At 39.0% G+C, this 144,179-nt stretch overlaps 1 protein-coding gene across 2 annotated transcripts; it reads right to left on the reverse strand.

Annotated features, from left to right (window-relative positions):
• Nucleotides 1-23,521: 23,521 nt before the first annotated feature.
• SLC39A8 (solute carrier family 39 member 8) lies at nt 23,522-91,954 on the reverse strand. 2 transcript variants are annotated; one of them, XM_081144432.1, is made up of 9 exons: nt 91,892-91,954; nt 91,031-91,500; nt 67,534-67,696; nt 59,600-59,769; nt 57,300-57,422; nt 56,652-56,819; nt 27,748-27,955; nt 27,368-27,552; nt 23,522-25,313 (listed from the first exon to the last, which is right to left on the reverse strand). In XM_081144432.1, the coding sequence occupies exons 2-9, from the start codon at nt 91,316-91,318 to the stop codon at nt 25,164-25,166; spliced, it is 1,455 nt and encodes a 484-aa protein (XP_081000558.1). In that variant the 5' UTR covers nt 91,319-91,500; nt 91,892-91,954; the 3' UTR covers nt 23,522-25,163. The 2 variants fall into 2 exon arrangements, with proteins under 2 accessions (XP_081000558.1, XP_081000559.1); XM_081144433.1 differs by lacking the exon at nt 91,892-91,954 and having other exon boundaries at nt 91,031-91,675.
• Between the last annotated feature and the right edge of the window lie 52,225 nt (nt 91,955-144,179).

Here is a 144,179-nt window from a genome sequence, read left to right on the forward strand (position 1 = left end):
GAAGTCCTCTGCTCTTTGATTTTTTTCTCAGTGAAATAAGAAACAAGCTCATCTCTAAGAAGGGGGGGGTGAAAGGTTTTGGAGGCGTAAGGAGAACAGGAAGGCTGAGAACTGCGCTGTGCTTTAGGGGACTGGGGGAATGCGACAAGACTGAGCAGTGTAAGGGATCATCTTCATGAATGTAAGGTGAGGTTGTCAGCCATTGTAATCTAAATGTTTAGAGTAAAATAGAAAAATCTGAATTAACAAGTATAACAAGTTTTCCACTTTATTCAAGGAATATCTCCTTTTAATCCTGTCAAAGGTCAGCTGGAGTGTTTCCCGTCCTCGCTTAGCGGTGCTGGGTCGTGATTCCTTCCCCCGTCTGCTAGATGTGAATTTTGGAGGGTTAGTTGATAGATCTCTTGCTCTTTCAGTTTATACGAAAGTGAGGTATATTTTTTAAATATCCCACTCGTTCCAACCGCCACCCTTTACCCTATGGCTTAAAAATCTCTAGGGCAAGATTCAGTCTGACATCCTTTCTAAAGTTATTCCTACCAATACTATGCTAAATGCTACTCAAAGGAAAGCACTCTCTGCCTGAGCTTTTGAGGCCCTAGGTATTTACACCAAAGGACAATACAAAATTCCTCAAAGCAGAAATCATTTTAGTTCAAAGCCATATGGCATATTACATATAATTTACGAAAGGAAAGGGAGATAATACTCAAATTAAGTAAAAAAGGGAGATTTTAGAGCTCGAAACTTCAGGATATTTTATATAAATTACAGGAATTCTTACAGTCAGTCCTGCTTCTGAGTTCTTCACAAATCATGAGTTTTCATTCACTGCTACAAATTAGTACCCTGCTTTATGTCTTGCTACAGTTCCCATTCATCCATTGGTTTCTGGGCAGGGACTCAAGTAAGCTGTGTGAGAGAGGTGTAGCTGGCATTTAGGGAAAGAAATGGAGACTTAGAGCCGCACTGGGACTTCATAAACACCACCTGCTGTCACCAGGGATGACTGCTTCCCCCTCATCTTTTTCATCATTACACATCGGATGCCCGTTAGCACTTTTTTGAAACTTGAGAGTGCCTTAAAGCTGGTAAGAGAGGGGATGCCAATTTTACGGGACTTGGATATATTTTCTCATTTTAAGATATTTTACAAGTTTATATTCAAGTGACTATGCCTCTGTGTGCGGCATATTTGGGTCACATGTGTGAGTTATTTGATAATGGGCGTTTGTTGTTAGAGCCCTAGTCATAGCATGCGCCTATGGAAAGCAGAATTCACCTTGCCACTCTTAAAATGATGCCTGTCTCTTTTGTTGATCCTTTGACTGATTAAAAGGCTGGTCTATGCATTGCAATGGTAAATAACTTTTTTCAAGAATATCTTAGTTTCATAAGAAATATTATTTCATATTTCCTTTTTAAAAATCTCTTCAAGATCCATTCATCAATTAACATATTAAATTTACATTTATTCTCTACTGTAGGTGCCCTGTGTCAATATGACTTAATCTTTATATTCATAAGTCTTTCATCTCGATGAGCCATTCGGAAGGGAAAGTAGTTTCGATGATGGGTAACAGAGCACGCTTTAGAGACAGTTAACCCAAGCTTCGTACTGATTCCAGCATTCGGTGCCCATGTGATCTGGGGAAACTGATTTAACCTGTGAGCCTTATCTGAACATGGTAAAATGACAGTACATTCATCATAATTTCATGGTGAGCATTAAACACACTAATTCATGTAACATGCTTGGCACACAAAACCTGGCCAATAGGAAGAATTTTATAAGGTTCATTTTTATTAAATTCATAATGTAATATGAATGTACTTTATCCAGGCTGCCTAGTGTATGGGAAGTATTTAGAAAGAGTTGAGTCTCAGTTCTTTCACTTATAAGTTATTTAACCTCTCTCAGACTCAATTTCTTAGTAGTTAAAATGGGATCATTCTAAACCTCAAGTAGGTGTTCATATAGGACTCCTAATATAGTTCCTAACACTTAGTAGGTATTCATTAAAAGGTAGAACTATAGTCAATAATATAATAACTATGTATGGTGTCAGATGGATACTAGAGTTACCAGGAAGATCATTTTGTAAGTTATATAAATGTCTAATCACTATGCTGGACACCTGAAAGTAATATAACATTGTATGTTAACTGTAATTGGAAAAAAAACTTTTTTAAGGTGGAATTAATTACTATCTATATTAGTTTTCTAGGCACCCATAACATAATACTACAGACTGGGTGGCTTAAACAAGAACTGGCTTAAACAGTTCCATAAGTTAGAAGTCCAAGATCAAGGTGTCAGCAGGTTTGTTTTCTTCTGAGACCCCTCTCCTTGGCTTGCATTCTCACTGTGTCCTCACAAGGTCTTTTTTCTCTGGTTGGTCATTCCTGGTGTCCCTCTTTACATCCTAACCTCTTCTTATAAACACACTAGTCAGATTAGATAAGGGCCCACCTAAATGGCCACATTTTAACTTAATTACCTCTTCAAAGGCTCTATCTCCAAATATAGTCACACTCTGAAGCACTAGGGGTTAGGACTTCAATACATGAATTTTGGGGGGATACAATTCAGCTCACAACACTATCCCTTCAGCTTTCTCATTCCTGATCTCCTCACATAACCTAACTACCTTAATAGACACAGTAAAAGCAACAGGGATTTCAGTATTCCAGATACCATAGTCTGATGAAATAGAGAAGTTTGTATGTAATAACTTTCCTTTCTTTTCATTTAACTGTAAACATTTCCCCCTTCCAGTCATTCATTTCTAGCTCCTGAAATTTTAGGTAGTAATTCTAAAATTAGATCCACTTTCATCAAATGCATTACAATAAAACATTGTTTTTGAGTCATTTTTTTAAAAAAAATATGCTTTTCTTGTATCTGTAAACAATGACTGATAAGCAAGTTGATAATGTAATAAAACAGAATACTGTGAAATAAGAAAAAATTTTAACAGATATAAAAGAAAAAAATTATTACCAGAATTGATAACATTAACTTGATAAAAACAACTTTGGCAAACACCATAACTTGCCTATCCAATAGTTATTCACTCTCCTTTGTGCCAGTTTGAAAACAAATTGTGTCCATACTTTTTCAAGAAGCCATTGCCACAGGGGAAGCAGAACTCTCCAGACCCCTGGGATGAATCGAGATTGGCTTAAAAGCCAATTGTAGTCATTCCACCCCCCTCCCCCACCCCACCCCCCTTTGCAGGGATTGAACTAGTTTAGGCCAGAGAACCTGAAGGAGAGTCTGCAAAGAGCTCCGGAAAATGGAATATAGGAAAGGGGTACTTTCTCTCAAATATGGAAGTTATATGAAGATATGATTTTTGGAGCTTCTGCAGTCATCTTGTTCTCCAGAAATAAATTTTTTTCTGCTTCCTCTGACACTATGCACAAAATAAGATAACAAAGTCTCTGAAATCAGAAACTATTTCCTCTTAATATAAAAATCAATTTAAGAGAGCTGCTAAAAGACAAACAAAATGGATCACTTTGACACTCAGCTAGAAAAAGGTCAAGAACAAATTACTGGGGAAAACTTATAATTCCAGACCAGGGTGTTTTTAAAATGATTTTTTAAAAATGTTATTAGTGGGAAAGGTAACAAAGGTAAAAATTTTTTTTAAAAGTTCTTAATTCTTAATTTTAAAAGCATTATCTTCTGTTTAATGCTATTTTATAGCAAAATAAATACACTGAATTTTTTAAATTCTCTGCTTAAACAAAGAGGGCTTCCAGTAGTAAGCCGCTCTCTATGGTACCTGGAAAAACCAGCAGAAAGGACAGCCTTCTGCTATCAACAGCAGCCTGCCATCATTTAGTACTACTTTTTAGAATTAAAACTCCAATTCAAAAATATTATAAAAAGGCAACAATTTTCAGAGTGATATTACCCCTCTGGTCTGAACCAAGAACACTGGAGTATTTTTAAATATGAATCAATCTGAATTTTATACAACTAGAAAACCAACTCTTTCCATTGCCCTTTCCCTTTCATTTTCAATATCACCATGATTATGTGTCTGTGTAGGTGAGGGGCGGGAGAGTGATATATCCTCATGATTTATTAAAGATTCTAAGTCATATGAACTACAAGATACTTAGCATCCATCTGAGAAACTCTAGGCTCTATGAAAACAGAAAATGGGTTTGTCCTGCTAAGTTCTGTGCCTTCATTGCCTAGAGAGCTCCATAAATATTTTTTAAATAAATAAATGAATAAATGGGAACTCAAAAGAAATCAGAGCCACCATTATATGCTAGTCCCATCCCTCACCTCGCCCCCAATTACTATACTTAACTATATATTACACTTTACTGTACAACTTTATTTTTGCCTGCTCCAAAATAATTCAGTCAATAATGACCATTAAATTCCCAGTTCAATACCTAGATTATACTTATAATCACTTTTAATTTAACAGTGCTTCAAGATTTTTCATGTGACTCCTGTAATATCTTTACAGGGCCCTACCTGTGTATCTGTGATCTGTTGTCATTTCACAATTGGCCATTTTAACTGCATTCAGTAAATAAAACTACAGGTCTTCAAACTCCTAAGAAAGATAAATTTTCCCATCATTCTGCTTTTAAGAAGTTAAGAATAAAAGATGTGACACACCAGGTCAAAACAAGAATTGATCGTGTTCACTGAGCTCTGTAGCCCAGTAATCATGCAAACCAAAGGGGCAAGATGATCACAGCCCTTTGGTGACAGGACTCATTACCTTAAAGAACAACTTAGCAGGAAAGAAGAGTTCATCTTGTTCAGTGAATGGGACAGGTCAGAGTTTAATAGCCATCGTTTTTCTAGCATCTGTATCCTAACATACAGAAAAATAAATCATGAAGCCCGTATCCAGGTGATAACTTATTTCTGGTAGACACATTTTTAAGTAAACACTTAAGATTTTAATTTGAATAAGTTTACACTCCCTTCCTGTACTAAAACTATCCCTATTCACTTTTGAGAGAATTGGGTAAGAGAAGGGGTGTAGTGAGGAAGTGAGAGGAAGTTTCTTGATCACCCATTGACAGCTACTCACATTTCTTGCACTGATTCTAAAAAGCTCTTAGAGTCAGATTGTCTTTTAGAACAAAGGATTTTACCTTAAAATATGGAAGATTTTTCTTAATCTTTGAGAAAAAAATATTTCTTGACTAGGTTGTAGACTTACAGTATACTGGAATACCCATTCTTTGCAGTAGAGTAATAACTTCTGCCCTTCCAAGTCTTCATGGAAGATCCTTGGGCCAGTAGAAAGGACAGGCAGATGGGAGTCCCCAGAATCAGCAGTAATGGAACAAGAAATGATTAAACCTTTTACATGGTAATTCAGTGTTTTTAATGTAATTATATCCAATAATTTTGTTCATTTTCAACTTTCTTAAAATGCCCACTAACACTACAGAGCATATTAGAAATTAGCATGAAGAAATAAGAGAATAGGCATGGATTATGAGCAGTATAAATTCTGGAATCAGACACTTTTGAGTATAAATCTCCAGCCCCCATTTCTAGCTACTGGGGAAGCTACTGAATTTTTGTAAGCCTCAATGTCCCCAGATATTAGAGGAGCTAAGCATGCTTATTTCATAGCACTGATTTAAAGATTACATAAGATTATGTGTGTAAAGCCTTTCCCAGAGTGCCTGCAGTTGCTCAGCACTCAGGAAATTGTACTTAGCGTCATGCTGCTACTAATAATGATCTAGCTTCTAGCTCACATATAAGCACTGCTAAAATTTTAGCAGGTAGTCTTTCATTTTGTTTTCTATGTGTATGCTTCACATTTTTTATACAATAATGGGATCATAATGTCTATATGCATAATGTCTGCAGCTTACTTTATAAAATAAATCTTTCCATGTCAAGAAAGTTCACAATATAATTTGCAATGTCTGTACCATAACCTCTTTTTATCTCTACAATAATTTATTTCACTAATCCCCTTATTGTTAAGCACTTGGGAGATGGTCCCAAATTTTCACTATGATAAATAATGCCAGGATGAATCACCTTGCATATAAGTATTTCCTTCTGGGGTTAAATTTCTAGAAGTTAAGTCATTGGGTCAAACAGAGTGCATGTGCACTTTTTTAGATTTTTGACATATTTTGGCAAATTCCCTTTCAAATAAGTCTCCCACTGAGAATATGAGATATTCTCTTTTTCTGAAACTATCCACAACACTGGGACGTGTAATATCACCCTCAAAAGAGGAAAACGTTGCCAGTATAATAGCAGTGAGAGGTGTTTTGTTTCTGTCACTATAAAATAAAAGCACTTTAGTGGGTAATTGAAATGTCCTGATTGCTATTTTCCAGTTGAAGTTTATTCTAGAGGAGTTGACAAACTATGGCCCATAGGCCAAATCTCACCTGCTGTCTATTTTGGTACTTCCCACAAGCTAAGAATTGTTTTTACAGATGAACATTAGCGATTTATTAATAGGGAACCCTGACTTGAACTCCAATTAAGCAAAATGTTCTTTTTTATTTCAATTTTTCTCATTAGTCAACCAATATCACAAAAAACATAATCATTATTATTATATTTTGAATTTTGTCATAGGTTTTGTAGAAATGTGCTTTCTCTCCTGTTATGTAAGTGCCTACATAATATTCTCACTTTTGCATCTTGGCCCACGTTGTCTAAAAGATTCACTATCTAGCTGTTTATAGGAAAAGTTTGCCAACCCCTCTTCCAGAGTGTCCATTAAAAATATAAAAGTGAAAATATAGTTTTAAGTATTTTACCTAATATAACAGAGTGACAAATTTAACAGGAATATTTGTTTATTCTGCATATCAGTGACTTTCAAGCCAGAGGCTCTCAAGTTTCTCAGAGATAATCTCAGGAGAGAAATGAGAACAAAGAAAAGCCAGTAAGTCTTCATACCTCAACCATTTTTTACTGCCTCTTACTTCATATCTGGGCTCCAAATAAGATTTCACGTAAACAATTCCACTATAAATGAAAAAAGCATGTCTAAAAACTGCTCCCTAATGTGGAACAGTGCTTCCCTCACGCCAGAGGCTTCTTTCGCCTACCTCCTTCCAGTGACTATTGATAGTAGACAGCTATTCCCCATAGGCCTCAGCCCACCTGCTTTCAAATCCAACTGGCCCACTTTTTAACAGGTTACAACTATAATTGATGAAAATGGCCAATGGAAATAAATCTAAATTGGCACTTGTAACTTTTTCTCTTTGGGGGAAGAAACTAATCTTGATGCATACAAACTATCTCACACTTAAAACTCTTCAGCCACTATTCCCACAGGAAGGGAGGCAAGAGAAAATTTAAAAGGAACAAATAAGCACAGAACAGAAAATGCAGGCCTAACTTTTCTTGATTTTTCTGAGCCATTTGTTTAGGTGATGAGAGTCAACTTATACTGAAGCTATTACTTCACTTTGTGGCAAAATGTAAAGAAACAAGCCAGGTGTGGCTCAGCGGTTGAGCGTCGACCTAAGATCCAGGAGACCAGGGTTCGATTCCAGCTTGGGGCACATGCCCGGGTTGCGGGCTAGATCCCTGGTGGGGGTCATGCAGGAGGCGGCCAATCAATGACTCTCTCATCATTGACGTTTCTCTGTCTCTCTCCCTCTCTCTGCAATCAATATTTAAAAAAAAAAAAAGAAAGAAAGAAACAGGAGCAGAGGAAATAAACACAGGGATAAGGTTTGAGTTGTTTTTCCATTAACTGTGACTTTCTTGATGACTGTGCATTTCCAGAAGGTTTAACATAAGTGCTTCTGCTCCCTTCCTGAAGCTTGTTTAGATACATCCCAACACCTTCCCACACATATAGCTCTTCTATCCTCAGGTTCAGTTTGGCAGGGAAATTCTTTCCAATAAACAAGAAAGAAAATAGTCTGTTTTTTACAGGGTACATGCTATTAAAAATCAACAACAAAATAACATATCAATTCTATAACAGGAACAATGGACACTAGCAATAAAATTTCTATAAACATTTTATATCAAAGTTATCTCCATTCTGGAATCAAGTAAGTCAAGACAATGAGAACATAATCAGTAGAATTATCAAAAGAGTAACAGTAACAATGGAAATAATATCCAATATTTGGGTGCTTTCTGCCTAGTAGGCCATGATCAGGTCATGACAACCAGATTCAGTTGACTTTCAATAGTACTAACACTCACTCACTTATTATCACTGGGTCCTATTCTAATTCCATTATGGGTATTAACTGCTTCAAGGCCATGGCACCAGTGACGTGGCACTGTTATTACCACTGTGTTACAGATGTGGTTTAGCAGGCTGGCCTTGCTTACAGAGCTGGTACACACTGGACCTGGAATTTGAACCCAGGCTTCTTGGTCCCAGAGCCATCCGTGTTTGTGCTCATCCAAGACATTTTCCTTCCTCTCACATCTCCCTGATGATGGGAGGTGAAAGGATTATAGTAAGATAAGCTCTAGTTTCAGCTATCACTGGAATATTGAATAGAACAGTTTAAAAAAAAAAAAAAGATTATAAACTACTGAGAATGAAAAAGGAGGCAACTACTACAAAGGGTGCATTTAATCTCTATTATCTTCAAATTTTTTAAAATAAAGACCATAAAAATGAGCTCCATGTCATTCACAATACATTAGACCATTAGACAGAAGGTATGGTCCTCAAACCTCACCTACGTGAAAGTGATACCACAAGAAGGGCAAACGTGGGGACCTAACAAATGGTGATGCAACTACAACATTGTCAGTGGATACCAGGATGAGTGGTAGTTGTTATAGGAATCACAAAAATTGAATGAAAGTAGCCACCTTTTCCTGAAGGGATTAAGAAGTACAAATTGGCAGTCACAATGTACTCACGGGGAATATGGTCAATAATATTGTAATAACTATGTACAGTGCCAGGTGGGTACTAGAAATACTGGGAGAAACACTTTGTAAAGTATATGATCATCTAACCACTATGCACCTGAAACTAATACAAAATAATACTGAATGTAAACTGTCATTGAAAAATAAAATTTAAAAAAATAAATCTTTTTCTATCTCCACTCCACCCCCAAAAAAGTAGCCACCATTTCCAAAAGTGTATTCTATGTAATGTTATTAAGATTTATCCTAAATATAAAAAATGTTATGTGGTTTGATAATATGAGGAGAAAAGCTGGGTCAACAAGAGTTACACAGGTTTCTTTACTGCAAGACTTAGAATCTTACTATAGACTAAAAATCTCCATGAACCTACTATAGTACACAGCATTTCCTAAACTTTTTGAAGACAGCATTTTTTCCTTAGAAAAAAATGTTAACATTTTGTAAATTACCCATTTTCCATGAAACACAGTTAGAATGAATTAATCTTTATTCTTTCTCTGTGGTAAAAACTGTCAGAGTGCATTGCCGGGGAAAGGATTTTTATTGCTTGCCTCAGGTGTTCCCATCCATGTACACTTACATGTAAAATAGTCTTATAAATCAGCAAAGCCAGGCTGCCTTATCAGGTGCATTGCCATGTGATCCATATGCGAGACTATTAAAAGTAGAGGTGGCTCAGGTGGCTGGAGCATTGTCCTATAAACTGGTTCGATTCGCAGTCAGGGCACATACCTAGGTTGCAGGTTCAAGCCCCATTCGCAGCATGTATGGGAGGCCGCCCATTGATGTTTCTCTCACATCGATGTTTCTCACTCTCTCCCTTCCTCTCTCTGTAAAATCAATAAAAGCATATCCTTGGGTGAGAATTTTTTAAAAAGTGGAGGTTCACTTACCTAGCTGAGCTGGAGGGGGGAGATGACTGCAGACACGTGTGTGCCCATGTTTATTACTGCTGTATGCAGAGAGAGGCACCATTAATTACATTCATCAGAGATTCAAAGAATTCCAAGAGCCAAAAAAATTTAAGAACAAGTTGTACTTTGCACAGTAAAAATAATCTTTATAAAAGTCAGATTAATACTGAATTCCAGATCCTCGTTATAATTTCAGACAAATCACAGTTTCTTTGGGGGTTAGTTTGCTCATCTGAATAGGCTTTGTCTATTTACTATGCAATGTTAATGTGACAATGAAATAATAAAGAGAAACTTTGATGAGCATAAAGTGCTATATTACTATTATTATTGTAATATTGAATCATATTTCTTCTATTAGAAACAATATAAGAAAGAAAAAAAATCTATAGCATTTGGGCTAATGTGTGTCTGAAAACCACCACAAACTACAAAGAAAAACTAAAAGCTTCCTGTCAGGCAAAGTCAAGACAAATTAAGTCATCTGATGAATCCTTAGAAATCCAGGTAAGAATTTCATTGATCTTTTGTACTTGTTGCAAAACACCCACATTTTAAGTGAAAATGGCATTTAAATATTTGTCTTCTAAAGTAATATTAGTCATGTTCCTGATTTTATATATATGTGTGTGTGTGTGTGTGTGTGTGTGTGTGTGTGTGTGTATACACACTTTCAAAGAAAGCAAATCTAATGTAATGGTGGAACCTTAAAAATACCTTCAATTAAAATTATTTGTAACTAATAATATCTCCATGGCCTTGTTACCATGAAAGAGAATCCATTCACTACTCCTAAGTGCTAGGCAGAGAATAAAGGGACTTGTAAAATAATATGAATTGAGTGTCTACCACTTATCAGACATATTTCATGCATGGTCATATTTCAAACCTGGGAGAGAAAAATTATTACCCCTGACTTACTGATGAGGAAACTGAGGTTCAAAGTGGTGTAACCACACTCACATAGCAAGTAAATGTCAGAGGTAGGATTAAAAGCCTGGTTTCTCATTCCAAAATCCTTTCCCTTTCAACACAACTGTTGTTTCTATAATTTAAAAAAAAATAAAAACTAAATAATGAAAAGTTAATAAACTAAAAACAACTGTAGAGAAATGTTTTTGGTGATGTAAGATCATGTCTAAAATTTTAAGTACCTGAAATAAGCCTATAGTAAAATTTTAATCAGAAAATACTTATAGAGTTATTCTAGAAACTTATTTTTATAATTACATATATAGGAGATATTTCAAAAGGAAAATTACTTGTAACAGAAGTAATACATAGCAAGTGGCAGTGTAAGTGGTAAATAAAAGAAATAATGTAATTTAAAATAGTAGAAGCAATTAACGGTTAATACTTATTGATTTATTGACAATAGACTGGCACTAAAAATAATACGAGTGTTATAGTTAATAAAATGTTCTCTGCTCAACATTACCTATTTTTATGTTGATATTGAAATAGCAATGGCAAGTTCTGTATTTTAAAACCAGGTTGAAGGATGATCTAGTTTCTTCCCATCCTCTGAGTCCTTTTTAAGAAAGTTTTTTACCTTACCAGCTTCTGTGAGGATGCCTCACAAAACATTCATTTTAGCTCTGATAAACAATGCATTCGAGGGAGGCACCTCCCATTCTTTATTCATCAGCAAAAAAGAAAAGAAAAATCATCTTCAAAAATCCCATTCCCTGAATATCAGTTTACCACTATTTCTTCACTAAATAAGTACATAAGATGAGAGCCCATCCCAGCATCCCAGGGTAAAAAGTCCACAGTTTTGTCAGGAGAGCATTCGAGCATAGAGCCACAATACAAACGGAAGCAAGAGAGCCGGCTAGGAATTCCACCTGGAATTCAGGGGCTGAGACCCAGGATAAAGGCTGAAGAATTTTACTTTCCCCCAAATCTATATCCCATCCCTGTGAAAGTGTGAGTTAGTTTAGCAGCCTAAAGACACAGGGAAGCCACTAGAAGATGAAGAAGTCATCGGAATCTTAACCCTGTCAGCAAAAGGGAGAGGGTCTGTGTCCCAGCCTGCAGGCCCTGTGCCTGTGTGGGGACAGCTGTCCCTGGCTGCCGGCTGCACAGGAACAGGGAGCTCCACAGGGCCAGCTTTCAGATGCACTGCCCACCTCAAAGCCTAGGACATGGCCTTCTCTGCTTCCCCAGGCCTGGATCCATAAGCACCTTTCCTTTGGAGATGACATCCTGCTTCCCAAGCAGCGAAGCTTCTCCCCCCCAAAGCGGAGTATGGAAATGACAACCCTTCCTCGGTCCTGGAGATTCCAAGCCTAAAGGCCAGCTCTAAAATGTGAGGATCAGAGCACAGGCCTAAAATCGCTTCTTTTCCTTCTACCTTGCAACAGTTGTCACTTCATAAAGCACAGTTAAGTAAAAAATGCATCATAATGAAAACCTAGCAGAAAGGTCTGTCTGGGCTTATCTCATAAACTGTGGTTACTAAATGCTACAATGGGCCCTGGCTGAGCTTAACTGCTACAGGGATGAGTTAGCACCTTCCTTCTGGTTCTCACAGAAGCAAGCATCTTCTGTGGGGAAGTAATTTATCCCTCTTTGCCTCTTGGGTCGCTTTTCTCTTCATTGTATTTTGTTGTGGTAAGAATGGTTAACCTGAGATCTACCCTCTAACCAAATTTTTAAGTGCACAATACACTATTTTTTACTATAAGGTCAATGTGTGCAGCAGATCTCTAGGACTTATCTTGCCCGTTGATAAGCAACTTCCTATTTTCTCTTCTCCCCTGCCCCTGACAACTGCCATTTCACTGTCTGATATGATTTTGACTATTTTAGATACCTCCAGGTAAGATAATTTTATTTTCTTTAATGTAAGTTTATTGTTGAAAGTGTAGCAGATGTACCCTTTTTTATAACTTTAGATAAATGGAATCATGCAGAAACAAAAGATGCTTTGGAGAGAATGTGGAAAAATTTGGACCCTTGTTCCCTGTTGGTAGAAATGCAGATGGTGCAGCCACTAAGGAAAAAAAGTAAGGAATGTTCTCAAAAAATTCTAAATAGAACTACTATATGACCCAGCAATCCACTTCTAGGTATTTATCCAAAAGAATTAAAATCAGGATCTTGAAAAAAATATTAGTATTTGCATGTTCATAGCAGCATTAGTCACAGTAGCCAAGATATGAAAACAACCTAAACGTCCATTGATGGGTGAATGGATAAAGCAAATGTGCTACATGCATACAATGGATATTATTCAGAGTTAAAAATGAAGGAAATCTGAAATATGTGACAACATGGATGAACCTGGAGGACATTATGCTAAGCGAAATAATTCAGTCATTGAAAGACAAATACTATGTGATTTCTCTTGAGTTTAGACATATAGAGAGCCTTCCAGGAGACTAGTAGATAAGGGTGGCCAGGCTGGCAGAGCTGGACACCAGGATTAGGATTACCAAAGAGAGCAGTGAAGAAGGCTGTATCTGTTTGCTTTAATTTCTGGTAATCTAAAGCAATTCAAAAGAGCTTGCACACACACACAAAAAAAGAGAGAGCTTGCACAACTAGGTCCCCATGAGCCTCCTGAGGGCAGACATGATCTCTGATTTGTTTTGTAACCTCTGAGTCTGGTTTCAGTAGACATAAGATATAGGTTTTATTGAACTAATTAATAGATTCATTCATTCACAATAGAGCAAGCTCAGATTTCTTTTTCTCATTCCATGCAATAACTCCCTGCAAAGCTTTATCTTATTTTTAAAAAATAGGTAAAGTTTGAATAGTTAATTTTCAAAGTATAATTTGGAAGAAAGTGAAATATAATTATTCCAACACTAACCTGAATATTATGCTTAAGCATTAGCGAGGTATGTGCCTAAAAAAGCCAGGTGTCTATAAAAATCAAATAATAACCTGACAACCAGATGATAGTTGCTAAGAGACTGCATTTTTCTGTGAACACATGGAGTATGAAGTATAGCCTAGATTCCTACCCCACATAAATCATCTTCCTTGGAGTTATCCAAAAAGTCTGATTTCATAGGATTTGTCAAGGCATATAAGTTACTCCCTTCACTATCTGCTCCTGCTATTAAAAATCATGGGTTTATACATAGAATATTATCTCAACGCCATTATCTGTTCTGAACCCCAGGTAGTTTAGATTACAGACTGTGCCCTGGAGAGTATGGCTCAGTGATTAGAGCAACAGTCCACAGACTGAAGGGTCCTGGGTTCGATTTCAGCCAAGGGCATGTACCTCGGTTGCAGACTCTGTCCCAGGCCCTGGTTGGGACACATGCAAGAGGCAACCAATCAATATGTCTCTCTCACATTGATATTTCTCTCTCTCTCTCTCCCACTCTTTCTGAAAAAGCAATGGAAAAAATATTCTCAGGTGAGGATTTAAAAAAAAAGAAAAGATTACAGGCTGAGGTCCCTTTATCTCCAAAGCATTTCAGTGGAGTTGAATGTTTCCCTCTCCTCAAGTCACCACTGGGGAACAAGCATCACTTATAATATACTAACAGAGCTAAGAAAAAAAATTAAATATCTGCAATGTTTCTGTATTTCAAAGTGAAATAAAAGGGAATTGGAGGTTATCTGCAAGTTTTGAAAGACTTATTCACCATCAGTGGAACATGTAGAGATTTTGCTATACTCGGCCCAAAATAAAAAGCTGATCCCAAACTTTGCCAAGAGGAGATCCAAAAAGTACTTAGGGACCATGCTAATTTCCAAGGCTAGAAATTGTGTTTGAAATAAATATGTCAATATTTAACTGCTGTATTAGTTAGAGAGTTTTATTGCAAGTAACGGAAACTCAAATCAAATTATCTAAATCAAAAGAAGAAAGGACTTCCAGAGACATTAGAATAACTTGGATAACTCACAAAAATGAAGGAATTGCGGAAAACTCAGAAGCATACCAAGGATGTCAGAGACTAGAACCACTGACAACTGAGTAAGTCTCTCCCCGCCTTACTCTTCAACCATAGCATCTACTTCTCTCTGGGCATCAGTCTCACTTCCTCAGGTTTCTCCTTGTGCCAGAGCTGTGACCACCAGCAACTCTAGAGTCATGTCCAAAAGGCAAAAACTCTGGCTCCTCACCTCCGATGTGGAAAGTTCATTGGACCAGCCTGGGTGGCTTGTCCTGCTGTGGCACAGGCTGGAGTAGGTGGTGTGATTGACAGGCCCTCCAGGACCACTGGAGGTGGGAGCAGCCAGTTTCTAAGAGGAAGGCTGAAGCTGTTACAGGAAGAAGGGCAGAAGTCTAGATGAGCAAGAAAAACCAACAGAAGTCCATTATTCCAACCATGTTGACGATGATTTTAATATCACCTTAATTAGTTTGTCTCTGCAAAGTTATAGGGCCACCTAATCCCTATTCTTATACAACATTGCCTCTAATATTCACTATTCTAAAATGTTTTAAACCTTTCTCACCTTAAAACGCCGAGGGATTACTATGAAAGCTGATTATTTTCACGTGTGTTCTATAAAATGCTTACACAAGATTCTGAGGTTTAGTGTTTACAAATTTAAAGAAGACATTGTATTGAAAGACAGAAAGCAGAGGTGGAGAAAGGTGCATATGACATACCTTCCCTGCAATTTCTAAGATTTCTAAAGTCAGCATTTCCCAGTTCGTAACAATCCCTTGTTTAATTCAAGAACAACCTTAAGACCAACAAATATAAAAACCCCAAAGGAAGAGCATTATCTATTCACAGGTGTCTACTGCAAAGAGGCAGAGGCTCTCACTCTGCAGCTACAAGCAGGAGCCCCTGGTTTTCTCACTCAGACATGCCTCATAATTCAAAGTGCATTTTAACTGAAAGAATATGATACATCTACATGGAAAAATTCTCATAAGGCACAAACTGTTTATTCAGGAGGATTTATAGAAACATATTCACTCTTCCCTACCTAGAACTCTATGTCTTTATTTTAAAAGTGTCATGCTTAAGGAAGTGTTGCCTCACAGATAGCTGGAATTGTTATCTGCTCAAAAGATACTTATCTGCCAGAAGCCTAATAAGTACACTTCATAGCTAGTCTCTCAAAACATCCTAGATATTCTTCTCTGTTTGAATTGTTACTCATACAAATTCATCTAACCCAGCGGTTTTCAACCTTGGTCATCTCACAGCACACATAAACTAATTACTAAAATTCTGCAGAACACCAAAAGTATAGTATATTTTTGCCATTCTGACCAAAAAAAAAATAGGTAGAATTTTGATTCATTCACACCAATGGCTGTTGTTGTGTTGGCTGTTGTCATTTTTTTATTTGACAATCTAAGGAAAAAGAGGTCAGTGTCCCTAACTAAACAGTCAGGTATTACATGTTTTTTAAAATTCATGTGGCACACCAGTGTGCCGTGGCACACAGATTGAAAATCACTGATCTAACCGAATTCCACCCTGAGAACACTACACGCACGCCTTCTAATCATCTTTAGCCCTTGCCAACTTTCAGGTTGCTTTCAAATCATACTGGCTTCACTCGCACTTACCCACTTTAGTGTCTTACTCTCTGCGCAGTATTCACATATAGTCACCTTCTCTTCCAGGATAAACACTTACTGCTGATCAGTCACAGTCACAACTGGAAACTAATGGCCCACTCAAACTATTATAAGGTGAAGTGGGTTTCTCTATTTACAAAGGGCCTACAGTCATGTGGAGCATAAGGACGTTTTGGTCAATGAGGGACTGCGTACACAACAGTGGTCTCATAAGATTATAATGGAGCTGAAAAATTCCTTTCTCCTAGTGATGTCTTAACCATGGAAACATGGTAGCACACTGCCGTTCTGTTTTGTGCAGGTCTATGGATAGTAATACCTGAGCCCAGGTGAGCTTTCCACAGACATCTTGCTGTTCTAAACTAAGGCTACAATTGAACCAATGGCCCTTGTGGTTCTTATTACAATTACAAGATTTCCTTTAGCAATAAACATTAGGAAACTTGGAAGAAAAACAAGAGTTTATTTTGTTCAAGCCCTGGAATGTACAAGGCACACCAGGGGACACACAGCAAGGTCACAGGTAGAGTGAGAGAGAGAGAGAACAAGTGTGCAGGGCCTGGGGTTTTGCTTCTATTGGGGCTGAGGGTGGGGGCCTAGGGTTTCACAGAGTCCCTCTTTATTGGTGAATTGAAAACATACAAGTGAGAATTTTTTTTATATGTTTTTACTTATTTTAGAGAGAGAGATAGAAACATCGATGTGAGAGCGCAACATCAATGCCTTTGACCAGAATCGAACCTGAAACCCTTCAGTCTGACGGCCGATGATCTAACCACTGAGAAAAACGGCCAGAGCATGTGAGAATTTAAAGTGTGGAAAGAGTAAAAAACAAGCAGCTCAAAAGGTCGCTTATCAAAGTCAACCAAAATCTCTCAAACAAAGGAGCTTCAGTGAGGGGAGACGGCCTGACTCTTAATCTAGTGTGTGGCTGGCAATGTGTTTACCTGAGAGAGCTGGCTTTGACATGACACCTGTTTGAAGTGGACGCCTTGGCAATCCTGCACAGCATTATGCTAAGCGAAATAAGCCAGTCAGAGAAAGACAAGTATCACATGATCTCACTCATGTGTGAAATCTAAAGAACAAACTAATCATGAGCAAAAGAGACCCAGAGACATAGAAGAATGGGAAAAGACTGACAAATCTCAGAGGGAAGGGGGTTGGGGGTGAAGAGAGATTACCTAAAGAATTTATATGCATATATGCATAACCCAAGGACACAGACAATAGTGTGGTGAAGGCCTGGGGTGAGGGCAGGGGTGGGGTAGAAGGGGTCAATGGGGGCAAAAGGGGGACATCTGTAATACTTTCAACAATAAAGATAAATCAAAAATAAATAAATAAACCAACAAATAAACAAACAACAACAACAAAAAACAAAGTTTAAGTCAGGCACCTGTATTACAAAGAAGAAAAAAAGCTAACTGTCTAGGCTTACATTATGATTCCTCACTTGTTTGCGTGATGCTGGTGTAAGCAAACCTACTGTGCTGCTAGTCCTATAAAAGCGCAGCAGACACAATTACAGGCGTAGGAGGTACCATCTAGGTTTGCGTAAATGAATGCTACGATGCTTGCACAACAACAAAATCCCCTGATGTTGCGTTTTTCAGAACATAGCTCAGAACATTAAGTGGCACATGACTGTAATTATAGATACGCAGCGGGGCTTAGGGAAACCATAGCGTGAACCTAGGGCTAACAGCAGCAGAACTGTCGCTACCCCTATACCAAGGTGCCAGAGAAAGTGGTTGGCAAAAGCTAAGGTGAGAAATCCACAGATCTGTGCTGGTCTAGTGTTTGTTAGATGAGCTTGGTACAGATATTGAGAGGGAGCATTTACGAAATTCCATAGCAATTGGACAGAATAATTGTCTTCTTGTATCTAATGACAAAAATGGTTTGGATTATCTAATGTCTTTATTTTAATTTTTACTTCATTTTTTCTAGTAATTCCTTTGCCTTCTATTTACTAAAGTACCAACCTGTGACAGATTGGAAATAAGAAAAACAAGCTGGCCCTTCCCTGAGGGTAATGTAAGACCCTCCGCCTGGAAAGGCTTCCTGGAGAGGAGCTGCCCTTCACTTGCACAACAGACAGCCCAAGGGAGCCCAGGGCAAAGAGTCCAGTTGAGGACATGGACGCCTCTCCTCACTCTCCTCTCTCCTCCAGTCTTCTGTTGAAGTTCCCCACTGGCTAAACCCTTTGATGTCCATACAGGTCAGTGGTCTGGGACAAAGAGCAGAAAACAGAAGGGTGGAGAGTGGGTCCCTTTTCATGCAATATAAAAGCTCATGTTCCCAATTTGGCAAATGCATAAAGTCCCATCATCACAGTCATGTCATTTTGGTCATACTCCCTGTGTCACTTGTTTTTTTATTGCCTCCCAGTTCCAGATTCACCCTTTAACACATGCTCTGACTAACGAACAAAAGTCCTTTAAGCATCCCCCCTGAACAGCGAGTACCCTGTTGAGTTTTCTCAGTAGAGGGCACTGAGGGGCGCTGCAGGGGGAAGGGGGTCTCCTGCTGTTTCCAGCTGCTGTCTGGGGTCAGTGGTGTTGGGGGAGGAATTCAGTCATACTCTGCCCCCACCATACACCAGAGCATGTGGCCCCCTGGAAAGCTCCCAGCTCCAGCCTGGTTTGGTATTAAAAACAGAACCCATTTCACAGGGTCGTTGTGAGTGCCAATTTTAAAGTGCATATGGAATCGGCATATTGACATGCAGTTCTTACGAAGTGAACCCACAGCAAGTTGGGTTTATTTCCTCAATAACCTTGCTTGGGACATGGGGACTGGATAGCGCTTTACTTCTGGATAAAACTTGGGCTGGCACAATGACTGTTCTGACACAGACTCTGGGGGAACATAATGTCCTACAATCACTTTAAGACAAACGTAGTCTCAGGTCAATTATTGAAAGTATCCAGTCCAATATATTGATCAGTACTTCAATCTATTCAAACATAAGACTTCTGGGAAGGAATCTTTCTCTTTCATTTACCTTACTCCCCCCGTTTGTTAACTGGCTGCAGGCCCCGCAGAGGAGGTAAAGGAGGCAGAGAAAAGCTCTTACTTCACTGGTACAGTCAAAATATGGCTTCATGCTGTCTGGACTGACAGGTAATTAAACTTAGCCTTTTTCTTAGTAGGGTACATAAATGTCTAATCATCTATGTTGTATACCTGAAACTATTATAATATCTATGTCAACTGTAATCGGAAAATAAATTAGTTTTTTAAAAGCTAATGATTTCACCCGATCGGGTGTGACTTGACCATTGAGGATTGACCCAGGATCCAGGAGATCGGGATTCAATTCCCAGTCAGGGCACATGCCCAAGTTTGGGGCTCAATCCCCAGTCAGGGGCCTGCAGGAGGCAGCCAATCAGTGACTCCCTCTCATCATTGATGTTTCTACCTCTCTCCCTCTCCCTTCCTTTTTCTGAAATCAATAAAGATATATTTAAAAAAAAAAAAAAAAAGCTAATACTTTCTCTTATCAACACGTTTAGGATTCTTCAGAGGGGTTTCTCTCCAATGGTGATTCTAGTTCTCCAGTTGTCCCACCCAACTCAGTCCTTGGTTTTCCAGAAGTCCACTCAGTGCTGACCTTCTCTGTCCTCAAGATGGTACACATGATTTTAAAATTGTTCCAGACCAGTTCTCTCACCTTCAAGTGGCTCATGAGGCCAAAACAATATTCATGTAGCCTTTGCCCCAAGAAAATAGGACTGAAGATCAAGCCAAACACAGCAACAGCTCTCCTCACTCAACCTCCAAAGTCCCTTGCCCGCATCCTCCAAGCCTCTCTAGAAATTTTTCTGGAAGGGAGTCAGACACCAGTGCAGTGTGTCCATCCTAACTGCAGTGAGGCCCCTACTGAGCGCTCGGCAGCCCGTTGGTGGAGCTCACCACAAAATCGAAAAAGACGGGTTTTATAAACTTGCTCGGCTTTTTGAGGGAGAGAAGCATTTCTGATTTGAATTCTCTCTGAGATACTTTCCTCTGTAATTTATAATTTTACATCTTTATTTTTCTTTCCCATGACCTTTGATCAGACATCCCTTTGGTGACCACGAGAATGGTCTTAAATTATCCACACGTTGCCTTGCTGCGGTTTTACCACAGACTGGTCCATGCAGTTGTGGGGATAACATGCACAATCACCGAAATAGGAATTTAACTATTATATAAAGTTTAAAACATGCAAGCCCTACCCATTGAAATAGTTCTTTGGTAATCTTGATGTGTATGTCCAAACTAAATGATGTTGAGATTTTTATGTCACCAGTAGTTACCATTTTAATTATATGCAAAAACCAGATAACAAATAGCATTTCTGATCCAACTTTGCTTATGCTAAATAGCTGTAATGACCCATATTGGAAGTGTGGATAGAAATAAATTATTTTTTAAATTTATTTTTGCCACTTTTTGCTGATAGTTTCTTAGTTCTGGATATGAGCCTGGTAATCAGAAGAGTTTTAAAGAGAAAGATCAAAGTCCATAAAAAAGGAGGTTTGGGTTTTGTTTTTTGGGGGAAGGGTTTTGTGTGTGTGGTTTTATTTTATTTTATTTTTTTGGTTTTCTTAAAATTTAGACCACCCTATGACAAACACAGGATATCTAAAAATATACATAGTACTCACAACAGGCTGAGACAGAAAGTACAAAGCTAAGTGCAACTTGTGTGAACAATACTATTGGCAAAACTGGTCCTGTCAGCCAGTATAATTAAAATGGTCAAGATGATACGAGAACCACTAAAAGAAGCAGTTCCCTAGACTGGCTGTGTCAGAACCATCTAGAACAATAATTCTCCCAGGTAAATCAGATACAAACCTGTCCATAGCTGTGATGGCCACCAGTCTACACAATGTCTTTGCTTTGCTTTTTCTTAGTAACAGAACCCTGATTTTATTGGTGCAGTGTGTCCAAATAAATAACATTTCCCAGCTCCTCTTGCAAGTTGGTATGGCCATATGACTAACTCTGGTCGGTGAATATAGCTAGAAACACTGTATATTACTTCTGAGAAAGCTAGTTTAAGAGGGATGAAGAACTGCCTGTGAATTTTTGTTTTTCCTACTACATATAATTTGGACTATAAGGCTGGATCCCTTCAGCAAACATCTTAGAACATGAATTAATCTTGAAGTCAGAAGCCCTGGATGGCAGATCAAAGGAGCGTGGGCTCCCATGACCATGAAACAGCCATGCCAGCCCTGCATTGCTTCTGCCACGCTTCTCTTACAGGAAGGAAAGTAGACCTGACATGTTTAAGTGCCTGTTATTACACACCATCAAATCCCAAACACAGTGATACTGGCATTTTCTTGGCCTTCCCAGATTCCAACAAATTATTTTCATTTTCACAGAACTGTAATAGCCTCAACAATGCCACCTGGTTGCCAGTGATTGTAGCAGGTCATTTGGAAATGTTAAAATCGGGGGGAAATATCTGTCTTAGAATGAATAGTACAGGTATTTGGAGTTTTTTGGTTTACCGCACTGCCTTAGCTTCCCTGAAATTTTATTAGTAAAATCACTGATTTTGAGACATGTAGAAGTTGGAAACCCCCAATATACGAAGTTAATGGCCATGAGAGGAGGCTTTGTGCATACTCGGCACAGAAAGGAAGCTAAGGGAAATAAATTCTAACACAGGCGTTGCCACCCCCAGCTGGGGGAAGGCAACGTGTCAGTGAGGCAGTAGCTATAGCAACATCAGTGTTAGGGAATTTATTTATGATAGGGTTAAGAACCTCTTGGACTGTAATGGACCTTAACAAAACAAAGCACCTGGAAATCATGATCTCCTATTGATAAAAATCAAAGAAAGACCCAAAGGAAGGCAATTCCAATCAGAGGATGGAGAGACTGGCAGGTAACGTTCTCCTGGCACAGGCCATCAGTAATTAGCTCTATGCTAATTATCTGGTAAACTCATCCTTACATAACTTCTACTAGTAGAGGAAAGAAAATAATATTCTAATAGAAGGAACCAGAGTTAATATTTGAGTTGGAACAAGGAGGTAGTTCTGGAAGCTTCTGATGAGTTGTTATTGATAGTATATATTTTTTACCAGGTGAATGAAATACTAGATAGCCTATAGGCCTCACTTAAGGTAGATTGGATCCTTTTGTACATCCTCACTCTCCCCCTGTATTAGAATGATGCATCTATGCCCTTTGCCACATGACTTTGCAACACCTCTTACCACAGTGGCCCCGCCTAGAGGACCCCCAGCCTGAGGCTGAGCCACCCAGCAAAAGCCCAGCTAGATCAGCTAAACTTGTCAAAGACCTGTGAGCATGAGAATAGCCTGGTGTGAGCCTCCAGTTCTTCAGGTAGCAATAGGGGTCTTCTGTGTTATAAATGCTTGTATCCCCCCTAATCCATATGTTGAAATCCTAACCCCAAAGATCATGGTATTAGGCGGAGGATTTGAGAAGTGCTTCGGTCTTTAGGGTGGAGCCCCCATGAATAGGATTAGTGCTCATATAAAAGAGGTTCCAGAGAGCTCTCTTGCCCCTTCCACCACGTGAGGATACAGCAAAAAGGCACCATGAACCAGAAAACAGGCTCCCACCAGAGACCAGATCTGTTAGTGCCTTGATCTTGAACTTCCACCCTCCACAGTTGTGAGAAATGAATATCTGTGATGTATAAGATACTCAATCTGTGATATTTTGTTACAGCAGCCTGAACAGACTAAGACAGGGTCTGATACAACACTCAAAAAATGCTGGCTATTACTGGCCATTGTAAGAAGTCTAAAAACCAAAAATAAAAGTATATAACCTAATATATAATGCATGGGAATCATTTTTGGTTTGTCACAGGCTCTTTAAAGTCTAAAAGATTAGAGAATGTTCAACTGATAAAATAAATGCTTCAGTATACGATATGTTGACTGATAGGGTTATACTTTGTCAAATAGTTACCTAGGATAATATATATTTAATCATGGCTTTCCATTTCCTACCTATTGGAGACAACACAACCATAGTCTCCAATATGTGGCAATTTTCTTTTTGCTTTTTGGGCCTTCACGCAGTATTATGTCAACTCAGAGTTGAAAAAAATGGCCAAAAGGTCAACACGTGGAGAAAGTAACATGAAGCGCTAGGACGGTCCGCATATACAATGATCTGCACCAAACGAGAGTTTGTTTTAATATCATGTTGTAAATAGTTTATTAACCCAGACATACAATCTATGCTTTAAAAAGGTCAGATTATTTCTTAAAATTGTGTAAACAGATGACATGATAAAATGAGATTCTATGCTTACTGGTTTGAATGAACAATTATAAATATTTATAGTTTTCATTTGCTGAATATCCTTGAAAGAAACACATCACCAATTTCCTATTTTTCTGTCTTCCCCATAATACCAAGTATATGGAAGTCACTCAAAAAGATACATACTAAAATTAATAGTGAATGATACAAAACATGGTTTCAAAGGTGTTTACTATTTGGTCAAACAATAATTTTTTAATTGTCAGTCATAAAGTGAAATGTATATTCACATACATGTTAAATATCCATCAGATCTGCATTATTGCTATGCGACACCATTTTATACTCTGGGAAAATATAATTCCTGAGATCATTATTGGCTTTATAAATCATTTTCTTCCCTGTCAAATTATCTTTCCTTAAATGACTGGGGAGTGTGAATTGGGGTTAGGATGTCAATTTCAGACCAACTTTCTATGCCTACTAAACGAGAAAACAGGCTCTATCTTTTATAAAAGGTAGAAAAAGAACTATGGTGTGCAGAATTTTTTTCCAAAGTATACCATACAGGAAAAATGTAGACTGAACACAAAAGAAGTCTTTTCTGAATGACTCTCAATCCCAGGAGGAACGTATGTTTTATAATCAGTCCTCAACATACAGCAGTCCAGCTGTTGCTTTGCATTTATTTAAACTATCCTTTGCTAAATAATTGTGTTCATCTTTGAAAGAAAATTACTTAAGATTACATTCAATTTCTTTCTACAAACCAACACAGCCTTCACCTTCACAAAACAAACACTGTACATGAAAACTGAACTGTCAGTCACCAGCTTTATTCATTATTCTGCTATTTGTTTGGTGCGACCACACCTAAGTCATACAAAGCCAATTCCTACTTTTTGTGAAATCTGGTAGAGTTCATACTTAGCAATAAAGTATCAGATGCAGTCTAAACTTACTAGGGCTAGCAAAGCTTTATTGGTTTCATAATTCATACTGGATGGTTTTCAAAACAATCCTATAAATGCCAAACTAAAATATAAAACAAATAATGCTGTGAGCAATCCTTCATCCCTGGGTTCATGAAGGCCTTGGAATCATTTGTGTCTGTGTTGGATACGTTTTGATAACCTCCCGCATTTTGATGTACTTGCTCATGAAAGCACTAGAACAAATTAATTAAAAGAAAACCACTCTGAAACCACTTGAACTTTTGATCCTACCACCGAGCTTTAAAAGCTTCTACAACCTAGCTGGTATTTTTCTCTGGGTTTTGGTGTCTAAGTGACTACACTGCATGTTTCTTGCTTTGTGATGATGTTCTAATACGTATGATACAAGAAAAAGTGGGTATTTACCAAAGATCTTGCAGACGAGCCTTTTCAGACTGGAACTGATTACCTTTTGAAACATTTTTAATAACAAATAATGGCCTGTTTCACAGATCTGAAAGCAATAGCTAGTTTTCTTGACCTACAGTTTTAAAACTTATCTTTTAACTAAACAGGATCAGCTTAAAATCCCTTTGGAGATGTTTTTATTTGTTAATAACAGCATCTTTCATCTCCTATTACCCCAATTCAATTTCTCCTGCATACAAAGTAATGAGTAGGATGGCTGTGAAGCCAGTTAACATCCCAGCATTCTGAATCATGAAGAAGGTGAAATCGGTTTTTCTTCCAGTTACCTTTTCTCTCAGCATGTCATTCATCTCTGGAAACTAGAAGAAAGATATATTGTTAGATAACTGTTGCCATCTTGTGGCAAAACATAAAATAGTCATTTATAGATTAATAGATTTCTGAATATTATAAATTTCAGATGTTTAGATGTTTTAGCATAGATAGTGTACTAGGAATATCTAGCCCTATTAGACATCAACAAGAATGATAGTACAAAAATACTGTTCCCCAAGTGAGTCAATGGGATTGACCTCATTTAATTCTCTCTCTCTCTCCCCCTCTCCCTCCCTTCCTCCCTCCCTCCCTCCCTCTCTTCTTCTCTCTCTCTGCTCCATCACACCACTCTTTCCAGCCTCTTTCCTCCCTCAAATCTTCATACCCACCAATATTTCTATCTGAACTCTGCCCTCCAGTTTTTCAATTGAACTAAATCTTTCATGTTTCAACTTAAATCTTACTTTCTTAGAAAAGCTTCTCTTAGCCCCTTCTAACTTATATTAGATTCCCTTACATTCATCTCTCATCATATATATTGCTTTGCCTTATATTTCACAGATCTGTTATTTGTAATTACTTAGTCATGTGTGTGGTTTTTGTTCCTTTGTTGAGTTTTAGGATCCTTTCTTTGTAAACAGAAAGCCCCACGGGTGAAGGGACTGTGCCTCTTGTTCCCTGGACTCCCCAGTGCCCTATCAATTTCCGGGCCCGGTACAGAAGTATCAGTTCATGGCAGCTGAACAAATCATTTGTTTAATAATCACTATACATTTCATTCTTGTTCTTTTCCATTTGTGTCCTTTTGCTTGCTCTACCCCTTACAAAATTACAAGGTTTTAAATAAATTATGCATTGCTCTAGGATTGAAGGCTATAACCATCTCATTACAGTGAAAGCAATTAAAACCCCAAGGTCTGTACTTAAGATCTACTTTCTCAGCAGGTGACTTCCACTGAAAAGGCTCCTTGCGGAGATCTGTGAAAGGCACTCTCAAAGCATATTCCAAAAATGCTTGCTGTATATGCAGCGGGGCACTGTATCACATCCAAGAGGTCTCCACAGTCAATCATGTGCCCAACTGAAGAAAACTGGCACCAGGATTAAATGGGTGGCACCATTCTGAGTAGTGTGAAACTGCTGTAAGTGTATACAGCATCATTTATCAGTATTATTTCTGCAAACTAAACACCCTAATAGATTCTGTTCTTATATCAGAAAAGGGAGAAGGGATGACCTAGCATAAATAGAGTGGGAGACATTAATTCTGTGAAGAAAAATATAAATGCAGTGATGGCTCTAAAAGATGGAATCCTTGCTCTTATAAGGGTCTGCACAGCCCAAGAAGCAGAGCTAGACAGTTATCATTTGGAGCTAAAAATGCAGATGAAAGAAATTAAATTATTAAATTATGTCTGTAATACATATTCAGTTCCAAATGCAAAGGAAATATTATTTGATTTGCATACACTTAGCACCTCTTCATTTTCTAAGATGCTGTCCATGATTCATTTGAAAAGGAACAGGACTATTTATAGTCTCTCTCTTACACACACACACACACACACACACACACACACAAATAAATACATAGACACAGCCATAGATATAAACATAGATACAAATATACACTGACACGAGTACATAATGTCTAATTTTAATTTACCAATTTTAGTTTAACTCAAAAGGCTCTCCCTGTTTAGAACTTTGAAATAACAAAATTCTATTTACAAAATAAATCATTCTGCTTCCAATGTGACATCCTCACAAAAGAGAGGAAAAAAATCCTAAGGGACATACTATAATACAATGCAAGTTTACCCACCACAAGGCAAAAAAAAAAAATAGAGAAAATATCTCTCCTTCAACAAAAATAATTCATTTCCTCTTCTGTCAATAAGATCATAGGTTAAAGAACCAATGAGAATCCCTTTCAAATTACTATCAGTGCAAACTACTCAAAAAGAGTTATCTGTTAAATTAGGAATGTCTTCAATGACAGCAGAAAGAACTTCTTGTCACCCTTAGTCAAAGTATAACCCAGATGTTTATTCATAAATTTTAAACTAAAATAAGAAAAAATTTTGAAATTTCTTACCATGTCTGCCAGAGAAATATAAAGGAACATGCCGCCAGCAAGTGCAAAGATAATATTTGGAGCAAAGTTGTTGCCCACCAAAATGCCAAAAGCTAGCCCCACGTAGCAGGAACACGCGGAAAGGAAGTTGAACAACAAGGCCTGTCGAGTGCTCATCCCTGCGTTGAGGAGAATCACGAAGTCCCCTAGAGGAAGAAAATAGCAAACAAAGCGTTTTTTCAGTTTGGGGGTGAGATGATAGGTGACCATCAGCATCTAACGAGGGCTTCTTTACTTTGATGCCACCAGCAGGGTTTCTAAGTGTGCGTGTCACCTGAAACGCCTCATTCCGCTGAGACCGAGCAGTAGCTGACTTTCCCAGGGCGAGCAGAGCCCCTTACCCAGCTCGTGGGGAAACTCCTCGCACAGGATCGCGATGGAGGTGCTGAGGCCCTGGAGGAGAGACAAGGTGCAGGAGGCCCCAATGGCCAGGCCATCGATGAAGTTGTGGAGGGCGTCACTGAGCGTGATCATCCAGGCAATTGTCCCTATTTCTGACAGCTTGGGCCCCTTCAGGCAGGTACATGAGCTTGACTCCTTTTTTTCATCCTGTGAAATGGCAGAAAATCTATCAACAGAATAAACAGCATTTTTGGAAAGTCTAAAGAAATACGGAGAAACAGGAGATGTGTTATATCTTGAGGGAGATAAATGGTTACAACAAAGTTTTTCCTAGTGGATGGGAACCCCTGATCATATATAATAGAGAAAAGGTAGGGGAAAAGGAAATGAATAGGTTGGCAGGCCTTGAACAAGCCACTTAAAGGACATTTTATTTTGCTTTCCCCTTAAAACAATCCTTTGATTTGTATGAACAAATTCCTACTAGTGCCTTCCTGAAATATAGCAGTTATTAACCTATGAATTCGATTCACATACTTTAAAATAAAAATACATTTTTCAAGGACTAAACGTAAAGTCTTTTTCATGTTACAATTTAAATGTGAAATCCGCATTTAAAGCACGATTGCATCAAAAAACATTGTTTTTAGTCCCTCCCATGCCACTAGGTGACTGTGAGCAAGTTACCTGGGCCTCAGTTTCTTCAACTGTAAAATGAGGAGAATGTATTAGATGAGTCATTTATTTTCCCATGACTTACTATGTTTCCACCGTCTTCTTGGAGCTATGCTGGGTTTTCAGGCTGTAACAACATGGTCCCTACCAGCCCTAATTTCAATGATTCGCTTCACGAATTTCATGAAGTGTGATTGAAACAGGCCTGCCTTTACACTAACAGTTCTTTCCATTTTGAAACAATAATAAAAATAGAAAATCTTACAATGGGCCTTTTGTAAGAATTTAAATTTTCACGAAATTTACCAAAATGTATACAATCAAATGTCAAAGCATTTTCCAGAAATAGTAAAATAAATAAAATAAAATAAAAAGATAATAAAATGCAAATACATTTTTAAGTAGGGAAGCAATTTGCAATTAACTAGAGAACATTTTATTCCTAATTCTTCTCCCCTCAACTGTGCCTCAGCAGCTAATCAACATATTTATTGAACATCTGCAATTTGTAAAACAGTGTGCTGGATGCTACAGGAAATGCATGGAAGCAGAAAATACAGCTTCTATCTTCAAGAATTGTATTTACCTTGGAGAAACAAGATGTAAAGTACCTGACTGGCTCTTTTAAAAATACGCACTATATATCCGGCTGAGAGGGACTGCCTTCAGAGCAATCATCTGAGAGATTTTACATTTACTCCAACATCACTTCATTACTCAAAACACCTTGGGGACTGTGTTTTCAGAATTAACTTTAGATCTTTCAATACATCTTTTCACTGTTTCATTACTGGCAAATCTTCACCTTTAGAGGATGATTTTTGTTTGTAGGCATAGCCAAAGTCATTTGGAGCCAATAAATTCTTAAATTTAGATGGAAGGAGGGGAGGCTGTTAGTACTAATAATAGCAGAGGTGGTAGTAGTAGTAGTAGTAGTAGAAGTAGTCATAACAGCAGTAGAAATAGTCATAGAAAGCCATGTAGTTTTATTATGTGCCAGCCATTGTTCCAAGCACTTAGATATTTAATTTCTTTAGAACAATTCTATGAGTTAAGCACAACTGTTATCATCATTTTATAGTTGAGGAAACTAAAGCACAGAAAGGTTAGTTAACTTACCCAAGGATACAAAGAAAGTGGAATTTTTTTTAGTAACTATTTCACTACTCCAAAGGCATGATGGGAGGGGGGGCAAGAATTTGTAATATGATCTGGAAGCAGTCCACAAGAATGCCCCCTCCTCTGAAAAAAACTCTTCTAAATACTTGAAGCAATGTTGAAATAAGTGTTTAATCTCCTTTCATTTTTAAAAAGCAAAATCTCATCAGCATAAAAAAATTCCATCTGGTCTTAAATTGTGGTCTTTTTACTTTATAAGAAAAACTGAGGCAAATTAAAAATTTCAAGAGTTTATTTGAGCAAAAATCAATTCAAATACGGCACCATCCAACAGGAAGCAGTTAAGAGCGCTCCATGGACAGAAGCTCAGGGAGAGACTTATGGAGAAGATTCGAAAGCAAAGCAAGCAAATTACTGATGGGCTATAGCTTACAGCCTAGCTGGCTGTTTGTGACTGGCTGCCCTTAGGCTTCTATTTTGTACCCTTCGGGCATTTACAGGCTTAGATTTGGGTTTGCTTCCATAGACCACCATAGCATTAGAGCCATTTCAATCAAATGGTCTCCATGTTTAATTAATTTAACCATTGATATATCTTCAGTGCACAAAAATATAAACACTTATGATTTAGTACATGGCTTGGAATAAATGCCCCAGAACAGGCAGCAATTATTGCCAAGGGAGAAACAAAGGTGGTCATTAGAGAAACCATAGAGGAAGAGACCATAGCTTCACAAAAATGTATGGCCAGAATACAACTTAGCATCTCCAGTTGTTTTCATCTTCTAACTTGGTTTACTTAATCACATATTTATAATTATTTTTTTTATTTTTTTTTTTCCTTATTTTATTTTTCAATTACAGTTTATAATTTCTTTATTTCTTGTGATGGTTTAGGGGAAAGATTACAAGACCAAGTCTTGACAACCTGGTATTATACACTATACACAAACTCTGTATACAGACTCCTTTAATTCTGAAAAAGAAATTAAGTTAATATATCAGGCACGATAATCTTACATCTAAGTACAGATATTATCAACTCTATTTACTATGCTTCCTTTTAGCTTTATAAGTTCAGGTCTCAAATGGCACTGTGGGGTAAGTTAACAGCTATACATTTTTAATAGCTTTGGAGCAAACAAAAGTAGGCAAACATTCAAAAAAGTCTTCTTTAATTTGCCTGGAACTGAGTTACTGAGCAGAGAGAACATTAAATTCAAGCCCTTCTAGTTGAGTCAGTGAATGTTCTACTCTTTCCCTTTTTGGTTCCTGTTTGCGGCTGTCAGTGCTCGCTTGCTTGCTTCTCTGTTGAGCTCGTGCACTAAACGTGAGGCTCTTACACCCTCAGCCGTGATGGGACAGCTCAGTCTAGTGAAAAGACCACAGGTCTGAGAGCCAGCACTGAATTCTAGCTGGGCTCTGACAACAACTGCTGTGCCGTCGTCGGCAAAGCTCTCAGCGCCTCTCACCTTAGTTATTAATAGAAATGAAAGTCAAGGCAAATTACAGAATAACCAGAATGGGGACAGAAAGAGTATCACGGACTGAAGTTGTAAGAGTGGAGAGACTAAGTTGAAGCCCGGCATCAGCATGGAGGAAGAAGCAAAGAGCGAAAGAAAGAAAAAGCACCAAGAAATCAGCGTGAAGGAAGCAAGTGGGCTCCCTGCAGAGCAGCTTAGGTTTAAGCAAGGCAGGGGGAGGTCGGAAGGAGAAAGGGGGCAGGAGGGGAGAGGACAGGGGAGGAGGGGTGGCCTGCGCTGGGAGCCGCAGGGACAGGCACGCAGGAGGAGGAAGATGAAGAGGGTGAAGGAAAGGAGACTGAAGAGGAGGAGGTGGAGAGGAGTGGGGGGCAAAGGAAGGGTGTGGCTCTCCGGCAGCAGAACACAGGGCCTGTGAACGCAGCTACACCTGCAAGGAAGCAGATGCGGGGGCAGAGATGATGCAGGCCTGCCTGTCAAGACGCCCAAAACATAGTGCCGAGGTAAAAAAAATAAAAATTATAAAACAGCATGTCTGTTGGGCAGCTTTTTAGAAAAATGATTATTATTGTAACTTCATGATGGTCTAAGTGAAAATATGTTTGGAATGATATATACAAAAATGCTAAGCACGGTTCTCCCTGGGAGACAGTACTGTTTGTGTGTTTTTTATCTTTTACGGGTGTTCTGTTTTTTTTTTCACTTAGTGTATGTTATTTTAATACTCAGAAAGCAAAAGATTAAAGCCATGGGGTGAGAACCAGCAAGAGGGAAAAAAGAATTTGTGATGATTCAGGAGTTATTATCATCAACAAATAAGGTAAAGCTGGAGAAGCAGGCTGCCTGTGGGTTTGATCTAAATTGAAAAGGTGGTGTATTGTCCCACTAAAATGAATCTTTTTTTATAGGATTAATGGCAGCAAAGATCAGCAGGAGCACAGTCAGACCTCATTCTGCATTTGGGGAGGCAAGATGAGCCATGAATAATGAAAATGTTTTTATGGTTTATTGTTTATATGTTTTATCAGTAAGAAGGTAAAAGCAAACAACCACTGCCAGTAAATATTAAATTCCAAGTTCCATATTACATGCTGAAAAAATTCTGCAGAGTAAGAGCTCTGAAAATGAGAAAAACAAGCCAAAGATGAAAGTGACAACCCATTAAAAAACTCAATAAAGATGGCAGAAGGAAGTATAAATGACAACAAACAAAAGATGAAAATTATGTGCAAAAAAACCCATAAAATGTATGCCTGTAAAGGGTAAATTAATATAATATAAATACAAGTAAAAACTATCATTTTAAGAGGCTACCAATAAAGATGAGTGAGATTTATAGGAAGGAGCACTGAATGTAGGATAGCTTAATGATTCAAGGGTATATATGTGCCTTGGCATCAAATGGGTTGAGTTTGAGTATTGGCCCTGCTACTTACTAATGCTGTGTCTCAGAAAGTTACTTGGGTCCTAGCTAATGCACTAAGACAGGGAAAGGAAATAAAATGTATATACACATTGGGAAGGAAGAAATATAACTGCCTTTGTTGACAAATGACCTTCTATATAAAAAATCCAAAAGAATTGACAAAAACTATCCTGGAACTAATACACAAATATAGCAAGGTTATAGAATACAAATATATATATAAGTCAATTGCTTTCCTACATACCAGCAATTAACAAGTGGAACTTGAAAATACCATTAGCTCCCCCAAAAGATAAAATACTTAGGTTTAAATCTAACAAAATATGTACAAGATCTATATGAGGAAAAGCACAAAACTATGATAAAAGAAATCAAAGAAAATTTAAATAAATGGAGAGATATTCCATTCTTACGGATTGAAAGACTCAGTGTTGTCAACATGTCAGTTCTTCCCAATTTGATCTATAAGTCAATGCAATCCCAATCAAAATCCCAACAAGTTGTTTTGTGGATATTTTTTTATTTTAAAGTGTATATGGAATGGCAAAAAATCTAGAATGGCCAACACAACACTGAGGGAAAGGAACAAAGATGGAGAATTGACACTACCTGATGTCGACTTACGATACAGCTACAGTAATCAAGACATTATGCTATTTGAAAAAGAACAGACCAATAGATCAATGGAATGAAATAGAGAGCCCAGAAGTAGACTCATATCAACGTTTAACTGATCTTTGACAAAGAAACAAAGGCAATGCACTGGAGAAAAGATAGTCTTTTCAACAACTGGTGCTGGAACTAGTGGACATTTATACACACACACACACACACACACACACACACAATCTAGACACAAGCCTCACACCCTTCACAAAAATTGATTCAAAGTGGATCATAGACCTAAACGTAATGCAAAACTATAAAACTCTTGATGACACAGGAGAAAACCTAGATGACCTTGGGTATGGCAATAACCTTTTAGATACAATACCAAAGGCACAATCCATGAAAGAAATAATTGATAACCTGGACTTCATTAAAATTAAAAACTTCTGCTTTGCAAAATACAGTGTCAATGGAATGAGAAAACAAGCCACAGATTGGGAGGAAATATTTGCAAAAGGCGCATCTGATAAAGGACTGTTAAACAAAATACACTAAGAACTCATAAAGCTAAACAATAAGAAAATTAACCTGATTAAAAAATGGGCCAAAGACATTAGCAGACACCCCACCAAAGATTCACAGATGGTGAATACACATATGAAAATATGCTCCACATTATATGTCATCAGAGAAATGCAAATTAAAACACCATGATAACACTATATACCTATGCGAATGGCCAAAATCAGGAACAATGACATCAAATACTGGTGAGGATGTGGGGCAAAGGGAACTCTCACTCATTGCTGGTGGAAATGCAAAATGGTACAGCCACTATGGAAGACAGTTTGGCAATTTCTTACAAAACTAACCGTACTCTTACCATATGATCCAGCAATTGCATTCTTTGGTGTTTAGCCAAAGAAGTTGAAAACCTTTGTACACACAGATGTTACAGCAGCTTTATACTTGATTGCCAAAACTTGGAAGCAACCAAGATACCCTTCAGTAGGTAAGTGGATAAATAAATTGTGGTATATCCAGACAATGGAATTATTAACGTCCTTCCCCCAAAAAATGAGCTATCAAGTCATGAAAAGACATGGAGGAATCTTAAATGCATATTACTAAGTGAAAGAAGCCAATCTGAAAAGGCTACATACTATGTGATTCCAACTATAGGATATTCTGAAAAAGGCAAAACTATAGAGACAGTAAAAAGATCAGTGGTTGCCAAGGGTTAGGGGAGGGAAAGGGATGAGTAGGTGGAGCAGAGGGAATTTTAGGGTAGTGAAACACTCCATATCATGCTTTAATGATGCATACGTATCATTACGAATTTGTCCAAACACATGGAATTTACAACACCAAGAGTGAACTATAAACTCTGGACTTTGGGTGATTAGAATGTGTCACTGTAGGTACAACAATTGTAACAAATGTACAGACCTGGTGGTGGACACTGATAATGAAGGAGGCTATTAATGTGCGGGGGCAGGAGGTATACGAGAAATCTTTCTTCTCAATTTTGTTGTGAACCTAAAACTACTCTTTAAAAAATTGAAGTTCTTTAAAAAAATAGTTACTTGGAATCTGATTTTACATTCCTTATCTGTAGAACGGTGAAAATAATACTACCAACTTCAGAGGAGTGTCGTGATGATTAAATGAGATGTTTATAAACCACTGACTGCTCCATGAATAACCACTGTAGCATACAGATCATCTTATCTAACAAAGTACAGATAAACACAGCATTATCATAAGGAAGAAAAACAAAACTGCCTAAGAGAAAAGTGTGGAAAACAGAAGATTTCTCATGTATGATCCTTAAATATATTCAAGAGCATGCTGATCAAGATTCTTGGAGAAAAAAAGAAAATTAAATCTATATTTTAAAAAAAGAGCTTTGTTAAAAACAAAAAGAGGAATATTCTTAACAGAGATTCTTGAGCTTGAGTATAAATATACTCTTAAAGAAAGCTATTGACTTTCAACTACTGAAGTTCGAGGTATGCGAAAGAGTCAGGGGATTAATTAGCCAGAAAATAAAAAGTATGAAATCTGAGTTAAGTTTATATGAATCAGACAGTTGACTGGGTATAGGAGGGAAAAAAGTAAAGATGTAAAGTAATACTTACATCCTCAGCACTTCATAGTTTACAAAGCACTTCCATCTGTTAGTGTCTTCATTTTCTTTTGACCTTTACAACATCCTCATGAGTAAAATAGAACAGATACTGGTGTTCTAATTTTAGAGATGAGGACGATGACAATCCAAGAATATAAATGACTTGCTTAAAGGCACACAGAAGGTGTTGGGATGGGGCTACTCAATTATTTACTGAGCACCTATTTTATAGCCGGCAGGAAGTGTGTGAAGAATTGAAGACAGAAATATAAATAAAATAATCTCCATCTTGTTGGAATTCACAGTCCAGAAAAGAACACCCAGGATTCAGACGTCAACCCTGTGAGAGGCGGCTTTCATCCGCCTTGCCAGCATGACTCTCCTCCCTCTCGCTCTGCGGTCTGTCCTGGCACCGTCCTGAATGGGCCACGGCTACAGGCTCCCTGTCCTCTAGTTTCCATTTGAGATTTACCACTGGGGAGCCCCAGAGGGAGTTCAGGGGTAGAAAAGAAGGAAAAGTCATGGTATGTATTCTGATACCCCTTTGTGAGGTCACCTCAGGCTGGCCATGACCCTCAATTAAAGGCCACAGCTCTTCTCAAGACAATTCCCTCCCAGGTTCTAGTAAATGCTCCCACCTTTCCACCTTTGGGGCCACTCCTCGCCCTCTTACACCCCACTCAAACCTATAAATAAACATTCTTGAAATTATTTTAATTTGTTTCCCATCTGTTTCCTATTAAGATGCTAACAGATATAATCATTGGTGCTGGAAATGGCCATAAGGACCAGATCTCCCCCAAATGGCATTTAATTGGGTTTTTCATATATTCATAGTATGGGGAAATGGGAAATTGATTACCCATAGGTGGGCTGCATTTTTTCAGTGAAGCCCAGAATTTGAAAGGGCTCTGCAGGGTCTAGACCACGTCACAAGCTTTCCTGCCTCTTGGTACTTATGACCCAGCAGACCCAGTGGAATTGGAAGTATGGATAGCAGACAGATCATGCTCAATATGAACTGGGTGTTATTTGATCAAGCAGGCCATAAAATCAACCATCCACTTCAGCATTCCATTATTAAACTGTATACACAAGATTAGGCCCACACCAGTCTTGAAGACACAAACTGCAACAGCAGGTGATTCAGACTCTCACTGTATCTACACCAAATGCTCTATCTCTTTTCTCTCAAAAAAACAAGGCTTCATGGAGAGTTCCCTACAGCCATTTATCTGCAGCTACATCTGTAAGTGTGCCAGCACCAGCCAGCTATGCAATCTTACACTGAACTTAAAAATATTGATAAAGAGAGATCCATTAACAGGAAAATAACAATTTCCAGAAACATTGAAAATTGTTTCTTTTCCCTCCATCCCTTCTGTGGAATGTAAGTAAAATTGTTTTGTTCTTTAGGAGTTGAAATAATTGCCTTTCATTTTCAGTTTGGGAGCATATCATTTTACTGCCTTGAAAAAAAAATAATTTAGGAGAAATGTGAAGGGTTTTCAAGAAATATGCTATTTCATCAATGGTATTTAAAGTATATACAAATTAAGTATTTACAGTTATCTCAATGGACTATTTACATCACTCTAAAAGATTGCCTACTGTTACTACAAATGAGGATAGCATTAATGTTCTGGTACATTTGGGGAGCAAGGTATTATTTCTTATGAGAAGTCTGTATAATGTACTCCCCAGCCCACACAACTCTTTGTTATGGAGAAGTCTTAAAGAGAGTCAGGAGGCACCAGAAAACTGGATAAGTTTTAAGGTAAATTATAGAAAATTTTGGATAGGCTCCTGGAAAGTAGTGTTTCCCAAACGCGGGAATATCTACATTGCTCAGCATGAAGGCTTTCAGAATGATTCAGATGAGGAAACAGGGGTAGGGTGGGGTCTGGTAGAGGAACCATGCAGCAGCTGCCTGGTGTTTACTTGCTGTTTGACATGAATTATGTCAAAAGACCTGAAATGTAGAAGATCCCACCCAATGCACTACAAATGATTGGTTAACTAGCCCTGCAGGAGATGAGGGAGTGAGTGCTCTCTGCTTGGCAGAGAAGATCTAGAAATGTAAGCCTCTTAGGGGAAGATGCTGGGAAAAGTGGGAAAACATAAGGAATGATAGATGACAAGAGGGATGAGAGGAAGCACTAACAGCTGTCACGGTAACAGAACAGGCAAATAGGACCATAGTGGGGTATTAAGAACTAGGCAGTCTACCCAGCCAATGTGGCTCAGTGGTTGAGCATGAACCTATGATCCAGGAGATCCCAGTTTGATTCTTGGTCAGGACATATGCCTGGGTTTCGGGCTGGATCCCTGGTGGGGGGCATGCAGAAGGCAGCCAATCAGTGGCTCTCTAGTCATTGTTGTTTCTCTCTCTCTCTCCTTCTTCCTTCCTCTCTCTGAAATCAATAAAGATTTTTTTTTTTTTAATGCTTAAGTGTTTTTGTTGTTCTTTATTTTTTTGACAATTCACTGTGACTAAAAGTTGTAGAGCCAAATCAAAAGCTGCTGGAACACAAGAAATTTTCTTTTTTCATTTCAGCCCAGAGCTTAACATTAGTAGGTGTTCAATAAAAATTTCTTTAATAAGTGATGAGGATAGGGGCTTGTTTTGCTGAACTGAATGGAGAAACGGAACACCAAAATTACATTCTAGTCAACAGACCTCAGAGTGCAACAGCCTCCATCCCGGTGACCTGTAGAAGGCAGGAGATTCTTATCAGCTGCCATCTTGCACCTAATTGTATGAGGTGGACACATTTTTCAGAAGACTGATGGAAGAAGAGGGCATAAAAATAAGAATAGAAGCAACAAAGGCAATGAACACTGTTGAGTGCTTACTGTATGCAAAGTATTCTCCTAAATGCCATGAGATGAGTACTTCCAACATCAGAATCACAGATGAAGTAATGAGGACACCAGAGGTAAGGACTTGACCAAAACCACACAGCTAGAAATGCAAAAGCTAGGACTTCAGCCCAGACAATTTGTCTCCTAAGCCCATGCAATAATAAAAGGCAGAGAGCCTACACAAAAGAACTGAGTGTTTTAGGTATAAAATTCTGGGTTCAGTACTTTATTGCTATAATAATGGATTATTTTATTGCTGTTGCCAGCCTCCATCCTGGAAGGCACCAGGGACTGAATACACTAATTTGATATTCTGCGGTTTGCCAAAAAAAGGAAATCTTACCCTTTGCAACAGCATGGATGGACCTGGAAAGTATTATGCTAAGTGAAATAAGGCAGTCAGAGAAAGACAAGTACCATATAATTTTACTTATATGTGGATGTAATGAACAAAAGGAACTAACAAGCAAAATAGAAACAGACTCATAGAGACAGAGAAAGGACTGACAGCTGTCAGAGGGTGGGGGGGCAGGTTGGGTAACAAAGCTAAAGGGATTAAACAAACAAAAAAACCCTCATAAACACAAACGACGGTATGGTGATGACCAGAGGGAAAGGGGAGTGGGGGAGGTAGAAGTGTATAAAGGGGGAATAAATGGTGATGCAGGAAGACTTGACTTGGGGTGGTTAATACACAATACAATATACAATATACAATATACAGGTGAAGTAATATAGAATTGTACACCTGAAACCTATATAACTTTATTAACCAATGTCACCCCAATAAATTCAATTAAAAAATAAATTAATACCTCCAATTATTGAGGGTGAAAATACACCATTTTGGGTCTTTCAAATCTACTCCATAGACTCTGTTGTTTACAGACCACAAAATGGACAGAAAAATACAGTTGTTTTGACTGTCCCTTCCTGAGTTTGTTACATTAAAGAAAATGTAATCTTAGAATCAGAGACTTATTTGAGACTATCAATACTATTTAAATCTTAGAACATATTCAAATAACTTTGATGTAAGAGTTCTATCTACGGTTTTCTGCAATGTCATTTTGTACCGAACCCACTGTGCCCAACCTACGCCGACCTCCTATCCTAAAACCCGCTGAACTCTTTCCCACCTAGAGACTTTGCACTGGCTCGCTCCTCAGCTGTGACCTTCTTATTCCTGATCTTTGCATGGATAGCTGCTTCTTACAGTTCAGATTTTAGCTTAAATATGTCCCTCACCACTCAAATTAAAGTAGCTACCAAGACATCATCACATAATATTTTAATTCCCTGCACAGCATTTGTAACTCTATGATGCTCAACTAGAACAAAAAAAAGTGCAGGAGAGCAGAAACATCTTCTGCCTGATTTACCACAATATCTCCAGGGTACATGACAAGTGAGTGAATGACAGAATGAATAGCTGAATACCATCCTCCTGCCCTTTAATATAGCTTCACTGATCTGACCTATAGACCCAGATGTCATTCAGAACATGAAATGTCACCACAAAAGAAGGCTTAATTTAAGATTGCCATTACTGTTTTACTATACAAGTTGCATAATTCTGAAATTTTGATCAAAGTCACAAAAACTACAAAGAATCCAGAGATAATGTGAACTATTTGTGCAAAAGTGATGCCTTCCCAGTGACAAATTTTTATGATTTTACTTTCCAAGTGTAAAACAACTTCTAGATTTGGGTGTTTGTTTTGTAGCCTAGAAAACTGTTAATGATGATCTCTCACTTCAGCTTTTCCAATGTTTATTTTATAACCTAGTAATAAAAGTAGATGAACTAGAAAGCATCAGACCAGAGATCTGCATGGTTTGTTGAATCTTTATTGGTGCCTTCTCAGCCATTGAATTTTTTTACTTTAATCTGTCTTCACTGAGTTGCTATAAAGGTTTAATAAAGTCATGTTCATTAGCAACTTGATATTCCCAAGAAGTAGTTCAATAAAATGAAGTTGGTTCTCTTTCTTTACCTGTAATGCCCTGATACCTGAAACAGAAATAAAAAGCAATAATATCCCACCACTTAAAAATAACTGGCCTCGCCCGGCCGGGCGTGGCTCTCAGCAGTTGAGCATCAACCTGGGATCCAGGCGATCGGGGTTCGATTCCCGGTCAGGGCACATGCCCGGGTTGCGGGCTCGATCAATGACTCTCTCATCATGGATGTTTCTATCTCTCTCTCCCTCTCCTTTCCTCTCTCTGAAATCAATAAAGATATATTTAAAAAATAATAATAACTGGCCTTACACACTGAGCTCTCTCCTTTCTGATAAGAAGTTGAAACTTACAATATATCTGAATAAACTGGGCCACTGATTAACATGGTAAACAAAGTTAAGAGAGGGAAAAGCCACCACTTAATTAAAATAAATGAGGTGTTATCAACTTAATTAGATTGAAATCCTCAGAAAGGGGCTGAAATTCCCTATCTAAAAAGCAGGCATATAACAAAATCCAGTTTCTCCACCCAATCAATGATCTGACTCTAACCTGATGATCATTTATTAACAGTGAGCACTTAATTTGGTCTTCAAACACCTTCAACTACTTTTTTGTTCATTAAGATTATCAGTGAAGTGTTAATAATTATAAAAGTGATATTTTTGATCTGGACCTTTGCCTCAGACATAAAACTGAATAGACATGAATATACAGACAGATGAATAGCTAGAGGGGTGTGTGTGTGTGTGTGTGTGTGTGTGTGTGTGTGTGTGTGTGTGTGTGAGATGATCTGTTAAAACTCTACTACATAATACAGTAGTGTCAAAGTCCAAAAGCATTTGGCAAGACCGCACTTCATTTGTATGATGCATTAGCTTTGTGATCTTTCTAATTTAGGATTCTTATTTTGATAGAACATGGAATAGTAGAATATAGTATATAAAATATATAGTATATAGAATATATAGAATATAGTATAAATTCTGCCTCCTCAAGGGCTTCTCCTGGGGACATAAAATTCATTTATTAAAATAAAACACTTCATGCTTTGGCCAATATTCCATCATGCCATACACTGAGTAAAAATTACTCACCAGGTCTTGATCCAGCATTCCCAAACTGCAGGATGCAGCATGTAAAAAATATAGCACCATATAAATATTTCCAAATGACAGAAATCAAAGAAAAGAAAAAGGCCTATTTTGGCAAATCCAACATTTATGACATAGACAACCTTTACATTGCAAACTTAAAAAAAAAAAAACACTTTGAAAAAGCTGATGTTAAAGACACATCAACAATAGAATATGTATTTAAATTTCACCATTGCTTATGCTGGTTTGCAACTGGGCTTTCTACACTATAGAATTAAGCAACTCTTTCTGATTTCCCAGAATAATTTGCTTGAACCTCTTAAATTTTTTCCTCGTTTATCAAAGAAAAATATGTTGGCATTCATTCTCAATTTTTTTTATCAATCAGTACGCATGACAGAGCAACACAGAAATTCTTCATTATACTAATGGCAAGGAAATTAACTTGACATCAAACCTAATTGAGTAAAATCTCACTAATTCTTCTAAATTGGGATAAGTCCTGCTTGATCAGTGAATGTAATCTAGTATAGAACATGTTTGGATAAATACACTTTTATTGCTTTTCAGAACTAATAGAAGGCTTCCACAGCCAATTTTCGGTGTGGTAGAGGGTCTTAAGGAAACCTGCCACATTCCATAGATAAGGTTAATGTAGCCTATCAATTATATAATAGCAACTTGCTGTTTCTTTAGAAAATTTTAAAATTTTAGGTGCATCCTGCCTACAATCTGCTTCAAAAGCAAATTTTATAGATGCTGCCAAGATACTCTACAGGGCAACCTCTAAGCAAAATATAACAAATTGTAATTTATCAGCTATGACTGATTAGTAGAGTCAAAATTAACAGGGTTTTGCTACGCAGGCAATCCTCAACTCAGTACAAATTATATTTCAAAATAATTTGATAGAAATCAGAACTGATTAGAGCAATGTTCCCATTAGGAAGTGAGTGTCATGTACCTGGAAGGAACACGGGCTTGGGACTCAAGACCCCAGAAGGGGATCTCATCATAGCTTCGCCATTTATTATCTGTGTGAACTTGAGTGAGTTGCTTAACTTAATGGTGTCTTAAGTTACTCGCCTGTAAATAGATTTAATGCCTATCCACAGGTTGTTGTAGGAATTAAACGTAATAATAGCTGTAAGGCACCTACTGCAGTGCTCTCTGCTCTTACCCCTGGGCATTTATTTTCTTTTCTCAAGTATCTCCCTACATCGGAGAGCATTATCTGGAAGACTGTAGAGGCCCTTCAGTGGGTCTTTGAGTCCCTTTAAATTGTAGGCAATAATTGGTGGGTCTGTATATTCTATTGCAAAAGCTAATGAGCACCATCAAACAACTTCCTAAGGGAAGTGATGAAGAACCGGTGCTCTACAGGGAAACGAGGAAACGATCCAACATTTTTCAAAATTAGAAAAAGCCCAATGTTTAAAAATAATAATTGGATATATCCTCTGCACCTAGCAATTTCTGAAGGTGAGTACAAACATCATCTTCCCAGGAGAGCATCCATGTCCAGTTCACTTGCATCTCTCCCAACCCCAGTGTGTGCCACATCTTTCTCAGCCCAGCAGCTGTGCATACCTCTCCTGAAAGTACTCTGCACATATGCTACTTTTACGTGTCTGTACCTTTAAGGAATACCAAGTACATGGTAGATGCCTGCCAAGTAGATAAAAATATTTTTCTTCACAAAAATGTGTTCATGTTTGGATTTCATTCAAAGTAGCCATGTGAATTGATGAGAAACATACAAATCAGGAAGCAATTTAGCTAGTGGTAGCAGTAAGATTTAATATTTACCGCATACCTACACTTATTCATTACTTTTTAAAGATTTTATTTAATCCTACTAATAATCCTGACTGCTAGACATTTTTGCCAATTTACAAATACCGAAAATGAGTTTTAGGAAAGTGAAGTTGCCTGATTAGTTGTCACAGTCAGAATTTAAACTAAGACCTATGACTTGAATTCTTTTGACAATGCAAAGTTGCTCTACTTTTCATGTTACTAATCAATTAACACACCAAATAAATAACACTGTAGTTCAGAAATGCCATATTTGTGATAAAATATGTTTATTTATTTTGTCTTTCACCTTGTTTCAAGACTCCCCAATTCTAAATGTAGAAAAATTAACTGTATAGATTCATATTTGGTAATAGTATAGAAAAAAATTCCAATAAAATTTAAAACTGAGAAAAACACCTAGTAAATTCTGAATAATGAAGGAACTTTCTTAATCCAATTAAGGATATCATCTTTTTTTAAAGAAAATTGAAGCAAGCAACCTACTGAACTTAGAAGCATTCCCATCAAAGTCAGAAATAAGACAAAATGCCAGCTATGACTGCATCTACTCAGCATTACCCCATGAGTCCTTGTCAATATAATGAGACAGGAGAAATAAGAGTTATAACAATTGGAGAAGAAAAAATGTGCTTATTTGTTCTCTGATGTCTATATAGAAAATCCAAAAGACTAAGCAAATAAAATACAAGAAATAGTAGGAGAGTTCGGCAATACTGCAGGATACAAAATCGGTATACTAAAATTTGTGTACTCCTCCATATCAGTAATAACCAACTAGAGAATATAGTAGGAAAAAGAAATATCATTTAGAATACCTGCAAAGCCACAAACTAATTAGTAATAAATCCAATAGGACAGTTTAAAGAGCTTGACAAGGAAAATTACAAAACAAAGAATATCTAAAATATTATAAAAATGTCAGCTATCCCTCAATTGATCAGTAAATTCAATACGATGTCAATAAAAATCCCCAAAATTATACTCATATGGAAAAACAAAGATAATTTTCAATTAAAAAAAGAAAGTGAGGAGCGTAGTCTTAGAAGCTCATTGTTTACTAAAAAGATAATGAAGGTAGTGTTGTTTAGAACAAGAATTTTTGTGGTATAGGGCAGGAAGAGAATAGAAATTCCTGATACCGACATATTGATATATAGAAAGTTGATATATGTCATAGATACAATGATCCATCTCATAAAAGAAGCTAGGATAACTACTTATCTCTACAAAAACATTGGATCTTTTTCTTATATTGTATACAAAAATAATTCCATGCGAGAAATTAAACTTTTTTTTTTTTAAATGGAAGAGTATCTTCTTTACGTTGTCAAAGGAAAGATTCCTTAATTCTCAGAGAGTAGAAAGCCTGAAGGAAAGTATTGATATACTGAATACATTAAAATTAAAACTTTTTAAAAATAAAATATATGATAAACTAAGTGAAAAGAGAAGTCACAGACTCCAAGAATATATTGTAATCCATTTAATGAGTAAATATTAGGATCTAGAATATATGAAAAACTCCTACAAATGACTAAGACTCCTTGACCAAACTTTAGTCAGGCTCCTCCAAGCCCTCTTCTCAACTACGTCTCAGTCTTGGGCTTCTGTGTCCATCGTCATAGAGTCCAGTAATAGCCAGAATCCTGCTAAGGCAGTTTAGTAAGAATCTCCTCATCTTAGATATCTCACCATCCTGGCCTGCCTTCAGCAATAATCCTATTAAGTTGATTTAGCAAGAATTTCTCCTGCCCTTGATATCTCCTCTTAGTAATTTTCTATTCACCGACCTCCTCACTCTGCTTACTAGTTATAAATCCTCAGCAGTCACTGCTATATTCCAAGTTGAGTCCAATCTCTGTCTTCTGCAGAGTCAACCCATATGGTTATAGTCTTGGCTAAAGTCTTCCTTACCCTTTTAATGAGTGTCAGAATAAATTTTCTTTAATACAAATCAATTAAAAAAGAGAACTAAAAATATGTGGAATAGATGGACAGGAAACACAAAAGTAAACTTTTGACAAGCATATAAAGAGATGCTAAAGTTAGCTAGTAATCAAAGATATACAAAGACAAGTCACAAAAAGATACCATTTCAAACTCATTAAATTGGCAACATATATTTGAAAGTCTGAAATTCTCGGTATTGTCGAAGATGTGGAGAAAATGTGAATTTTCTCCTGCTGTTGATGAAAGTGTGACTAAATATAACAGGTGGAGAGTAATTTGTTGTTATCCAGTAAAATCACATATGTGCAGACTCTACAACTCATTTCTTTCAAGTGTAACTATACAGCCCAACTTTTCTCACAGAGATTCTGCAAGACAATTAAGTCTTAATGCCTTAAGATATCCATTATACATAGTAAATTAATTTATCTTTTGTGCACTTAGAATGCACAATATATTTTGTACCATCCTTAAGAGATAAGAGAAAATAGTCACTTAGATTGTTTTCTATGGGGCTTACTTGTCTCACAAAAATCCAATTGAGAAAAGATCAATGGTTCTGAATCTGAAACTACCTAGACACCGCCCCAGGGCATTTAGAAATGTGAGGGTAATAGGGGCTATTTTTTGGTTGTCATTAATGACTGGAGCGCTGCTACTGACAAATAGTACCCTGGAAGCCAGAAATGCTTAATAGACGACAGTGCACAGGAAATAGTCACACAAAAATTTGCTTTACTTGAAATGCCATTAGTGCCCACCTCAACCCTAGACAAACTCTCACACACAAGCACAATGAGACATAGATAAGAATGCACACATTGCAGCATTGCTTTGGCAAAAAGCTGGAAAGAAAAAAATTATCATTATCAGAGAAAATGGATAAACAAGTAGTAAGATCACACAGTAAAAATGAATGTGTGGTGATTTAAGGGGGAGGTGAAGGAGGGAGGGGGGAAATGGAAGAGGGCATAAAGGAGATAATGGTGATGGAAAATAAAATAAAAATCAAAGCGTTATATCAGAAAAAAATAAAATAAATAAAAAGAGTATGACAGAAAATTAAAATACAAATAAAAATGTATAATTAAAGTGTTAAGACCATAATAAAATGACAGAAATTGCTAATGACCAAATAAATAAATTAAATTAAATTAAATAGAAATACAAGTACTCAAATCAAGTTAGAAAGCAAGAAGGTTTTGGTGCTGGGTTGGCGTGGCTCAGTGGTTGAGCACTAACTTATGATCCAGGAGATCACAGTTCCATCCTCGGTCAGGGCACATGCCCGGGACGAAGGCTAGGTCCCAGGTGGGGGGCATGCAGGAGGCAGCCGATCAATGACTCTCTCATCATTGATGTTTCTATCTCTCTCTCCCTCTCCCTTCCTCTCTCTGAAATCAATCAAGACATATTTTTAAAAAACAAAGAAATAAAAGGGATCCTCTTAAAAAAAAAAAAATTGGTATCTTTATCCTGATAATTCACAAAAAGTGTCTGTCCACTGTGAGTTGGACTCTGAGTAGATTTTCAAAGGTTCTTTGGCAAGCAATATGTGGGATAGGAATTAGTCAAGATTTCTCTCCAATATCTAGGGAGATTGTGCGGACTTCTCTTGGAATGTCTTGTCTGAACTTGTTAGATGGGCAAGGTACAGAAACCCAGGTACAGAAACTAGGGTACAGAGACTCACCAGGGCAGGAAGCCCCAGAGGCCTAGAAAGGGGAAAAACAAAAACCTTGTCCCCAAGGCAATTTACCCTCTTAGAGCATATTGCTGGTCATGAGGATTAGACCTCCTCCCGAGCCTTCCTCCCTAAAGATAACATCTAGGTCTCTGTTGTATTTCAGCTCCAGGCCCAGAAAAGCAGCAAAACCTGAAAAGTGGCGAGTGCCGTGGTTGCCTCAGGGCCAGATACGTTGACTAATGACCCCCTGCACTGGCACTGACCAATCAATGGAGATTGATTTATCCAATTGTTTATCCATTTCCCCTGAAAGAGCCCACCTGGAAAGCTGATGAATATTCTATTGAATCACTCCCCTGAGATTTCCCCTAAGACTCCCCCTGCAAAAAAGAGATAAATAGTTCAGGACAAAGGACCTGGGGCACGCTCCCCACCAGGGTGGCACGCCAGCGCCATCTCCATCTCTCCAAGGGAACCCCACAAGACTTGTAACCGGGGGAGCAATGAATTACCCCCTGAACCTGTCCCCAAGGCCTCTTTCTCTCTCTCTGACTTCTCAGTGAGCCAAAGCAGCCCAGCCTAGGCTCTCCTGTTGCTTCTTCTATGTTCTTCCTTCTTTCACTGTCCCACTATACTTTGCTGCCATCGTGGACCCAAAACCCTTTGACTCAGTGCTGTGTAGCCCTTCCCTTTGGATACCCCTATCCCCATTCCCTCTTAATAAATGTAATTTTCTTTTTTCACCCATCTGAGATGGCTATTTAGCCTGCCCGCACACTACCCCTAACCTTAACCTTTCAGAACTCCTTTTCTTTCTTTTCTTTTTTACTTCAAGATATTCATTTATTCAACAGAAGTTAGATTGGGGGAGAGAGCTATATACAGAGGGAAAAGAAAACCCTAAAAGTCTAGAAGTTACCCAGAAGTCAAATTTAATAACATTTTAATTATGGACCTAAAAACACATATCAATGGATTAAAATGATAAACTCCACAAAAGTATTAAGCATTTAAAGGTTTATCAAACAATTAACTAAAATGTTCCCTTTTTATTTGGATATCATAGCAGTCCCTGACTGACCCATAAACAATCCTTAATAGATTAAATAGCATAGATTTGGGTACCTTTCAAAGCACTTTTATATACATTATTTTATTTGATTCTCCCAGCTAGCCTAGTAGTTGGTAGTAAATCAGTAGTGATGCTACCAACCTCCCTGTGTGAGATCAGGAATGTTCTAACTGTCAAATGATTAGCTGATTAATGGAATTACAACAGATGACCCAAAGTCCCTCCTCACCTGGAGGGGGGGGGGGGGGAGTCAACTATAAAATACTTTTGCCAAATTTACATAACTGGGACTATGTTCTATCTGAAAAAACAAAAGTAGTGCTTAATGGAGGATTTCCCTTTTTGGTAAGTTGCTCTGGCTACTTCAAACCTTTCCATTTCAATTCTAATTTAATTTAGGTTGCATGTACTATCTCTAACAGTGTGACTTTATTCACTGGTGCTCCATCTTGCCTTTCAAATTATGATTTTTACACTTGTATCCCTAAATTTTTCATCTTTGCAATTTATCTATATAAAATTTCTATATCCAGATTAAAAAATTTACAGTACTAACTACAACCTTTAATCAATTTTAAGAGAGTTTATGCACCCCAATTATTTCAATAATGACAATCAAGTAACTTTCATACATAATCAAAGTGTCATTATTTTAATGCCCTTTCAAATGATCTGAATGTATCAGAGTGTGACAGATGCAACTGGTCTTATAAGTGCATAGCTGAACAACTCGGATAGACTGTGGGGCAAAAACTGATGATCTCATTCAAATGGCAAGTTAAACTGGACTTTAAAGTTTCATTCCATTAAGTGTAAGTAAATGTTTCAAGTTCTCTTAGTCTATCTGACAGAGGTCAATGGCAGGATTGCAAGCATTTACATTGAGAAGGTTATCTTTATTACCAAATGGACTTCAAGTTTTAAACATCAAACCAAGGAAAGTACTCAAATTGTAAAAAAGATAAATAATAGAGATGAGAATGCATGGAATTCTATATATCTTATCTTCTCATTGCGTTTCTCTGTTCCAGAAGTCAAATACAAGTAGAGTCAAAAGCCTTTATGATTTAGTACAAGAAGTCCTCTTCTAAATGATGATGCATAACTAATTAAGCACATAAATTTAGAAGTCTTTCCCAGAGTAATGAAAGTTAAAGTGACAGGATTTGATGGACTATTACGATTAAAAACTAAGAAAAGAGAGAAAAAAATTGGTGAACAGAAGAGGGAGGAAAATATCATATGCATACGATGTGTCAGACACATTGTTACATAGTTGGCCCATAATAAATTATTTAATTTTCACAAAAAATCATTAATTTAAAGATTTTTCCTAATTATACAACAGATGAACAAAGGTAAAAAGATGTTCATTGGTTTTCCACAAGTCACACAACAAACATTTTATTGCTAAAATGTGAACTCCAAAGCCCTTGCTTTCTCCTATATATTCACTGGCTCTACAAAAGAAGAGAGAGATTCAGAGAAAGCACCAGGACAACTAAAATGGCAGAAGAAAGAAAATAGCACATCACAGAAAGTAACTAATGAGCAATTCCAAAAGGAGAGCATGGTTTTCAGTGAAAAATCTGCCTTTATATTCCCACTATTTAGTCAATAGTAGATACTCAAGAATGTTCTATACTATAGGAATGCCTCGGGAAAAGTGTCAAAAATATAGCATGCTGCTTAGAAAAATCATTTGTATGGTTCAAAAGAGAAATTTGAAAAATTTTAGGTAGATTTTTAAAATTATACACAATTCAATATTTGAGCATATGATGAAGAAGAGGAGGGGGCACGTAAAGACTAGTCGGCAAGTGGAAATATTGGGCAGTGTATTGCAGGGTAATGGTTAACCACATGGACCTTGGAACCAGGATGACAGGGTTTAAATCTTAACTCGGTACCTCTGTGACCTTGGCTAAGTTACTTAACTCTCTGCACATCAGTTTCCATATCTTTAAGATGGAGATATTAATTATTCTTACCTCATAGGGTTGTTATAATAGGGCATAAAATGAGTTAATACATGTAAAGCAATGAAGACAATGTCTGACACATAGCCTTGTTTCAGGATTAGCTAGTCTTTCGAGAAGTTGGACAGTGAACAGTGTAGGGAAGGAGAATGTCTGAGAAATCTTAGAGAGTAACAGGGTCAAGAAAAAAAGAATAAGGTAGAAAAGACTAGAGCATGTTCATAGACCTGGGGAGGAGAGATTCAGGAAAGATAAATGAAAACAGGAAGAGTCTATGGGAAAGATGAGCACATTGGGAGGAACTGGCCTTAAAAAAGCGGAAGGATGCAAGTTCTGACATCAGAGGGAAGGTGGAGAGCAGATAAGGCCACGGAGCAGTTTTTCAGGAAGTAACAAATGAGGTGACACAGCAAAGTTCCAACTCCAAATAATGATCTCAGTCTCCCCAACAGAGGAAGAAAAGGTAGAAGTGAGAATTTGGGGGAGTAATGAAAAGTTTTTAGAGAAATTATTCTTGAAAATATGAAAAGATAGTCATTAATGATGAATAAAAGTGCACCTAATATCAGTGAAGTGTGGGCTAACTGAAGTGGATTCAGGTACTAATTTTTTTTTAATCCTAACCCTAGGATATTATTTCCATTGTTTTTTCAAAGAGTGAAAGGAAGAGAGAGAGAGAAAGAGAGAGAGAGAGAAACATTGATGTGAGAGAAACACATCAATTGGTTGCCTCCCACACATGCCCAAACCAGGGCTGGGGATCGAGCCTGCAACCGAGGTGTATGTCCTTGGCCGGAATTGAACCTGGGACCCTTCAGTCCATGGGCTGACACTCTAACCACTGAGCCAAACCTGCTAGGGCACTTTTTTTTTTTCAGAGTTTTTTTTTTTTGTATTGTTGTTTTTTGTGGGTTTTTTAAAAATATAGCTTTATTGTTGAAAGTATTACAAATGTTCCCCTTTTCCCCCATTGACCCCCTCCACCCAGCTGCCCTCTCCTCTGGACTTGCACAACACATAGACTAGAGCCAGATAAAATGGCCTGCAGCAGGCAAGGGAGCGTGGAGATGGATCTGGTGAGAGCAAATTTCACTGCCACACCCAGAATTCTTCCTACTGGTTGTCTAGGGACATCGCCTGCCTCTAATTAAGCCAGCTTTTCTGTAAACAGCAGTCAATTGCAACCCCTAAAAAACACTTTTTATATAATTGTATTATTGTATAGTTTTTGATTTTAACTAATTGTGAATGTAACCACATACAGGAAAGCAACTGATTTCTGTGTTTAAACCTTGTGGTGTTAAAAACCTATGTGATTTAAAATAGTAAATAGGTTTTTGGTGAAATATGGCAAACTTGACATATATATTTTTCTCTAGTCTCTCCTGGGGCTCCCTGAAATAAAAGAACAAGAAAGCCATGAAGTACAAGGGCAGAAAGAGTGGAGGGTGGAATGATAGCGCTGAGATGCTTACTTTGGAAGATGAGAAGAGGAGGGTGAGTTCTGGCTTCACAGAGGAAGAAATTCAGTAAGAACCAAAGTGAGGTCTGACCCAGGCCTCTGAAACGTGGAGGGACTGAAGGCGGCAAGTACCTCCAAAGGTGGCAGGTAAAGAGTGAAACTAAAAAGAAGAGAATTCATTGTAAGTTCATTTAGGAAGCAGTTAGAACCCCAGATCCTTTCCAGGCCAATGCAGCAAGGCAACCACCCCAAATGATAACTAGAGGTTTACCCTTTGAATTGGAGGCGCTCAACTCAAGTGCAGAAAGCACGAATGAAGGTTGGCGTGAGCTGCGGTGCTTACGTCAGGTATTCACAGTGCTGCAGGCCCCTTCTCCTCCTGCCCTTCAGCCCCACGTGGGCAGCCAGGAATATCTACCAGCCTTCCTACCTCCAGGCAAGAATGAAAGAAAACCAACCACCCGAGGGGAAAGACTGATAGACAAGCCCCACACGTATACGCAGGGCGTCTGATCAGTTTTTTGTATCTCATACCTTTTAAAAAAAAAAAGTGTTTTCCACTTTTCAGTATAATATTATATAATAGTTCAGTTATATTATGGAAAGGCAGAAACTTTGTTCATTCTGTCCCAATGCATCGCCAATTCTTAGAATAGTGCCAAGTACACATTAGGTGCTCATTAAATATCTGATGAATGAATTAAGTGTATTTAAAATCTGTTGGACTCTCCTAGAGACCCAGAAACATCAAATAGGTTGTCTTTATATTTATAGAGTATCACTTCCTCTCAGTACTGACAAAATGTCTCCTTAACATCACCATACTTTGCAGCTAAATTCTACTTCATTGCACCTCAATTTTAAACATAAAATACTCAATTTCTTAAAATGGCTGATACTCATTTTTCTTTTATTATGAAAAAAAGAGGATTTATATCAGTTGATATTTATTAGTATCTATTCTTAAATGAAAACACAAGAGGTTTTCATTTAGAAAATGGGACTGATTAGAGTCCAGGAGAGGTGAGCTAGATGGGCCCTCTAGTGGCCCTGAAGAGCTAACACTCCTCAAAATATGTAACATTCCTAGGGAGTCAAGAACAAAATAAACAAACAAAATAGAAACAGACTCATAGATACAATTGGAGGGCTGGGTAAAAAGGGTGAAGGGATTAAGAAATATAGATTGGTAGTCAGAAAATAGTCCGGGGGTGTAAAGTACAGCATAGGTAATATAGTAAATAATATTATATTAACCACATATGGTGCCAGGTGGGTACTTGTAATATCAGGGGAACACTTTGTAAAGTATATGATTGTCTCATCACTATGCGGAACACCTGAAACTAATACAAAATAATACTGAATGTCAACTGTAATTGAAAAAATAAGTTTTCTAAAAACAACTAATAAACACAGTCCTTCCAAAGCTATAGATTCAGGGAAAAGACACCCCCAGTTGCACAGATACTGAAATGACTTCTCCACATGACTATACAGTAACCAGTCAGAGAGAGAAAAGAAGAAAGCAGCTAGTGTCACAGGGTGAAATGTGAAACATTACCTAGTGGCAATAAGTGAGTAACTGGAGAAATGGAATCCTGTGCTCCCTTCTCCCCTCATAACCGTCTTCTTTTCCCCCTATTACCTCCACTTTTCCTGAAACGTGCATGTTCCTGTGCGTGTGCTCCATGCCCACAGGGACTGCAGTGCCTCACATTCACAGGGTCTGGAGCAAGGGTACTAAGGAAGTTTCCCATCATATGTATAAATCTTTAGAAGTTATAATCAAGCTAACAAACTGTTAAATAAAATATCTTCTATCCTCATACTATTATAAATATGCTTCCACGGCAACAAAATTTTTAAAAAGTTGTGCAAAGCTATAATTTTTTATATGACTGGGTATAAAAAAAAAAATACCACAGGCAACTAAACATCAATATTATTGCATGTCTGAGTATTCTGTGTGGACCAGACTTGCAATGAGTAATAGTGACATGCCCAAGTCACGCATTTCAGTTATACTGTGACAATTCTTTTGCCCTTCCTACATTCTAGCAAAATCAAGAATCACGCTGTTATAATCTAGATTGTCACACAATTTGTGTTCTGTTGGTAGTAACGTCGAATTAGATTACTTTTCATAACTCACGCTTAGATGGTTTCTTACTATTTTCAATTTGGAAAAACTTTATTGGGTTGAATCAGTAGCAACAGAAGTCATCAATGAAAATCTTAAGGCAATACTTGGACCCAGAAATGAAGCAAAAATTTAACATGTCATGTTCGATCATTGTAAAGGGCTCACCTGGGTTAAATTATTTATATCTTATAAAATATTAGAAAATATTTTAATTTTATAACTAATATCACTATCACTTATAGTACAACATCTACTGTCTCTTAAAGTCCTATCTAGACCCTTATGGTATTCCTTAAGTTCCACGTCTTTCAATTTTTTAACGCAATATAAAGAGAAAACTGAAAATAACAGTATTTTGCTCAATTTGTTTAACTCTCTTCACTCAAAACTATACCTTCAATCAAAATAGCCAGAAAATAATCCCCATAAAAAATTAGTGTAAGGACTATTTATATGGGTCATCTCAAGGCCTGGTACCTGGTCGTCATTCTGGTTCCCACCTTCTCTGCCTTCACTTGAACTTCTTATTCCTAGGGGTACATTTCCAGAATCCAAGCTTCTTTCCACCCTCTCACTAGCTTGGTAGTTTACCTATGTCTACAATTCCACAGTTGTTTCTATTCAGAATGTTAAAGAAATTGTGCCACTTGCCTTTAGCATTGATGTCAGGAAGCACAATGCCATTTAGCTTCCAGTTCCCTCATATTTCTTTCTCAGAGATTTACATGGCTGGCTCTTTTTTTTTTTCATTATCCAGTTCTCCACTGATCTCTTAAGGGATCTTTCTTTTCTTTTTTTCTTTTTTTTAATATATCTTTATTGATTTCAGAGAGAGGAAAGGAGGGAGAGAGAGATACAAACATCAATGATGAGAGAGTCATTGATCGGCTGCCTCTTGCAGGCCCCCGACTGGGGATGGAGCCCGCAACCCGGGCATATGCCCTGACCGGGAATCGAACCCCGATCGCCTGGATCCTAGGTCGACGCTCAACCGCTGAGCTACGCCTGGCTGGGCTTAAAGGATCTTTCTTGATCAGTCAATCAAAGAATCTCCCACATGTCACTCCCACATCACCAAGTTTTATTTTCATCAAAATATTTATTGCTACCTGATATTTTCTTGTTTTACTCTGTTATATATCATCCCTTTCTGCTGAATAAACTATAAGCTCCAGAGGAATTAATTTGTTTCTGAGTCCCCAGTGCTTAGGATAGCGAGCAGGTATCAGTAAATGTTTATGGAATCAATGAACAAAAGCCTGTACACTAGCACTACAACCAGAAGTAAGAATGGTCTTTCGGTTGATATTCCTGCATTATGTAAAAACAGGACCGTGTCTAGGACTCCAACTTATATTTACTGCAAACGTGTCTTCTGGCCATAGTGAATTATAAACCAGGAGTCCTAAAACTTAAAAAACTAAAATCATACTGAAAATACTCAGGGTACACTATGTAAAGTATATGGTTGCCTAACCGCTAAGCTGTATGCCTGAAACCAATACAAAATAAAATTGAAAGAAAAAAAGGAGAAATAAAAAACAAAACAGGTAAGAAAACTAAAATCAAACTTTTGAGCAATTCAATTTATTTGTCCTCAGAAAGCAATGCCCTTGGGACAAATTATCTTCTTTCCCCTACAAAAAATTAATATTTATGAAGTTGAGTTAATGTCATCATCTTGATTCAAGTAGAGCAGTGACATGAAGGCGGCAATTCGGCACGGTTTATAAGAGCACAGCCTTCAGTGTCAGAGGGCCTCAGTCCTAATCCGAGCTTCACCATTTAGATCTGTGTGTCCTTGGGTTTGTTATTTTACCTCTCTCAGCCACAGCCTCCTAATTATAACACTACTTGTCTCCTTGGCTATTATGAAGATCAAATGAGATCATTCATCTAAAGTTTAGGTGTAGTCCTTGAGTATCTAATAAATGTTAGCTATAATTATTTTAAGAAATTATCTATTTGAACATTTCCATATTCTCTGCAAAATCTTGGCCAAAGCATCCTTCATTACATTGCATGAAATCATTCTCTCTCTCAGCTTACTGCAAACACAAATTGCCTCTTCAAATGCACTTGAGATTTTCCTTAATCAGTTGAAGGATATGACCAACCATGTTTTCTTTCCAGAAGGAAATTCAGGTCACTTTCCATAATGACCTTGTCCAGGTATCTTTTTTCTACCTTTTTTCCTACATTGACTGGTTTTCCTTTTCATTTTATTTTGAATTGTCCTCTTGGCATTACTTTTAACTTTGTAGTTTGTGAATCTGTCATTTTAAGATGAGTGACTCTGGAGAGATTATTTAATATCTAAAGCTCCACTTTCTTAATCTGTCAAATGAGAATTGTTGTGGACCACAATGATATTATCATCCCAGCATCCTTCTTAATACTCACTCCATATCCCCTTGGGGCCATATAAGAGGCCCAACCCTCTAAGCACTTAGATTAATCTAGAAATAGACATCTAATTCAAGCTGGACCAAGAAAACCTGTGCCAGGAATTCTAGATTTAAAACTGAAAGAGTCAGGTCAATTTCCTTTTATAGCTGAAATTATAAGAGATAAACCTCAGAGGAGTTTCTAGTGTCTATGTTTCCCACTTATTTAGGAGTTGGTCCATAGTGAAGAAAAATGCATGCAAGGAGAATAAAACATGGGGAGGGTCCCTAATGATTCTAATGGTCCCTAGGCTCTTGCTTTTCCTGTAGCATGGCTATTCCATTGGATATCCCACCATTCTTCCAATAAATTCCCCTTTTTGCATACACAATTTGGATAAGATTTCTATCACTTGAAACTGAAATATTTCTAATATGAAGAAAACAAACCCTACTTTGAATCATTGTTATAAAATGCAAATGAGATAAAATATTTAAGTGCCTAGCATGTAACCTGGCATATAATACCTGTTCAAGCAATGATACCTATTAACATTATTTAGAAAATGAGAATACAAATTCTAAGTCAATTAATAATTAACATAATTTTACTAGCTTACAAATCTTCTTTCTTCTTACAGTTTCAAAATCACTCAAAGGGATTATTTGGTTTTGGATCACGAAAGAATTGCAAAATAAGAGAAATGCTTTGATTAATTTTGCTACACACTATTGCATAAATCTAAGTGACTGTTACACAGTTAAATAATCTTAGAGGAGAGAGAAGCCTCAGATACAGTAACGCATAATTTCTTGCTTAATTCACTTGTTTAGAGTAAACATAGGGAGGGAAAGTAAAAAAAAAAAAAATGCAGACTTACATTTTACTTATCCCACATATACAGGAGCAAGTCTGGCCCATTTAAATGTACAAAATACTGACTTGGTTGTATTCACAGCAATCTTCACATAGCGTAAAGGATCAGTTAGTAAAAAAAAAAAAACACAAAAAACAAATGGAATTACCATACCTGGAGAGATACCACACTGACATTATCAAAATGGATGTGTCCATTAGGCTCTGTGACAGCTGGGTTTGCATAGCAAGTCACACCATTGATGGCAGGTAACGTTTTAGGTTGATGAGTTTTTTCTGGAGAAGGGCCAAAGTCATCATTTCTAAAGTGGGTGTGATCATTCTGCATGGAAAAATTTAAAAAGTGAAAAGGGGTTATGAGAAGAAAAAAAGATGGCTCATACAGACAAGAAAATAGAGTTTAGTATTTTTTATTTATAAGAGAAAAATGTTATGTCTGTGCTTTGTGTACCCTCATCTTTTTAGATTTATAAAGTTTCTCTCCCTTTACATGTATCCTCATTTATTAGAGTCTGTTATAACTGTTTTTCATGTGAGGGTATGTATACCTTCTTATTTTGTTGAATATGAATAGACTATCTGTTATTCAATGTTAAATTCTTAATACTCCAAATTCTACAGTATAAATCAAGTATTTCTCTTATCCTTATCAAAATATTGACTCTTTTCTTTGTCCTCACATTCACAATATAATATATGAACAGTTCATGGAATTCTTAGAATAAAATCCATTCCTTTATTTGCCTATATAAAGTAGCTTTGGTGGGTAACATATCAAAAGTTTTAAATAAAGTCCACTTACCTGACCATATGTCTTTAATAACATCTTAAGCATTCTTTCAAAAAAGAAAAGTAAGTAAAAGCCACCAAACACAGCAACTGCCTTCTCAACATAGTTGTCAGTTTTGGGATTGAATCCAAATGCCTGGGGAGAAAAAAAAAAAAAAGCAATTCAGGTAAAACCAAGTAATTTACCCTTATTTCTAGAAAATAATACCAAAATTTCTCAGTATTCAACTTTCACTAAGGTTCTACATTCCATCTTCACGTCCAGATAATATTGGGGACTTACCTGCCAAAATCACAAAACAGAAACTCTGAAATTCAAGTAAGCAAACTGTAAGAGATGCCTTAGAAATCTCATAACCAGAGGATGCTCCGGCAAACAAAGACCCGGGTACCTTCCTGTTTCCTAGCTCTAACACCTGCAGAAACACTTGCCTTGAAAGAGGAAACTTTAGTAGTAAAGAAGCAGCACTGAATTCCACATTTGTAAGATAATATTAGATCTAGGCAATGAAGGTAAATGAAACACTATTTGCTTTCTCTAAAAGTAATATATTTGCCTATCATATCCAGAGTCAAGTTTTTAAGCAAATATGGCAAGCCAGTTGGATTACTGTTTTCCCAAGAGAGATCCCCTTGAATCTAGAGGATTCTGATAAGTCCTAAAGAGATTAAATAAATGAAGAACTTGGCCCAAGAATAAAGAAGAAAAGATGTAAGGTACCAGGTGTGAGCACTCTCACACACGCGTGCACAAACACACACACAAAATTATGAGAATGGGAATTCATTCTTTGGAGGACATAGGACAAGAACTGGAGTTTGAAATTATAAAGAGTAAAGATATTCTTAGCAGACAAGAAACACACATTTAAAATAAATAAAACAGGAGAAAGCTTTACACCATTCCAGACATTGTAAATCTTCCTTCCCTCTAAAGAGCAACCTAGAATAGAGGATGCCTCGGCTCTTGTTCATGTCTGCCTCTGGGGAGAGCTCATGGTCACATCTTCATCTGAGTGACTTCTCTATGCTTGTTTATTCAGTGCAAAAGTGGCACAAAAATACCTACTATATATATGTAATACAGAAGTTATGAAAATCAAATGAAGTAACAAAAGGAAAAGAATTTTGCCCAAAAAAAGAGAGATAACTATCTATGGAAATTTGAGGTAATATTACAAAGACAGGTTCTTCAGTGCTTATATAATTCTCTGAGTACATCCATAATTCCTTAATTATTACAAGCAGGCAAAAGGACATCTACAAATGCTGTTGAAGAAGTTTCTTATTTTCCTGAGACATTTCTTATGTATCACTGCATTTTCATCTCTATAGTTGACATGACCTTCCTAGCTCCTTTCTAAATATAATAATAACAACAACAATAAGTCTATGACTCTAAGAAGTTACATCCCCAATTTCATTTATAGCTGTGAAAACTAAAAGAAGCTTTAGTTATAGTTTTCTGAAAATTATGACATGAGGGTAGTACCCTGAGCTACTATTTTTCTCTTTGCTCAGGGAACACCAGCCCATCTTTGTGTGTGCATTGGGGGTGGGGGGAGATACAGCCCATGGGTATATATTTCTCTAGTTCCCCTTTGTGGCTTCCTCCTATTAGTGTCTCTTTCTCTTTCCCCTCTCTTTCCTCTCAATTATTTTCCTTCCTCTTTTTCTCTTCCTTATACTGTATGGCCATAATATAGATTTAAAATAAAACACGTATATTATTTGTTGATTAACCGAATAGTGCATTATCGTCAATGTCAGATCAATAAGACATTTTATAAAAGGAAAAAAATAAGCTGCTCTTTACTCATTGGCCTTCAATTGATTTTTTTTTCCACAGTGGGAAAAAAAAACAATGAAAAGGTTTGTGAGCCATGCTCTTATTTATCCTTTAGTGTCCAATAGCTGTAGTAAATATATAAGGAAATTTTGTGGCATATCTTCAATAAATTTGGCATTGCACACTCTTTTGAAAAAAATAAATAAATAATAAAAGTAAGTAGAAAAATTAAACTGTCCAAATGAAGGACAGAATAAAACGCTAAGGCCCTCGGAGGTGTCCCAGAGCTGTCTAAGCACGTCCTGGTGGCTGGCCTCCTGGAATAATAATTTTATCTCTGACACTGACATTCCCTGCAGCTTGACACAAGCTTTTTCATTTGCTGTGATTCAGCTCCCTTTTACCCAAAACACCATAAACCAGGCCATAAAAGTCTGTGAGAATCATGGAGGTTTAAAATGTACAAAGCGCTAAAACATTTTAAAGAAACAATTATTCACAGAAACAGATAGCAACACCCTTACCTCTGGAATAAGTTGAAAAATTGCATTTGAAAATAGAGTCCCAATAGCTAGCCCCACAAAATAGGTCAAAATCTTGGGGAAGTAAGATTTCTTTATCAACGGAGTCAAAATCAATCCGAGGAGAGAGGCCAGATTAATAATTGTCACTGACAGGAATCCATATCCCCAAACTGTGAATCAGAGGGGAAAAAGAGAAATTAATCAGAGCAAAGGAGCCAAAATGAAGTCTTACTATACATTAAACCTGAAACAAATTTCTTCTTTAAAAGCTTGAAACAGATATCTTATTTTAAATCACAAAATCATCTCAATGAAAATTATATAGAAAATTCAGACCACATAGCCTAATAAATATTAAGAGAAACACTGCCGATGCTTTCATTCCTAAGTCATCATTATGGGATCAAAGAATTGCATAGCTTGCAGAGAATTTGGATAACATCTAGAATAGTGACAATCTGAAGCCCACAGGCTCCAAGACACTTAGTTTATCGATTGGTTCACGGCCTAGTTAAAACTCAGTCTTTCAGAGAAATACAGAGGTCATGTGAGTTTCAGGAAAAAGGTATGGTAGATGGGTGGTGGGTTAACTTCAAGGTGGCCACAGTTGCTGACACCGAGCTTGTCATGATCACTTACTTGTCTGCAAGCGCCTGCAGAGAGCACCTGCCGGGGGAAGGCAGTACCTCAGCGGAATCCTGAGCTGGACCCAGCCCAGTGCAGGCGCCCTCGGGACAGGGACACAAGGGGGCAGGAGAGAGCAGTTACCCTGCACAACTGCCCCTGCCCGGCCAAAACCGTGGCAAGAATATCCTACACAGTAGGGACCCTGGTGGCAGAAGGAAGTGGTGCATCTTTCATCTCTAGATCCAGGGCCTGGAATCCAACAGGTGTAGTAAAGCACCTATTAAATGCTGTTTAGAATAAAATGAATAAATATCATCCTAAGCTCTACAGTTAATGGCATGTGTGACCTATTGCCTTTGGGCCTCAATTTATCCTAAAGGAGCTGGTTTTTAAAGACACAGTGGGAATGCAAGTGAAACATATTGTGAGCCCAGGACAGTCCCGATGGCAGCGCATGCCGACATACTAATGGCCCCCTAATTGTGTGACATGTGGCTTTGCCTGTGGCCCTCACACGCTGTGCACAAAGGCAGTGTGGAAGATTAGAAAGCTGCCTCTACATTGCAGCTTCTTTGTCCAGAAGACATTTTTAAATGTTGGGCCACTTTTCTCATGGACACTATCAGTTGAGTACCATGGTAACACTTAATGCTTAGTAAGTGCTCGCCGTGTGCCAGGCACTGCACTGATACTGATTAATACAAGTATTGATTCATCTGATCCTCACAAAACCCTATTACCTCCTTCATATAGTTGAGGAAACCAAAGCATATGGAGTTCAAATGAGCTGCCCAAGTCATGCAGATAGAAAGTCATTTAGTTTTCAAACCAGGACAGTCTGTTTCCAGGGCCCACATTTTTTAGCAACATGTATCATTACTCTTGTAGAGGTAATTTAATTTTTAAAAAGCCCATGGAGCTCAACAAAGCTAAACATTTTATAATATGCTTTATGAATATAAGACTGGTCGCCATTGTTCTAGTTCAAGCAAGCCTATCTACCAATAAGCAATCTTAGCAAATGTTTATGGAACCTAGGAAGTGAAGCATGATTCCTGCCAACAAGCAGCTTGCATCTTTTACTTGGGGAGCTGAAAAGTGTGAGGACATGCCCATGCACAAAGCAATATAAGGTAGCCTGTGCTGAGTACCAAATGAAAAGGACAGGTAATAAATGTTACTATGGCCCGGCCGGGCTTGGCTCAGTGGCTGAGCATCGACCTAGGATCCAGGCGATCAGGGTTCGATTCCCGGTCAGGGCACATGCCCGGGTTGCGGGCTAGCCTATCAGTGACTCTCATCATTGATGTTTCTATCTCTGTCTCTCCCTCTCCTTTCCTCTCTCTGAAATCAATAAAGATATATTAAAAAAATAAATAAATAAATGTTACTATGTTACCACAAGAATCATCACATAACTAACCATGACTTTATTTTCTCTACTTTCCTACCCATTCAAGACTCCTGACCATGCCCTACAAAGTCCTCTCATTGGACCTACAGAGGTCTACTTCATTCCCATGTATTATCTTATCATCTAAAACAACACCTGCTATTCTCCTCAGACTTTCCATGTAGAGAAAGTTCTCAATCTCACATCTTCCTCCATGGTATAACCATGTGTAGTTTCCCTTAACATGAATAACCTTCTTTCCCATCACTAGCCTACATGCATTCATTCATTCAGCCAATATTTATAACTTCATTGGGTAGACAGGATGTATACATGTCGAAACTAAAATAAAAAAGCAAAGTTTTTCAGTACCAAATGGAGGCAAAGCCACATACACGTATTGAACTCATCACCTTCCCCTATGGAATCCTGCTCCACTACCCTTGTTCACTATCTCCATAAATAGCAGAAACGTTAGGATCAATTTCAATTGCTTGCTCTCCACCAGTCAATTCCCTATATTATTGGTGACCAAACTCTATCAATTCTGCTTCTCCAGCTTCTCCATCTTCATTACCTAAGCCTTGAGTTCAGGCCCTCACTATCTCTCACTCTCATCTGCTGCATTATGACAGCTCCTGTCTGGCCTTCCTCCCCCCACTTGACATGGCCACCAGGCTCATTATTCTAAAACACAACTCTGATCATCTCATGTCCCTATTTGAAATTGCCCTCCATCAGATGACTCCCATACAACCTCACCAGTGTTATTTACCCCCTTCTCAACATGGCCTTTATGCAGACACAATGTTTTCCAAATAGAGAATTACCTTTACTTGTGATTCTCTATCTAGGAATATCTTTCCATGTTCATCGCCTGAGAAACTCACACAAGCTCTCCAAGCCAACTCAAAGACCTCCCCCCGTGAAGCTTCCCTAGCTCCTCCAGGCAGCAGTGCCTCGCTCCTCAAGCTCTCCATAGCTCTCTGAAGTTAACTGGCCCACTTACCATTTATTGTGTGCTACAGTAATTTTATCACTTATATGTTTGTCTATGCCATATAAATTATGATATTCTCAAGGAGGGGGCTATGTTATATTCATCTTCAGTGCCTAAAATGTTCCTTAGCAAATAGCATACACTCCTTGATAAATGAATTAATGAAGCCCATATTTCAAAGTGCAGCTCAGAGCTCTGTCAAAAAATACCAATTCATCTGCTTATCCAATCTTTCTAACTTTCCTTAATATTGTGATAATGTACAAGTTTATTAGAACCACTTGGGGAACTTTGGGAGTGTGAATCATCACTCTTCTAGGCACACTGCTTAGTTTCCCCTTCTTTCATTGTTAGGACACTATTCAGTGGGGGGAGGGGGAGAATCCATCATCTACTCAACTGAGGCACCAAAGAATGAATTAGTATAAAAATATTCCTTGGATCTCTCCATATACACATAGGACTCCCTCTAATTATCTGTTTGAGATTTTCTGCTTCTTAGTGAACTCAGAAATATTTTAATAAATTTCCAGGGAATGTTAGTAACAATAGTTAACATTTATTGAATGCTAAAATGTGTTAAAATTCTTCTAAAAACCTCACCTACTTTGTCATTAAGTTCTCCTGTTTCATAGTGGAATTTTTTTTTACAGGAATATCATAAAGCCAGTTAACACAGTCCCTGGAATATAGTAATGTCTTCAATAAATGTTATCATCATTTTTTTAAAAAGTTAGTAAGTAGACCAGCATATAATAGTTCCTTTAGCTCACTGTTATACAGTGAAAGAACAACAGACTAGGAGTTAGGAGCTCTAGACTTTCATCTTTCCTCACGTATTGTACCTAGAGAAAGCCCTTTAACCTCGCTGGAGCTTAAGACATGTCATCAGTTGTACTATGGAGTTGAACTATGTGATCTCCAGGGATGCTACAAGTAAAATTTTATTATTCTTACCTATTTTTGAATTAAACAACATTTTGTAACTGCATCAAAATAATGAGATAATTTTGGACCATTAAATTATTGCTAAAACTTCATTTATCTCCTAGAGAATTTAATTTACCATCATTTATTGCACTCACCAGTATGACTTTATAAAGCACCTGAAAGGCAGTTTCAAAATCACAAAACATGAATTCTCTGATAAATGAGATTCATATCTGACCACTGAAACATTAGTGCAAGTGTGTTCATAAAATCCTTGTATCGTAACTCCTTTGGATTACTTTTATTTTGATTTTTCATTCCCTTGAATGAACTCAAAAGTGACTCTTTATTAAATGAACAGTTATATCAAGAATCCAGTGCATTTCATTATTTTAAAATATATATTTCTCTGTGTGGGAGGAATGGGTTTCACAGGCCAGGAATGAATGAATCTTTGAAAACATGTATAAGAAGAACAAAGACGTGTCCTTCCTACTCTATGCCAGGCACCGTTCTAGGCACTTGCATATGTTAACTCATTTGATATGCCCAAAAATTCTATAAGGAGGGTATTATTATTTCATAGATGAAGCAATTGAGACACAGAGACATTAAATATGTTGATCAACTTCACACAGCTGCACTAAAATAAAACAATTGATATCGCACCAAAAAGGCATTATATTGTCAAATTAAATATTCTATATTAGTAATAACAAGTACTCCACTAGTTTCCCTAGTTCTCCAGAAATATTTCTGTAACTCCTCCCACCCCATCCCACCCACTCTGGCTCCATTTGAATTCCTAAGATAATGTACGCCCTAGGGAGAATCTCTCTCTTTTGGGGATCCTCTGATACTTGGTGCCTTTCTAATCTTGTAAAGTAAAAACTGTTGATTTTTCCATATTATGACTTTGAAGTGTTGACCCTAGAATTCTCTCTCTCCCTGTTTCCACTTCCCTGTTCCCACATCCTGATACCTGAGAGAGAGTAAACATGAGAATTTTTTTCTGAAGCCTCACCTCCTGTACTCATAATTATGTTCGTTATACATATTTTATTGAACAGACATATACATATAGTACCTAACCAGGTAGCATTCCAAATGTTTTGCCAATATTAAGTTATTTAATCCTCATAGTACCCTAGGAGAAAGAGACTATTTTAGATGAGAAAACTGAGGCAGGTGGACATAAATAAAATCATTTGCCCAGCACAGCTAGAAAAATTACAGAGCTGGGATTTGAGCCCAGGTGGGCTGACTTGAGAATCTATGCTTTTGCTATGCTGTACTGTTAGTAAATGTTAGTACAGGAAGCATTCACTGAATTTACTTCTGAGTGTAAAATGCAAACTGTATTAACGTTAGACAGACTTGTAGAAATACAAGCATATTCCCACTTAGTACAGATTCCATTAAAAATATTTGCTTGAACAATAGCTGTAAAATTATTATTATTCACAAGTATACTTTGTGATTTCTATCTTTGTATATGTAACTACAGAATATAAAAGAGAACATGGGTTCTGAAGCCAAGACAGCCTGGTGAACTTGGCTCTATTATGTACAAGTTGTGTCCTCCTGAGCACATGACTTTAAACTCTCTGTGCCTCAGTTTCCTCAGCTACAAAATAAGAACAGCGGTTCCTACATTACATAGTTGTATGAAGACTAACTTAGCTGACATGCATAAAGCACTTAGAACAGGACTTGCAACATGGTAAGTGCTACGTAAGAGTTGGCTTACTCATTACTTTTGTCACTGTTATTGTTGTTCCTGTTGTTCCCAGGCAGAAACCGAGTAATCAGGCATTCAAAAGGAATCCAAAAATTAAATAAAACAGGCTCTCCCTTTGTCAAGGCTTCCCTTTTATTCTCTGTTTTTACCCTCTTTATACTCTCTAGTATGCTCATGTTAGATACGCTCACTCAGACCGGCGGCTTCAAACTGCCATCTTTAAAATGACATATCTCCAGCCCAGCCAGTGTGGCTCAGGGTTTGAGGGCTGGCCCACGAATCAAGAGTTCACTGGTTGAATTCCATGTCAGAGCACATGCCCAGGTTGCACGCTTGATCCCCATTAAGGGGCGTACAGGAGGCAGACGATCAATGTTTCTCTCTCATTGATGTTTCTCTCTCTCCCTCTCCCTTCCTTTCTCTCTTAAAAAAAAAAAAATTTTTTTTTAATAAAATAAAATGACATCTCCAGCCTCTGCCTATTCTCTGAGCTCCCAGTGTGTGCATGCCACTGCCTACTGGACACCTCTCCTTGTTGGTCTGCATCAGTGTCTCAGACTGACCGTGTCCAACTCCTGATCTTCGCCACTGGCTTCCTCTAACAACAAACTTCTCCCCAGTCTTCTCCATCCCGGGAAATGGCACAGTCACCTATCCACTTTTCAAGGACTCGAACCTTAATTCATTGTTCCCGCCCCCACATCCAAAGCAGAGGGAAACCATTTTAGCACGGGCTTTGAAATCAATCCTGAATCTAGTCACTTCTCCCCACTCCCACTGCTCCCACCTTAGCCCAAGTCCCCATCATCCGAACACCAACCCCTGGCAACAGCCTCCTGACCAATAAATCTCCATGCTTGTGCTCTTCCCCCATGACCATCTATCCTTCAAATTGCAGGGAGAACCGTCTTTTACAAATCCAAATAAAATCCTATCGCTCCCTATTTAGAACCCTACAACGTCTTCATACCACACTCAGAATAAAATCCAATCAATTTGCTGTGTGCTACAAGGCCCCGGGCTCCCCCAGGATGTCACCTCCATCTGTCCTCCCTCCTGTTCACTATGCTCCAGATGCACAGACATTCTTGCTGCTCCTTACATATGCCAAGCACATTCCCAAGCTTATGCTGAATGTTCCTTGGACCTCGAATGCTCTTTCCCCAAAGATCTTGCCATGGCCCTGTCCCCCATCCTTAGTCAAGACTCTCTTCCATTGTAATCTCATCAGAAAGGCCTCCCTTTACTCATCTAAATTCACACTCACCCACCATCTCCTCCTGTTGTGACCTACTTTATTTTCTTCAAAGCATTTACCCCTCTGAAATCATACTATTGATTTGTTTGTTTGTATAAATGATTATCATGCTTCTTCTCCACTACGTCATAAACCCCTAAGAGGGCAGGAAATGTTTCTTCTTGCTCATGACTGAATCCTCAATACACAGGACACTGCTTAGCAACTCATTCAATAAACATGTACTGAATGTACAAATAAACAAAAACAATGAGAATTGAAATACCTTGGGGCAGGGTAACAATTCAGGAATACCAAGAAATGGCAAACAGCTGGCAAAGAGACCCCCGAACAATTGGTTTTATCTCATTTGTGAAAGAATTTTGCACTTGTAAGTAAGTGAACTATATTATATAGTAAACAAGCATTTGTTTTCTTATATTTTAAAAATTCTTTGCAGCGGATGAATCCTTTAAAATGTAGTCTCTATGGCAATACCATTATAGGCACTTAGAACAGATGCTGGCATTTTCTTTCATTTATGAAAATTACAGTGGTGATAACTCAGAACCTTAAGGTTTAATCTAGAGACACTCTAGTTCTCCTATCCCTTTACTGACACTTACAGAAAAACTGACAGGTTTTTAAATAATATTATAAGCACAATGTGAAGGAAATTAACTGATCAGTTTTGAACCAGGTAGTTAATATGTAATCCAATATGTACAGCATTAAACATAAGTTTTAAATCAAGAACTGGGTTTTATAAAGTTTTTATGTGGTACCCAGTATAATTTTGACCCCACAAATAGAAGAGCATGATTTATGAAGCTTAAATGAGCTCTAATTATTCTTATTCTAAATACTTACAGAACACAAGCACTTTACCAAGGGGTTCTATGTAAATTAATAAAAGTGATAAAGCAGAAAAAGAAGCATGTTGACTTCATTTCAAGACTTGCCCACAGACCTTTCAAACAAATGGAAGAACAAGCTTCCAACATACCTTCGGAAAGACTTGGTTTTGTACTGTGTTTGGGCCGCTCATCACAGGGGTGAAAGTTCAGTTGCTGTAGGACTGCTGGACAGATGACAGAGAAGTTTGAGCTGGTTACCTGGGTATCATTTGAAAAGCCATGAAGGGAAAAGATCTCTTCAGCTGACAAACACTGAAATAGAAGAAACAAAGTAAACATATATGTGTTAATACAGTAAAAATACTCAAGCAAAGACACTACAGAGAGACACTCAATATTTCATCTAGACACACAGCACTAACTCTTTATACAAAAGCCCACTACAGAAATGTATAGGCCCCCTAAAACTGTAAAATTGCCCACACCTCTTTTAACCTAGAAACCAGAAAAATAGCAAAAAAACTTCTTGATCAACAGTCTACCTATAGCAATCTAAAAAGTAACAACTGGTTTGGGGTTTCCAAGGACTTTAAAACAAAAGGGCTTTAAGATGATTCAATAGTCTCAATCTTCCCTCTCTGCTTTTCTTTAGTTTAAATGAATATTTTGTGTGAGCTATTGGAGTGGCTCTCTATAACATTTCTTATAGACAAACACCAGGCTCCATTTCAGTTTCACAGGTAAGAGATTCATCCATCCTCTTAAACAGCAATAATAATCCAGTCATATAAAAGTTGTTTTAAAATATGTCTTTAGCAGAAAGGGTTGTTGGCTAAAACATGTATTTTGCTCAGTGACGGTAGGAAGCTTTTCTATATTAAAGTTTTGAAATAGTGATGTGCTGTTTAGAAATTCAACTATTAATGAGAAGTAGAATCTTTATTAAAAAAGGAATTCTCTGCAAAAAAAAAAAAAACTTTTTAAAGGTATCATTTTATTCTTGGGAAAATTTTAACTATAAACTATTTTCCACATACTCGCATTATTAAGAATGTAAAAGAAATTAAATGTATTACTATTGCTAATGAATGTTGTAAGAATGATAGAGTGTGAAAACATCTATTCACTCAAATAGAAGAGTCTGTTTTTAACAAGTGCAATTGAGAGCGTTTCTTTGCATACTTCAGAAAATATTTAAACCCCACTGAGATCTTAGCATTGTACAATGGCCTGGATTGTATCCCCCTAACCTTTATATATTAAAGCCCTAACCACCAATGTGTTGATTTTTGGAGGTAATTAAGGTTAGACAAAGTCACGAGGGTGGGGCCCTGCTCCAATCAGATTAGCAGACTTATCTAAAGAGACACCAGACAGCTTGCTTGAAGCTCTCTCCCTCTCTCCACCATGTGAGGACACAGCAAAAAAGCAGTCATCTGCAATCCAAGGAGAGAGCTCTAACCAGATACCAATCCTCCGCCACCTCTACCAGTTTCCAGAACTATGAGAAAATAAACTCCCATTGTTTAAGCCACCCAGTCTATAGTATTTTGTTATAGCAGCCCATGCTGACTAAAACACTATGAATAATATTGAGAACTCAAAAGTTTTTGTTAATTGTTTGACCATAAGTGTTATAATTTATTCACAACAGGAGCAAAGAAACTAAAAATTCTGATTAAAGGGGATCACTACTGGTTTTGAAGAAAAAAATGAAAAGAAAAAAAAAAATCAACTACACCAAGAGGTTTGGAGTTGTCAAAAGCTAAGAGGGCAATTGCCTTAAAGAAAATACACATTTAAACCTTTTTTTAAAAAGTCTAAGTATGTGTCTACAGCTGTTTCTTATTCAACCCATACTCTCCTTTGGGTTCCTGACAATGATAGCTGTGTGCCATGCCTAGAAGAAAAGGGAGTACACTCGATGCTTTGTTAATAGTCTTCCCTTTGGTAAGAATAGGGGATAATAAACTAATGAAGGGAGAAATAGCTCGATAGCTAACTGGGGGAGGGAAAGTGAATATAGTTTATTCATTATCATGAAACCACACAGGGGCATAATTGCTAGGCTCAAAAATTGCAGAGTCCTTGTGGTCCAACTGCCCACTGCATGACTCCAGGAATGAGTGGGTGTAGTGGCACAAACACAAAGCAGCACTGTGTCCCTGCAAGGAAGTCTTACCCGACTCGAACTTCAACTTCCACTTCCTCCAACCATAAAATAAGAGGAAAGGGGAAGGCTGCTGACAGGTCATTTCCAAAGCCTTCTCTGAATTAATATTCTAAGACATCCTAAAACTTGATGACTGTTAAGCAGTCCTTTTCAGACTCCATTAATTGTGACCTGTTGGTGGGTCAGGAAGTTCACTTACAGTCAGCATTTTGTAAGGAAGTAAAAAACAAAATAATAGAAAGTAGAGAGTGTATCACACATAACTAAGATAAGTACTGTTTAATCAAATTTTACTTCAGCCACACATTATACATACCATGCACATGTACATGGGATCACAATGCAAAATTTATTTTTTACAAGCTGAGTGAAAAGAGTAAAGGGATTAAGAAGTACAAATTGGCAGTTACAAAACAGTCATAAGGATATAAAGTGAAGCATTGGGAATACAGTCAATAATATTGTCATAACTATGTATGGCGTTAGGGGTACTAGACTTATTAAGGGGATCACTTTGTAAGTTGTAAAAATGTCTAATCACTTTGCTGTACATCTGAAACTAATATACTATTGAATGTCAACTTTAAATAAAAAATATTTATTTTTTTTAATTTCAAAGAAATAATTGTTTACTATAAATGGCAGTCAAATGTTTGAAAGTCACTACCTTTAAGGGTGCCCAAATTGCCTGTTGTATATCCTTAAAGACACTTTCCTACATACAGTTAGGAAAAAAAAATATTCAAAGGAATAAATAATCAATACTGTAAGTTAGCTTAGAATCTTGATGATCTGTGCAGCAACTGCGTGGAAATTTTGGCTGGGCACGCACTCACGGATAACACTTTGACAACGGCAACTGCTCAATCTCAAGAGAGAGTAAGTAGGTGGAGAAATGACAGAACTTTGGACCTTGCCTTATAATATGAGAATGGGGATAGGCTATTAAGAGCATACTATCAGTGTGGCAAAATAAAAATAATGGCAGGCCTGATTTACTTAAAATAGCTATCTACCAAGTAGAACACAAATAATTTTGTACAGCAACCTACTTTGTCTTTAAACAACTTTTATTTTATTTCATTTTATTATTATTTTTATTTTTTTACTCCACCTATTTCTCCCACTCTCTATCTCCCACCTCTAGCAACACCAATCTGTTCTCTGTATCTATGAGTTTGGTTTTGTTTTGTTTTGTTTTATATTCTACAGAGAAGAGAGATCATATGGCATTTGTTTTTTTCTGTCTTATTTCACTTAGCATAATGCAGTCAAGGTCTATCTATATTATCACAAATGGTAAGATTTCAGTCTTCTGAGTAATATCCCACTGTACATAGGTTCCACCTCTTCGTCCATTCATCCATCAGTGGACATTTAGGTTGCTTCCATATCTTGGCTATTGTAAATAACGCTGCAATGAAAATGGGGGTGTATATATCTTTTTGAGTTAGTATTTTTATTTTCTTCAGATAAATATCCAGCAATGGAATTGCTGGACGATATGGTAGTTGTATTTTTAATTTTTGAGAAACCTCCATCCTGTTTTCACAGTGGCCACACCAATTTAAATTTCCAACAGTGCATAAGGGTTCCCTCTCCTCCACATCCTCACCAACACATATTTCTTATCGTTCTGATAATAGCCACTATGTGAGGTGCTTTCCCATTGTGGTTTTGATTTGCATTTCCTGAGAATTCACGATTTGAACAACTTTTCATGTACCTGTTAGCCATCTGTATGTCTTCCTTGGACAATGTCTATTCACATCTTCTGCCCATTTTTAATCTAACTGTTTGGTTCTTTTTATTGTTGAGTTGTATGAGTTTTTCTCCCACTGAATAGGTTGCTTTTTCATTTTGTTGATGGTTTCCTTTGCTGTGCAGAAGCTTTTTGGTGTGATTTTAAAAAATTATTGCCAAGACCTATGTTAAGGAGCTTACCATCTACGTTTTCTTCTAGGAGTTTTATGGTTCCAGCTCCTAATATTCAAATATTGAATCCACTTCAAATTAATTTTTGTGTATGGTGTAAGATAGTGGTCAAGTTTCTCTCTTTTCCATGTAGCTGTCCAGTTTTCCCAACACCATTTATTAAAGAGAGTGTCCTTTCCCCATTGTATATTCTTGACTCCTTTATTATAAATTGACCATATAGGCATGGTTTCATTTCTGGGCTTTCTAGTCTGTTTTGTTAATCTATGTTTTTCTGCCAATACCATACTGTGTTTAATTACTACAGCTTTGTAATATAATCTGAAGTCAGGGAGCATGATGCTCCCAGCTTTGTTTTTCTTTCTCAAAATTTGCTTGGCTATTCAGAGTTTTCTGTGGTTCTGTACACATTTCAGGATTATTTTTTATTTTTCTGTAGAAATGCCTTTGGAATTTTAATAAGGAGTGCATTGAATCTACAGATTGCTTTGGGTAGGATAAACATTTTAATAATATTAATTCTTGCGATCCATTAGCACAGAATATCTTGCATTTATTTGTGTTTTCTTCAGTTTCTTTCATTAGCGTCTTGTAGTTTTCAATATATAGGTCTTTCACCCCCTTTGTTAAATTTATTCCTAGGTATTTTATTCTTTTTGATGCAATCGTAAATAGAATTGTTATCTTAATTTTTCTTTCTGATAGTTTGGTATTAGTGTTTAGAAATGCAACAGATTTGTGCGTATTGACTTTTATTATGCTTTGATTTAACAACGTTGAACCTGAAACAAAGAGAACAGTTGTCTAAGAAAAGGCAGTGTTTCCCAGAGCAGGGACAAACAGGATGAGAGCCTAAGTTCTGAGGGCAGCAACAAAACCAGTAGAACCACTAAGGAAGTTCAAACATCCTTCAAACACACCCCTTTACCCCCAAAACAAACAACGGATAAAATTTTAAACTAGTAGGATTCAAAGGACACGGGCAGATGAACAACTATGGGTGATTAGCCAGAACAGTATTTGCCTTAAAAAAAACTTCATGAGCAGTTCAACATCTTCAAGTTTACATACTGAACTTTTCTTCTATTTGTTTTTACAGCACTGCTCTTCTCAGGTGCCCTTGATGTTTTCTCTAGCCTCTTGAGCTTTGTGCTATCAGAGGCAAACTCTAGCCAGCAGATGCCATAATGTTCAGTGGGTTGACTTTCTTAAAGACATTTCCTCAATTTTAAGTTAAACTATTATTTGTTAGTCTCTTGCTACATCGAGGTGATCTCCAGTGGGCCTTATACACACAACAAACCAAAGTAAAGTAGTAGAAGAGGTAAGGGGGTTTAAACCCATATCATAAATGAGACCTCAAATTATATTAAAAATCATTTTCACAAATAGTTTCACACATTTCTTCTGCTGCTTTCCCCACTCCTTCCTCACCTGTTCTGACTAGTCAACGGTTTTGGGGATTGAGTTTTTTTTCTTCTTTCCCAGACATATTTTAGTGGGAATGAAGGAGGCTGGTAAGGGAGGGGAGGGAAAGGTGATAGTTGAATGATTACAGCAAATTCTTCGCTGAACATTTTACACCGTTGAAATCTGCTTATAATAAATACCAAGGCTTTAAGCAAGATTTAAAATTACATAGCTCAGATAACGACACAGACTCTCTATTTAGCTGAACTTTAGTCAGGCTCTCTAAGCCCTCTAAGCCTCAGCCCCGTAGCAGTCCTTGCGGGGCCTACATTGTCCAGGTTTAGCAAGAATTCTGCTAAGTCAGTTTAGAGAGAATCCCCCATCTTTGATATCTGATCAGCCTGGCCTGCCTTCAGCAAAAATCCTGTTAGGTCTGTTTAACCAAATTGCCTCCCTCCATCTGATGTTTCCTCTCAGTAATGTTCCCTGCAGTGCCCCGCCCCTGCTGCTGCTTGTATCCAGCATTGAGAGCTGTCCTCTACTGATGCCCCTTTTCCCTTATTGCAATAGTTCTTAAATAAAATCTGTTCTAATTGCTTTAACTACTGTTAGGCTCTGGTTTTCTTGAACAATACCAAGTATAATAACCATGTAATCATACTACATATCACATAAATTCTTCTCTTCTTTCAACGAATATCTACTGAGCCATAAAAGTCAGGGTATGATATTAAGTGGAGAAGTGGAAAGTGTGGGAATGGAGAAGTGGAAAGTGTGGGAAGCTGGAGGATGACACCAAGAAAGAAATACAGTAGTCTTCCCTTATCCACAGGGGATACGTTCCAAGACTCCCAGTGGATGCCCGAAACCTCAGATTCCCACCGGAAAGGGGACCTGGCCCTGAGTGGGTCTGCCTAGGGCCAGCCGGTAGTGTGTGGGTTCTTCACTTCGTGCAGGAAAAATTTCACAGCACAAGTCCAGGTGACATGAAAGCATGATTATTAAAGCTGGGGACAGTAAAATAAGAAACAGCTTAGCATAAAAGAAGCAACAGGAGAGCCGAGGCTGGGCTGCCTTAGCTCTCTGAGAAGTCAGAGAAAAGGGGGCCTTGGGGACAGGTTCTGGGATTAGCCTGGAATGAGCTGCTGCTGCCCATTGCTCCCCTGGTTGTAAGTCTCATGGGGTCTCTTAGAGTTTAGGAGATTCGTGCCTGTGGGGGAAGAAGACTGGAAAGGGAATGGCAGGGTTGTTCCCCCGGGGGAGAGTGCAGCACACTGGGTCCTTTGCCTTGAGGCTTTTATCTCTTTTCTTGCAGGTGGGTCTCTTGGAGCAAAGGATTTCAGCAGAATATTCATCAGTTTTCTAGGTGCCCTCCTTCAGGGTCGTGGTCTTCACTAACTGATAAGTGCTGCTTTTCGAGGTCTGGAGCTGAAATATAACTGAAGCCTAGATGTTATCTCTAGGGAGGTGACCTTCTGTATCCACTGCAAATTGCTCGGCCAGTTTGTTCAGCTATCTGTCTCAGTTTCCCTATTCCACTTGTCCTTGCTTACTGGCCTGTCTCAAGATAATACCGAGCCATACAAATACTATGTTTTTCCCATATATATAGACCTATGATAAAGTTTAATTTATAAATTAGGCAGAGTAAGAGATTAACAGCAACTAATAATAAAATAGAACAATTTATAACAGTATCCTGTAATAAAAGTTATGTGAATGTGGTCTCAGCAAACTAGCTCAAATTTCTTTTTTCTTCTTCATAATTTTATAGATAGAAGATTCATTCTTACAACAGATTTTAGCAACCTCAGCACACAAAGATTTTTTTCCCCTTAAGTCAAAACTTTTTACCTTTTCATTTAAATGAAGCCCTTAGAGGCTTCTCTCGGCATATCTGAACTGCCAATATCACTATTCCTGTACTTTGGGGGCATTAAGTAAAATAGAAGTTACTTGAACACAGGCACTTTGATATCATGACAGCTAGTCTGACAATGCAGAAGGCTACTAAGTAAGTAACGGGCAGGGAGCATATACAGCATAGATATGCTGGACAAAGTGAAGGAAATGAAAGTTTTGCCACCCCCAAAAACTGTGCCTTTTGGTACATTGATTTTAAGCTGGTTATTAAGAAACAAAAGACTCAGCAAGAACCTTTGACACTCCCCTTTTCCTGCCAAAGAGATTCAGATAGAAAGGCCTGCTTCTGGAAGAAAATCTTAGCATGTTCGCCTTAGCTTAACTTGAATTGAGTATGGCACATGGGAGGGCTTCAGGTAAGGGCCTGATCCTGGCGGCTGGATCAGCTCCTGTCCCAGCGTTTCTGGGATGCCTGGCAGGGATTTGTTCTTCCTCAATTACCTGTGAATCAACCATTCTCACTTTCAAAATCTAAGATCTAGTTCCCCCTTTTCTCTTTGTCCAAAATGACATATATCCTCAATTTTTCCTCACTGTCTTAGCAATTTTATGCTTCTGTGAATTCCCTATGCGTACATATTAAAAATGTATTTTCTCCTGTTAATCTGCTGTATGTTGTTTGAATTATTAGCCCAGCTAGACGAACTTCGAAGGTGGGAGTAAAAGTATTTCTTTAGCCCCCACAAAAGGGACGATTCATTTCCCTGGCAGTACAGAGCGGGGTGGTGGAAGATTTCACCATGCTACTCAAAATGGTACACAATCCAAAACTTGTAAGTTGTTTATTTCTGGACTTTTCTATTTAATATTTTTGGACCACAGTAGCCCATGGGTAACTGACACTGCAGACAAGGTGGGGACTCCTATAGTACAAAGACAAACAAATAAGACCTTTCATCAAGAGATCTAAATAATTGTGGCAAAAATAAATCAGATGGACTTGGCTCTCTTCTGTAAGTGTATAATAGCTGAGTGGGAGTGGCGGCTACCATCAGGAGAGAGTATAGAAAGAAGAGAGGAACTTTGGGGAAGCACACACAGGGTGGGGCAAAAGGAGGTTTACAGATGTTAGTTAGTATGCAAAACAGCTTATTGTTTTCTTTACTGACTTCTCTACCCTACTCGGTCACAGCTATTGTTTTTCAGCAAGAACTACAACTACCTTCTGGAATCTGCCATCCTTCACCATACCCCAGGTGAATGACGGGCCTCTGGTTCTTTGAAAAAAGAATCCACCCAAAGTCTTCATCTATTTTGCTGTCATGTGAGCCAGTTCCACTCCTCTCTCACTCTCGTTCATTTATTCATTCATCAAACACATCATTCATCTGCTCACATCTTCTCTGGGATAGGTATTCTGGTAGGTGCTGAGACTAAGATATGGTTCCATCTTCAATAAGCTCACCAGTTAGTAGGTAAAACACAAAGATACAAAACAAATAACTATAATACAATGCAATAAGTAAAATAATAAAGATACGTGCAACGTACTGAGAGGGAAGGGGGAAGAGGTCAGGGAAGGTTCCTGGAGGAAAAGATACGTGTGCTGAGTCTAAAATGTTAGTTCAGTGCTTCTGATGGCTAGAGAAATAAGACATGAACCACAAAAACCTAAGGCAGAAATCAGAAATGCAAGTAAGTATATGATTAGTTGACAAATGAATTTTAGAAACAATAGTTATTATAAGAGTTTTGGGAAACATATAAAAGCTATAGGCTTAACATATATAATCTCCTTTAATCCCCACATCAACTACTAAAGTAGATTTCAGGAAAAATCTGGGATGAAGAAATCATGTCTTAGAAAGATAAATTGTTCAAGGTTATATATATCAAAGGCAGAATTCAAATCAGGGTCCTCTTATGTCATCGGACTCCGAAGTCAATACTCTTGCTGCTGTCCTCCTAGACTTTGGTGGGCTGAACGGTGAGAAGAACACAGATCGTGAAAGAGAGAACCAGTTAGACCTGGCAAGGAATGTATTTGTTGCCCATGAGAGTGAACTGAGTCACACAATTAAATGACTCTTAAACCATACTTGGCATCCCACCCAAAGAGAAACTTCAAAAACAATCAAACATCAGCCAATTCAAACAATTCAAACATCAGCCGAGTTTTCTCACCGTGGTGAGAATTAAAGAAATGCAAGATGATCGTGATTCTTTGCCCTCCAATCAGCCTTTCTGTCCATCACTCAAACCGAAATATTGAACAGACACAATAACCACATTCAAGCAGCCTGGCACAGCCTGGCACAACACCCTCTGCCGCATGCCCAAGGCTGCTGACACTGCCGTGAAGTACCTTGTAACAGGATCATCAGACCTACACTGTCTGGGTGTGTGCCACCTTGAATGCTGTGCTTCCCTATTATTGTTTTAAACCCCGTAATTTTGCAGCTCAAGCAGAAAAGCCAGCTTGTTGATTCATTCACCTGAGCTACTGTCACAGAACCATACAACTATGAGACCAGTATGACTGGCCATAGATTGTTAAGAAAGTATTAAAAGGAAGAAAAGGTAAAAATCCAAAATAATTATTTAATGGGGAAGAAACCTCTGGCGTCCTGGAGGTCATCTCTACCTTAGAATTTACTGACACTGACACTAATAATACCAGGTGCCTGGCACACACTAACTCAGTAAATACTTGTTAAAGGAAAGAATGAGTGAATGAATGAACGAATCCCCTCACTTGCCTTGAAAGTGTTTCAAAATCAATTGCAAAACGAGTTTAAGTTCATAGTAGTAACCTAAATAAAACGGTGAAAAAGCAAAAGAAGTGCAAAAAGTGAAGTAAGGACACGTCAGAGTGTTTCAGATATGAAACTGGCCACAGTTCACAAGAGAACAACTTAAACTTTAAAAGGGTAGTTTGAGTTTAACAATTGGGAGGCCACTTCTGACCCTGAAATAAGTGAGTCGTCCCATTAATTTATCCCTTCAAAGGTGAGTGAAACAATGTCTGGAAACTGGCGATGTAAACACTTCACACTGGCGCTGGAATCCCTGCTGGGCCCTGACAAAGGCGGCTCAAAGCAGGAGTGGCTGAGGGCTCCACCTGGGGGCTTGCTGATGCCAAACAGCAGCGTGCCCCGCCCGGCCTCCTGGATCGTGCTCCTCACCTCTACGCACTGGATTGCCCATTACCAAACTTCTCCTGAACTTTTTCCCGCTTAATCAAGTGATCCCAACTCTGTTTTCAGAGCTGCATTTTTCTGTTTTTCCTTCATGTTTCTGACACTGCTTACTGAAGCCACTGGGGTGCCGACGCATTCTTACCCACGGTGCACACATGCAGGAACACACATCCACACACACACGCACACACACACACGTGCACGCTCACATTCACTCTCAAAACTCGTCCTCAAGAGGAGACAAAAACTGCCTGTCCTAGATATATTATTTAAAAGAGAAAGAAGCCATGTTTTATGATACATTGTTAAGGGGAAAAGAATTATTACGAAACAACAAGTATTGAATGATACCACTACTATAAATAAGGTTAAATAAAATCTAGAGATACATGCTTCAAAATGTTAACGGTGTTTATCCCTGGGAGATGAAATTATGGGTGATTTTTACTTTTTCCTTTCTGCTCCTCTGTATTTGCCAAAGTTTTAGACATAACATGTTTCCTTGTTTCAATTAGAAAAACAAAGTTAAATCATGGGGGAGGGAAGGTTAAATCTCTTATCCTGGTTCCTCCAAACACACTTAAGACAAGTTGGAATTATTTTTTCATTTTACTAAAGAAAACAAAATTTTAAAAGCTATTACTACTTTTTAAAAGATGTTTACAAAGTTTTCTGACTTTACCAGAGCCATTGACAAGTTTTCAGCCTCATTCCATTCCACAGTCAGTTTCTCAAGGCCCTCCCACCCCTCACAGCACCGCCTGGTGTCAGAGCACAGACAGCCTGGATTCCTGATTCCTGACCCACCTCCAGGTGGTAAGGGCCACCCTACTGTTTATCACCTGGGAGGCAGCCCCACAGGCCTTCTCCTGCTTGCTGCCAAGACCAAAGGCCTTTATGCCTTGCCACTCACCAAGGACTTCCCACTCAGTGCCTCTGGGATAAGGTGTGGAAGTCATGCCTCTTCAACTCAGGGCTGGGGTGGATGCCACAAGCAGTGAGCTCATCCTTCAAAGCCATCTCATCTTTGCATATAAGGAATAGCCTTGTCATCACAGGCCCAACTATGTAATAATCTTTTAGCACAGTGGTTCTCAAAGTGTGGTCCAGGGACCCCTGTGGGTTATCAGGACCCTGCTAGAGAATTATCAAGATCAAAATTGTTTTTGTAATATTACTAAGACTGCACTTTCCTTTTTCACTCTCATTCTTTCATGAGTAAACAATGGATTTTTCCAGAGGCTATATGACATATGTTGCAATAGAATGAATGCAGAAGCATATATGAGACTCTGTTTTCTACTAAGCCAGATATTAGAGATTTGCAAAAATGTAAAACAATGCCATTCTAATTATTTTGTCATGGAAAATAGTTATTTTTCATTTTTTAAAAGTTAACATGGTATGAGTTTATTAATGTTATTTTTAATAAATAAATATTTTTAAATGTTTTCAACATTGATTTCTATAATTGCAAATATCAATAGATATAAATCATATACTAACGCTGTTTGGAGTCCTCAATAATTTTCAGTACAAAAGTGTTCTGAATCCCAAAGGTTTGGTCTAACAGATAAGAATAAATACAAAAGGGCCTTTATATACCACCTAACTGACGAGTCAGGTGCTTCTAATCAATCTTATTGAATACACATCTCATCCAGTTTAGCCTACAGGCCCACAAGATTGTTTCTACAGCAACTCTGCCATTGTCACTCTTCTACTTACACTCCACATCTCCCCCCCCCCACACACACACACACACACAACTTTCTTTTTGCCAAGACTGTAAAGTCCTAACACTAAAGAAACTCAATTATCTGTTTTCAGTCTTCCATTCCCTTTACCATCCTCCAAAGCATACTCGATCTCTCTATCTTAACCAAACAGATCCAGTGAGTCCTGTATTTTACAGTCATTGTGACTTTGCATGGCCTGTTACCCCCACCTAGAGTTCTCTCAAAGATATGCCTCCTCTCAAAGTCCAACTCCTATCTGCCCTACATGGGCCCACATCTCTTCTGTTTCCCACTGCTATGTTCACCCCTTCCTCTCCAGACTCCTACACCAATAGTATTTATTTGTTTAGACTTATTGTGTGCTTTCATGAATTATCATCTGTTCCTAAAAATGCATAGCTCTTTAGTAAGATCATGAACATCTAGAGAGGATAGACATATTCCTTTTTATATCTTCCTGAACCTTTAACAAAGCATCAGGCAGGCTTACCAGATGGTTTTGATGGAGAAAGCATGGAGTTGATGAGTTCCATTTAGGGCAGGTTTAGACATATAGAATTGGGGAAGGGAGAAAATTAGACATCAATGGGCAATAGTATGTGTAAAGCTGAACCACATGAGAGAAATCTGAACCAAGCCAAACTATTTAGAAAACATCTACAGAGAGGTAGTAACTGCAGGCACAAGAGTGACTGGGGTGCTACAGAGAAAGTGTGTAAAATTAAAAGAAAGTGGGCTCAAGATAGAACCCTAAGAAACACCAATATTTAAATGAGCAAAGGACAGTGAAATTGAGAAGCGGCAGCCAGAGAGGTAAGAAAAATGAGGTAGGCACAGTTACAGGCAAGAAAGGGGTGTGTTTCAAGTAGGCTGTGTTCAACACCATCAAAATTAACAGAGAGGTAAGGGCTGAGAAACACCCATTGCATTTAGCACTGAGAAGGTTTGAGGTGACATCCTGTCGGGTAATTTCAAGAAAGTCTTGGAAACAGAGCCACCCCATAACATGTTCAGGAGTGACTGGAAGGTAAGGAGATCAAATAGGAATTCATAAATATCCACCGTCAGTTACATACAGGAAGTGGGGCACACAGACCATGAGATATTCAGCAGATTCATAGCATGGGGGCCCCACTAACACAGCCTCTTGCCTGAAACCAGCCCATTGGAGAAGGACTGAGGATTCAAAATTGGAACCCCCGCTCTCCCTGACAAATGGGGGCACTTGGTGACTCTTGCCAAATGACTTATTTCTGCCTCAGTTTCTAGAGAAACTGGTATGTCCTAATTCTCTCACAATACTGTTTTGAGTGTCAAAAGTCAATAATCAGGAAAGAGCATTGTAAGGCAGAAAAATAATACCAGGTTTTAGAGCTAGCCTTGACTGTTGCAGAGACAGCTTCAGCAAGGAAAATAATAATGATAATCTTTTTCTTATTTTATTGGAACAAGAGGAATAGCAACAGAAAACACCTTCCTGCTTTAAATGATAGTCCAGTTCTCAGTGGCTTCAAGAAACTGGCATCAGTTCTGCCTTCACATGCAGGCACCCGAACAACAACAGGAGGCATTTGGCTTTTGGAAAACAAACCAGCTCCTCGGTGGGATTATAGTCCTCAGCATGAGGAGCAACAGTGGAAAGAGTATAGGTTTTGTTTTGTTTTCTTTACTTTTTACTTTTTTTATTTTTTTTTCACATACAGCTTACATTCAATATTATTTTGTATTACTTTCAGGTGTACAGCATAGTCATTAAACAATCACATACTTTACAAAGTGGTCCCCCCTATATTTCCAGTACCCATCTGACACCATATATAGTTACTGCAATATTATTTACTATATTCCCTATGCTGTACTTTCTATCCCAATGACTATTTCATAACTACCAATATGTATTTCTTAATCCTTTCATCTTTTTCACCCAACCCTCCAATTTCCCTCCCCTCTGGCAACCATTAGTCTTTTCTCTGTATCTATGAGTTTGTTTCTATTTTGTCTGTTCATTTATTTTGGGTCAAGGCTCCAGACTCAGGGCCTGCTTTCTCAAAAAGAGCATAGGTTTTGAAGTCCCATCACTCTGGAGTGGACTAGTCACTCTGCTGCTTCCGAGCTATGATTTTGCATGACGTATGTGACCGAGCTAAGACTGGGTTTCCCCGTGGGAATACATGGAGTATGTACCCTGTGGGGTTAGACGGGTTCATGGGGCGGTGCATGAGAAAGCAGCGAGCACAATGCCTGGCCCATGATCAGTGCACCATAACCATTAGCAATTATTCCTGTTAGGACAGGACCAGCTTCCTCTGCTAGCGTGAAGGCCCTACCTAGGACACTTACTTAAATGGCATTCATCTCAAGATTAGAAACAAAGCCAGTGTCTAGCTGTTCTCATTAATATGTGTAGGTGTAGAATATACCTAGATTCTGAGATACCTGCTTCTAAAGAAAACTGGAGCTCAGGATGATTTGATATACAGACTCAATTGCCTGGCATCAGTTACATGCATCCATTAACAAACGGGTCTGTGTGTTTTCTAGCACATGTGTTCAATATACATATTGATCCATTACCCGACTCCAAAGTAGCATATTGGTTTTACCGTCCCCTTTCATCTGACATGTTTCTCTTCCACTGTCCCTGAAGAGAAACATCTCACTTCTCCCAGTGAGGCCAAAGTGACTCCTGTTCTCTTATCTGCTTTACCAACTAACAAGGTCAGCTGAACGTGGGATGCCCTGGATTCTTTCAGCTTGCAAAACCTATACAGAGGTCCTGATGTAAATCTAAATTTAAAACCATAATGATATCAATTTCTGGAAGTATAATATGGACTCTCAGCCTTTCACATTTCAGTAGTGATATAAATTTGGACAAAAACATAACCAATTCCTAAATACAGTTTCAGAAGTCCTGTTGGAGGAAAGAGAATGTTCATAATTTCAACACATATTGAAATATTCAAATTATTTCATTAGTCTCCATATCTAAGGTTTACATTTTCAAAAATTCATTACTATTGTTTGATGAAAGGGAAGTAGAGGAAAACCATAAAAGCCTTTCTCAAGGTGAGAGTTGTCATGGAAACTAACACTGAAAACAAAGTCACTGGACTGACATAGCTCTCACTGAACTTTTCATTTTCTTAACCTTAGCTATGTTTTTATAGCAATGCTGTCCTCTATAAGTTGACTGACCCTAAAGTGCTCAACCCTTAGACAATTTTGTTAAGGCCGGTATAGCTATATCAAGGAGCACAGTATTGTAATAATAATGATGCACTGAGTATGTAACTTGAGCCAGGCATGAAGCTAAGTATTTTATATGTGTTGTCTTTTTTTATTGATTATTTATTACTTGAATTAATTCAGGTAATGAAAAAAATTATCTGTTTGAGTTACCATATGTAATGCACTAAATATATAAGTGCCTAAAATATAGTAAATGTTATTATTGTTCTCATTTTTTAGTTCAAACAACCATCCTATAAGTAAGGTTCATTTTTTTCAATTCACAGATGTAAAAATTAAGGATTAAGGAGGTTGTCACTTGCCTGTGACCCCTCAGCTGTAAGTGAAAGAACTGGAATTTCAACTCCCAGGTCTCTTTGACTCCAGAACTATTCTCTACTACAGTTAGAGATCTAAGAAGTTCACCAAATAAATTGCTAACTCTGGTTTATTTTTTAATTAGGTTCATAAAACTAAACCCTTAGGGGCCTTATCAATGCTCACTGTGTTGTTGTTTTGTGTTGTTTTTCTCTAACTATTCAGTTAGTTAGGAAGAAGTCAAGATATTAAATATTTGGACTTGGAAGGCATAATATTACTTTTCAGGTTAACGCCTTTGATCTGGATTCACAGATTTTTGTTTTTGTTCCCCTTAAACTTCAGGCCAAGAAAAACAACAGAGGAGCTTTGGAAGGAGACAGAAACCAATTCAACGAGGCTCCATTCTGAAGATGTTCTATGCTCCCAAATCCCATCATCACAAAGGTAATTCAATGATAGTTTCATTTCATGATGAAATAAATTTTAAGACTCAATGAACCCATTTGGCTCCAGAAACAGAAAATTGGGAGTAGTTTGAGAATAAATTAATTGGTTTCAATTACAAACAGGAATCTACCATTATCTGGGGTTTGAAATGGGAAAACTCTCTGAAAACTACAAAGTTTCTGAGGTTGTCTAGAGTTTAGTAACATTTAAAAAAAAAAAAAAATTGCATTGTAAACGATCCTAATATTAACTGTTTGCACTTAGTAATATGGACAGTTCCTTGAGGAAATGCCACTTTGCATACAAGTAACTCACAAACTCTTATTACCAATGACATTAAACTGCCTTCGTTATGGGGCTGCTTTTCTTTCCGCTGAGGACTGTCAGTCCTTCTCAACTTCAGGCTTTATTTTCTATTCCTATTTATATTCCTATTTTTCTCCCCCAACTCCTATCATCATTGATAAGAAATTGATAACACTGGGGATTCAAATGTACATTAAATTTCAAGAAAAAAAACCAGCATCTAAAACTACAATAATCATTAAAGAGTAATGGGTTTTAGGATGGGAAAATGAAGCCTCAGCCCCTCACCATCTCCCAAAATGAGTGTCTCCAGGAAACAGGAATATGGGGTTTCCCACCCAGCTACTCTACTTTGAACATCCTAGAGGGAAATAAAGACCTAATCCAGTTAAGGAGAAAAGTTTACCTCTCTCCTTACAGTAAGTGTGTGAAAGAGCTCAGACGCACACCTAGCAGCATACAGTGAATTAGGAATCCCTTAGAGTACTCTGCGCACCTACTCTTCCCTCACTGCTACAACTCATCCCCTTGTGGCCCATGCACAGGTCATTTTCTCTAGTGCTACACCGTCAGTGATGCAGTTCTTCCCAGGCATGATAAAGGAGGATTTCCTCTCTACACTGCCAGAAGAAAGAGCAGATTCATTGGCAAAATCCTTCTAGAATATGAGTGAAAACAGGACTGAATGTTTTAATACTAGACATAGGTGTTTCTCCCATATTTGAAGTCTCTCCATAAATAAAAGAACACCCGGATTAACATGCTTTCCTCCAGGAAATCTTTAGAAACTCAGAATTAGGAAAACTATTGTTGCCAAAATATTTTCTCTGAAAAAAAAAAAAATCATCATATAAGAAAGAATAAGTGAAAATTTCATTCTATAAAAGAGTGTTGAATGGAACACACAGGAAAGTCCATTTTGTGATTAATAGTAGAAATACATCTGGTACAGGCAGATGTTCAATCAATGAATATATTAAAAACCAAACCAGATAAGCAGAATTCTCTAAAAGGAGAACTGGCTGATTTGTAACTCTTCCATGAGGCATTTCCCAAAAGGATCCTTTACCCTTTTAAACTAGCAGCACCTGCTCTCAACAGTATCCATTGAACAATTAGTCACATATGGCCTTGTGATATGTCTTACAATATGTTTCAGTGATCGCTTAACTACAGCAGTTTTGCCTGGCATACTTTTCTCAAGTTTCCATTCTTATTTCTTAATCAAAATACAAGCTGTCTGAGCACAAGGACCCATCATCACCAGTGTCGTTTCTGTAGTCAGCACTGTTCTCTTCATGCGACTAAGCAGTGGAGCTGGATGAGCGGTGGATGATTAGTAACTTCAACCCACAGTTCAAAATCTGAGATAGTGGTTGTCCTGGCTACAGAGTGTAATTCCCTAGCCTATAATTCAAAAACCCACTACAGCGCATGTTTAGGATTGCCTGAGGTTCTACCACTTTCTGTGTGACATTGGTCAAGTTACTGAACCTCTCGGCACCTCATTTTTCTCATGTGTAAAAGAAAGATAATAACGGTATGTTTATTATAAGATTGTTGTATGTAATATGATAATACAAATAAACTTCTGAAAAGTTATGTCACAGAGAAAAAGACCAATAATTCCTTGCTATAATTATTTATGTTGTGTACAAAAGTTCATGTGACTCCTAGGTAGTGGGTGACAGTCCAAGCTTGGGAGTTAGATGTGGAAAGAAGGAAGGATGTTTTCCCACAGGTCCTGACATGGAGGCAAACTGTGCTCCTGACATCTGTATCGATGTAGATTGGAACAAAACCAACTCCATCTCTGGGTCCCGGATTTTATTTCATTTTTAAATTGCATGCTATGACCTTTGACCAACCTCACTATCATTAGCATGTATATCAAAGCTTTCTAGTTGATGGTGTTCTGTGTTCTTTAAAATGTAGCCATAAACTACATTTGTTCATAACAACTGGGATGGCATGACAACTGTAATAAGTATCAAACTGGTAACAGTATCGATTATAAGCAATTATCTATCATAAGACCACCAGGAGGTACGGCCCCTGGCGCTAAGGCATTCTTTGTCCCTTTGTCTTGTCAATCATTAGTACCTGAGTTATACTAAAAAAGTATTGTAGCAGGGGTCTGTTAGCAAAGAATAATCTGCGTAGACTGCACAGTTGTCTTTTCTGCTCTAACCCAATCTTTCCCTAAGTAAACTGACCTTGAGGAAATTCTGTTATATTCTACCGAGTTGCTTGCTTCGTTTTTTGGTCTGAAGATGCCTTCTCCTTACAGTGGCCATTACACCTTTGCTCTACCATCGGACAATATCATAGTCAAATGATGTATATCCCTCATTTTCCCAAAACCTCTTGGAAACAATGATTGCACTGTACACAGTCAACCTAAATGAGAGTGATATAACAGATCAGACAGAACAGGTCCATTGTCTTGAAGAAAAAATAACCAGGACCCAAGTGCAACCTCGCCCTCCATCCCACCTTCCTGTCTCACCCTTCCAGTTTCTCATCTGAACAAGAAGTCGGGAAGGCATTCCTAGAAGATTTACCCCAACCATTTCTCAGAACATAAAGACTAAAAAGAGCAGATGTTCTTTCTCTGCTCTGTCCATGGTCAGTGCTTCTCATAACGTCCCTCATCTAATCCATCATGACCCCGCCCCAGCTAAAAGTACAGTAGGTGACAGCGAGCTATGCATACAATGTCTGTGGAATCATATACACACTTTCTGTTTGCTACATACCATTAGTCTGGCCATCCATTGAAATAAACCAAGAGTTACCTCACTGCCTCTCCCCTGGAGTCATCAGGCTAGAAGCTAATGAAGAAAAAGATCTAACGATAGTTAAATGACCACAGCCGGCAAAAGACTGCAGCAGAAAATATTTATCTTGGGGCTCTTTTGCCTACTCTTCAGCCATGCCTACTCTTCAGCCATGCCTACTCTTCAGCCATGCCTACTCTTCAGCCATGCCTACTCTTCTTCAGCCATGCCTACTCTTCCAGAAAAAGGCAGAGCCTTTATGCTACCTACTGACTGTCTCCAGGTTCAAGCAGTCATTACATCTCATGCAGACCACTGCAGTGTCCTCCTTAGTGCCCATCCTGACCCACTCCAACACTTCCCACACTCCCATGCAGGTGAATTTTCTGAAAATGCAAGTCTGATCCCATTCCACTTTCATTTGTAATTCTCTAATCAGACGTATTACCCTATCGTGCATTATAGTTGTGTGTGCATAAGTCATACCTCCCCCAGTAAACTGAGAAGTCATTCGAGGGCCCAAATTATCTTATTCATATTAAGCAACCTTCACTCCTTCCTTCAAAAAACACATAATGAAAACATGTTATGTACCAGGCACTACACTAGCCACTTGACAGAAAAGTTAGGTCATTCCCTTCCATTTGTTTAAAATCATTGGCAGAGGTAAGGAAGTTGGAAGGCTGTAGCCATATAAACAGAAAATTGTAATATATACTAAATTATTTACACATTATAATATAATTGGAACATATAATATGTTAGAACTGCATAGACATTAGTTCATATAGAATCACATAAAGGGGCTCCTTCTAAACCCTTGAGCAGACCAGGAAAGGCTTCTCAGAAAAGTAATGTCTAAACTGATACCTGAAGCATAAGCAGGTGTGTATGAAAAGCCAGGAACAGCAGGCAGTCCATTAACACTGCACGTAGTGGCAAAGGACAAGGCTTGAGAAACATACAGGGACCAGGTCATGAAAGGGCTTAAGCCCCATTAAAGTGTTTGAAGTTTTATCTTGAAGGAATTTAATCGTTTTACTAAGATGAGTGATATGGTGAGATTTGTACTTTAAAATGACCACTCTAATTAGAGTACAGTAGTCATTTAAAACGTTTGTTGAACACATGAATGGTTGTGTCATTAGCATAATAAAAACATTTCAGTTATTCAAAAAGAGAGAAAACAGCAGATCAGTGCCGGCTGTGATACTCTGGAAAGGTTTTATGGAGGAGTAGCGGCAAAGGGTAACTGGGCCATTAAAAATGTAGGATTTCGATAGGGCAATTCAAGGAAAAGAAGGACATTCCAGTTGGAAACAGGAAGGGTGCAGGAAGTGGTTGAGCAAAATATAAGGTGAATCCACAGAAAAGTGAATAGCTTTGTTTAGTGAGTGCTGGGTCTGCAGAGGTACATTGACTTCTCAGGGTCAACCTTGAGGTGCAGGGCCTTGAGTGCCAGGCTTAAAACTCGGACTCACAAGCAGAGGAGTCTTCCAAGGAGAGAGGCATACTCCACATATTGCTTTAGGAAGGTGGAAAATGAATTGAAAGAGGTTTTTACAAACAATGTTCAGGCAAGCAGGTGATAGGAACGTGAAAAAGAAAAAATGATGCAGGAGAAATGCCGCAGATTGCATATCAAAAGAAAAAAGAGAGCTGAGAGAGTGAAGCCAAGTGTGAGGTTGAGTGATGGAGTGAAACAAAGGTTGCCTCAGAGGCCCACCTACCACACCCAGTCCCACTTCTCCAGCACCCCAATAACCCTCCCTGGGAGACTGATTTATTTGAATCACTTTAGTGTGATAATTTGGAGAATGGAAGTCTTCTTTTTTATCAACCTGTTTAATCGGTGTCAACAACAAGACCTTGGAGGTGAGGTGTTTGGAAGAGAAGATGAAAAGAACATTTGGAGAATGAGAAAGGAACATCTGAATAAACAAGCTCTGGGGCCATCTTCAACCCCCCTAAATTAATCACCCAAAGCATGCACTCAGTTGGGACTTCTCTGTGTATTCCAGGAACCCCCTGACACAGATCAGACTCATAACTGGTCACCTCCCAGACCCAATGAACTGAAGAGCTCCCTCCTCTCACAGTGTCCGTCACCTCTTTTACCTGATCTCAGTATCCATGAAGCAAAACAATAAAAACTAAGTAGTTCTATTGTCACCAGTTTGAACTTCAGTCACTTTAGTCTCCCAAAGCAACAAGTTAACTTAACAGTACTTAGGAATACTGAAAAAATATTAGAAAACCTCCCAAATTGTCTAGCAAACCTCCAGAGTACAGTAGTCTATGACCTGAGGTAAGCTCAACTACGAAATATCACAGCCCTCGTCCAAAGGAAAATGTCATCTGCAAATAGATCCCATAGAAGATTCAATAAAATAGAAATAAGTTCTGTTTTCTCGGCCTCTTTCAAAGTCAGAAAATCAAGCTTCTCACAATAGTCCCATACATTATTTATTCTACTTTGTTACAGGTGAGAAGACTCAAGTTGCATTCTTCAAGGTATGCAGGTATTAAGGGCCCTAAATTTTGCTCCAAATTGGATAGTTTCCTGCTGGAGCAGTTATAAATGCCGACAAATTAATAGATTCTTCTGGAATCTTTTTGGCTTGTCATCATTTTGTTTGATGATTGTTGTTTTCATCAGGACTTTTTAGAACATCAAACTGTTATTTGTTAGGCCTGATTAAGTGATAAATTTTCCTTGGCTTCCCTTTGTTTCCAAAGTAATTATGGGCTTCTTCCCGTCTCTTTTTGATGCCCACAAAGGCCATAATGAGGGTAGATATGCAAATGTGAGAATGAGAAACAAAGTGTCAACATGAGGCACCCTACTTACTTGCAAACTGGGAATCCTATTGCTAATACACTAAACCAATTTTTTAAAATAATTTAGACATATTTTCCAGTCTTTGCCAAGAGGCGGTTCAGACGTCCTTTGTCTCTTCATAATTCATCAACACATCCAGACACTTCGAGATAAGGAGATGATTTAAGTCAAAACAATGTGTGGGCCACAGATACGCAGCTGCAAGTTCCCAAGCTTCTCCCCAAGCATGTGACCACTCCTACCCCCACCTAGAAATACCTTAGTCAGCTCAGCTGTTTCCCCGCTCCGAGAGACTACAACTAGATGGAACATACTTAAGAAGTTGTTTGCTTTGTTTACTTTTCCAAATATTAATAAAATATGTGGGAATTTCAGTTTTGCTAACATATGTCTTAGACATGAAATCAAATGTTTAATCAAACCCTGACAGAGCCAGAACTATAGTTTATTAAGGAACACCCGTTAGTGAACCACAGAACCCTTCTAGTTCAAAGGGGGGTCCCCCGCCGACACCCCCGGCGTCACAAAGCTCTTCTTCTTGAGTACCGTGTGTTTTAATCGAGGTGGGATATTGCAAACAAAAAGAATGCCCGCCTAGCTATCCTGTCCGTAGCAAGGAGTTCATGTGATTCAAGTTTCCCTGACTGTAATCTAAGGTCAGACACCTTAGGAAACGCTCCGTTTTCAAGAGTGGGGTAATAGTGCGCAGCGTTTCCCACACATCTTGGACCGCAAACAGTCTTTGTAGCACTAACTAACATGGGCCCCAAGTGAGGAGCAATATGAAAAAGACTGCATAATACTGTTCATCCGTTCTCTCCCCAGCAAGGGCTGAAGGGGGGCAGGAAAAAATCAAGGCACTTGAGTTAGCACTTTTGAAAAGTGGGGAGGAGTCTGGGGAGGGTGCAGAAAGCAGTGCACTTTGCCTGCTTCACAATTTTAAGAAATAATCATCGAACCTGTGTTATGTCAATAGGTAACCGTCTAGAATGTCATCCGTTTTGAAATTTACTAACGGGCACCACCTTAACGGCTCCCTGGGCGATAAGCCCCTTCAGGTTCACAGGCCTCGTGCGACGCCCGCAGGACAGGCGGGACCGCGCGACAGGCGGGCAGCTGGCCCCCAGCGGGCGGCTGGGAGCCAGCGCCGGGCGAGTTGAAGCAAGCCCGTCCTCCCTGGAGAAGCATCCTCGTCAGGTGCTCTCCCGCCTTAAACCACTTGGTAAACTTTTCTACAAAATCTCACAGTCCCAGCTCATCAGCTGCAATTTCTGGCCGGCTCAGCCCCGCAACCCCCGCCAGGGAGCCGGGTCTGGGGGCCAGCAGCGCCCCCGCCCCCGCCTCCTGCGTGCAGAAACGTCAGGACACGCTCTCTCCCGCCCTTTCCCACGCGCCCTACCTGGTTGAAGTGCAGCTGCGCCGGCCGCGGGCCGCCCTCCGCGCCGCCGGCCCCCAGCTCCCGCAGCAGGCGCGCCAGCTGCGCGGCCGACAGGCTCCGGTTGGCGCCGAACACGCTCAGCACGTCCTCGCTGAAGGCGAGCGCGGGGCCCGCCGCCGCGCCCCCGAGGCCCGCCGCCAGCAGCAGGAGCCCCGCCACGGCGCGGCCCGGGGCCATCCGGGAAGGCGCCGCCGCCCGCGGGCCCGAGGCGGGCTGGAGCGCAGCGGGTCGCGCCGGGCGCCCCGGCATCGGTGCCCAGGCGCGCGCGGTTAGGCGTGGGCGCGGGTGCGAGTCAGCGCGCGCACCGGGCGCCCCTCGTCCTCCGCAGCCTTCGGAAGAGCAGCCGCGGGCGGCCTGCGGGGCATTGAAGTGGCGGTGCCGCGCGCGGTGGGGAGCGGTGGGCGGAGCAGGCCCGGGTCCTCCTGGAGAGCCTGAGATAAAGGGGACAAAGAGGGACAGAGATAAAGGCCACCGGCCGGCCCCGGGAGCGCCGCGCGGCCGGAGCCCTCGGACGCGCGGCCGGGCCGGGAGCCAGGTCTGCAGACGGCCCGGGTTTGCTGACAGCGTGGTGGTGGCTCCGGCTCCTCCCGGATATAAAGCCCCAAGCCAGCGCCGGTGCCTAAGAAGAACTCAAACCGCGCTCTCGGGGGGACCCCCCCCCTTCCTGTCTTTCGGCCGAAGTCGCTCAGAGCGAACTCCGACGGGAAGAGCGGCGCGGCGGCCCCCTCGGGCGCCCTGGGGTCTGCGCGGGACCCTCCCTCTCCCAGTCCCCGCTCCGGGCCAGCTGGTGGGGAGGCCGAGGTTAGCCCGCTAACCTCTCACCTCGCGCGTCTGCCTGTTTGTTTCCGTCCCGCCCCGCACCCTTTCAGATAAGAGGAGGATGACCCGTCCCCGCCTCTGCAGCACGTGGGGACTCTCCCCGCAGCCTGCACTGCCGCGCGCGTCCACGCGGGGGCGCGGCGCCGCCGGCCGCCCGGCCCCGAGCGCCGCCCCCCCCCAGGTTACCTTAATGACACCTCGGCTCGGTGTCCCTCGGCCGGCTCGTCGCCTCTTTGTCACCTTGACGAAGCCGGCTTCCTGGAATGGCGCCTGGGCCCCTCGCACTGCTGGCGAAGACAGGGGCAGGGATCGCTTTTTATCTTCACAGAGGAGGGAAAGGAAGCGAAACCTGCCGCCGGTGGCGGCGCGGGCGGCGCGGCCCGGGCCCTTCCTGACGCCGCACGGGATATCCGCAGATTAAAACGCGTGTTTGTTCACACGAGGGCTCCTCCAGAAAGGCGCGCTTAGGTATGAGACCCACAAGTCCGTGCCAAGCTGGATGCGGCGTTTGGGGACAAAGGTCGGGCTGGTGGGTATAACTGTCCCGAAGTAAAGCGAAACCGCAGCCGCCGGCTGCACGGCTAAGAACAGTAAGAATGGGATGTGTTCTTGCCTTTCGGGGTTAAATTCACAGCCTCCTAAAGCAAGCACATGTCCGCAAAGGTAGGGGCGAAGCGCTGGAGGGGGCAGAAGCTCATCTCCCACCCGGGGGCCGGCAGAACCCTGGAGACGGAGACCCGGCGAGAAGCCGGAGCAAGAGCAGGGTCCCCAGGGTCCGGGTGGGCCCGACCGAGGGGCTGCCCCGGGGAGGGCTTCGCTGCCTGCGGACCCGGACCGGAGGGCTGAGGGGCAGGGACAGGGCCCAGGCGCCGGGAAGGTGCCTGCAGGGGGCCGGGCGCGGCTGCTTTGGGAGGGAGCGGTGTCCCCGACTGAAAGTGACTCAGGCCCCGGGGCAGGCGGTGGAAGGAGTCCTGCCTCGGAGGGAGGACAGCAACATGATCTTGAGATGTGCCCTTCCAATGATAAGATGTGTACGTTTGTTAATTTACAGAATTGCATTGGTGCAAAAGGGGCAATTATTTCACTCAAGGGCCAGAAGTGAGTTCATGTCATCATTAAGCTCTTCAATCACACAGCTGATAGGAGTCCTCAAGGTTTTTATTGGAAATATTGTCATAAGTATGTATGGTGCCAGGTGGGTACTTGAAATATTGGGGGGACCGCTTTGGAGAGTATAGGATTGTCTAACCACTATTCTGTACGCCTAAAACTAATACAAAATAATCTTGAATGTAAACTGTAACTGAAAAATAAAAATAATTTTTAAAGGTTAGTTTTCAACTTAATTGTAAAAAAAACAACCCCAGTTTGGAAATTGGCCCATTGTATTGCTCACTTAGTGATGCTCAAAGCACACGTAGCATATTAAGAACTCTGAGAAGGCCTTCAGCAATAAAATCTCCTTAGCTTTAATTCAGAATTTCAAAATGTTGTTTTCCAGAATCAAGCCAGAAAATCAGATGTTTGCTGAGCAAACTGGTGAGGGCAAAACTTCTTCAGCAACGCGATGCTGGAGGCAGAGCCCTAAGAAAATGTTCAGCATCACCTGAGCAAAGACAAATCACTTTCTCAAAGCAAGAATAAGGGTAGGAGGGGCTTTGACATGAAAAAATACACCTTTCAGTGCCTGTTGTGTGGAACCAGAAGCATCCAAAAAAGGATTTGTGAAACCTGAACAATAGAAATGAAAATTAGATTATGACAGCACACAGTATTCTTTATGTTTCTCAGTAAGGAGGGTTTGATATTTATTTATGTAATTATAGTTTGCCTACAAAAATTGATCTTATATAACTACATAGTAAACTGCTTATTGATAGTCGAAAAACTAATTTTTTACTGTATTATTAAATATAGCTTGTTGCTTATTTTTTCTTTTGACCTAAGTGACTCAAGGTGATTCTTGGAGATTAATGAAAACTCGAGATGTTTCATCTACATCCAACAAGTTGTTCAGTTCCCAGCTTGAGCACCAACATTGATAATGTGTTGGATTTTCCACAAATGTAAGTGGATTTTAAATAATACAAATTTTATATCATGGATTTCTAAAAATAAAATTTTATTTATCAGCCATTTGCGTCTATGTACTGTTTGTGTACGAACATTTTGCCAACCCACCAACCTCACAGGACAATAAACAGGAAAATAGATAGTAATCAGCCTACTTGGAAACCTTATCAAATAGTTAACACAAGGTAAGCATGCAATTAAGAGGGAGTTTTCAAAACTTTAACTACTAATGTCGACGTAAGAAATGTCCAAACAATAAATATTTTTTATAATAATTTATTAGAGCCAAAACTAACAATTCCCAGGAAGCAAGATATCAGTTGTTTGGAAAGTAACAGTTTACAATTTCTTTTATGCATTTTAAATTAAGGAGGGAATGTTAAGGAAGATTACCTGGAGGTGAGAGAAAGCAAGGTGAGGATGAGATTCCAGGCTAGTTAAGATTATACACACACTTGAGGGGTGTCACTCTTTAGAAGGAGGAGTCTAGAAAAAGAAGCATCTCAAAGGTGTGTTAACCGAGATACACAGAAACAATGGACAGGTCTTGCTTAAGGCAAGTAAGCCTTTTACTAAAGAAATTATAGGCCTGGGTACATGACTACCCACCAACCTGCCCAGTTAGGAATTTATGATCTTCCCCAGAACCCTTTTTTCATCCACATTAACTGCTAAATTACTGTTGTTCATAACTACCAAACTAGGTAAGGCTAATTTCTAGATATTCCACTCTAATGAAATATGATCACCAAAGTACTACTCAGATAATGTTGTAGGGCCCAAAACTGGCATTCTATTAGCAATATCATTACTGAAGAAAAGGACTTCCCACTTAAAATATAAGGTATAAATGTGTAGGCTACACTTTTTCTCAGAAATTCATCTTAAAGATCACATAGTTTTAAATGATAATAATGACAAGAACACTGACCGGGATGTTGAAAGATACCTTCTCTGTCAATGTGACCTGGGAAAGTTGTTTGACCTAACCAGAATGCAATTTCCTATCTACGAAAGAAGAAAACTGGGTGAGAACAAACATACATCCCAGCTTTTTTATTTCTAAATGTCTAATTTGGTAGCAATCTATCAGAACCAAACATAAAGCACCCAGAAGAGAAATGAAAGTTCAGTTCTCCAATGGAAAGGGCATTTAAAGTCAAAGTATCGACTTTTTCCAATAGCTTCAGATGTTTCTCCGTCCAAACCTTTTTTTACCATTGCAACTGAGGAGCAAATTGGCCACTTGAACTTTCTCATGTATTCAATGCCTGTGAAAGGACTAATAGGGAAATCTAAGAGACGGCATGTCCCTTACCTCCTTTCCCTTCCTTTCTCTTTTTCTCCCTTCCAGTCCAAAAGCCATTAGGTGGGACATAGCAGAGTAAATGTATCTGTGCAGAGGGCGTCATAGTGGCCCAATGAGGGGTGTTGGAATCTGAACCAGGGAAGAAGGGTATCCAAGTAAGGGAGAAACAGCCTGGGCAGTTAGAGCCCAAGCAGGTGACAAAGATGTCCCGATTGTGGGAGCGAATATGGAAAATCACCCCTGCATCCCTAATGAGGTAAGAGTGTGTGCGTGCAGCCCAGCACAGAATGTCAGCACCCAAGTGTGACAAGGGAACACGGCTTTCCACATGGTCTGTGAGAGCCCACGCTGGAGGAGGGAGCCCATGAAAAGCACTGGCCTTGATGTGGACGAAGTCTGGAGGGCGCCCACGAGCCTGCGATGAAGACAGGCAGCCGGGTGTGGGGAGCGGGAGCCGGGATGGGTGAGGAAGGCACCCCTGTTGGGCGGTGGCCCTGTGCAGGATGTCAGAGATGGACAAGGGTGAGGAGGGAGACCCTGCAAGGTACCAGAGCCTGCAGTGAGGAAGGCGTCTGACATGGAGTGTGACAGTGTGATTTAAATAGGAAATACACATTTGGTTTTCATTCCGTTTCTGGCACACAGCTAAAACCCTTGGAATGTCCAGAGTGAAAAAAGAGGGTTAAAAGGTGTCTCTTGTTATGTTAATAAGGTGACTTTTGGACCCACCGGAGGACCAGAACTGGCTGCCAGGAAAACCAACCAAGTAATTAGAAGGTTGGAAATTTTAGTCCCACTTTCTCGCCCCCACCCCTCCACCCTGGCCTCAGGAACAAAAGAGGGGTTGGAGGGTAACTTATTAGCCAATGGCAAATGATTTCATCAACCATGCCTATGTAACAAAGCCTCCATAAAAACCCAAAGGAGAAGCTCGGAGACCCATGGAGAGCCCGCAGAGAAACGGTGGGAGCCCCAGGCCCTTTCCCCATACCTTGCCTTAGGCATCTCTTCCATCTGGCTGTTCCTCAGTTATATCCTTTTATAATAAACCAAGAATCTAGCAAGTAAAGTTTTTCTCTTCATTCTGTGAGTCATTGGAACCTCCCATCTATAGCCAATCAGTCAGACACAGAAGTAACAGCCTGGACTGTGACCAGTTTGAAGGGAGAGGCAGTCTTTCCTGTGGGACTGAGCCCTGTAACTGGGATCTGATGCTACCTCCAGACAGGTAGTGTCAGAACTGAGTTCAGTCGTAGGACACCCAGCTGGTGTGTGAGACTTGCTTTATGCACGTGGAATCCTCCCCATGTGTTGACATTTGGGTGCAAAATAATAGAATACCAGAAGCCAAGGAGGAGAAGGGGGGAATCAGGGCAGGAGGAGATGACATCAAAACTAGAAGACATGTTATACACAGGGGATGCGTTGAATAAATAAATATATTATAGATAATAGTGGTCAGTTTTTTCACTGTCTGGGGAGGTTGTTGCAAACATGGAGAGGGAGAAAACTAGAAAACTAGAGTGAACTCATGGTCTTAGGTTGGAATCAGAGATATCAGTATAAATTCATGGTTTTCTATATATAAACTGATAAAAATAGATATAGTTGTAAATGGCCTAGGAACAGTGACACCCTAACAACAATGAGCATACGTAGGGCCCTGAGCTTGGCTTCTCAAAGCTATTCTCCACTAAGAACCAGGGCTCCCTAAAAAAAGGTTGACCCCAGGTCTGGGCAGACAAAGAACAAGATGAACCTGGAAACTCTTATGCCTGAGAGCAAGGAAGTGGTCAAAGAATAAAGGGAATACATGTTAAAATATTCCAAGATAATGGGGCATCAAAGCAGTGACTTCTGCTCAGATGGTTCCGAGGAAAGGTCTTTGTACTGTGCATCTTTTCTGTAAGTGTGTAACTGCTTCAACATTTTAAAAATAAAACCTTGAGTATAAATAAAGGTGAAATTTTGGCAACAAATTACGTAGGAATCAAAAATAAAATTTTGCTAAAATCCCAGCTTGATAATATTCAGTGAAATTAACTTACTCTTTCACTACATATTTTTAACCTCTGGATCGCAATCCATGCTGTCTGGGGATACTAGCGTAAAAAGATGAATTCTCTTCCACCACTAAGAAGCTTCTAGTTGAGGTTAGACAGAGGTGAGATGGTTGCTATGATGAAGATTTTAAAGGTTGCAATGAGAGAGATTAGGAGCACCTATGTCTGCAGAAGATGCTGAGCAAATAATTGACAGAGCAGGTAACCCTTGAGCTTGAAGGGTAACTAGAAGTTTGACAGAAAGACAGGAATTAGAAACACATTCCAGGATCAAGAAATGCAAAATAAAAAAACCCTGGGAGTCCTGAAAGAGCGAGAACTACAAGAGGGTTATTAGAACTGTAGAGCCTGGAGCAGAAAGGCAGGACCTGGCAGAATCAGAAAAAATCTCAAACTTCCACCGGGTCAAAAATGTCTTTATCTAGTAATGCTCCAGAAGATTCTTTATGGTCATCTTCAGTAAAAATCTCCTTGGTGAATTTAAACTTCTTTTTTCCTGTATTGCAGATATCAAATAATATTTGTTCCTTATTATTACAAACCACACATAAAATTCTCAAAGAGCAAGGTGGTGATTTACCCACGTTACATATGCCTATTCAGCCATCAATGCCACAGACAATGTGGGTAGGAATCAGATTAATGAAAATCCACGCGGAACTTAATTCCTAATCTATAAAATGGGGATTAAAGTAAAATCTGCTCAATCTACGTCACTGGATCACTGAAAATCAGATGTGATAAGGTGTGTGAAAACTCTTTATAACCTGGAAAACAGAATGACAGTATTATAAGCTAAAATGATAGGGTAATGTGACCTGTGTAATCGGCCTAGGGAACTGCCATTGAGAAATGGATAAGAAAGACCAAGAATACCCCAGAACAAAGACCACTTTATGCCGAACAACATTCTTGAGGTTGTTTTCCAGGAAATTAAAGCACTGATCAGAAATGGAGAGAACCAAAGATATCATCGAGTCTAATCTAGTCATCTTTGAGTAAGGAAAGGAAAGCGCAGGGGAGTTAAGTGCAATGGTAAAAGTGCTCGTTTAGACTGGAACATTGGCCCAGATCTGCCTCTTTCCATTATACCACCCAAAATAATAACCAGTCAGTTTTGAGAGTAATAGCATGTGACTTTAATTGGATTGAGTAAATGAAACTGGAAACTATATTAGCCCATGTTCTTCTTGGGACTTTTTCTTCCTTTCTCGTTAGCTCTTTCCTAATGAACCCCGTATCCCCAGGTTTTTTGCTCCCATTCAGCTCAGCTCACCCAGCATGACCTCAACATGCTTTCTGTGTTTCATAATTCCGTATGTTTTTTTAACATATTCTTAAAATTTTTAGAAAAAGTTCTTTTTTTATTTTTTCATTGATGTTTTTAGAGAGAGAGGAAGGAAAAGGGAGAGAGAGAAACATCCACGTGAGAGCGACTCCTGCTGCCTCCTGCTGGACCCCTACTGCGGATCGAGCCCAAAACCCTGGGCATGTGCCTTGACCGGGCATCAAACCAGCAACATTTCAATGCACTGGAAGACGCCCAGCCAACTGAGCCACACCGGCCAGGGCTGAAAATTTTATATGTCTAACATGGAAAGTTGTTAAATAAATGAATGAGAAAAGGAACAGCAGAATATGTTGTAAAACTATATGAACAACCTGTGTGTGTGCGCTTTTGTGTCCGCACACAAAAGCGCACGCACTTAACATTAACAAAGGTCTGGGGGGCTATGCGCCAAAATTTTTACATTGTTTTCCTCCTAAGCAGTAGGTTTGGGGAGCAGGGGACTCAAGGGGAAGAACAGCACCTTTCTCTGGAGAGGATGAGGGAAATGTATATTTTTCTTCATACATTTCTTTGGCATTCAAATTTTTCGAAAGGTGTGTCTTTTATAATTAAAGAACTAAAAAATTAGCAAAATGTGGATGGTGGTAGAAGTCTGGGTGGCTGTAAAATGTGCAGTTAGACTCGGTCAGTGTGTCTTCATGCCCCTGGTGATGAGAATCCTGAACAACAGAAACAGCTACCGTGCTGTGTGTCTGGCGTGATTCTGTACCATAGAAAGCTAACAAAAATAGCATAGGCTTAGGAAAATAGCCCGGAATGGGCTCTGACTCCTCCCACTCTTTGAATCTTGAATAGCCGGAGACTTTGATGAGTAATGTGTAAAGCAGGGCAATTGGCATGAACAGTTCTCCTTAAGAAGGTACTTGCCATATCTCAACTCTCCCAACACTTGAGGGCCCAAGTACCAAAGCTCGAGTGACATGGACCTGCTGGGAAACATCATCACATGAGAACAATTAAGAATTTTGTTTTCAAGATAAGAGCTTAGTACAAAACCTCCTCTTAGGCAGAGTTACGGAATGAATGACAAGAAGCTCTCCTCAGGGTTCTCCACTCCTTAGTACCGGGAAACCACATCACTTCCCTTCCTGCTGTTACTTTTTTCGTCATTGAAAGTGAAAAAGCACATAGAGGAAGTGGTTCTTCTTCAGTGCATGAAGGATTAGGAGTTTAAATCTACATACGAATTCTCTTGACCAACTTCACTTCTAGTTTTCTTTCCAGAGACTCCTTCGCTGCGTGTTCTTGCTGCAGAGCTCACTGTGATGAAGGTGCCGGAGGCCTGGTGCAGCAGGGACGCCCTGCTTGCGGGAGCTGCCCCATCTCTAAGGAATGCGCCGGGGCAATCGACCCAAGGTCTCGGGCAGCACTGTACCGAGGAAAGAACAGGGAATGACAATCAGAGCACTTAAGTTCTCATTCTAACTGAAGCCCCGTAAACGGTTTTGTCGTCTTTGTAGTTTCAGTTCCTTAGCTCTTCCGCGTATCTCACAGGGTTGTTGTGAGAGTTCAAGGAGATAACACCAATTAAAGCATTTCGTAAACTGCAAAGCCAAGGAAAACGAACATTTCCAACTAGCCAAACCAGATCGCGATGTCATCTCGAGCATGGCTTACCGCATTGTGACACTACTTGTCTGTCGGACACACAAAACATCAGACGGGTGGGGTAGCCATTCCTCTCTGGGCCAGAAACTGACTTGTCTGTTGAGCTGAGCCTAGTCCAGGGAGCCCACTTTAGAAAATGCTGCTTTCTTTCTTTATTTTTTTTTTTTAAATTTGGATGGAATTTGTCATTTGGTAGAAACTTTAATGTTTTCTAGTTCTATTTCTTGTTTGGATGGCTTTGTTTGGTATGTTTCAGAAGGAGGAAAATTATTCTTGGCTCGCACACATGAAAAACCAAGCCTTAGTACCTGTACCTTGACACATAAATATAATCCATTCTCATGTGAAACTCTTCAGGTAGATAAATGTACTTGGAGAAAAGTATGACTTACACAAAAATAATATAAAAGCAGGATAGATATTACAGGGAAAGATAATGATTTGAATATACAGGAAACTTACTTCCCTAAATAACATATTTTAATACCCTAAGAACTGTAAGGAGGAGTACAACTTGTATTTGTGATAGAAGAAAAATTCCTTAGACATAAAGTCTGATGCCACTGAGAAAATAACAGATTTACAAATGTCCAAGATTTTTAATGTTCCAGGCACAATCTCTAGAAATGCCTTATCTGGTGGGTGTGTGTTTCTTAAAGTTTGTGGACAACTGATGACCCTTAGTTGTCTTCTAGGAACCCCACAACCTAGTTCTCAATTCAAGTTACCCAAAAGATGTTTGTTTTTGCAAGTGAAAAATATATTTTTCACTGCAGTTTGGGAACTAAATTAGATATCAAAAAAAACTGTTTCATGTTAAAAGAAGTCTCAATATTGACTCAGACAAAAGCACTATATGGCCTTTTCAAGGTTAATACAAGAAGGAAGAAGTAGGTACTTTATTCCAAAGTTCCATAACTATCACCTAGATTTCTCTTATCTAAAAGAAGAAAGAATTGTTATAATGAAATTAAATCCAGAAAAATACTGAATAGAGATGGATTCCTTTCAATCTTTTATTATTTATCATTTATGACTTTGAGGGGAGGAGACAGAAAGGACAGTAGAAAGAGATGGTCTATAATGCTATGAGTTTGATAATGTGAGTTTCATATAAGTTTTTATTTCCTTTGACATTTTTCTATTAATTATATTGTTTAAAATGGAATTGAATCTCCTAACTGTAATTTTCAAATTGTTTTATTTTCAAACTAATGTTAGGGTTTATCATATATTTGAGCTCTCATCCAACTACTGTAGTTGCTCTTTAAATGCAGTTTTCATTATTTTAAATGTCATAGGAAAATATTACTGATATGATCTTTAATTTTTGCATGAGCCTGAATTCATTTTTGTAAGAAATGTGCTTAGAGAAAAGAAGTGACGGCACAAAATCATCAACTCTGATCATATCTGCATGGTGGAAATGTAAAAAAAAATTTTTGATTTTTTTAATATTTTCTAAATCTTCTGAAAAAAATGATTTTACAATTAAGTTTTTACCATTACTATTAATTTTAAAACAGCAACGACAAGGCAAAACATTACGAGAGCTAAGTAGAGTAAAAATATGAAAATCTTTTTATTGAAAAGCCAGTTTTGAGAGGGTAGTAAAACTTTCCTGTTCTGGTTTTTGTGCCTGTGTGACTTCCTTTAATTTGAGGAAGGAACCCTGCTTTCTCCTAGTCTACAGGGTTCATTACAGATTCACATTAAGAACAAGAACTGAGGCTACAAACCCATTATTTAGCAGGGAAAATGCCCCAAGGCCAGAATTTTGTGCTTCATAAAACTTTCCAGCTACAATTGTATCTTCCCACATGCAAAGGAAAAGGCAGACTAAGACCTTAAAATCCAAATGATTAAAATAGAATACATGGTCCAAAAAATTGTGGGTAGCTGCCACTTTGCAAGCTTTCATCTAAAAGACTGCATAGGAATAATAAGTACTTCAGAGAGTTTTAAAGTAAAATATGACTATCTAAAGTCTAAAACATCTAAATAAAACGAATGAAATTTAATCTAAAATATTTTATTCAAAATAAGTCTAACTTTTCCAAGCTGTTTCTTTCTACTTAATCTACTAAAAATCAACACAAAGCAAGTTTTTACCAATATTATGCTCAGGTTTTCAATCTTTATAACGCAAAGTTATCTCTGTTAGATCACTGCCTATTTGATTCTTCATCATTTTTTAATTCTAGGATTTGAATTTTTAAAGAACTCAGAAAAATCTTGGAATAAACTTGGAGCCAAAATAAATTTGTCATCCAGATAATTTAGAAAGAAAGTTGAAGCCTTAGTGTCCTTTCTGCTCTTTTATCTTGAAAGAGGTTCTTAATGCTCCACCTTGGCCAAGGCTGGAGAGTAAGATTAGCAAAATGACTGGGACTAGAAAAGGAAGAAGAATGCATAGTGTTAGTGTCTGCACGCATTGTGCCTGGGCTCTGCTGTAGCTAGAGCACCAAAGAATGGGGTTGGGTGCCCTCAGAGACCTGATCGTATCAAAACCTTTTCTAGAGGAGGTTCAGAGATGCCTGGCTTTTTTTTTTAAATATGTTTTAAGTTGATTTTTAGAGGAAAGAGGAAGGAAGAGGGAGAGAGAGAAACATAGATCAGCTGCCTCTTGTGTGCCCCCTACTGGGGATTGACCCTGCAACCCAGGCAAGTGCCCGGACCAGGAATGGAACCTGTGACCTCTAGGTGCATGGGACAATGCTCAACCACTGAACCACACCTGCCAGGGCCAGAGATGCCTGGCTTTTAATATAATTAGAGAATATTTAGATTACTGTCATTTTTTGTTCATCTATGCTCCTGCTGACATTATAGAATTCAATGTTTATAACTATAGCTCTAATTCCATCAACAAAAATAATGTCTCTAAGTACTCTCTCGAATCTACAGTTAGTATGAGGACATAATCACTCTGGGACAATTTGGTCCAGCGGGCAAGTCTGGTCAAAGCCTGCGATGAAGAAAGCAGTGTTTTCACTATATCATCCAGATTAACCTGTAGTTGGCTAAATGCTATCATTTCCTTACTGATGTTATTTTTCTCATATAACCTTTGCTTGAATTACCTGACATTTTTATTCTAGTGCACGAACATTTGGAAAATTAACTCATTGCCTTAACCAGACAAGAACACTTCACATATAATTTATATTCTTAAATATTAGGAGTGAATTTAAGTCAAAACCTAAATATAGAAAAGTATATCGGTTTTCGATGTTGACTCATTCAGTACAAAGAGCAGTATACATTTCAAATTCATAAACTTCTTTTGAAATAAATATTGATAAGGATGGTAAAGACCTCTATCTGCTAACAAATTGATCTATGTTTGAGAAACAAAAACAAAAAGAGACAATGTTTTCTGACTGGGCTAAGGAATCGGGTTAAAGTACAAAAAGCCATCGGTGTTTGATCAGCTGGTGAAGTCGGTCATGGCAAACCCAGGAGTGCCAGTCACAGTGCATTTCTTCCTGCAACTCTTTTATAGCTGTTCAAATGGGTTGTGTTTGGGGGAGGTTGGAAGGGGAGTAGCATTTCTTTTTGGCCTGGGTTCTTCTAACAGCTAATTATTATTCAAAACACAGGATAAAAATAGTAATACACAGGTCCCTAAAAGTTTAAAATGACAGAGGCTTCTTGCTTTGTTGTTTTAGGCTTCTTGGTTCCATTTTTTTTATAGCACGTGACTGATATTGATAAACAGTGATATTAATAAAATGATTTATTGGTAAATAGTTACTAATTGATCTTTAATCTATATCTTAAATATTTTTTAAACATTTTTTTAAACTTGATTCTTCTCAGTTTTGTATTGATTAATTACAAACTTCAAAGTGTTGGCAGTGAGAATGGCACCAAGTGTTAGACAGACGAGTGAAGTCAGACCTGACCTTGGCTCAGCAACCTCAGTGCTTGAGTTCTGCCTAAGAAAGAATTCAGTGTCAAGACTCATTTTTCTTTTAGCTTTCAATTTGTATTTTAATATGTATGTTTAAATTTTTTCAAGATAACCACTAAAAAGAGGGAAACAAATGTATAACTTTCAAACCAATAGAAAGATAAAGAGATTTAAAAATAACAATTTCACAAAAGGCAGAGTAAACAAAACAGTTTGTCAGTTGAAAGCACAAAGTAGTATTGTGAAAATACATCCATATACAAGGCTCAAACTACAAGAGAAAGTTTATTTTGAAGGTCACAGAGGTAGAGATAGTGAACTGTGGAAGAAATGGGCTCAGGGAACAAGCTACAGAGGCAAGCCCTGGCCAGTTTTGCTCAGTGGTTAGAGCACTGACCTGCACACCGAGGGGTTGCGGGTTCGATTCCCAGTCAGGGGCATATACTTGGATTGTAGGTTCCATCTTTGGCCCCAGTCAAGGTGTGTGCAGGAGGTAACAATCAATGTGTTTCTCTTACATCAATGTTTCTCTTTCTCTCTCTTCCCCTGTCCCTCCCACTCTCTCTTAGAATCAATGGGAAAAATATCCTGGGGTGAAGATTAGCAAAAAAAAATTTAGAGGCAAAAGAAGGGTCCTTGGAGCTTAGGAGAGAAAGGTAAAGCTAGCACACCTGGGAGGAAGGAGAGAGGAAGGGGAAAGGTGAGGTATGCTCCAGGGAGGGGGCGTTTCCCTGGGTCCTCTGTCTTAAGGTTATTTATCTGGAGGTCTCAGCGGAGGGTTTTAGCAAAATATTCATCAGTTTTATAGGTGTGCTCTTTCAGGGTCATGGTCTCCACTGATTGCTTGTAGCCAGAGCATGGAGTCATCAGTCATTGCAGCAGGTCCTGAGGTCAGCCAAGGCATCACCTGTCTGGTTTTGCTGCTCTTCTGGACCTGGAGCTGAAACACAACTGAGGCCTTGATGTTATCTCCAGGGCTTAATGCTTAAGGGAGTAGTCATGCCAGGGCCCAAGTGGGAGTCACATGAGGCCACTCTTAGGCCCTTTCTTCTTCCTCCAAGGGTGGCTACCACATGACTAGCAACATGCCTGGGGAGGTAAAATCTGGGGAGTGTCCAAACCACATGACCAGTGATATGAAAGGTCAAAGGGTCTAAAACGAAGGACTAGTGATATGCTAGGTGAGGAAAGGTTACCCTGGGGGGAGACCCTTGTTTTCTCAGTTTTATATGTTGTTAGGCACCTGGCGCTTTCTGCCCTGGTGACTTTCTGTACCTGGCCCATTGTCCTTGCTCTGCTCATGTCTGTCTAACAGCCTACCACAGAAGGACCTACTGACATGGCAATGTGATATTAGTTAACCTCTGGACTACTATGTGAATATATTTAATACTTAACCCAGCCTTTATTGTATGTCAAGAAAGGGATCCTTTCACCAGAAAACACCTTTGTCAAATGTTATAAGGATTAAGTAGATAATATATTTAAAGTAGTGTGTGTGTGTGTGTGTGTGTGTGTGTGTGTGTGTGTGTGTGAAGCACTGCACTGTACTTTCATAAATTTCTTTCTTTTTCCAAAATGTTCCACAATTCCCTAAAACAATACTAATTTTGAGAATAGCATTGATTTGAATTTCAAATCAGAAACATTTGTTTCTTTTTCACTGAGAAAATATAAACACTCAGAAGAGAAATTATTTTTTCCACCATCAAATCTACAGCTCACCCTTATCTTAAACTCTTAAACTCTGCCTTCTCTCCTGTTATTGCAAATAAACTTTTCAAGATTTTTTCCAAGACCAGCTCTCCATCTCTCTGGTTCATTCAAAGTCTTTGGTCCCACAATTAGACCTTTTCTCTCTTACTATATCATCAGTTTTTCCCTCTGTACTAGATCTTTCCCATGAGCAAAAAACTGTCTGTTAGCACTTAAAATTTCCTTTCACCCTACATATCTCTCAGGCTATCAATGTATTTGTTATGGATTGAATTTTGTCCCTAAAAATAAGAGATGTTGAAGTCCTAACACTCAGTAACTCAGAATGTGACCTGGTTTGGAAATAAGGTCATTGCAGATAGAATTAGGATGAGATTATAGGGTGGGCCTCTGATCCAATGTGACTGCTGTCCATACAGAAAAGTGGGCTTATAAAGACAGAGACACACAGGGAGAACATCATGGAACAGAAATTAGAGTTATGCAGCTCCAAACCAAGGAATGCCAAAGGTTGCTGGCAAACCACCAGAAACTAGGAAGATGCAAGGCAAGATTCCCGTAAAGATTTCAGAGGAAGTATGGCCCTGCCAACAACTTGATTTCAGACTTCTAGCCTCGTGAGTTATGTGTGAGACAGTATATATCTGTTATTCTAAGCCACCAAGTGTGGCACTTTGTTACGTCAACCCTAGGAAACTAATAAATTATTTCACTCTGTACTACATTATTCTCATGAGCAGAAAACATTATCCCTTCAAAGTTCTTTTGACCTACCCTGGCCAGTATGGCTCAGTTGGTTTGTAACCAGAACCCAAGTTCTACTCCCTGCTGCCACAAAAACAAAACTCATGAGACAGATGCTGGTGAAAAAGGAAAATGGTTTATTCAAGTGCCAGACACCTGAGATAATGGGGGGCTCTTGTTACAAAGCCCATCTCAACATCTCAGTGCAGACATCTCAGTGAAGAGGTTTTTATAAGGAGGGAGAAGGAAAGCAGAACAAAGAAATCAAGGGGACAGGGTTGAAAAGTTCTCTATGTTCAGGCCAGCACAGTCCATTCCAATAAGGATCTTGAAACTGGTTGAGTGATGGTTTGTGTGCATCATTCTGGTCTTCATTATCCTTATTCTACATCATCCTAGTTCTATGGTTGAAGGTCAGCAAATCTGGAACTGGGATGACTGAAGGTTGGAGTCTGTACATTAAAACCTTGATATAATGGACTAATTTGAGTGAGGGAGTATCCATTAAAGCTGAAAGTCCATCATATAATAAAGTAGGTTTTCTGAACGCATATGTTAAAAAATTGACAAATTAGTTAGTTTACCTTTTTTACTTATGTAGACATGTTTGCATAATTAAAATTAAGTATGTATGAAAAGTTTAATTTCACAGAAAAGTTTTCTATATGTATTTATAGTAATTTTAAGTTTATACTGAATAGGTCTAGTAAATGTGTGCATTAACCAGTTCCTGCAAGTAAACAAATGCATGTGGCTGGGGAATGGCTTAGCACAGGTCAGAACATCCGCCTGCATGTGTTAAAACTGCTACAGAAAGTCATGCCACTCAACAAAAGAACCAATTACTGCGTTCAGTGTGGTGTGATCACATGCTAATCATTCACAGAACACTGTTTACAACTGGTGACTTTTGGATTTAAATATGTAGACTATAGCTGTAGATATGTAATATTTATTTATGTCAGCAAAATTACTACAATGTTTTTCCTACATATGGCCTATTAACTAAAATTTGTTAAAAATAACAGTATATTAATAACAAAAAATAACCTGTTAATTTAATTGTAAGCAAATCTTCATGAAAAGCATTTTAAAATTAACAGGGTGTTAATTTTCACATGACATATGGACCAGAAATTGTGTCCGTTAAATCTGAAGTCCGTTAAATCAAAGTCCATAAAATTGAGGACTTACTGTATCTTCTGAAATTAGTTCCTAGGATTTTTATACAAACATGCTGTTTTCCTAAAGGCTACATATTAGCCAGAGTCATCATTTATAGAAACAATGCCAAAAGAATGGTGGGATGAGTTACAATTCCCAGTGTTACAGGGTGAATGTCGTCTGCTGCACTGAAATGTGCCCAGTTCAATTCCCAGTCAGGGAACATATCCAGGTTGCAGGTTACATCCCCAGTCAGGGTGTGTACAGGAGGCAACTGATCAATATATATCTCTCAGGTCAATGTTTCTCTCTCTTTCCCTATCCTTTCCTCTCTCTCTAAAATCAATTTTTAAAAAACGTATTTTTTTAAAAAGTTCCTTTTACCCTAAATCTTCTTTAAGCTATCACCCTAGAATCACCCTGTGATTCCTTTTATAGAAAAAAATCTTTTAAGAGTTACCTATAATTTCTGGCATCCTCTATTGTATTCATTCTGGCCAAGATCCCCACCTCACTCTCCACTCCTCAGGAAACATTGTTGTCAAGGTAACTTAATGTACTTTGCTTTTCTTGAAAACAAATCATATTATATGTTTATTTCTTAACTTGGTTATTGCCTGTCTCCCTCACTAGAATCTAAGTTCCAAAAAGACAGGGAATTAATGTATTTCTTCACTACCACACTTTAGGCCTTGGCACTCAGTGGGTCCTTAATGGTATTTTGTCAAATGATGTAATGCACTTGTTTTTAGATTTCTGATTACATGTGGTGCATAAAATTTCCATTTGGATTTAAGCACTCTTTATTTATGAATACTATATTTCATCCATGAAAAATTTTGCAAGGATTTTGTTATAAGTTTTTAAGAATTCAAGTTATTAATAAAAAGGAATTTTATGCTTTGCAAGCATACATTATCACTAATATTTTACCTTAAGGTAAACTGTGATGTCTTTATTTTATATTATACCTTCCAACAGATGTGAATCTTCATGTTCATCCTATGTATTGGGGAAAGGAGGTTTTAACTTTTATCCTACAGATTTGGAAATTAAGTTACTTAAGAACCAAAGGAACTTCATGTAGCATCTTAGTTGGTAAATAATAAAATGCAAACTGGGATTAAAATTTTCACTATCAAATCAGTTTAATTTTCACTAAAATCCTCCATCATTATCCCTACCTTATAATTTCATTGACATTCAGATTATTATCTTAATTACATTAAGTGAGAAAAAAATAACTCCCCCTGGGATAGTAAGGCAATTTATAGATGAGGAATATGAAATTAGATATAGTGTGTAAATAAATGCAAAAAATGAAGATTTCTTGCTCGGCTAAATGCTCTGGAGACCAGCAGAAATTTAGCACAATGACCTGATAAAAAGAGAAAATTAAGAACTGTTAAACATATTCACAAAATGTATCATATAAAATATGAATGGGACTATGATCACATTAGTCTATGATGTGATAGTTCACAGTAATCAGCCATCTATAGTCACATAAAACTTGTCTTTCCATTGCCCAGTTTATTAGTAGTAAACAGTAGCTCAACTGCAGTATAAGGCAGTAAGTTAAATAGATGAAACTTTGCTAACTGACAATATCAGGGATACATTATTACATCTCCTATAGAAGCCTCTATAGTGAAAGAGCACTGTGCACTTTATTTAAGCTATTTTCTGGAAATAGAGTAACATGACAATAGTATTTTAATCCTCCAGGCATATATACAATAACAATACTTTTATGAATACTGTGTTTCATATTTCCACTAAATTCATCTTTTTTCTTTTAATCCTCCCCCAAGGATATTTTTCCACTGCTTTTCAGAGAAAGTAGAAAGGCGAGAGAGACAGAGACGGAGACAGAGACAGAGACAGAGTCAGAGAAACATTGATGTGAGAGAGATACATTGATTGATTGATTGCCTCCAGCGTGAACATCAATGTGCTGATTTTATGAAGAAAATTAATTCAAGAAATTTCAAGGACGAAAGTGATATTGGATTTAACAACATAAAAATTATTTATAAAAATGCATTTGCATGTGCTCTACCAGGTGACTCAGTTGGTTGGGGCTTAATTCCATACAACAAAAGAGATGAGGGTTCAATTCCTGGTCAGGGCACATACCTAGGTTACAGGTTCAATCCCCAGTTGGGGCACTAATGAGAGGCAGCTGATCTCTGTTTCTTTCACATCAAAGTTTCTCTCTCTCTCTCTCTTGCTCGCTCAAATCAATAAATATATCCTTGAGTGAAGATTAAAACAATGCATTTGCATGCTATTTTATGAAATTTTACTTTAACCCTTAGTTTAATTCAGACTATCTCCCCTAGAATTCTGCCTTCATAATTACTCCCACATCCTTTCCCATCACTGCCTCCTTCCATACTAGTCAAATAGAAGAGGTGTCTCTACACTTATCCAAGGCCAGTTCTTTTCCTGAACTATAAACCCTTTCTCCTCTCTCAGGAGTGCTTACCAGTTGTCTCCTCTCTCTCCTGTACTCTTCCTTCACCTGTGGCTTCTTCCCCAAAACACTCACACCCATCCTCTTACTCCACATTCACCTGGAGCCACTACACCATTTCATTCTCCTTCTCTCAGCCAGAGTTTGCACCTTCTTTACAATGATCAACATCCAGGCCCAAGGGTCTCACTGTCGCCCTCTCTGGTCTCGCAACAGCATTTGGTGTCTGCTGACCACTCTCCTTGAAACAGCCCTGCCCTTGTCTTCCGTGAAACCACACTATCCTGGTTTTTCTTACATTTTTCTATGCTCCTTATCAGACTGTTTCATTGGTATTAGATGTTAGTCCTGTTAGATGTTGGTGTCTTTCCAAACTCTGTTCTAGTCTATTATTCATTCCACATGTATTTCTTGAACAAGCTTCTGCCCTTTGTGTCAATTACTACTTGTTATGGGCTGATTATGTCCTTTCAAAATTCGTATGTTAAAGCCCTAGCCCCCAATACCTCAGAATGTGACTGCCTTTGGAGATAAGGTCTTTAAAGAGGTAATTAAGTTGAAATGAGGTCATATGGGTGGGCCTAATCCAATGTAACTGATGTCCTTATAAGAAGAGGAAATCTTGGTACAGATAGACACAGAGGAACGACCATGTGAAGACACAGAGAGAAGATGGACCAGAAGAGGGGTCCCACAAGAAACCATTCTTGTCGACACCTTGGGCTTGGAAACTCTGGCCTTCAGAACTATGAGGAATACATTTCTGTTGTTTCAGCCACCAGTGTGTGGAACTTTGTTATGGCAGCCCTCACAGACTAATACGCAACCTTTCATTAGGCTATGACCCCTAAACTCACAACTATAGTGTCAGTTCTAACCACCAGATCATATCTCACTATCTACAGATCTCACCACATGGGTGTCTCAAAAATATTTCAAGAATTTAGCATCTGCCTCAAGTCCAGTTGCCTGAGCCAGAAACATGGTCCCTGCAGTAGACCCTGCTGATGCCCATGTCAAACCCCTCAGTCCACCTCTAACTCCAATTTCACCTCAAGTACTTCTCTCAGATTTTCTACCTCAGAGTTTTCTCCAAAGTTCTAAGAACTTGCTCAGCAACTCTCGAGATCAGAGGAGTTTAAGTTCCTGAGGCAACTACAAACCAAAGAGAGCCTAGTCTGAGAATGACGGCCCAGTCTCTGATCTTCCAGAGCTACACTTCTGAGGAGCTTGCAACACAGTTCCTTAGAGGATCCCCCACAAGATTGTGCCCGATTTTTACAGCAATAAACAGCTCAGCAAAGCACACTGATTGATTTTTCTTCTTCCTTAAATTGGCTTTCCTCCTTTCCTGACTCACTTTCTCCATTCCCTTATTCTTATTTCCTGGGGTTACCTCTAAAATAAACCTCCTGAACCCCAGTCCTTGTCTCAAACTTGCTTTTAGGGGGAACCCACACTCAGAGAGTCACTGTCATTCTCTTTATCCAACCTCATCTCTTACTTCTTACCTGATAGAATAATCATACTAAGCTACTTTAAGGTCTCTGATCAGCCATGTAATCTCTTACCTCAGGGCCTTTACACAAATTAATAAATGAAATAAAAATTGTTAATAATGTTACTAAAGATTTTTAACAACAAAAATACTGGCAAACATATCATCAAATCCTATCAAAAGGGTCAAAGCAAAACAGAAGGAAGATTAATAAATAGAAACTATAAAAATCTAGGACAAAATTCTATCTTCAGAAATCTTTGATATCATTATGTGGTAACCATGGATACATGCCTACTCAGACTTTTTAAAAATCCATTACTTAGAAAGCAATTTTTTAAATTTGTAATGCAAAGAAGTCATTTTCAAATGGAAAATTAAGTCAATCCCATAAATTAGCAATTTTTAAATGACTTTTTAATGAAATGGCTCTAATTTTTACCTCATTCATTGGAACAATAAGATGCTGACCAGGGTTAACCTTTGAGTAAGACTGAGATATGAGTGAAATCTGTTCCAGACCTTTAACTCCATGATTTCTCATTCTGACAGTGCTCTTTTCCCTCTGCCTGCCTCCACCTCAGGTCCTTGCTCTAAAATCCGAAGCTTCCTGATGAATTGCCCTTCCCAGTTCCCACCTATCTAAACAGTGTGTAGTCACTGCCACTCCCCATGAGCCACTTGGTTGGACATAAACAAATGCCAGCACTTCAGTGCATGAGTTGGAACTTCAGGTCAGCTAAGGGGGAGAGAGAGGTTGGGTTCCTGGGCCACCTACCAAGAATATGTGGAGGCACAGCTTTGAAGAATCTCACCAGTTGCTCTGGCTAAGTGGTTCCCATCCAGGAATCCTGAAGAAGTACTTCTTAGCAGGGACCCTGTCATCAGGGTGTCACTGCCACCAGTTGTTTACAGTATAATCCAGATAGCGTTGCTCTGCCCAAGACAAAGCTTTAACCCTCACCAGCCTCTAAGCAACACAGTAGACCATCATTCTCAAGAGAAGGGATGGGACAGGAGGCATGGCACTCCATCACTGGAAAACCCTCAAGTTGTAGAGTTACTGTCATCACTGACTCTATGAGAAAGCCACAGCAGTAAACAGCTCCTTAGAAGCACTGCATTTGAAGATTGCACATTGGTCCTCAATTTAGCAGGCAGTAACTTTCACCACAAGTAAGTTCTGTGATGATTCTAAAATGTAACCAATGAAATCATACAAATTTCAAAAATACAGTTTTGTCATTTATTCAACAAATGTTTTGGGGGAGCTCGTTATGTGCTTGCCAGGCACTCTTCTATGTCGTAAAAGGTCATCAGTGAACAAAACAGACTAACATCCTTGCCTTCTGAGAGCTCCTATTTCAGTAAGAGTAGAATGAAACAAACACATATAGTACCTTTTTTAAAACACTTATACAATGAGTCACAGCATAGTTATTAAATACCTTCTTCTAAAATAATTAAATTTAAATATTTGAAAATATGTACACATAATGTTAAGTGGGAAAAGACTAGTATACAAAATATTATGTATTATATATACACAGGATATACAAGTATGGTATAACTATATATGTATGATTTCCAACTTTACAAAAATAAATTAATTGAGGCATATGTAGATATAGATGTAGCTTCCAGACAGATATAACTAGATATAAGTTTAGGAAAAAAAGAAATTATAGATACACACTAACAGTTACTAGTGTTATTTTTTTTTTTTTGAGGTCTCCAAAAATTAGGTTGCCTCCCAAAAAAGTGGGAGAGAGTATATTAGTGTTATCTTTGTGAGATTACTAATAACAGCTATTTTCTTTTTTATGTTTCTTGAACTTTCTAAATTTTTATAACCAATATCCTTTCAGGGGTAGTGAAAGAACACTATATTATGTATTTTTAAATGTAAAAAAAAGCTAAGATGAAACTTTATTCGTAATTGCCAAAAGTTAGAGGCATCCAAGAGATCCTTGGATAAGTGAGTGGATAAACAAACTGATAATGAACTGTTATTCAGTGATTTAAAAGAAATGAGCTATCAGGCCACAAAAGAGATGGAAGAAACTTAAATACATATTGATAAGTGAAAAAGCCAATCTAAAAATGTTACATACCATATGACTCCAACTATAAGATGTTCTGGAAAGGGTAAAACTATGGAAACAGTAAAAAGATTGGTGGTTGTCAGGGGTTTGGGTAGAGGAAAGGATGACTGGGCAGAGCAGGGAGGATTTTTAGTGCAATAAAGCCATTCTAGCTGATAGTGTACTGGTGGCTACGTATTATATACATTGTCAAAACCCATAGAATGTGCAACACAGAGAGTGAGCCCTAATGTAAACTATTGGCTCATCAACTGTGACAATTGTACCGAACACAAAGGTAAGATGTTAATAATAAGGAAAACAGGAAATGGGAGGGAGCTTATGGAAATTCTCTATAATTTCCACGTGTTTTTCTGTAAACCTAAAATTGTTCTAAAATAAATGTATTATTTTATAAGAAATAGGTTAAAATGAACTCTATCTTTATGACCTTCCAGTGATATAGGATTCAAACCACTATACAAAATAGTGGCTCCCAGATCTTGGAACTTCAGAGACCAGTAAAATTTCCCAAAGAGTCAGAAAAAGACAAAGTGTTCTTTACTTGTACATTAAATATGTACATATGTGCACAAGTAAACATACACATATACCCACTCACTCTCTCCAGGATATTGTTTTAAAAAGGAAGGGCATTTTATTACCTAAAATGCAAAAGTATAATCTTAAAATAAGAAAAATTCCTTTAAAGGCAATAAACTTGGCCTTATGAAAAACTTACTCCCTTTTGTGACTTCGCTCATTTCACTATGCCCTTGTGAACACCTGGACCTCATGGGGAGGGAATCACCGGTATGTGGCCTGTGTTTTCCCCGACTGCAATCCAGGAATGGAGAAAGGTGCGTTGCAAAAGTCAGGGCTCTTAGCCTGGTCTTCCAGACGATGGACAGTGTGTCTCCTGAGGTCAGCCATTCTTAAGCAGTTGGCTGGCTGCATGTTCCACACTCTTCTGTGTTATTTTTCATTACTGTGAAATCATATGAAGTGTGCAAATGCTAATGCTGTATAGCATCCAAGATGGTCATTTTATTTGTTTATATGCTTGAAGTTCTCACACCTGTTTCGTGAAACAGAAAGGGAAGTGTATATTCACAGACCAGACCCCCCGCTGAAACCTGAGAGCATGGTTCACTGCAGAATCAGTGAGGTGATGATCCACTATTGCCAGAGTGGGAGGGTGTGGTTACTCACCAAAGATTTCAAATAGGTACTCCCTGCCCCTCACCTGGAAGAAGCTCAGAACTTCCAGACCCAGGACTGAGGCCCACTGCTTGCTCTGCAGGCTCTTGTCTCCGCCCCAGGCCCACAGTATCGCCAGGCGAGGCTCACATGGGTAGCACTGACCTGTGCCCCGAGAAGAGTACAGAGTGAGGAGCATTTGTGTTGAGGGGCAGGGGTTTCAGCCATCTGGTCATCATGCATTATTTTACATGATTATTGGAAATGGCAAAGTTTTTCTCAGGGCACAACACTCAGGGGGATTCCTGATCCTACCACCCAGTTAAATTCTCTATGAGTGCAGGGCAAGTGGGGCCTCCTGGAACAGTGCAAGGCTCTAATGGCCCAGTCACCGAGGGTGGGAGGGGGCCACATGCACCCTTCCCTCCTTCAGTCTCAGGCAGGTAGGAACAGGTCCACATTCTTCCTCTCACAGTCTCCCTGGAGATTAGAAATAAAGACTTTGGACTTTGTGTTGGGCTCCTCCTCAGGCACTTCAGTGATTATTTTTCTTGGAAGAAAGCAGTGTGGCCATATCTTTCTATCTGACTCCTCTGTAAATTGACAAGTAGAAAATGGATGAACTTCTCTGGTTATTCCAGTTCCAAAGAATTCCAAACAAAGGAAAAGTTTTAAGTACAATTTTTGAGGATCAAATTGCAAATAATGTGTAATACCTCTATTTATTAAATAAAAGAAAATTAATCTTTCTTCTAAGGGCATTGGTCCTTCCAGAGAAAAGTAGTCTTATGCAGCTAATAAGAGAGGTCAAGGATATGTTAAAATATACACATTGTATTGCATTTAATTTCTTTTTACTTCACTCAGTGCTGTTTGTGTTGAATTAGCACCTCGAGTTTAAGGGTGACATTGTCATATTCTATCTATGGACAAAGTGGCCTGGTGCCAATAACCCTGCAGTGTTAGTGACACCTCAGCCCAGACAAAATCATGGAGGCCCAGAACATACATGGGGATCAAATTCAAGCTGGCTACCTGGGATGTTCACAATAAGCTAGAAAGACCTTCTCCACACATGCAAACTTAGGCATGTGCTGTTTTTCCCAATCTATAGACCTAGTGGGAGAACACCAGCTGCCTGACAATACCACTGATGACCTTTGAACCAGATTACTCTAGTGGGATTGAACCTTGGCAACAAAAGTCAGAGGACCCGAACTAGGCAATTTGCCTAAACCTGAGGACCAGAGTCACTATTAGTATGGCCCATTGACATACCTTGCTTAAAGGAGGTGATAACACCACACTCCGCTTTTCCAGGTAATTCCAGTCCACTCCCTTTCCTGTCTTCCATCTTCCAGCTGTGCTGGTTAATACTTTATCTGCATAGTTAACAAATGATGCCTGACTGCCCTGTTTCCCAATCCTGGTTTAACCTTCTTCTGGATTCTTTCCTCCTCATTCAGAGAATAAACTGCTAAGGTCTTTTCTTAGCAGTAAACACTGATTTTCCTTTGAACCTACTGTAGGTAAAATGGTAAAGGTAACCCCTCTCTCAGCACGTTCCTCACCATTGTTGCCTCTCAGGCACACATTTCAGGCTCCCACATGTTCTCTCTTCTCCCCTCTAACACAACTTGCTCTCCAGAAAAATTAACAAATCATTCACTCTAAGGTATAATATTAGCAAAGTTGAGCCCCTTTCCAAGGATGCTTGCTTTAACAGAGAACCAAAACCTTGACTTCCAATGCCAGAAACGCAACATCAGTAAAAGGCCTTGGGAAGTGATGCCTTTTTGGTCTGCCTTAAATCATACTCCTTAGGACACGGTGTTCACACTGGGGATAACTCACTTAGTGGGCTAACACCAGGTTCTTTTGAAATAAAATAGAAAAGAAGGAAAGAGAAATATCAAGGCAAGGATCAGAGTAAAAGTAAATATTGTTTCTTAGAATTTCCACTTCCGTTATATATATACGCATATGTATATATATGTACTTATATGTGAAATAAGAAAATGCATTTTTATAGTGATTATCATCAAAAGTTTGAGAGTTACCTATCCCTTGCCTCTAAGTCAAGTCACCAAATTCTTTTCATTCTTCTTGTATAACTTCACTAATATCCATCCCCACCACTCACAGCATAAGTGAGACTTTTCATTTCAATTCTGAAGTTTTGCAATAACCTCAGTCTACATAACTGCAGTCTCTTTCATTCTTCTGGGTGTTGAGAGCTTCTGAAGCATAGTGGTTCCCTCTTCAAACTCATTCTCCAACTCTCACAGCTTTACAGGACAGAGATCTGCATTTCTCAGCCTGGCCCTCCACCACTGACCCATTTTTACCGCGTCAACACCGTCTCCTGCAGTTACTAGACTTGCCTCCAGACACTCCAGAGCATGCTGAACTTCGCCATCAGGATACAATCAGAGAGTCCAGGCTGCAAGACACTTTATGTTAAGTAGTCCCGATTGTTCAAGTGAGAAGCTGTACGGCAAACCAAGTAAGTGCCCATCAGTACATGAGTGGACAAAAAAGTTGTGGCTTATGTACACAATAGAATACTACTCAGCCATAACAAAGAATGAAATCTTAGCTTTTGAAACAGCGTGGATGGACCTAGAGGGCATTATGCAAAGTGAAATAAGTCAGTGAAAAACAAGTACCGTATGATTTCACTTATATGTGGAATCTAAAGAACAAAATAAACAACAGGAACAACATAGAAACAGGCTCACAGATACACAGCAGAGACTGGCGGGTGCCAGAGGAGAGAGGGTTTGGAGGACTAGGTGAAAAGGTAAAGGGATTGAGCAGTACAAGTTGGCAGTTACAGAGCAGTCGTGGAGGTGTCGAGTGCAGCATGGGGGACATAGTCAATAATATTGTAATAACTATGTATGGGGCCAGGTGGGTGCTAACAATTTGGGGGGAAACATTTTATCAAGTACATGACCGTCTAACCACCTCAAACTAATACAGAATCATATTGAATGTAAACTGTAATTGATAAATTAATTTTTTTAAAAAGAATGGAATGGAAGATGTCATATCAAATTTTTAAATAGGGAAAATCAACTGTAGTATCTAATGAAGTATACTCAAGCGATAAAATAAGAAGGAAGTGATTTGCATCAAAGTCAGGATACTGTCTACCTTTGGAGGGAGGGGGGGCCTGACTGGGACAGGCCGCCTGGGAGGGCTTCTGAGATGGCTGGAAAGTTTTCTATTTTGGCCTGGGTGGTAGTTAAGAGAGAGTTCGTCTTATAATAATTCAAGGTCACACAAATCTTTTGTGTGTTTTTACTGGATCTGTATTTTATTTTACAATAAAAAAGAAAAAATCTATAAGCCTGGTGATTTAAAAAAACTGAAAACTAATACAGCTTTGCTTGATATTTCATCACTCACATGGAAACGCCACGGAGGCCCACAGGGGAATTTTTCCTGTGTGATTTACAGGTATTCCCCTCTATGACATGAAGAACTCTTTCCCATAAGTAGAACTTGGTTTTTAAATCTCTCCCTTATCTCCAAGGTATACAGCTGCAGCCGGCCCTGGGGTTATCGCGTACTGAGTCAGATATCAGCTTTACTGGTAATTAAAGATCATACAAGTACTTTACAGAGATATTACCCCTAAAAATAGATTCTATAGGCTATATGATAACATACTGGCTTCCCGGCTTTTTTTTTTTCTTGTGTTTTTTTTCTGTCCCCTTAACAATCTTCTCCACATAACCAAAATGATTGTTTTAAAAAACTAAATAAAGATGGTACGTGCACTTCAGGAAAAGGTCAGTGAGCTTCCTGTCAAACAAAACCCACCTACCTTATGACCCCTCAATACTATTCCAAGGGACTTGGCTAAGAGAAACAAAAAGTATATGTTTACAAAAAGATTCGCGCGGGAATTCTCATCACAACTGTGACTGTAACTGTCACGCGCTGCAGACAGCCCAGATGCTCCTGACGAACGGATCAGCTGTGGTGCACTCACCGAGTGGATCCTGCTCCTCAATGAAGGGGCCAGTTACTCATACAGGCAACACCTGGCTGACCTGCAAAACCAATACCCGGAGTGAAAGACACTTTACACAGGAGCACACACTGTACGAATGGTATGTTTGTAGGAAGTTTTACAAAGGCTTTCTTAATCTATGGTGGGAATAAATGAGCATAGCAGTTGCCTCTGGGCAGTGATTACGAGTATTACCTGGGAAAAGGCACAAGGTTTCTGGTGTGATGCTAATGATCATATTTCAATAAGCTTTGTTTTGCACAGGTAGGTGTATATTTGTTGAATGTCAGCCATTTATGCATTTTGTTATGTAAGTTTCTCATCAAAATAAAAAGAACCAACAAAAACTTTAGGTAACAATATGCATACTGAATTAATTAGAGGCAAGTGTACTGGGATCTATAAATCATGAAATGCATAAAGATCTGATAGAGTAATGGATGGACAGTGAATAAGAATATATGTAACAAGTTTGGTAAAATGATAACTGTAGAATCTATTTGTGGCCATACAGGTGTTTACTGTAAAATTTTTCCAACTTTGTTGTATGTTTAAAATTATCATAATAAAATATTGGGCAGGGGGAACAAATGAGATCATCTTGTTCCTTATTTAGAAACCTAAGGAAGATTCCCGTCTCGTTCAGAATAAAGCAGAAACCCCTAGTGCATGGCCTACAAGGCCCTGTATAATCTGGGCTCTACCTATCTCTCTGTTCTCACCCGGTACCACTCCAGCATGCTGTCATTCTGCTCCAATGACTTGGCCTTTTAACTATTCTTCAAGTATACACCAAGGGTATTTGTGCTCACCTTCCAGATCTGTTCATTGCTGCTCTTTCTTAGTTTACCCTCAGCTCAGCTGTAACCTCAGAAAGGCCTTCCCTTACCAACCAGCCAATGCTAACATACCAAACATTCCTGTATTCACACTATCACATCAGCCTGATTTATTTTCTGCACACCATTTACCTTCACTAAAATTATTTATTCATTTGGAACAGCCTAAAGTCTAGTGCCCTTTCCAATAATGTTTCTAGACAAGTAGCTGATATCCCCAGAGAAATACCAGCGAATTGGCTACATAACTAATCACATAAGGGATACAACCAGTATAAAAGAAAAAAAGCAAGTGAAAAGAATCTACCACATGAAGAAAAATTTAAAGTAAGCATAATACATTTCCTCAATGACATACAGGAGGATATTAATACTATGAATGGGGGGAAAGAGATCGTTGGAGTTGAATATAATTGAACTAAGACAATAAATTGTATAAATAGGATGGATACTACTGAAGAATAAGTCAATAAGCTGGAAGATAAATTGAAAGACTCTCTCCTAGAAAGTATCAAAAAAGGGCTAAAGGGAATAAAAACATAAAAGCAAATCTAAGAGATGTGGGAACAGAAGTAGAAATGCCAGCATCTTAAGAACACAATCCTGGAAAGAGAGAAAATAACAATTGCAGGTGATAAGTGATTTCCCTACAAAAATAATTTTCAGGCTCTATGAGAAAACATTTTAAAAGACCTAAATAAAGGAAGCAACATTTTAAGCTATTAGATGAGACAACTTAATTTTATAAAGTTGTCAATTTTCAACAAATTAATCTATAATTTCAAAGTTATGCCAGTCACAATGCCAACCGGATTATTAGGGAGTCCATGAAGTAATTTTAACATTTTTATGGAAGAATAAATGCCCCCAAATAATTAAAACAACTTTGAAAGTAAGAGCAAAGGGGAGGATCTTCTTGTCAGACATTAAAATGTATTATCATAGGAGAAAATACACGATTGTGCAAGAATAGAAAGTGGGACAATGTACCACAATAGACAACTCAGTAATAGATCATTATTTACATGGAAGTTTAATATATGAATAAAACACCATAAATCAAGGGGGCAAGAAGAACTACTACAGTGGGTGACAGTGGAAAAGTGAGTCCCTGTGGATAGATCTAGAGCCATATGTAATATGAAATCACAGATGAATTAAAGGCCCAAAAGTGAATGATAAAATGATACACTTTAGAGAAGCTGATGTAGGAGAGCATCTTCATGAACAAGAGAAAGGACTTCTTAACTAAAATTCCAATAGTGCAAACCATAAGATAAAATGTGATTAATTTGATTAAACCTAAAGTAAAGATGTCTTTCCAACAAATGGCAGTGTCGATAGAGTAAGCAAATGAGAGGCAGATAGAGAGAAAAATGTGAAATTTACAAGGTTCTGACATCTGGAATGAACAAGGGTTCTTTCAAAAACAAGAAGACAAGGCTTAAGTTATGAACAGGCAATTCAAAGAAGACACCAATGTTACTCCAATAAATTTAATTTTTTTAAATGATGTGACCTAGTTCATTAAATAATAATCTTCACCACTTAGAAACTTCACAGGTGAAATCGAGGTTATTTAAGAAAAAAAATCTCAGTTTTCTTCCTGATAGATCAGTCATTCAACAAATACTTCTCAGCCCCTTCTCCTGTATCACAGTATTAAGGAAGAATTCCTTGACATCAAGTTAAGAGAAAATAAATTCAACTCAGCTTTTACTGCTTCACGGTTACAGAGACAGACATTTTTTTTAATATATCTTTATTGATTTCAGAGAGAGGAAAGGAGAAGGAGAGAGAGAGATAGAAACATCAATGATGAGAGATTCATTGATTGAGCCCGCAACCAGGCATGTGCCCTGACTGGGAATCAAACCCTGATAGCCTGGATCCCAGGGCGAGGCTCAACCGCTGAGCCACACCCGGCCAGGCAAGACAGACATTTTAACTGGGACCAAATTACTCTTTTGGTTTCAAGTAGCAGAAGCCCAATTCAAATTGTCTTAAGAGAACAAAAGAATTTAATGGATCAAACAATGATAAAGTTCAGGGATACAACATGATTTCAAGCAAAAATTGATCGATCTGGGGGGCTTAAGTATGTCATCAGGAAGCTCTCTTTATCTCTTGACTACATTAATAGGCAGCCTTTCCCTAAAGTGTAATTAAGTCCATCTTTGGGCTGCATTTGGCCACTGCAGTGCCAGGTTTACTTCCTACCAGTTTAACAGTCCCAGCAGAGACAACCTCCTTTCTGATGGCTCCACCAATGCCTAGTGACTCTCATTAGCCAGGCCTGAGTCCATACCCACCTCTGGAATCAGAGGGTAAAGTTAGCCCCACACTTGGTGATAGTAGAAAGTGACATAACAGTGCAATGGGATGTCTCCCAAAAGGAAGAAATACTATACTAAGGAAGCCAAAACAACACATATCTACTATAATATGGATTGTACATGTGATACTTTAAAAGAAACAAAAACATTTTCTAATGCACCAAAATGATTCGGTGAAGGAAGACCTCCCAGGGCCAGGGACTTAGATAGTTTGACTTCTTATTTAGGCTATGGCTTCTAATTAGCCATAAGACCGTCCAAATAACGTCCTTTCAGAACATCTATTTCATATATGTTAAATAAGAGAATTTGATTAGAAATTCTGTTTCCTTCAGGCCTCAATGCAATGATTCCATAAAAATGGCCGTAAAGCAACATGATCGATACTTGAGTTTCCAAAAACACAAGACAATATAAATGGCTTTTAAAATATTATTAACACTGCCCGGTGAGGCGTGGCTCAGCAGTTGAGCATTGACCTAGGATCCAGGCGATTGGGGTTCGATTCCCGGTCAGGGCACATGCCCAGGTTGCAGGCTGCAGCTGATCAATGACTCTCTCATCATTGATGTTTCTATCTCTCTCTCCCTCTCCCTTCCTCTCTCTGAAATCAATAAAGATATATTTTTTTTAAAATAAAATAAAATATTATTAACACTGAAAGTTTTTCTTCAGATTCTTTCCTTTCTTATTTCCTTCATTGTTTGATGGCAGCCCAGAGGTAGCCAGGGCCCACATGAGGATCTAAGAGGACAAGAAAGTAGCTCAGCTGAGGTCTAAGTCCATACAAGAAGCACATCTGAGCGAGTCAAGGCCCATGCAAGGAAGGTGTCCAAATGGGACAGCAGCCTATTGAAGCCAAGAGATAAACAATATTCAGAGAGATTGAAAAAATGAGCAAACATGATGAGGGTGATGGAAGCAATATTTCTCAATGTCAGAAGAAAGATAAAAATACAAAAAGGAGGAAAGCTAGAATATATCTCATGGTACTGAACTAGAATGCGGGACATGAATGTGAACTCATGTCTTTCAATATATATTGACAGACATAGAAATAAATAAATAAATGTAAATGTGTGTGTGTGTGTATATATATATATATATATCCACTGAAAGGGTGTGGAGAAACAGTATCTCAGTAGCAATAAGCACACCTATTACCCAGATCTTTGGCTTTTATATACACTCTCCAGTAAATACAACCAAAGTGCTTGGAAAAAGTGGCTAATTCCAGGATTTGAACAGGGAAAGAACAAGATGAGCCTAGAACATGTCCAAAAAAATGATAAGACATGTCAAACAGACTCAAGAAACCAGTTTGAAAAGGCTCTTACTGGCCATATCTTGAACAATTTGAGCATCAAAGTAAATAATAATAGTAATGAGTTATAACACATTTATTAAAATAAGGACCCAAGGGACAATAGCTATAAATAAATATATGAGTAAATAAATGGGAGAAAAGAATTTTTTTTAAGAGTAGAATGCCAACTGATAAATGTAGAATAAATGATGAAATTAGAAAATTACAACCTGGCAATCATCATAGTAATAATTAATTTATACAACTATTATCAATAGATGCTAAAACTCATGGGTGAAGTAGGATGGAACAAAATTTTGCCTCATCTCAAGTGTCTCCCCACAAATATTTATTAATTAGGATGAAAAGGCAACTTTACAATAGAAAAACCAGGCAGATACATCCTGATGAAGTGATCAATATTAACTCCACTTGTAATGGGCCAAATTCCATAGTGTGTCCCTGATAGGATTCAAGGAAAAGAACACAGAATTACTTCTGTGAAATTCTCCAAAAATGCAAAACATGGCTCTAAATCATGAGGACATGGACAAATCCAGATTGAGAGATGTTCTACAAAATTATATGCAAAAATATCAAGATCTTGAAAGTGAAGAAAATATTGAAGAAATGCTCTAGATTGAAGTAGACTGGAGAGACTTGAGCACTGGGTACAACACATGGTCTTGAACAGGATCCTTTTGCTATGAAAGGCATTATTATGATAACAAGAAACTTAAATGGGGTATCTGGACAAAAGGTATATGGATGTTCATTGTAATATTTTTGCAATTTTTCTGTAAGTTTAAAAATATTTCAAAATTAAGATAGATATTTCTTCCCACTGTTTTACATTGCTTATGTATGCAATCTTTCTGTACATGATTAGTATTGATTATAAATTTGTCTACCTATTGAACATTTTAAAGCTTAAAAAATAAAGAAATTAGTAAGTGACATTTCTATTTGAATTTGTCTTATTATAAAAGTAATATAGGGGATTCCAGGATGGCTGCAGAATAGAAGGAAGCTGAGCCCACATGCTCCCATGCCCAAGCTGAATCTACAGCTAAATTACAGAGCAATCAACCTGAAAAACCAATTGAAGCCTAGCTGATCTGAAATATTATAACCAAGGAGTACAGAAGAAGCACATAGAGACTGGTAAGAAAGACAGAGAAGCAGAAAGGGAGGGCCCCCAACACAGGCGTGCTGGTGGTTGAGAAGCTGGAAGGATTCTGGGGCTGTGGAACTCCCTCCCCAGGATCATGGGGTCTCATCCCCACACAGGGATCCCCCAACCCAAAGCAACAGAGATGGGAAGAGGAAGCTGCATGGCATCTGGCAGTGGGAGTCAGTGGGAATTTGGTCCACCTGGGAGTCTCGGATCACACCCTCCCAGGAAAAGTGCACTCCTAAAGTTACTGCATCAGCCTGGCAAGTTCACTTCAGACTCTGACTGCTGAAGAGGCCATGCTGCCTTGTTCTGGTTCTGCAGAGGGGTCTGCTGGCTACACCCAGCAGTGACTTTACTGGGCACTCTGTTTTCTGGGGATGCTTTTGGCAAAGACCCAGACAGTGACTAAACTGTGTGGCTTGAGAAAGAGGAACCATCTACCCCATTTGAACACACAGATGGCACCCCTTTCCCAACCTGTTGAGCTGCTCAGCCAACCATCTTGTTGGGTTTGGCAGCACAAGGGAGCTGTGCAGGGCTGCGATTTTTGACCCCATCTTGCAAGATTTGGTGATGCAGGGAGCCAGACTTTTCCCTGCATCCTGCTGGGTTCAGAGACTGAGCAGAACTGGGACTTTTGGCCCACCCTGCTGAGACCAGCCAAGCAGAGAGACTGGAGTGCCATGCAGGGCTGACCTTCAGCCTGTCCTGCTTGGTTCAGTGGCATGGAGTGGGAGGTGCTGGGGAGATGCACAGAGCTGGGAGTTCAAGATTTTTGACCCCATCTTGCAAGATTTGGTGATGCAGGGAGCCAGACTTTTCCCTGCATCCTGCTGGGTTCAGAGACTGAGCAGAACTGGGACTTTTGGCCCACCCTGCTGAGACCAGCCAAGCAGAGAGACTGGAGTGCCATGCAGGGCTGACCTTCAGCCTGTCCTGCTTGGTTCAGTGGCATGGAGTGGGAGGTGCTGGGGAGATGCACAGAGCTGGGAGTTCAAGACTGTGTCTCCCAGAGAGGCTTCTGTCCTGGAGCCAGATGGGCAAGTGCTTGGCTGTGTGGCTGCACTGTAGGGAGACAAATCCAATCTCCCCTCTGAATTTGGCCCACACTACCCCAGGAAGGAGAAGAAGTGCCCACCTCCCTCCTACATGTTGTGGGCACTAACCACAACTGGAGACTGTTTGGATCAGCCGTGCCAAGTCATGGATACCACCCCTGAGAGCAGTTCCATAGGGGAAAGGGAGAGAGACTCAGAGCAGGGGTATTCAAAGTGTGAGACCCTTGGGGGCTATTGTCTGGGACCAAGACAAAGTGCTTACCCCCCTCCTGCAGGCTAATTCAGCATCATCCTCAATGAGAGAGACTCTTTTGATCTATTTCCTGGAATCCGGGGCAACTGAGCTTTCTCATGCAGAGGGGATGGCTGGCTGTACCCAATATGAACCTGCAGCAACCATTCCTAAGGGGAAATAGAGTTGGAGACTCTGGCAGAGACTGAGGGGATTGGCTTTGAACCTGGGGCTTTGTTCCCTTCATTGAGTGCCTGAATGTGTGATCCCCAAGTAGGGGACCCATTAGCCCTATCTTGGCTAGCCTGGGCTCATTCTACAGTCTCTTTTTGGAAGGCTCTGGAAGAAGACCAGGCGACCTCAGGGAGAGGTGGAGTAGCTGACAGGTAGTGGAAGGCCTTAAGGAGCCTCTGCCCTTTTACAGATCTACCCCCAGCTCTAAGCTGGAAGAAGCCAACCTTTTCACACAGATTGGCCCTTTCCATGCACCCTCAGGTCTAGTAGATGCAGATACAGTGAACAGCATGGTAGCTACATATAGGTAGCCCAAGGCCAATTACACACATCTGAACCCCACTCAAATGGATCCAGAACCAACACAACTGGTGGGCTTCAGACCACACAGAGCTTGACCCAACTAGCCACACAAGTGGCACACCCAAAGGGGGATTCCAGCAGGCACCAGATCCTATTGGAAACAACACCACCACCCCAGGTCACAGTTCCTGCACAGTGTCTCACAACTGGTGATCGAGGTTTACCCTTATACTCATCCAGCCTGAAGGGTTAACTCCACCCACGACAGGGCCAGCAGCATTCAAGCCTCAATGACAATAGGGGGTGCATATGAACTATAAGAAACAATTCTGGAGCACGAAGCTCAAGTGATCTGAAAGATTGTGACCTTAAGCCCAACAAGACACCTCAAGACTGCACCTACACAGCAGCTTCCATGCTGTGGTCAAGGTTGGGCCTCACAGTCAGCCAGCCTCAGGGTCAATGACAGGCCTGATACAGTCACTCATGTATAGGCCAACAGTAATCAAGACCCAATTACAATAGGAGGCCCCACTGGGTCCCACATGACACCTACTACATAAGACCACACCACGAAGACTGGGAGTCATAGCAGTTCTAATACATACAAACAAACACAAGAGACAGCCAAAATAGGGAAACGAAACAGACCGCAAATGAAAGAACAGAAGGAATCTCCAGAAAAAGAGTTAAATGAAATGGAGCTGCCATTTGCCCAGGGATCCCACTCCTGGGAATATATCCTAAGGACCCTGAAACACCAATCAGAAAGAATATATGCACCCCTTTGTTCATAGCAGCACTATTTACAATAGCCAAGATCTGGAAACAGCCCAAGTGCCCATCAATAGGTGAGTGGATAAAAAAGTTTTGTCACACTTACACAATGGAATACTATGGGGCTGTAAAAAATAAGGAACTCTTTCTTTTTGTGACAACATGGATGGATCTGGAGATTATTATCCTAAGTGAAATAAGCCAGTCAGGGAAAGACAAATACCATGTGATTTCACTTATATGTGGAATCTAATGAACAATATAAACTGATGAACAAAATAGAACCAGTGACATGGATACATGGAATAGATTGTCAGCTGTGAGAGGGGAGGGGGAAGGAGAGACTAGATCAAAGAAGGTAAAGGGATTAGCCAAAGAACTAATAGGCACAATTCATAGACACATATAACAGCGTGGTGATGGCCAGAGGGAAGGGGGGCAGCGATGGTTGGAGGTGGGCCCATGGTAAAAAATGTATCAAATATAAAATTGAGTTACGAGACAGACCACCAAGATGCGAAGTTTAAAGGAAATATTCGAGAATTACATATACAGCACTTGGCCCCCTTCCTGGATCGAAAAATGTAGCGTTTGAGAGAAACCTGTGAGAAAGATTGTTTTGGAGCGAGCTCCTCAGACAAGCGGCTCAGCGAGCCCAGATGCCAGGGCGGGTGCTCAGAGCCCTGACCTGCATCACTCCCTCTAGCTTCAGGCATGTTGAAGGCCCACAAAGGAATTATGATCTGTAATTATATCCCCGATACCGAATCCCCTGGCTTTAGTGCGGTCTTTAATTGACGAGCATGTCTGGGCCAGCCTAAAAAATGGTAAGAGCTTCACAGTGACAGCTGTTCAGATTCACTGTTTCCTGAGTTCAGCCTCTATGTTTCATCCCCACAGAGACAGATCACTGACTGTCTGCTGTGGCGTTTTGCTTTTGTTAGTTGTGTTTTATTTGTTCCTGTTTTGGTTTCCATAGTGGTGGTGCAATATGAGGAAGGGAAAGACATGTCAAACCAAACTGCTCTTTCCTTGATGTAGCAGGGCTGACAGGCCGCTGGCAAAGCTCAGAGCTGGGCCCCACATGAATGTGTTAGATAGACATGTGGGGTAGCTTACACCTCACAAAACTTAGCTGTCACTGGCTATTTTTGCTCATGTGCTGTTTTCTCCATTTGGTAAAAATGAGAGTAGATGCAGTCTGCTGCAAGAATCAAAGAAAGAAGCAAAAGTCTATAATGAAAACTTTCACAGGAAGGTTGAGATTCCAATTCACTCCCTGGTGTAAATTCCGGGCAGATATGTGCAATACATTTAACTACTCGGCAGCCTGAAACTAGGATTCATTACCTGTGTTGCTTTTCTTTGACTATTGATTTTTTTTCTAGTTTGAAACTATAGTTCAAAGTTCTCTTCAAAGAGAATATCAGTCAACACACAACCTTAGAACTGTCAGAGCCAGACTATTAGATGGATGTGGTCAAAGGCCCTTCAGAGATTAGATACAGATCACCCTTGTTGGATTCCTAAGTCACCACTGACCCTGAGGAATCTTGCCTTATTACCAGTTTCCTAGAAAGTCCTTTCTTCAAATCAAATGTCTTGCTACACCACAGACTCTGACTTACAAGTTTACAGCCCTCACACCTGCCTGTTGAGACCTTGCCCTGAAATACTCATTTTATTCTTAACTCCTCACAACAGCCATTTTCTGCCTCCTTCTGACCTCCACTAAAGAGGCCCCTGGCCTGCCCCATTATATACTGGACAGGGTGCCCCTTTCTATTTTAAATAGATATTATCCCCTAATCCCGCCCCAATTTTAGGCCTTCTCATATATCTATACCCAAAGTGCAATAATAAAAAATAAAACCTTACTGCCTCTTAAATAAAATTAAATTAAATTAAATGATCCAGAGCTGAACATCTTTTTCATGATTAATCACTGTGGTGCTGCACCTGTATCTACATTTTATTACACACACACGCACACACATGTGTATCTTGAAGAAGGAAATAATTTTTATATGGGCAGAGTTTTGGCACTTGATGTAAAGGACAGGGAAACTAACATTTGAAAAATGTCTACTGTGTGCCAGCCTTATAAATGGCATGCTCACTCTTCAGTCCTCACAAGAGCGGGCGGCAGACAGGCAGGGCGGCGCTACCGAGGCCGCGGGGACCGCCGAGCAGGAACAGGCTGTCCGGTCCAACAGGCCTGGCTTAGCCACTCACTCCTTATGACTTCAGGCATATTATTTAACCACTTTGTACTCATTTCCTCCTCTGTTACATAGAAAATAGTTCTTGCCCTGACTGGGTAGCTCAGTTGGCTGGAGCGTTGTCCGCATATGACACGGTTGTGGGTTCGACCCCAGGTCAGGGCGCATTAAAGAATACAGGAGTTAACCGATGAATCCGTAGATGGGTGGAGCAGCAGACAAATGTTTGTCTCTCTCTCTCTCTCCCTTCCTCTTTCCTCTAAAATAAATTTTAAAAAGGAAGAATTGCCAAGTTAGGAGGGGCAACTTGGCAAAGCATCCTTCCGAGAAAACAGTTCTTAGTTTATAAGTTTGTTTGAAGAACAAAAATAATAAATGTGGAACACCTGGCACATGCCCAATAAGGCATAGCTATTATTATTGTCTTCATTTTACAGAGAAGGAAACTGAGGCTTAAAAGGCTATAAACCAAGGCCACATGATTCCTTAATTTAAAATACAGTTATTCAATGTTCAGTCTCCTTGTGATTGATACACCTGTGTTTGATTTTGCATTTTGAAGGAAGATGTTCCAAGTATGGTGTTTCAAGAGGCAGGGCAGGCCATAGGCCAGGAAAAACACTGTCTGGATTAGGAGATGGTTGTCTTTGATACCTCCCATTTCTCATCACTTTCTCCCTTTTTCCTCTCTCCTGGAGCCAAAACACCCTTCACAGATACAAAATTTGTAGTCCAATTATCACTATAGTACTTTGCTCTTAGTCAGTTCATTTCCCTGGAGTCTCTCAAGTCTTCTACAGTGCCTATTTTAAATCCACCACTGGATGTAGATAAGAATAAACATTGTCCGTTGAACAAAATATAACTAATAAAAGAAGAAATTTGTAAGCCCTGGCCAGACAGCTCAGTTAGTTAGGGGGTCATCCTGATACAACAAGGTTGCGGGTTTGATCTTCGGTCAGGGCACATACAAGAATCAACCAATGAGTGCATAAATAAGTGGAGCAACAACCTGATGTCTCTCTCTTCTTTTCTCTCTCTCTCTAAAGTCAATTTTTAAAAAAGAATGAATTTATACTTAATAGTGGGGTAGGTGTGGGGCAATCAAGCTTCTAAGTCACTACTGTTGATTATCATTTCAGATAATCTTTGAATAAACAGGCACTTACTGAAAGTCTTATGATAAAGGCCTTTTCTATCCTTTCATACAGTGGTTTTTTCTCCTTGTTAGGCGTGTTTTTTTCTCTTCAGCCATCTCAGTTTTGAGAAATATAATAGATGTTGACTGTAAAAGCCTGGACCGAATTCAGAACTTGTGCAAGCCTCAAAAATACTTAGTTTATCCAGGACGTGGAGTTTCCTCTATTGCTTAATTTTCTTTTCAAATTCCTTAGAGATCTACAAATCTGAAGCCAATCAGAGATGGTTAACTTATTTTGTTCAGTCCCAAGTGTCCAAAAAAATTGTTTCTCCTTCTTGGAAAAGTCAAGCTCTCCTATACTCTAAGCCAGGTCAACACATAACCAACATTCCCCACACCCATGCTTTATGGGCATCCATGACCTGCCCACCTGCTTTACCAGACATGACCCTGCTTCCTTCTCCAGCTCCAGGAAGTCTGTGCATAAACTATGACATCTACCTCCCTAAAACACAAAAAGCAACACTTGGGAAAAAAATAACTGAAGCCTGATTTTACTTAGTGAGAAATTAACATAAAAGATCCATAGATTTTTAATATAGATCTCTATTGGGGGACATATGTGACAATAAAAACACAAAGAATGTCACAAATGTCCCTTGTCCTCACAGTTCTCAATACTTGTCCCTCTCCCTCTCCATCACCCCTCCGTTTCCTCTTTTGCACCCCAGCCCATGCACTTTATGCCCAGGCGAAGTAGGAACCAAATCAGGAAAGCAATTCTAGCTGAAGTTTCAAATAGACTCACAGAGCACAAGACTCACGGAGGTAAAGTGAGCTCTGCCCAATGTCAAGTAAGTAGATAGTTGAAGAATCCAGATTTAAACCCTCATTGGTCTAACTTCAAATCTTACACTTTTTCCATGAGACACTGATGAGAAGTGGGATGAGAAGGAAGGAACCAGAAGTCAGCTCTATGCCTGGACGTGGTCAGGACCATGTCTTTCCAAAGTTAGAGAAGCAAGTTCTGGTTACTTACAAGACTTCAGCAAAGTGGTTGGGCCCTTCTCACATCCTCCTGGATTAGATCTGGACCCTGGAGGTGCAAAAACTTCACTCAACCACCAGTCAACAATTATAAGGAAAAATAATAGCTTCACAGTGGAGGCGAGTCTTAAAAATGAGTCAACATCTACCAGACGGTTGGGGAAAGGATGTTTCCACCATAGAACCTTCAGCTGGCAAAGCACTTTCTGAATATTACTGCATTTAATACCAAAAAAAAAAAGAAAAAGAAAATAAAGCCACTTGTGAGATAGGTGGGACTGTAATCATTATGCTCATTTTAAAGATTAGGAAACTGAGGATCAGGTAGGCAGAGTTCGCACACTTCACCTCCTCACGACACATTTAGGCAGTAGGATGTACAGGACACATTGGGGAGGAAGACGTGTGTGTGTGTGTGTGTGTGTGTGTGTGTGTGTGTGTGTGTGTGTAGCACTAAAAATGACTACAGAGGACAATTTGGGTGATACAAATTTTACTTAACACTTCATAAAGCAGGCAGTCTCCATTCCCTAGGATTCAGCTGCAAAATGGGGTGGAAGGCAGAAAGCTTTTATAGGATGAAAAATAAGGAACAAGGAAGAAAATGATTAAGGAACAAGGAAATAAGCGTAGATTCCAGCGTTGGCTTGGTGTTAGGGATCGGTGAACCGGATATACTGGGTTTCTGGTCAAGCACAATGTTTACTGAGACATGAAAATTACCTAAGTGTCAGTGTACTGACTTGGGTCTCCAAGCAGGAGTGGCTCCATATTGGGCCTAGAAATTTCTCTCAACAATGAGGTCTGAAGGGTGGTCTTCCCTAAGCTGATAAGACTGGTGTTCCTATAAGAAGAGACAGAGACACACCAGGGATGCGTGGTGCAGAGAAAATGCCCCATGAAGATATAAGAATTCAGCCATCTAGAAGCCAGGCAGAGACCTCTCACCAGAAACCAACCCTGACAGCACCTTGATCTTGGACTTTCAGCTCCCATAACAATGAGAAAATTAATTTCTGTTGTTGAAGCCACCCAGTCTGGGGTATTTTATTATGGCTGCCCCAGTAGACTAAGGCCCTGTCTAGCAGTAACCAAAACTAGTCTAGGATATGAAGTGTCAGATCAATTATGGTTACATGATCCAAAGAGAAATCAGATCATGAAACAGTGATTGCCCTTGGTCTTGCATTTAAGGTATGGTACAATTCCTAGAGTTTCTACCATAACTTTGAGAGGCAACTGGTGAGGAAAATTGAACTCAGTTATTTGATTTGTATTTACTGAACTCCCACAATGATCTAAATGTGGGAATGCAGACTGTTGGACAAGATGCACCTGTAAACAAAGAAATGTGATGCCAGGCAAGAAGGGCTGTAATGAAGGCAGAGATGATAGTACATGGAATTGAAACCTGGTAAATCTGTCTTTGAATTCCAGCTCTCCTATTCACTCTAACATTATGAACTGGGACATATTTCCCAGCCTCTTTCCCCATGCCTGGATTTTTTTCATCTGTAAAATGAGTTTGATACATACATCTAATAAAACTGTTGTGAGAGAGAATACATGAGTTTTTTTATGTAAAACAAATTTAAAGTATATGACACATAGCAGATACTCAATAAAGTGTGTATTTTGTCATTATTGTCATTATGTAAAAAGACTATTGAGGGCAATCATAAAAGGACTATCACCTAAACATGGAAATATCGAAGGCGACTTCTAAGAGAGAGTAATACTTTGTCTGAATCTTGAAAATGAGTAAAAGTTTACCTGGCTGATGGAGAAAATGTATTTGAAAATGCAGTTCAGGTACAGGGAACAGCATGGGCAAAGGTAAGAAGACATTAAAAAACCATATTACAAGCCCAAGGAACTGTATTTAATTCAACATGGTTGACCTAGAAGTTGAGGGGATAGTGAATTGGTATGTAATATAGGCTGTATATGACAGAGACACAAAGTAGCAGTGGCTTAAATTTGATAGTTTATTTCTCTCTCACATAAAAGTCTGAGCAGGTATTACCTCTGCTATGCAGAATCATCAAGGTCTCTGGTTCCTTTTATCTTTGTGTTCATCCACATGGTCCAAGGGAGCTCACCATTACCTCCACATTCAGTCAGTGGGAAGAAAGACTTAGGGAAAAGAAGGGAGCCCCCATTCCCTTTCTGAACAGAAGTCTGAAATTGCATACATATCTTCTACTCACATCCTCTTGACCAGAAATGAATCCCATGTACACACCAACTGCAATGGAGTCAAAAAAACACGAGCAAGGGCGAGATACCATTTTCCTAAGCCAACATCTCACTAGCAGATTTTTACACTTTTGTTCTGAAACTGTGCAAAGTTCACTGTAAGAACTATGTTTGATCAGTAGTATTTCTGACGAGGTTGGCTACCATCAATACACCAAGGGGTGTCTGTCACTAATTACTAGTTCCCCTGAAACTGACTGGAGCTGGAATCTGTTCTGTTCACTCAGCAGTCTGCCCCTGTGTGCTCTCCAATCTCCTGCTTACTGTTAGCAGAGGAGAATTGTATCTCATTTGAACTTGAGTGAGAAGAGAAATTTCCAGATTGGGTGTCTAAGACGAAATGGGTTCCCCATTGAAGAGAATACCATAATATTGCCTTTCAAATGTTCTCCCTAGGTCAGGAGTTTATTGTGTGACAGCTCCATATCTACTCTATGTGAGTTGAAATTATAATTTTAAACCTATGAAATACATTAAAATAAGTCATTTATATGTGTCATAATTAATTTATAAAACTACCGTACTAAACTAGGGGAAATTGATAAGAAAAAATAATAACACTTTCAAAGTCAAAAAAGGATTTTGCCCATAAAAAGATGAATTATATTTCAACAAATAAAATCAAGAATCCAAAATTCATGAAGCTAAATACAGAAACAACTAAATTCATTATTTCTCAAAAAAAGACCACCAAACTCTTTAATTTGGAAATGAAATTTGATCAATAAATGAAAGAATTGTCCCAATTTAATTATAATACAGAATATCACCCACTGACATTGAAGTAGGTGATTGAGCCTAATGATAAATTCATTAATTAAAGAAATATTTAACCTAGCATATTCAAGACCCAGTACCCAGCTATAGGTGTTATGAGGAGTAATAAAAAAATAAAAATAAAAATGTATATGTCTGTTTTTCTCTTCTGTGTGCCAAGAAAATTCTGTTTTTTCTTATTACATAACAACACAATATAAGCCTATCTGCCTAACTCAGTGGTTCTCAATCTGTTTGCCCTCTGGAATCACCTTGAAAGCTCTGAAAAATGTATATACCAATACCCAGGCCACACTCTAGTACAATGAGGACAAATTTCCTGAAAGTGCAGCCAGCAACCCAGGTGGTCAGTCGTGGTTGAGAACCACTGCCCTAACTGAACTACCAGATCTTTGAGGGAAAAGACTATGTCATGCTCACCTCAAAGTTCATCACAGTGCTTGACACATAGACACTCAAATGTTCAACAAATGGATGGATGGACAGGTGGACAGAGGGATGAAAAGCTAGTGTTCCCTGCCCTCAAGGTACTTATTATCAGGTAAGAAAAATAAAACTTGTACACAGCTGAGTAGATACAAATCAGCAGAGGTTGCGTGATTGCCACTGTATTTCACAGCAAAGATTCTGATCTGAAAGGAACCCTAGTTAAATGCAAATAATGGAGCATTTTCATTTATAAGCCAAACAGGAAAGGCTTCAATTATACTGCTGATTAACACCTAATTTTAAAAAAGAAGGAAGGAGTCATCACATAGATTGTATCGCTTAAAAGGAATAAAAATGAAAATGCTATTAACAATGAAGGAGTGCAAAGACTAAATCTTGGAAGTGAATTTCAGGGCTCTCTTAAGCCATGTCCCAATATTACCTTCTCTAGGGCAGACTAAGAGTTTGGTTTCACCTGGTTTGGTTTATTTCATGGTGACTTTCCTCCCTGTTATGATTATTTACAGGTCACCTGGCTACTTAATATACTCTCTTCTAATATACAAGCAGTGCTTTCATTCAGCTTTATAATCTGGTCTTTGGATATTAATCCTTCTAGGGCACTCAGACAGCATTACTCAACCTAACTCCACCACACCCTGGTAAGTGTCCCTTAGCATCTAGACTGGGCCCAGATCCTTTGATACCAACACTGCTCACAAAGGATTATGCAAATTAAATGACTCATCTTAAACAATTGGAGCATTTACAATTAATATACTTCTCAATGTAAATTAAATGAATAAATAAACAATGAAAACAAATGACACTTGGACAAAAATCTTCTCTTCAGGACAGCTTGTGTATTTATATTTGATGATTAAAAATTCTTATCATTTTCTAGGGGAAGAAGCTATTGGAACAATTTGAAATGCTTTTTTATCACAAAATTACATCACATATCCAGTCAAAAACACCTTTAAACAACAGAAAACAAAAAGTGATGTTCAACCAAGAACATCAGGCAGGTGAAATTCAGGCACAGAAATGGAGGAATAGGTTTAAAGTTAAAACTAAAATGCTATTATCTTCCAAGACGCAGAGATGATGTCTCCCATGTTTTTCAACTCTTGGTCAGTGGTGTATCAAGTTTCTAGCGTCCTCTTTTTCTTGGAAGTGAGACCAATATGGGAATGCTCTAACTCCATTCTGGCTCCTGACTGGCCAGAACCAAGAGGGAGGGCCAGAAACCACACAGGACATCACCTTTGGTTCAACCATCAATAGCAGAAAGGCTGACAACAGGCCTTCATTGTATCTTTGTCATCACACGTGTCAACACTTGCCCCAGGGACTCACATAACTTTGGTCAAAAACAAAGTAACACTCCTCATCGATCTGACCTTTCCTCCACTCCAGGAGACTAATATTTGCTGACCTCCCTCCTTCTTGGCTGATCCTTAGTCTTTGTTGACTTCTTTCTCATCATTTTCAAATATTTGTTTAATTTTCTGTCAATTTGCCTCTTTTATGACCTCCAAAAATGGGTCTCCGATCCATCTTCTCTTCCTTTCTAGATTCAGATCAAAGCCTCCAGCTGCCTTCAGCTCATCTTCACTTGAATATCCACATATCCAAAACAAAACTTGGGATCATCTTACACAATCGACTCCTTTTCCCTCTTTCTCCATCTTAGATTCATAATCTTGCCATCTGTCAAATGTTCCATACTAATGAGGTGCCAAGAGTTCTTGATTCCATCTCAAAACTATGCTGCAGAACTTCCCACTGCTCTCTGCCCCCTCTTTCCATCTCTTCCCTTGGGCTCTCATTAGTTCTAATCCAGGCTAATACTATGGTCTCCTAACTGATCTTGTCCTTTCTTCTCTCCTACCACCATCCTTCTGGGTTTATCTTCTTAAAGAACAGCAAATCTGATTTTGTCCCAACCCTGCTTATAAATTTTTGCTGGCTTTCCCTTGCCTACAGATTAAGTACAAACTTTATCAGAAGGGCCACACAAGGTTTCCCAATATGACCCCAACCTAATTCTCTAGTTTCACTTGCAGCTCTGCCTCACTACACTCTCAAATGAATTGCTCTTTATCTACCAAACTCACCACACCCTTTCTGGGTTTTTTTGTATGTTGTACCCTCTGTCTGAAATGTCTGATCTTTTCCACTCTTCCTTCACCCCAACCTGGAAAACTTCTAATTTTTCATTTAAAAAAAATAGATCAAATGTCACCTGGTTAGAAAGTCTTCCCTGATTTTCTCAGGATCTAAATCACCCCATATTTGACTAAACCAGGCACATAATCCCAAGAGTGTAGTAAGCATTTTGTTAGAATAAGCTCCCTGCAACAGATAGAAACTGTATGTAACTGGCTCATCATTGCATCCCCAGAATCTAACATTTTTCCCAGCATATTAGTCACTGTTCAGCTTCTATATATTTTAACAAATGAATATCTTGCCCTCAGGCTTTAGAGCACAGATATAAAAAAAACAGGATTGAGACAGGATATTAGGGGGAGGGGAAGTGTTAGAGAAAGAGAATAAAATCAAAGTTACTTATTGAAGCAAAAAATCTAGGCAGAGGAGAAAACTAGGTTTGAAGTCTATCAAAGAGACATCCTAGAAGGCCAGATAAAAGGGAAGGTTCAAAGGCTCAGGTGCAACAGAGAGGTGCTAATCACTCGTAAACATCCAGGCAGGTAGATCTTTCCCCTCTGAGGTCATCCACTTCATTTACAAGCAATGTCTTGTGTTGCAATTTATCTGTTTGCATGCCTTAAAGACCCACCAGACTGTGTTCTTTGAAAGCAAGCCACTCTGTTCATCTTTATATCTGAGCACCACCTGGTACGATACGCCTACCACTTAGCAATGATTTTACTATAAACTTCTTACTGCATCATAAAACCTTAGGTATAATAAATGATTGTGTAGGGCCTGAGTTTCACTGTTGGAACCACTAATGAAGGCAGACTTGGAGGCAGAGAATCCAACAGTATCATTGTGTTGGGTGAGATCACAGAAGTTCCAATCATTTGTCACACCCTGAGAGGCTTGCTTTTCTCAGCTTTATTTTTAGGGCAATGGCCTTGAACCCTGTGACCATGCCTATTTCTAACTCAGTCCCAGTAAATTTTTCACCTTCAAAAGAGCCGATGAACTGTTCAAGCTAAATAAAGTATATAATAAAGAATTTTTGTCGTGATTTAGTCCAGGTCCTCTCTGACAGGCTGACTTTGACATTTATAATCTCCGTTGATATTTATCATTATCATCTCTAAGAATATGGTCTTGCCTGGTTAGACTCAGAATGTAGTCAGTTCTATTTTTAAAACAGCAACACAGGCACTCTCCCTACCAGGAGCATCCAGCGCCTCCCCCCGCTCCCCCCCCCTCCCCCGGCACATTTCCATTAGCTTCCTCACTCCCAAGCTCCAAGGGCCCTTCCTTTGCCTTTATAACTTGTTTCCTAAGCCCATTTCTTCTAGGAATTACTTCTTCCACCTCTGTAATTTTACAAAATAAATGTTCTCTTGTAAAAAATAAAATGAAATAAGATAAATAAAATAAAATAAAATAGCAACACAAAATTATTGACCTATTAGCTTTTCTATTTTCCACTTAGATACAATTCAGACATGAGCTTCTCAGATAAATAGTTCACATGAGGACTCTTAGAGAGTGGTCACAAATTCTGTCTTCTTATCATGAGTTGAAGTCTGGGTGTTCATCCCTTAAATTTGAGCAGGCTCGTGGCTCCTTTGACTGGTAGGGTACATAGGAGTCAATACCATGTGATTTCTAAGGTGAGATCATAAAAAAGCATGCAGCTTCTGCCTTGCTCACCCTTGGAACCACCTAAGCCATCACAGAAGTCTGACTGGCCTGAGACCACTGTGCTGGAAAGGGCACAGGCAGAACCTCTATCAACAATCCCAGCTGAGCCAGTTCTTCAGCCATCTCAGCCTAGGAGAGATGTGTAAATGAAGAGGCTGTCTTGGAAGCAGATTTCCAGCCCCCCTTCATTGAAGTCACCCCCAGCCACCTGAGTCATCCTAACTGAGATTCCAGAGCTCTGTTATTCTCTTTCCAAGTTTCTTACCAAACCCTTTTCAGAGCCCAGGCTGTTATAGCAACTACTTGGTGCCCATGAGAAAAAAAGAGAGTCCAAGTGCAGGGAAATTGAAAGAGTGGAGGAGCAAAATTCAAGACCCACGGAATTTCACATGTATGTATATGTCTGTGAATGAATTAGTATGTAGAAATGTGTGGAAGGATATACATCAGGTTGTCCACATTTATCACTTGTAAGGACCCAGGAAATGGGGAGTGGGGGGCAAGAGGGGGTAAGAAAAATTATTCAATGCCCACTTTTTTCTTTATCTTTGTACTGTTTCACTCATTGTAGTAAACACATTACTTTTGCAATTTTTGAAGAGAAATTAAAGGGGGAAAATTGTTCGTTTGTTTTTTAAGCCTTAGACCATGCCAACTTTCTTTTTCCTTCCCCCTCCTCCCAGTTCTCTCACAGTGATATCTGTTGATCTACTCCTAGAATTGCACATGCCACACTACATGAGTTAGAATTCGAAATGTTAAATAAAGAAGGTGTGAGGTCATTGGTAGAGGAGAGGAGCCACTCTTAAGTGACTGAGGTATGTTTCTTCACACACAAGTTCAGTCTCTGAGAGCTCCTCTGATGCATAAAGTTTTGGTCCAAGGCTAGTAAGTAGAAATCAGGAAGGCCTCTGAGTACTTATTTTAATTATCTACCTTTCTTGGGCGGTTGTTTGTAAAATTTTAACATTTACAGTTTGTTAATAACTTGTAGACAAATGCCCAGTTAACAGCAATCTCATTAAGACTGTCAGAAGTTGAAAGAAACCAATCCCAACTTTATAATTCTAGTCCAATTCCACTTGCAAGGAAACTGGAAAGAAAACTATTATGTGATAATATTGGGCTTAATATACAATATCCCTACCATGTCAGAAAGAGTTCACTTAAGGTCTATTATCTATAAACACATATTCACATTTTGGGCAGATGTTCTCTGAGGTTTAATTGGTTTATAACTAACAACTCTAAACAGCATGTCAATCATTATAATTCATATGGGGTACATTTCACAAGTAATTACTCCCATAAAGTTCACTAGGAAGCCCTCAAACTGAGATATTTCACAAGTGAATTTCTAAAACTTTTTATGGGTAATTCTGCTTTGAAAATTTTCCAGGCTAAAACAGCCAAAGCTACGGTCTACAGTAGAGAACTTTGGAACCTTGTTTATTGATTTGCTTTGTCCTGGAGCAGACCCAGAATTGTTTTCTGAGAAAAATCTTTATATCGTCTACAGTGCTCCCCAGGCCTCCTCTGTGCAGAGGTGGGCCAATGCCTGCCGAAGACAAAGTCGATCAAGACAAATCTAGGTTAGGCACCTTAAAATTCATAAGGGACCATTCACTTTTTTTCTCTTTGCTCAGTTGATTTTTTAAACATATTCTTTTTAAAGTACATGAGTTCTTGCCCCGCCGGGCGTGGCTCAGTGGTTGAGCGTCGACCTGGGATCCAGGTTCGATTCCCAGTCAGGGCACATGCCTGGTTGAGGGCTTGATCAATGACTCTCTCATCATTGATGTTTCTATCTCTCTCTCCCTCTCCTTTCCTCTCTCTGAAATCAATAAAGATATATTTAAAAAATAAAAAAATTTAAAAAAATAAAGTACATGAGTTCTAAAAATACATATACTTCAATCAGTAACACCAAATAATTACCCCTAGGCATTAGTCAGATAATAAAATGCCTGTCACTGGCCAACTACTTTATCAAAAGTCAAAGTGCAAGAAATAATATTCATAAAGGAATAACTAAAGGGTATAGAGTCCACCCAGCCTAATAAATAGTTTAGATTTTTATCTCTGAATCAATCCAGACCTTAAGAAAGCTTACTTCATTGTTTCATTTTTAGTTTTCTTTTTGTACTACTCACTGATAGAGAATTGTATTCAGCACACTGTGGTTTGAGCTTATGCCCTCAATATACACTGTGGGAAAGGGTGCTGTAGGAAGTAGCTACACAAAACTAGTTATTTTGATTTAAGAATTTTGTTGCTGCCCAGCCGAAGTGGCTCAGCGGTTGAGCATCAACCTAGGATCCAGGAGATCGAGGTTCAATCCCCAGTCGGGGCACATGCCCGGGTCGCAAGCTCAGTCCCCAGTCGGGGGCGTGCAGGAGGCAGCCGATCAATGACTCTCTCATCATTGATGTTTCTATCTTTCTCTCTCCCTCTCTCTTCCTCTCTCTGAAATCAATAAAAACATATTTTTTTAAAAAAAATGTTGTTACTACTATTGTTCATTCAGTGATCCTGTGTCCTGTTCTTAAGCATTCCATGTCCTTTTCTTAAGCATCCAAAGTATTAAATATGACAAGAAATTTTCCTTAAACTTTATAACCAGAAAAACATTGTTTTCTGTAGTGTTATCTGCATTTATTAATTTTAATTATTTATTAATAATTTGATATTTTATTATTTATTATTTTTATTTATCTGCATTATCATCACCATTATTATATGGACAGCATAACTATTTATTGGTGATATTGTCCTTTTGGCTTTGGCTAACAGAAGTTTGGAACTGAATATAAATACGTAGTTCTCTTTTAGCAGTTGTGGTAGCCCTTGTGGCATACATATCTGTGTATTATTAACTTTTTCCTCTGTTATATGTCATCATTCTAAATTTCTTTTCTCTGTAAATAAATTTCTTTAATTTCCGTGATATACTGTGAATGATTTAATGAGATCTCAAGTCTTTTTTAAAACAAAGTAGGTTATAATTTAATAAATGTTCATAATCCTGTGATAAGGAAGCTTTGTAGGTGTGTGCACAGTGAGCAGGATTTGGTAAGAGGAAGAATAGAGAATGCTGATGAAAACTACTGCTGGCTTGATCATAATAGAAATCTCTGAAGGTATCACATTTCTAAATAAATAGAAAAGTACTGAAAGCCATGATCTGACTTATATGAAAACAATAATATATAGTATTTGAATATTAAAAGGGAACTAATTTACAGTTTTAGGAAAATGTGTCTATTGAAACATTTCTTCTGAATAGTAATTGTTTAAAAAAAAAAAAAGCCCTGAAAACTCTGGGGTATCTTGCTCAGAATTATTAAGTTTCATTAGCAGAACTGTGACAAAGAAACACTGATCCTAAATGAAGCTCTAACTATAAAAAATAAAGGCGGAGATGTATAATTGAATTGCAAACTTTACACACACTGAAATTCAGAGAAAATGTATTTCAAATTATTTTGCCTAAATTTAAAGTGGTCTTTTTGTCTAGTGCCAGCCACTAATTAAGATGGGGGGTGGGGACTGTTATCTTTATTCAGTTTAAAAGACAAGGTTTCAATCAGTGTCCAGTCAGAAAAACAGAAAACACACCAGGTATTTCAAACACATGAAGTTAACATAGAGAATTGGTTACACTGCTGTTGGAAGACGGCAAGAGCCAACAGGCGATGCTGACATAGTCAGAACATCAGAAACAGGAGATAACAGCTGTAGACAGTTTCAATTAGAGATGTACGGTATTTTCCAAGCTGTTAACACAATTGCCCTTGATTTTTTTTAATTTTAATTTTATTTTAGGGAGAGAAGGGGGGGGAGAGAGAGAGAGAGAGAGAGAAACTTCTACATATTACATTAAATAGATTATTTCTTACGAACATACCAGTATACCTTTTAGTTTGGATTAAAAATGAAAAAAAAGTCCTAGTTCCTATAAATGTATAGATTCCAATTGAGCAAGGGTCAGACTACCTCTTGGAGAGCAGAAAATGGGAAGACTTTCAGATCCAGGATCATTGTGATACCCTTAAAATAGTCCCAACCCTGGGTATGGGGAAGGGGTACCATTTAATATTTGTTCTACCTTAGGCCTTATTATAAAAACAAACCTGCAAAAGCATGAAACCAAAAATCCACCAAACTTTCCATATCTGTACATAACTTCAATTGTGTAAAACTAACAATTAAGCAATATTTTCTGAAATTTTAGAAAAGAATGGAAAGGAAAATGAGAGACAACAAATGCTTCTTGTAGTGTAACCAAAAAACACAACACTACTGACTTTTAACAGTACTCACCTAACACCAAGGAGGCAAACATCACGTTCTTTTTAACACACTGATTTTAAAAGCCACTTAACTTTCTATGAATAACAGGATGACACACTGCATGAACTGGAACTTCAGAAAAACATATAATTATATAGGAGGGAAAGTATTTATTACTAGGTTGCTGAGATATCACTTAAAGGGTGAAGTCAGCCTCAGAGAATAAATAACACTTAGAACAACTAGCAAAACTTTAAGGAGCTCATCTTGTGCCATGGCTCCTTAAACCAGATGTAACAAGTTTTTAATGCTAGAACACCAGTTCACTGTGCCACTTTAATTACTTTATGAGCAATTGTTACGACCATTTGAACTATACATTCATACCAAAACGCCCATTTATAATTAGGTACTGATGGGTTAAAAATGGCTCATTCATCAGCATTACACAGATGTGCGCATTTTAGTTCAGAGTACGAAACCCCTCTATCCTTGTGAAAACGTCCCCACTGTTACTTTCACAATATTAATTCATAAATGAAGACGGTAATTCTAAGACTAGATGAAAAGGTGATCAAAGAGTCCATATCAAGTGTTGTCCCACAAGGCTGCAGACTACGACGACAAAGTAAGGAGTCATTTTTTAAACAAAAATAAAATTTAAAAAAAAATCATATTTTTGAAGGATATTTAATGATACAATGCCTAAAAATAAGTAGAACCTACTTTGATTCCACTTTGGCTAAAAATATTTCTAAATATATATATGACATATGT

This window comes from Miniopterus schreibersii, assembly GCF_964146895.1.
Source record: "Miniopterus schreibersii genome assembly, chromosome: 1".
Taxonomy (NCBI): Eukaryota; Metazoa; Chordata; class Mammalia; order Chiroptera; family Miniopteridae; genus Miniopterus; species Miniopterus schreibersii.

Excerpts from the sequence above, each read along its gene's own strand:
- SLC39A8 (XM_081144432.1), bottom strand. The coding sequence starts at position 91,318 with ATGCCGGGGCGCCCGGCGCGACCCGCTGCGCTCCAGCCCGCCTCGGGC. Across the intron at positions 67,697-91,030 it reads CGCAGCTGCACTTCAACCAG|TGTTTGTCAGCTGAAGAGAT; the intron begins GTAGGGCGCGTG and ends CTTCTATTTCAG. Across the intron at positions 59,770-67,533 it reads AAAACCAAGTCTTTCCGAAG|TTTGGGGATATGGATTCCTG; the intron begins GTATGTTGGAAG and ends TCTGATTCACAG.